This window comes from Xenopus laevis, chromosome 1S, assembly GCF_017654675.1.
Source record: "Xenopus laevis strain J_2021 chromosome 1S, Xenopus_laevis_v10.1, whole genome shotgun sequence".
Lineage (NCBI taxonomy): Eukaryota > Metazoa > Chordata > Amphibia > Anura > Pipidae > Xenopus > Xenopus laevis.
Genome location: NC_054372.1, coordinates 22,281,358 through 22,425,536, shown reverse-complemented (window position 1 = coordinate 22,425,536; position 144,179 = coordinate 22,281,358). Strand labels below are relative to the sequence as shown.

The 144,179-nt window shown below is 39.4% G+C and overlaps 1 protein-coding gene across 1 annotated transcript; it reads right to left on the bottom strand.

Annotated features, from left to right (window-relative positions):
• Window positions 1-63,217: 63,217 nt before the first annotated feature.
• Window positions 63,218-128,948, bottom strand: stim2.S (stromal interaction molecule 2 S homeolog). The gene is made up of 12 exons (XM_018243083.2): window positions 128,525-128,948; window positions 112,911-113,041; window positions 94,803-94,917; window positions 82,151-82,262; window positions 79,501-79,616; window positions 79,218-79,395; window positions 78,202-78,379; window positions 76,609-76,776; window positions 72,670-72,770; window positions 70,379-70,617; window positions 69,026-69,224; window positions 63,218-66,294 (listed from the first exon to the last, which is right to left on the bottom strand). The coding sequence occupies exons 1-12, from the start codon at window positions 128,760-128,762 to the stop codon at window positions 65,829-65,831; spliced, it is 2,241 nt and encodes a 746-aa protein (XP_018098572.1). The 5' UTR covers window positions 128,763-128,948; the 3' UTR covers window positions 63,218-65,828.
• Window positions 128,949-144,179: the final 15,231 nt, after the last annotated feature.

The following is a 144,179-nucleotide window of genomic DNA, read 5'->3' as shown; positions in this document are numbered from 1 at the left end:
AAACGTGTGCTCACCACTAATAAACAGGGATTGCTTGTCCATATATTGCAATATATTTAAGATGACCAACTACGTCAAAGTCATCCCATATCTGACCAGTCCTACAATCAAATTGCATCTGATTCATTAAGAATTCTATTGCTTCATTATACATTTTACACTGGGACTAAGTTTTTAACCTGAAACTTACTTGCTGCTCTCAAGGTTAAAACACCCAAACTTGGCTACCCCTTTATTGGCCAACACTGGGATCCCCTGACTATAGCTGGGTAGGGTGGGAGCTACAACATGGAGCTGGTCACTGCTCCTGTATAAACTATAACAAACAAGGGAAAGTTGAGCTCACCACTAATTTTTAAAACCATTAGGCGGGGGTGCAATGAGGCTGTGAACACAAAATACAGACAAATACAAGAGTCCTCTGCACTCAACCCATTATCAATATATTTAGGACATTGAGACGTTTTGTGCCTTAAGCTACTACAAAATGGCTTATCTTTTAAACAAAACATGCACTGATCCACCATGTTGCCCCATGTTCTTGGGGTCTGCTCTATTTCTTTCAGCATCAAATTGTTGCCATTAATACACAACCACACAGACTTTTCTGGTCTTAAACATTTATATGTATCTCATTCTATTCCCACCAACTTCCAACATTGGGTGTCCTTCAATGCCTTCTAAGCCAAATACTTTAAAAATCCTACCAAAACACATGGTTACATTTCTGCTACACTATATGAGTCAAAGCACCAATAGAAATGTGTTATTTGTAATGACCTGTTTTCTCTGTGCTATGTCTGAAACAGTTAGGCCTCTCAAGTAGATCAGATCATAGAGGCCTGCAAGCAGATCAGACATAGTTGGTGAATCCTGTTCTAAATAATGATATTGTGGGCCTTTACTTTGAACATAACAGGTTGCCGTGAACCAAAGATTAAAAATTATAGTGGCAGGCCTTTTCAGTTGTGAACAAATAATCCATTCCCAGCACTAAGCCATATATACTGTAGTCCCTCTGACTTATGGTATGGAGTTGGGTAGTTGGTCATAATACAGGGACAGATGGACAATTATGGGACTTCTCGTTGTGTCTGTTGTATTCTTGTGTAAGGAGTTGTTCATACATATGTAGGATTGGATAGTTTGATTGTATTTAGTTTTGGACTAACTCTTCCGCTGGTACAAATCCAAGATGGATTTTTCCAAACAAAAGACCAGCTTTCTGCTCAAGATGTCACTGGTTGGAGGCCTAAAATGAGAGTAAATGACTTAGTAGAGCATGGGGCAACTACAGTGATGCTTCTTCTTCTCAAGAATTGGATTTTATGACCTGTTTAGAGCAGTGTTGGAAAGCAGAAGCATCGGCTGTTGCTGGAAAATATTCCACTTGACCAGTTCTGGTTTAGAAGCTTGGGAGAAATGTCTTGGTATGTGTGTGTGGTGCCTGGAGTAGAAGAAGATAACGTGCAAAGTGAAGCCTTTTGAAATCAGAGGGTATCTACTTGTCTCATGCCATACACATAGCACTGAGTAAATACCAAAAATTTTAGATTTTTTTTAATTCTCCCATAAGGCATCATGGTCAGAGACATGCAAATAACTCCTTTGTGCCCCTTTGGTCAACTGTGCATCCAAAACTGCTGATTTATAGCACTGATACAGCCTAATGGTCCAGAGCCATATATCCAAACTTGCAGACAGCCAGTCTCCATATTGTTGGATCTCGTCAGTGCAAGATATTGGAACATGACTTCTGGGTAGGACTTGTAGAGTAGTGAAATAGAAAACTGAACCTGAGTAGGGTGAGATGGGCTAAAAGCACCCAAAAAGTCCTTCACAAGCAATTACAAGCAAAGTGAAGCCTTCTGAAAGAAGGGTATTTACTTTTCTAATGCCATACACATAGCAATGCCTAAATACCAAAAACAAGAGTTTTTTTTTTAATTCTCCCATAAGGCATCATGGGTGGAGAAAGTGAAGTTCAACTGCTGTTTGCACTGCTGGAAGCCCAGTGTTCTACCCAATCTTTGTTTCCCTAAACCTTATTTTAAACATAAATTGCCACTATTTCACAATAGATATAACATGTAGTAGACTTGGATATGTGATAAGTGGTGAAAATGCTTCATTTAAAGTTTTTCCAGGTATTTACAATCCACTGACAATACTGAATGCGAATGAAATGCTTTCATCTTAATGTATGGAAATTCAGCTGAAATTCAGTGCATTTGGCCTTTCTTCTGTGACAAACACAAGTCAATGATACTGTGCCAAGGTGAGAACGACGCCGCGCTTGCCTTGTATTTTTCGCTTAGAAAAGTTGATTTCTCTCATGACTTTTGGTATCTTCATCAATTACTGATGCAAGAATTCATGTATGCCCCAGAGAAACAAGAAGAAATGTATGAGATACACTACATAAAAAGACGGGGAAAGTTTGATTTATATATATAGTCACGGGCAACATAACCATTGCATAACAACAAGCACAAACTAAGCTTCCAACACTTTTTTTTTTTCTTTGATCTGAAGTTCTTCATGTTGAATCTTGACCTTTACTGACATTGGCAGATTTGTATGCGTTAGCTGTTTTTCCCACATTAAAATGATCATTGCTGGTATTTGCACATCATTTCTGCTGCCAGGAATGGACAATAGTATAGAGCAATTTTGGTGTTTTTAATGGAAGAAGGCTGAAAATACTTAAATTTCTGTTAGACAGTAGCTCTGCGCAAAATGTGGCCAGTTCTTATTTTACAATTAAAAGTATGCGGTTGCAAGCCTAAAGTTGTAGTAGTACAGGTACAGGATCCGTTCTCCGGAAACCTGTTATCCAGAAAACTACAAGTTACAGAAACCCCACCTACCATAGCCTCCATTTTATCCAAATAATTCACATTTATAACCATTAATTCTTTTTCTCTGTAATAATAAAACAGTAGCTTGTACTTGATCCCAACTAAGATATAATTAATCCTTATTGGAGGAAAAACCAGCCGATTGGGTATATTTAACGTTTAAATTATTTTTTAGTATACTATATGGGGTTATTTATCAAAATCTGATTTTTTCTCATGCTTTAAACTTAAAAAATAGTCAGAGCAAAGTAGATTCCCAGATTTACCATTATTTATCATTAATAAAGTAAAAATGTCCTTTTTTTTTTAGGATAAAGTAAATGTCCTTATTCATCCTTGCTTGTTAAATGGGACCTGTCACCCTAAAGAAGAATTCAAAATCATATTTTATGATGTTACTCAAGCAAAATAAACTTTCACCACATGCATTATTTAAATCAGGTTTCTTCTAGTCTTAGAATTCACAATTACAGCAAGCAGACAGGCACATTTTGTGGACGCTGTTATTAAAAGGGTGTTTCACCTTTCAATTAACTTTTAGTACAGTATGTTATAGAATGGCCAATTTTAAGCAACTTTTTAATTAGCTTTATTATATATGATTTATTTTTGTATTATTTGGCTTTTGTTTTGACTCTTTCCAACTTTGAAACAGGGGTCACAGACCCCATCTAAAAATGCTCTGTAAGGCTACAAATTCATTGTTATTGCTACTTTTTATTACTGGTCCTTCTATTCAGTCCTTCTCCTATTCATATTCCAGTCATGTGTTCAAATCAATGCATGGTTGCTAGGGGAATATGGACCCCAGCAACCAGATTGCTGTAATTGCAAACTGAAGTGCTGCTGAATAAAAAGGTTAAATAACTCAAAAACCACAAATAATAAAAATGGAAATTGTCTCTGAATATCACTCGCTACATAATGCTAAAGTTAACTCATACGTGAACAACCCATTTAAGGCAAGCTTTGCATCATTCCAAAATCTTATTTATGTTCCAGGATGGGACACCTGATGCTCATGCACTGGCTACAAGATTAGATGGTGAGGAGGGAAGGGGAATGTGGGGAGGGCAGTGACATCTAGGAAGTGCAGAATGGAACGTTAAAGGGATTCTGTCATGATTTTTTTATTTCTAAATAACACTGTTTACACTCCATATAATTCACTCTACGATATAAAATTACATTCCTGAACCAGCAAGTGTATATTTTAGTTGTAATATTGGTGTGTAGGTGCATCTCAGATCATTTTCCCTAGTCATGTGCTTTCAGAAAGAGCCAGCACTTTAGGATGGAACTGCTTTTTGGCAGGCTGTTTCTCCCACTCAATGTAACTGAATGTGTCGCAGTGGGACCTGGATTTTACTATTGAGTGCTGTTCTTAGATCTACCAGGCAGCTGTCATCTTGTGTTAGGGAGCTGTTATCTGGTTACCTTCCCATTGTTCTTTTGTTTGGCTGCTGGTGGGAAAGGGAGGGGGGTGATATCACTCCCAACTTGCAGTAAAGAGTGACTGAAGTTTATAAGAGCACAAGTCACATGACTGGGGGCAGCTGGGAAACTGATAATATGTCTAGCCTCGTGTCAGATTTCAAAATTAAATATAAAAAAAACTGTTTGCTCTTTTGGGAAACAAATTTCAGTGCAGAATTCTGCTGGAGCAGCACTATTATCTGGTGCCTTTTGAAGAAAAGAAAAAAAATTCCCATGACAGTATCCCTTTAAAGTAATTAGATGCCCTGCTCCTATGTCTAAGGTCTTGAGGAGGGGCAAGCAATACATGATTGACAGCTGAGACTTTTAAACATGTTTACAACAGGCATGGATACTTTAATAAAATAATTTTGGTTTAATTTGAAAAGGACTTTCATTATACAGCTTTTTATGTTCATCATATCCCTTTTAACTAATTCCATGTTCACAATCATCCCATCATATTTCACCTCCTTACAGACGCCATTATTTGACACCACATGTTTGTGAATCTGCAGAAAAATCTATTACATTTTGAAGAAATTTTACCTAATGCATTAGTCAATTGGCTTTTTTTCTTTTTTGCACTACATGTTTTAGTCAATGGGGCATTTTTTCTTGTTTTTTCCTTGTGCCAAATGGATTGAAGCCAATGGGCTTTTTTCCTCTTATTTTTTGTCCTGTACAAATAAATGCCAATTTATTATACAGAGAAACTGTGGTACATATTTTCACCAATCACAAAACCTTCAGTTTCACCGGACACCCGCTTCTACAATAGCACAAAGTTATGTCTCATGCAATGATATGATTATAGGGAATAACCCCCATATGTGAACTAATGTGCTGAATAAATGTGTTCAGTTTATTTTATTTTGGAGTTGTTTGGAGAAATCGTCTAAGGTTTTTAATCTAAGGTTTAATAAACCACAAGGTTTAATAAACCACAAATCGTGGATAAAGTTTTGAGTACTGAACACATTTAAGTAACAAAGGAAGGAATGTAATAAAAGTCATTAGCTGAAAACAATATGGGCAATGCGAACAATTATTTCTTGCACAAATCTAACATTAGTTTTTTTTATCTGCCAGTGGAAAAAAGACTGTAAATTGTATCATTTGCTCCAGTGTGTGTGTATATAATAATGAAAATTTTAGTTTTGCTCCAAATGAAAATACTGCTATTAAGCAGGCCTTAAAATTGTCCAATGAAAATTATTACATTGCAAAATGACTTTATGACTTTTACATTTGGCCTCAAATTTTTTTTGTCTGCAAATCTGTTTTTCAAGCCACTGTCCACTATACACTGTACATTCACTTTGACCCCCCGGGAAGATATAAGTGCACATAAAGTGTGGTAAGGGAAAAGGGAAGATTGTATCATACTTACCGTGATCTTCCTTTCCTGGACACTCCATGTCATACTTACCGGGATAGCCCCGCCCCAGTGCTCCCATCAGAAGGACCCTCCCCAAAGCTTTAAAAGCCCAACCCCACCCCCAAGTCCGGTGTCTCGTAATAAGCTTCTAGAAACTACCGAAAAAGGGATGGGAAACCTGACATGGAGTGTCCAGGAAAGGAAGATCACGGTAAGTATGATACAATCTTCCCTTTTCCTGGACACTCCATGTCATACTTACCGGGACTTAGCAAGCTAATATCCCAATGGGAGGGAATTTGTTACACATAAGGAAGTGGTCGAGTATAATCTATACCAGATAAAACTCAGAAGAATGAAACCCCCAAAGGTGGACCAAAATCACCTTGTGGAAATCTGTTAACTCTATTTTCAGAGGAAATGGACTGGAAGAGAATAAAAGGAAATAGTACTCCTTAAAGGAACCCACACCAAAGTAATGATACCGAGTGTGAAACCAGCATGACAATTACATTTAAAAAGAGAGAACTATCTCTTATTAAATAGAAGCGGATAGGAACCCAGAGTAACACTTCTACATAGTCTTACTCCTACTACATACCAGCACGTTTATTCCAACCGCATAACATCCACAAGAGGACTCTTGGAAATGGCTCAAAGCATGGTACCTGCAAAAGAGGATTTAGTAGGGGGAAGGAAAAATACCATCACTAGTATTCTACATGACCCCGCTCTGTATGACACTACCGGTACATGGCATCACCTAGTGTAGTTCCCAGTCTCTTTAATACTAAGGAACCTGTATTTATTCTAGACCATAACCAATACACCTCTCAATGAGAGGTCCGTAGAATGACTTATGGAGAAGGAGTGCTGCCAATGTGGGAATACCTTACCTGCCCTGTGAGGTATCTAGAAGCATTCTGCAGTCTGTACAGATTGAAATTGTTTTTATCTTTAGCTCATGATCCAACACCAAACAAGACTGGATAGTATTAAAGATCAGCGTGCCCTGGAGTAGACCAGGTAAAAGAAATGCCTTCAGATATGCATAACCTTGCTATGATACAGTCCTCGAGCCTTCACAGATGTGACCTGTACATAGCTGGAGTTATTGTACCCCATAGATTGGGCCTATAAACAATCTGTATGGCCTGCTCCCATGAGTTTACCATATAGGAAGAAATTTGAATGACTCAAGAAGTATTACAACCAACAATACTGCTAGAGATTTGTTATTCTCAAATCCCCGGACATGGACAGTACCATCCTTAAGTGTTCAAGATTAAAATTAATCTAGGTATGGAGATATAATTATTTACCTATTATTCTGCAATGGAACTCCCCTACTAACCATACATGCATGTCCAAGCCTGTTGGCAAGAGATGCAATAACCAGGACCTTGCCTAAGGCCGATACTGCAGCCTTGGTCTAAAAGGATAAAGTGTATAAGACCCTTTTTATAGCTTGATGTTAAGCCCTATGATACTTACCTCAACTAGCCAGGCCAGTCTATGGTGGTGTAAAAGGCTAAACCCAGAGTAACATAGCCCTTTAGAAAACCCAGCATGCCAAGATTGCATGCTTCCTGTCCACCATATGGATTAACATTACAGAATAGCCTGTTATAACGAACCTGTGGATCAAAACTTTTAGCTATAACTGAATTGATGGAGAATACCTAATTTTACAGCCAGCTTTATATGGTACCCATTAATATAATAATATGTCCCATGAATATATAGTCCAAGAGCTGACCCCTATTGTATTGGAGACAAACTAAATAGGTCTGTACTATAAAATACCTCATTGCAAAGCTCTAAAACCCTGTGGCAGTAGTGAATACAGTATACAGTATGTGATTTAACCAAACATTTGCACTGACTGATGCACCCACTGTCTTCCAGACTGAGACCAGATAAGTTGCACCCCTGTACCTAAGAAAGAGATCCTGATGAATATCATACCAGTTTTATAAATAGACCTTGATTTATCATTGGAATATACAGAACATCTATCTTGCCTGATATCCAGCTGTGGCGATATTAGAATCCTTGTTGAATGTATATATGACTGTATACATGTCTACGTCCATTTAGCCCCAGGCCAATCCTATCGCAGAAGCAGGATACGTATTTATTTTATTTTCTTAATCAGCAGGAATAAGCCCAGTCGTAGAACATAGATTCTAATTAGTGAGATCCTTAAGACTGATAACTATTCCAACAGCCTATAGTTGAATGTAAGCAAATATATGGACCACGTTGACTTCAAAAGTTGTGGTCTACAAGTTCATGTTATAATACAGCCATTGTATAATACCTACCTGCTGTTTGACTATTGCATAACACCCATATGCAATATAGTCGTATACCTTTAAACCAGAATTGGCCACTACTCTCACACCATCTTTGTAACGGTGCATAATCCTATATATTACATAGCATTTATATGAATCAGAATTGGCCTTAGCCAATCCATTTAGACAAGATACATGTCTACATCAGTTACCACCTTTACTGTATCTGTAACCCATATACCGATTGTGGAATACTTACCGGGACACAGTCCCCTAAGCCATTATGGACTGCTGTAAATAAGGGTATAATACTTATCTGCAACACAGCTGACGTACTTAATTAAGTTCATAATACCTATATCTGACTTGGCTAGCGCCTTTAAGTCAGTCTTGGCTGCTGTTATCAGCAAGCATACGTTACCCTATTGGCTTATTTGCAAGAGTAATCCATGCTTATAACCTAAATCAAAGTTACTTGAAACAGACATGACCCAGGGATACTGGAGCCTTAACTTGTGTTACTATGCTTACATACAAACCTGAAGGTTATATAGGCACCCTCCGGAAATGCCTAGAACCTTACCACACCCATTACTCATCAGTTTAACATTTACCTTCAGTTTGGTTGTTCTATTGATTGGTGTCCAAACCAGAGAGATGTATAGCATGTTCATTTACTTTAGTTATAACCTTAGTAAGCACCAAAGCCACTGAAATGTTTAAGCATATACATACAGTAAGGTTATAGTAGTGACCAGTGGCTGGCCCAATTAATGTATGACATGTGCATTAGTATGTGGTTATTATAGCCAGCTCCGAACCACTGATGTTACGATGTTACCCCATCTACATTCAGTTTGGTGTAATATTAAAAAGTGCCTATACCAAAAATGTCTAACATGTACATTCATATTTGGTTATTAAAACCAGCTCTGGAACCACTAAAAAGTTTCCACATATACAGTCAGTTTGGTTACCACATAATGCAGCAACAGGCCCAGAAATGTATAACATGCATTTGTATTTGGTTATTCAAGCTAGCTCTAGAATCACTGAAATGTTTCACATATACACTCAGTTTGGTTACTGCCTTATGCAGTGACAGACACAGAAATGTATAATATATGCATTTATATTTGGTTATTCAAGCCAGCTCTAGAATCACTGAAATGTTTCCGCGTATACAGTCAGTTTGGTTACTGCCTTATGCAGTGACCGGCCCATAAATGTATAACATATGCATTTGTATTTGGTTATTAAAGTCAGTTCTAAAATCACTGAAATGTTTCCACATATACAGTCAGTTTGATTACTAGAAAATGCAGTGATAGACCCATAATGTAGAACATATGCCTTTGTATTTGATTATTCAAGCCAGCTCTAGAATCACTGAAATGTTTCCACATATACAGTCAGTTTGGTTACTGCCTTATGCAGTGATAGGTCCATATATGTATAACATACACATTTTGTTTCCACATATACAGACAGTTTGGTTACTGCCTTATGCAGCGACAGGCCCATAAATGTATAACATATGCATTTGTATTTGGTTATTAAAGCCAGCTCTAGAATCACTGAAACAAACAGTCAGTTTGGTTGCAATATTCAGTAGTGCCAGGACTAGGAATTCCTACATAATGCAGACAGAGCACTCGGCCCAAGAGTAAAGAGGCCCCTTTCTCTGGCTGCCCATCCCAGCTAGCCATTATCCACATGCTCACACATATACACACGCATATACACACATATATAAACACATATATATACTGGCTAAACAGTTTACTTGCTTCCATACAGCAATGTCTAAGCTTCTAAGCTAGCTAAATCAGAAGCAGAGTAGAAGAAGTACATGTTAATTTAGTTCACAAACCTATACTATAAAGGAAAGAGTCGTAACACAGAACCTTACCTGATGTTTCAGATAATCAATCTGAGCTGCTAAGGGAGGGGTTGGGAGGGGATCTACCTGTTCATTAACTGAACCTGAATACTGACCTCCAGACTAATTACCCAATTACCTGCAGCTGCTGTAAACCGAACCTGCAGATCAACATAGTATTCTCAGCGCTCAAATAAGAAGGCTAACATTGTATTTGCAACATTCACATCACATATAGACAAGTCTTGCCTTAATGTTGCTTTCAGACCCTGCAGATCATCATTGCATAGAACTGCTCTCAGCTGCTCTCAGCACGTAGAAACAGTTTTGCATTATCACTGCATTGCATTATCATTGCTCATAGAACGTATATATCAGCCTTGCAGCTGCACAGTTCTTCCAATGGCCAACATGGCTCATACTTTTTTAAGAGTTAGGAGACTCTGGAACAAGGTGGCATTCTCAGCTTAAATTTAGCTTTAACTGCCAGTAGATTTAAGACCTCAGGGTTTTCTTTTATTTAACCCTGGAAGCTGCCAATTACCTCAACCTTGGGAAAGTCTTTTGAGGGAGGCAGCTGGCTCTGACACCTAAATTCCTCCAGAAGAAAAAAATAATACCCCCATGTGGGGGAAAAAAGAGAAGGAGGCCATAAGGTTCAGGCCGCTAACTAAATATTTGTCATCAGAATAACGTACCTAACTGCCACCTCCCTCTCCCATCCGTAAAAATCATAAAGGGTGTATGAGCCATATAACCCAATGCCGCTGGACGCTTTTTAGACATGCCCAGGTAGGCATACGGATGGGGGGACATAGCACTTGCCACAGCCCTGGATGTAATCAGGCTGGAGGGCACATGGATCAAGGAAAGCAATGATATTAGCCACAGTAAAAACTGTGCCTACCTGATCCAGATGTTTAAACACTGAAGATTCCACCTGAGGTAATGTGCTTAGGGGTAAAAGATCACCAGGACCAACCCGAGTCCCTAGGACGCTAACAGCAGCCCTACTGCTTCCCCAAGGTTAAAAAGAAAACTTGCTTCTAACAGGAGCAAAAAAAAAAACTGAAGCAGAAGGAAAAAAAGACACCGGACTTGGGGGTGGGGTTGGGCTTTTAAAGCTTTGGGGAGGGTCCTTCTGATGGGAGCACTGGGGCGGGGCTATCCCGGTAAGTATGACATGGAGTGTCCAGGAAAATAACAGATCTTGTAACAGATAGCTGTTTAATGGTATTTCCTACACAAGGTCCTGTCAGTAACATAGTGGCTGATATATGCAAATACGCTGGGAAGTGGTGTAGTGGTTACCATTGCTGCCTTGCAGTGCTGGAGTTCTAGGTTCAATTCCAGCTTGGTGCTATGGGTTTCCTACAGGAACTCCAGGTACTTTCAGCACTCTTGATAAACACTTCTGATAAAATTGGCCATAGGGTGTGAGAATAAGATAGGGATAAATTGTAAGCTCCACTGGTGCGGGAACTGCTGTGAATGTATAATCTCTGAAAAATAGTGCAGAACAGCTCAGCAACTCATAAATAAAACACAATAGAAAAAAGAACCCTACTCCTATATTTGTTTTAAAGCGGAGCATTGGCAAACAGTAATGTAGGTCAGTGTTGTCCTAAAAATAGTTTCCAAATGCTAACAAACCCTGCCAGGCTCAAGTCTTATAGGGTACACAGTGGGACAGGTAGAGTATGGCACACACACACAGCATAGGGCAGGCAGAGTATGGTACATACATGGAGTATAAGGCAGGCAGAGTATGGCACACACAGTGAGCATAGTATAGGCAAATTAGGGCACATATAAGGAGTATAAGGCAGGCAGAGTATGGCACACATGGAGCACAAGGCAGGTAGAGTATGGCACACACAGGGAGCATAGGGCAGGCAGAGTACGACACACACAGGAAGCATAGGGCAGGCAGAGTAGCACACACACAGGGAGCATAGGGCAGGCAGAGTATGGCACACACACACGGAGAATAGGGCAAGCAGAGTATGGTACATACAGGGAGCATAGGGAAGACCAAGTATGGCACAAACGTGGAGCATGGGGAAGGCAAGAGTATGGCACACACAGGGAGCATAGGACAAGCAAAGTATGGCACACCCAAGGAGCATAGGGAAGGCAGAGTATGGCACACACAGGGAATATAGGGCAGGCAGATTATGGCACACAGGGAGTATAGGACAGGCAGAGTATGGCACACACACAGAGTATAGGGCAGGCAGAGTATGGCACACACAGGGAGCATAGGACAGGCAGAGATTGGCACACGCAGGGAGCATAAAACAGGCAGAGATTGGCACACACGGGGAGTATAGGGCAGGCAGAGTATGGCACACACAAGGAGCATAGGGCAGGCAGAGTATGGCGCACACACAGGGAGCATAGGGCAGGCAGAGTATGGCACACACAGGGAGCATAGGGCAGGCAGAGTATGACACACCCAGGGAGCATAGGACAGGCAGAGTATGGCACACGGGGAGCATAGGGAAAGCAAAATAGAGCAGGAGACAGGGAAACCAATCAGGAATATAAGATGGACAGTTCAAACTGTGCTACATACAGTGACACAATGCTGGTTCCCCTCCAGCATTTTGTATGAGATATGAACATGTGCACAATGTGGGCAATTTCAGTCTGGTCTGAGGGGTGAACAGTACAGGGCTTTAGGAATGTGAACAACAGAGGTGTTACTGGTGTGAACACTGCAGGGGGGATTACATGTGTGAAAAATGCAGGATTTTACAGTCTAAATTTGAGGTGTGAACAATGCAGGGACCAGTTAATCTCAGTACCTTTTTTTTAAAATCTTACACATGGTAAGGAATCACAGCAGGCAGACTTTCATGTGAGGAGCCACACAAGAGGGGGTCATGGTCACAGCCCTGATTAGATTATTGTATTCTAGGTTGATGTATGCAGACATAACATTAGCAGCAACATGAGATGGACTCCAATGGCCTTTGCTAAATCCCAACTTTAGTTACCCAAGTAAATATTTCCACAGCAGTGAGAAGGCTCTGCAAAACACTAGATGGATTAAAATGAACACAGAGATTCAAATAAAAAATCACAAGATGTGTGAACATTTTGCATAAAAATTTACATTTCTTCTGCACAGAACTGGGCTGCGGTCCAAGCCTGCGGCAATGCCGTTCATTTTACATTCCTAAATGTTAGTTATATTTCTAAAATATATGTCTGCTCTTGGTTGCGGATAGCATTAAAGTGAGCAGGAGAGCTGGCACTGAACACAATGGTAACGCAAGAGGATAAACAATATATATCACAACACCAAGTGACCCATTAAGGGAGGAGGGAACAGGGAACTGTTTGTTTTGCAATAACAATATGTAAAGCAATAGTTCTGCTTTTAAAGGAATTGTTCATTATAAAAGTAAATAGTCTGTGCAAAATAAAAAATGTTTTCAATACAGTTAGTTAGCCAAAAATGTAATGTATAAAGGCTGGAGTGACTGGATGTCTAACATAATAGCCAGAACACTACTTCCTGCTTTTCAGCTCTCTTGGTTTTCACTGATTGGTTACCGGGCAGTAACCAATCGGTGACTTGAGGGGGTCTGGGCACCTGGGTCATAACTGTTGCTTTTGAATCTGAGTTGAATGCTGAGGATTAATTGCAAACTCACTGAACAGTTATGTCTCACGTCCCCCCCCCTAAAGTTGTTGACTAACTCAGAGTTAGAGAGCTGAAAAGCAGGAAGTAGTGTTGTGTTATGTTACACATTCAGTCACTCCAATCTTCATAGATTACATTTTTTTTGCTAACTAACTATGTTAGAAACAGTGCAACGTCTATTTATTTACCCAGTTTTTATTTTTACACAGAACTGTTCCTTTCAGCAAAGCATAATCACAGGTATCTGCCCCTTGCAGGGTGCCTGGGGTCGCATTTATACCATGATACCACGTAGAATTTTTTAATGAATTCAAACAGAGCATCGTTGGATTTTCCATGAATTTGGAATCTGCAGCGTCAATGTAGGAAGAGACGTGTGATGACCTTTTCAGTCCCTTTTAATGGTGTCGGTGATCTCAGACATGATGATGAGTTTATTATACAGGACGACTAAGTTCAGGGTTGTCCCTCTCTACCAATGTATTGTATTAACCCAGGATTCATGTACTGGTGGACATCATCTAGGTATTTACATCTTTAATACTTCTTTTTAGATCCGTGATGAGCAAACTTTTCCCTTTAAGCTTCACCAAACGTTTGCAAAACAGCGACAATTTGCAAAATTTCATCCATGGCCATTTTTTTTCACATTGACCAGCGCATAAAATCAAATTATAATGGGTCTTTTTTTGGCTTGGTCTTGTACAGTGATTTCCCTAGTCCAAGCTCTTCTAAGGATCTTGATCTTCATTTTCCCTTCCTTGTGAGATGTTTCCAAGAAACTAAAACCAATATTCTACTGAGGTGTAGCTAACTGTGTCTGTCACATGAAGCCTTAACCTCAGAATATTTCCACCAATGATGGAGCTGCAAGAAGCCCTAACACTACCTCTTATATCTGGAAACTGCTGTCCTTCAGAAACATTCCATCTGTTGTTTACTATAGAGGAGACAGTAATAATATACATCCCTGCCCTTCATTTACTGCAACAGCCGGGCAGTATTTATAGGCGAATGTTTTGCTTCTCCAAAAATTAGCAAAACCGCAAACAAATTGGCATTGAAGTCAATGGATGTGTTTTTATGGTGTCCTTATTTAAATTATTCGAAATTGGGTGTTTTTTTCATGGTTAAATAGTTCACTTTCCGTAGAAATGGTGCAATTAAGCCAATTGCTTGGTCAAAACCAGACTACAGCAGCTTCCTTCCTAATAAATATTGCAGCAAATATACTGAGGGAAAAGTTCTGTAAACATCATGAGCCCCATCCTACAACACAATGAGCCATGTCCTCATATTTTCCCATCTGCCTAATGGAAATAAATACTATCATTTTACAAAGATGATATTTTCAGTTTAGCAGCTTCTGCCATGAAGGCTGATTCCTGTATGTGGATAATTACCTATTTATTATGCCTCATCTGACATCTTAGTCACATTGAAACCGATAAAACGACGGTTCTCCCTTCTCATGCAAGGGCATGAAACGAGGAAAATTCAGGTTTTCCATTATTTTTCTTCTTTTTTTATCTAATTTTATTCATAAAGAGTGAATAAGAAAATGTTATATTCATCAGCCTGAATAGCAATTGCCAGTTCAAGCACAGACTATGGAGATTGGGAAATACAGGATAAAAAAGAGCCCTAAGGAAGAACAGGGAAGCTATTAAAGCCATCAGCCTCCACGACATGGAAAAGACATTTTCTATTGCGTTTTTTTTTTACAAAATCCAAAAGAAATAAACAGCAATAAATGTATCTCACTCAAATAGTGATGGGCGAATTTGAGCCGTTTTGCTTCGCTGGAAAATTCGAGAATTTCCCACGAAATTCACGAAATGGCAAAAAAAAATTCGAAAAGCCGCCAGCATCTCGTTTTTTATGCCAGCGTCCATTTTTTTGGACAACGGCACACATTTGCCGACGAAAATGCGCCGGCATCCATATTTTTTTTTTGCAGTGGTTTCACGAATTTATTCACCGGTGGCAAATCGCGGGAATTCACCGCAAATTCACACCTGGCGAATGAATTCGCCCATCACTACACCCAAACTGATCACAATATACAGAAAATGTACTGTTCTTCAGTAAAGGAACATCTACATAAAGAACAACTTACTTAGAGGATAAGTAAACCTTTAAAATAAGTGAGTGTCAAATTTATGAGAGTGCTATGCTAAGAACTTTTGCAGTGTACATTCCTTATTTATTTTCTTTTTATTCCATGATATTAGGGGATACATGTACTGTTAATATAAATTAATTGTTACAACAACACCATCTGCTGGTCAGTTTCTGACCAGTCTGACCACCAAGTAGTCAAGGAAGTTGTCAGGAGAAAGGAAGAGGCTGCTCTGATGTTCTTCTGCTTAGGGAAGATGTGAGAAAGGTTTCAATTTTTTTTTCTAAGCAGAAGAACATCAGAGCAGCCTCTTTCTTTCTTTCTCCTGACAATTTCCTTGACTACTTGGTGTCAGACTGTTTAGAAACAGGTGGCGCTGTTATGGCAAAATTAATTCATATTAACAGTACACTTATCCCTTAATATCTTGGAATAAAAAGAAAATAATGAATGTACACTGCATAAGTTCTTAGAATAACATGCTCATCAATTTTACATTTACTTATTTTAAAGGTTTACTTATCCTTTAAGCACAAATAAAGTCATGGGCTACAAAAAGTGTCCAACTGAACCATTAGTACCGGGAAACCTCAAGGTGAGCTCAAGTGTCGATGGGCCTCTCCCTCCCACCCTGATGCTTAGCTTACTACAGCCTACCTATTCTCATTTATGTATAAAATTAAGGAGCAGACATAGAGGGAAGGATAGAAGATAGTATATAAAGAAAAGAGACTAGGAGAAAAAAAAGGATGAAGAGAGGGAAGCAAATCATTTGGAGAAACTCCTCTACAACAATGACTTAAAAAGCATAGAAAATATATAGTGAAGTGACCAGTAGCAAAAATTCATCATCATCATGACACCGTCATGGTAGAAACAAAAATTTTATGTCAGATCAAGCTGAACAGACATGCCCAAAGTATGTGTAAATATGTGTTTGTTCATTGTCATCCCATGATAGTAAGCTGAAAATGCCAAAAGAGTAACATTTTGCATTCAAGAAAGAAACACTTTTGCAAGGTAGTGATTCATGTGTTTGCGAGACCTACTTCGGGTCAGGCCACACTGGGCGTTTTGAGGAGTTTTGGTCACCTGGCGACTAATCGCCTCGTCTATGTGGAGGCCCGAAGTTTCCTCGTGAGGCAATTTGGGCGATTTTGAAAAACGAGCCGATGCATGTGATAAGTGTCTGCGGTTTTTTTTTTTTTTCATTTTAGCCGGCGCAGAGTGGGGGAAGGCGTTTGGGGAGATTGGTTGACTCAAAGATGAGGCGATTAGTTGCCAGGCGACCAAATCTCCCCAAAACGCGTGTGGCCTTACCCTTACAGATCATATTCACTGGTAAATATCTAAAGCAGATCTACATATATGCTAATTTGTTTAATGACAATGCTTTACTTACAGTATATGTCAAATTTGAAGATTCAATATGTTTTGGTCATTTCATTTTTTCTTATAGTTTTTGAATTATGTGTCGTCTTCCTTTAAAACTTTGCAGCTTTCAAATAGGTTTCAGTACCTGTATACTGTATATTTTTGGTTTGTTTTTTTTAATGTTTTCCATTTTATCTGCTTCTCTGAGTCTTGGAATTGAAAATGTTATCTGATAATGTTATTCGCAAAGGGCTGAGACTCTGGGCAGTTCCCTAAATGTATGAGGCTTCAGACAAAGATGCAAATGAAATGCATCCAAATGTCAGGTCTGAAGAAGCTAAAGCTCCTTCTCTGCACATAAAAGTGTAACTGCTGGAGATAACACCACCCAGATATTTTTTATTCTTCTAATTTTAGCGAGCAGAGCCGTCTGTTAATTCACAATTTATTTAAACCCACTATTTAGTCAGCATGCTATTGGAGAATTCCACCTGCTGTGCTTTCATCTGGAGATCATAAAGTAGTATTTGAAAAAAATATCATTAATTCTATGCATGCATTCTGTCTTCCAGTAAAACAGCCATCTAGTTAGTAACCTACTCACATGAATAGACTTTGCCCAGCAGGAAAGCCAGTTCTGGTGTTCTTTTTTAAAAGAATGTCCAATTCAATGATATCCGTTACTAAAACATGTCAAATGTTTTTGAATTGTGCAGAATGGGGAAAGTGCAAAGCAGAAACCTCCACTGCCTTCATATACTGGTAGATATAAGACTTGCCTGACTTGCTTCTGTAACAATTTTGTTTTGTTTATTGGTGGATCAACGCTGCTAGACTTAAATGGCTGCAATGGTCAAAGGATTTAGTTTCCCTTCATCAAGTGAGTCCACATAATGTGAGTAATAGTGAAGGCTGGGTTGACCAGAAACCCCCAGTGACCTACGGATTGACCGGAAGGGTGTGTTCGGGTTGAGTTGGGTGCGGGTCAGACTAGGGAAGTACATTCTTCACTGCTCCCGAAGATTCCATGTCTTGGAACTAGAGGTGTGCACAGAAGTAGTGCACAGAGTGAAAAGACTTGAGTATGGGTTGGACACAGGTCCTACAATGACAACATTTGTGGTTTAGGATCAGATGAAGGTTAAGGTTTTGCAGCTTAGAGTTGGGAGCAGGTTGAGTTTTTTTCTGACCCACTCATTTCAACCAAATAACTAATTCTTTGATCAAACAGTTACTTTTTCCCATCAACAAGTATCAAGAGTCTTACAGTTATGTACAATCTCTGAACTAATCCCACCTATATTAACAAAAACCTCCTCCAAACCCACCACCCTTCTCCTCTCCAAATTCTCCTAGCCACAAACACTATCTGCTGTGAAACAACATTCTCGCCAATGCTACATGCCCCATAACCTGATTCTTCATGTCTCGCTATCCAGCCCTTCTCTTTCTGTGGCAGTGCCTCTAAGCTTTTTTTATTTGCTATTTTATATTTTACTTCCTCTTATAGTAGCAATCCCAACATGGTTACATAGTTAGTTACATAGTTAGTTACATAGTTAGTTATATAGTTAAATAGGGTTGAAAAAAGACAAATTCCACCCAAGTTCAACCCCTCCAAATGAAAACCCAGCATCCATACACACACCCCTCCCTACTATGGGTATATAGAATTAAATTCTATATACCCATATCTATATTAACTATAGAGTTTAGTATCACAATAGCCTTTGATATTATGTCTGTCCAAGAAATCATCCAAGTCATTCTTATAGTCATTAAGTGAATCAGCATCACAACATCACCCGGCAGTGCATTCCACAACCTCACTGTCCTGACTGTGAAGAACCCCCTACGTTGCTTCAAATGAAAGTTCTTTTCTTCTAGTCTGAAGGGGAGGCCTCTGGTACGGTGATCCACTTTATGGGTAAAAAGGTCCCCTGCTATTTGTCTATAATGTCCTCTAATGTAATTGTAAAGTGTAATCATGTCCCCTCGCAAGCGCCTTTTTTTTTCCAGAGAAAACAACCCCCAACCTTGACAGTCTCCCCTTAATGGTGGCACGGTTGTTAGAACTGTAACCTTGTGATCCAATGCTTTATTCTTACAAGGGCCCTTAGACATTAAGTTAGCACATTTATCTTTGTTTTTTTGAAATTTCTGGATACTCTAGGCCTATTTGATTTATATTAGTGGCTTAAGCATCCATATTCTACGTAACATAGCGTAGAAAAATACATTTTCAAGGCCAACAGTTCCTATTTTAGGCCATTATTTTATTATAAGAAACCTTTGAATATCAGTGTAAATGTAAAATGGTTTTAAAGCATGAGGAAAAAACTCCCCATGGAAGATCCCCCATTTTCCTGCATATTTTTACAGGTACATAGGTGCCCTCCTTTATACATGAATGCAAATAATCACAATCTGGAAGTTATTTTCATTTAGGTCTATGGAGAATAATTCAAGGCCAGAAATAAATCTGACTGCTCATACTGTACACAGAGTATATACATTTACAGAGAAAAATAATCTATATACAGCATTAGCTATGTCTTGCTGTTGTGCTGAACAAATACAAAGGAAACCCAAATTGGTAAATAAAGAAGTAGTAGAAGGGGGTCAAACAAACTAAACATGCACCCAACTTATAAAAATGGCTTAAAGTGCAATTCTTTCTTCAAGAAGGTCAGAAATCAATGCTGGGATAGTGTTGCTCAGCAGCAGTGTGTTCTTGACATTATCCTGTGAGTTGGAATGATCCAGATTAATCCCCTTTAATTCTTCATTAAGTCATTTCATTAACATGTCCTTAAAGTACACATCAAGGTTAGCATCTCATTCTACATTTGCAGGCCAATTCAAAGTTACTGTAATTTGGGTGTAACATACTCTTTATTAAGCTGAGGGGTGTTCCGGAGATCCCAGTCTGTAATATTCTATGAAAGGACCACTGTAAGCTGCCCACCAAGATTGTTGTCTTTGCTCAAGGGTTCATTTATATAACCCATAACAACCAACCAATGACTAGATGTTCTCAGCCGGGTAAAGGTAGAACCGAATAAAGTTGGTTGTCGTTGGTAGTGATGGGCGAATTTATTCGTCAGGAGCGAATTTGCCTGTTTCCCCGCTGGTGAATAAATGTGCGAATTTGCACAGTGCTACCCAATATGTTGGCGCTATATAAATACATGTTATTAATAATAATCATAATAATAATAATAATAATAAAGGAGCAACATGACAAAGAATTAACAGGTAAAACAAATCCATTCATGGACGTTTTCTAGTTTATAATATGGGTATGGAACCTGTTATCCAGAATGCTCAGGACCTGGGGCTTTTCAGATAACAGATCTTTCTGTAATTTGGATCTTCATACCTTAAGTCTACTTGAAAATAATGTAAACATTAAATAAAACCAATAGGTTAAGTTTGCTTCCAATAAGGATTAATTATATCTTAGTTGGGATCAAGTTCAAGCTACTGTTATATTATTACCGAGAAAAGGGAAATCATTTTTTTTTTTTTAATTATTTTTTGATAATACAGTAAATCCGTGGGAGATCCTTCTGTAATCTGGAGATTTTTGGATAATGGATCCTATGCCTCTATTAATAAATTTCTTTGGCTAGCTGCCTGTAAAATGGCTCTGTCAGACAAAGATGTTATTATAACATTATTTATTATTATTATAATAACAGATGAGCTCCCAGACAATACGGCAGTTGCTACTTCATTTGCACATAACGAAACCGGCCAAAATAAAATGGATAGGATGTTTCACTGTTTCTGATTTTCTCTGGCTCATTATAAAGCATGCCTGTAATTGTATTTGCCAGCTGCCTAAAACTGAACTAATTATCTTACTGCTTCTGCAGCACCCGCTCTGCACCTTCATTGTCCATCAATGTCAGTAGAAGTGTAAGCACTTTACAAAAGGTTATCTTTAACCCTGCCCTACTGTTAATGACTTACATCCAGCCTCTCACAAAGCCCTGTCTTCCCCTACTAGAATGCACTCGTTCCTGATCTCAAATGCTCACTGCCTGCTAATCCAGCTATTCATCATATCCCACCTGAACTGCTGCCATTTCCTAACACTAAGTCTTCTATCACTGAATCGCACGCGTGTAATTGCTACAGTTGTACGTAGGGCTCACCGCCTCATTTATTGCTTCGCTATTCACGTGCCTTTATGAATTAACCTTTCTCTACAAATGGAATTTAAAATCTTCATAATTGTCTCACATTTTGTATGCATGATGCCTTCTGTGCCCGTGCACAACGCTTCTATTAGAGACACCTCTGTAGGAATCCTGTAAGGTCCACTAGTAATGGGCAACTTTATTCCTCATTAATCATATCTGCTCCCACCTGCATACATTTCTCACCAATCACGTGTCCTAATATTCTGTTTAAGACTTTTCTTCATAACACCATTAAGGGACACCGTATGTTTTTTTTCTAAATTTAAATCCCACTATTTTGTCTCAAATATATATACAAGTATGGGACCTGTTATCCAGAATACTCGGAACATGGGGTTTTCTGGCTAATGAATCTTTAAGTAATTTGGCTCTTAATACCTTAAAGGTGGCCATACACAGGCAGATCCGCACATTTGGCGATGTCACCAAACGAGTGGATCTCTTCCTGATATGGAAACATTGAGGTGGGCGATATCAGCTGATCTGATCGTGGGCCTTGGACCCAATGATCGGATCAGTATGGGGGCAATACGGGAGGTCGGATCACAGGACCACATCAATGAACAGATGCGGCCGCGATCCAACAAAATTTTTTACCCTGCCTGATCAACATCCGGCTGACTTTTGGCCAGCTATCGATTGACGAAGCCTGTCAGATGGCCCCACACACCGGCCAATAAGCTGCCGACAAAGTCTGTTGGCAGCTTTTATAGGCCTCTGTATGGGGGTCTTTAGGCTCATACAGACTATTAGTTTTGCCTGGGCTCCCCTATGTTCTTCATGTCTTCATTTCATATCTTAAGTCTACTATAAAATCATGTAAACATTAAATAAACCCAATCAGTGTTGGACTGGCCCTCCGGGATACCAGGAAAACTCCCGGTGGGCCCAGGTGTCAGTGGGCCTCTTGCTTCTAATCATTTAGCCTATTTCATGGCCATTCCCTATTTTTTTATGGGAAAAAATGTGTATTAATGGAAGAATAGAGTAAGTAGATATAATAGTTCAGGAGAATAAAGAGGTTGATTGAGGAGAGAAGAAATAATAGTTTGAAAAGTGGGCCCACTGTCTATTCTGGTGGGCCCCTGACATCCCAGTCTGACACTGAGCCCAACAGGCTGGTTTTGCCTTCAATAAAGATTAATTATATCTTAGTTGGGATCAAGTACAAGCTACTGTTTTATTATTACAGAGAAAAGGAAATCATTTTTAAAAATGTGGATTATTTGGACAAAATGGAGTGTGTGGGAGATGGCCTTTACGTTCTGTATTTATTTTATATTGTCACTTCAGCTAGTTAAGCCAAGAGTTAGGCTGATAAAGTTGTTTCTGGCACATGTTTTCCATAAATTCCAAATGATAATCTCCAATGACTTGAGCTTTATAGGAAGACTTGCAAACTAGGTGATACTCTCCCAATGTTTACTTTGTTTTAGGGTTTGTCCACAGAGTAGTGGTACCATCAAACTAACCCGACTTTACAATACAGCACAAACTGCACCCTGATGAACTATGTCAATTATTGAGTCATTTGTTTATTGTGTATTGCACAACATGTTTACATACAATGCAGATACAATGATCCTTTATCATGTGCTTATTGGAATATCGAAAAAGCACCTAATGAAAGATCATTGTATCTGAAACATGTTGTGCATTACACCATAAAAAAATTACTTGAAGATGTGGTTCTCCGGAGTGCAGTTTGTGCCAACTTTATATGTGAGCTCAACTTGGATCTGAGAAATGCTAATCTGTATTGTGTTTATGGCCTGTAGCCACTTTGCTACCTAGCGAAGTATACAATGAGCTGTACAAACTATGGCCTCCTTTCTATTATTTCAGTTGTTGGGGTAAAAAGTCCAAATGTTTAGAACAGCTGAAAGTAAAGAGGGGTATGGTTTCTATTTACTTTGTCACCTTCCAACGCATAGGGAGATGAGATTTTCAAACCTGCCTATTTATGCTGGAAGTGGTGGGCTGCCATATAGTTTTGTATGATTTATCTGTGCATGTATACCTAGCTTAACAGAGAACTAAAGTCTTAACTAAAGAAGTAGCTAGAAATGTTGTACATGATGTTTTGTGCTTCTGTACCAGCCCAAGGCAACCACAGCCCTATAGCAGTAAAGATCTGTGTCTCCAAAGATGCCCCAGTAGCTCCCCATCTTCTTTTCTGCTGACTCACTGCACATGCTCTGTGCTGCTGTCACTTACTGAGCTTAGGGACCCACTCACAATATACAGTACACATAGAATAGAAATGTCACAATATAAGGCTGATTGGTAATTAATACAAATAATTACTACATGGCAGCACAGTAACCAGTGCAATTAGCATCAGAATTTAAGAATCAGCCCTGTAGCATCAGCTTTTATTAAAGACAAACCTCACTTTCTGCTTGCTAATTTGCGACGAGCCCTAAGCTTAGCTTCTCAACAGCTGCTCAGAGCCCACTGAGCATGTGAGTGTCACAGACACTTTCCAAGATGGTGACCCTCTGTGACAAGTTTGAAGTCCTGGATCATTGCTGCTGTTGAGAAGCTGAAACTTTAGGCTGGTGCAATACGTTCAATGTATAATATGGCATTTTTAGCCCCATTTATTCTTATGGTTTAGTTCTACTTTAAGAGCCAACCAGAGTGCTAGATGCAGATGCTAGAAAGCTAAGGAATGCAGCCCTATGGGTAGTGGTTCCCAGACTGGAGCAGTCAGATTTTCCTCTGTTAATTACCCCTGAAAGTACAGGTAGAAAGTCAGTTAGGCTGAGGTTTAGGTTAAACACATATTTGTGGTTCTAGATATACTAAGCTATAGTTGAAAGGCTGTGTGTGTGTAACCTGATATGAACTAAGGGTCCCTGCACAAATGTCCGGTCTCCGAGGGAGGCTTGAACCAGGTTACTCTAGGCTTGTGTCTAACAGAGATTGGTATGTTACAGTACAAGCTTCATCCATTTGCTTCTAGACAAAAGTCAGTAGGAGGAAGTTTTCATGTTCTAACCCATGCTGTCCTATCCATTGCTGAACAATCACTACAAAAGCACTGGACTTTACCATAAATGATCTACAATGGCAAGCAATTGAACGGAGTTGAAAAGCAATGGCTTCACTTAAAGTGTTTTAACATAAATCTTACATTGCTGTCGATAGTCAAATGTGACTAAATGGTTCACTTGTTTCCGGCACTTCAGGGATTAAATGTGGAAATTGGTTTAGGAAAAGTCGTAATGAGCGCCCGTCACAGAAAGGCAGGAATTCATTTGATTGAAGCGGCAGACAACAATGTCTGAGGCTTTAAAACTTTAGAGAGAGAAAAAGTTGAGAGCTACTTGAAACAAACCTCTGCCGCTATTTTAACTTTCATCTTCAAAAAACTTGCCACAGAGTTTTAGTCTCGATTATTGAACCTGTCTACTTTTGTAGTGTTTGAAAAGAATACATTCATAAAACCTTGTCAAATACCTTCCAAGGTACCCAGAGATACTTCTGTGGTTAGGATTTTACATGGCTTAGCATGCCTTAAGACGAAATGCGCTTTTTTTTCCCTTTCTTATTGTTTAGTGTTCACCCAAGAAAGCCTGTTTGATCTTTCTGTATTGAGTTGTGCTTCATTCGTTGAATCGTAATTATGAGACCCATTTGGTTTGCTAACCTGTCTTTAGTACTCACCATCTTGTTTATTGAGAACTATTATTGGTGCTGTCGGAAATCTCAAAAGCTCCAGGCCTTCTGGAATCAATCGGTTAAGCTGTAGTTTTGATGTAAGATTTTTTTTTTTTTTATGTTTGATTATTTATGAAGTCTGCAGGAAACAAATTTTAAATATGGCATGCTGAGGATCCATGGCATTTCTATGGATATTAAATATGAACATGGTTTTTATTATTCTTCATTGATATCATTTTTGTAATTGCTTTTTAATGGGAAAAAATGTGTCGCAAAATATCTACAGTCATTTAAAGGGGACCCGTCACCCAAAATAAATATTCAAAATCCTATTTTATCACATTAGTCAAGAAAAATTAACTTTATTTACACTATATAAATTATTTGATTCTTGTTTCCTTCAGTCTGGGAACTCAAAATTATAGCAAGCAGGCAGGAGCCATTTTGTGGACACTGTTATTAAGACAAGCCTTGTGTCATCTCAGAATCTTGTTTGTGCACCAGAATGGGGGACCTGATGTCCATCCCCATGCCCTGGTTACACAATTAAACAGTGAAGAGAGAAGGGGAATGTGGTGAGAGCAGTGACATCTAGGAAGTGCTGAATGGAAAGTGAAAGTAATTGTCTGCCCCGCCTCTATGCCTAAGGCATAGAGGAGGGACAGGCAATATTTGATTGACAGCTGATATTTTTAAAAGAGTTTACAACTGCTATGAATGCTTTAATAAAAAATAGAAATTGGATTTCATGTTTAATTTGAAAAGGACTTTTATTTTACAGATTTGTGTGTCTGGGTGACAGGTCCACTTTAAGTATATGTATGCACCATTCAGGCATTGTGCATTCAAACCAATAACCCTAGAGGGAAAACCACACACACTGCAATTTTGCACTGGGGATGTCATGGCCACATACATGGCACCAGAACCAGGCATCAGCTGATTTGCAGCAAAAGACTGCACAGAATAGTGTACTCCTGTATAACTAGGGGCCATTTTGGTATTGCTTTCAATGGCCAGTACAGATGAAGCCACTTGGATTTGTGAGATAAATGCGTCATGACTCATGGTTAATTGAAGAAACTGCGTTATCTAAAGTCATCTTAACTCATTTAATGCATTTAACCTTTCCATTAGCATACCAAAGCACCATTGTGAACAATGGTGAATGCTTTAATTAGATGGGATGTTGTGACGCAGTTTTCTGTGTTAAATGAGATAAATGGGATATCTGTGTTTAGTTATTCTGTGTCAAACAGACAAACCAAAGTGGCTGCATCTGTAGGTCTGATAGGAATGCTTGTTGGTCAACAATGCAGCTAAACAACCACAAAAGTATTGCCTTCAATGAGAACACAGCCTTACCAATAAATACGAGTCCCTATTTTAAGTAGATACGATTATTGTCTCGTCTCCTAAATACAGATGGAGCACTGACTATACCAAATGATTTCCCAGGATATCTATTGTTTTAAAGATTTTAATTATGAAGGTAATATGAATTATTTCATGGTTTATGTAGGGTTGCCACCTGTCCGGTTTTTTAAAGGGCTGCCAGGGTCAAAACTGCCTGCCTGGTTTTCCAAATTAGGAAAACCAGGCAGAATGCTCTATGATTGACATGACAATCTGCCAATCACCAATCGTAACTTCACAGTACCACCCCTGATGTCACGAACCACCCCCTGCAGCATCACAGTCCCGCCCCCATGCAAGGTAGCTGTTTAAGATCACTCTTAAATGTAATGAGGGGTCTAGGACTAGATATATGCGAATCTGTCCAGTTTCGCTTCGTCAAAAAATTTGTGAAACTCTAAAAAAAAAAAAAACTTTGAACGGTGAAAAATTTGCTAAATTCATTGAAGTCAATGGGCGTCAAATTTTTTTTACGTGCGACAATTTTTACGTCAATTTTCTTTTTTTTCTAATGGCCACTTTTTTGTCTCGGTGGCAAATTGTATTGGTGACTTTTTTTGTCTAAATGCATTAAAGTCAATGGGCGTCAAAACTATTTTTACCTGCGACATTTTTTACTTGAGCGTCAATTGACCATTATTTCTTGTGGCAACTTTTTTTTCTCGCCTACAACTTTTTGTAGCGCCAATTTTTTTTTTGGGTCTACAAATTTTTCCTCCGCAAATCCATGCCCTAATGAAGCTCTGTGGTTTCGAGGAGTAATAATGAAGTATTATTTTCACTTTCATTAGCATCGTTAGTTTCATTAGACAATAGTGCTAGCTAAACCACTTGATGAATGGCATAGTGGCCACCTACCTGCAAATGAACTGCACCAATGTGGACAGCACTCCAAACATTATCGTTATTAAAATAGATTCATAAGACCGTTCAAGGTTAGAGGCAAGGTTTGATCTAACAAAGGCTACTTTATTAAGAAATGTTTGGAGTGCTGTCTGCATTTGCACAATCCTATTGCTAGGACAATTACTCTATTGCCATTTCTTCTGAGACGTATGGGTAGCGAAGGAGGGGGTTCACAAAATAGGCTTAAATTGTACCCCAAAGCAACAAATAATGACCATTGCTTTCTCTAGTCCTATTGCAGTTGACTAAGAAGAAGAAACGACTGACTGGTCTCTAGGGTTGCTACTTGTCTTTGCACAAGCGCTGTTGTGTAAGGCTGAGTGCACGTTTATTATTATGTGTATTAATACTATTAATACTAGAGCGACACACACCATCTGTATGTAAAGAGTGAACACCTGTCTAATTACATTAAATAAAGGGGGAAAAATCCTCCACCAGTATAGGCTGAAACACTAAGGGGCCCATTTACTTAGCTTGAGTGAAGGAATAGAGGAAAAATAGTTCGAACTTCAAATGTTTTTTTTGGCTACTTCGACCATCGAATGGGCTACTTCGACCTTCGACTATGACCTTCGACTTTGAAACGAACGATTCGAACTAAAAATCGTTCGACTATTTACTTAGCTCGAGTGAAGGAATAGAGGAAAAATTGTTCGAATTTCAAATGTTTTTTTTGCCTACTTCGACCATCGAATGGGCTACTTCGACCTTCGACTACGACCTCGAATCTACTTCGACTACTCGATAGTCGAAGTACTGTCTCTTTAAAAAATTCTTCGACCCCCTAGTTCTCCACCTAAAACCTACCGAGGCCAATGTTAGCCTTTGGGGAAGGTCCCCATAGGCTTTCCAAGGTTTTTTCGTTCGATCAATGGATTAAAATCCTTCGAATCGATATTCGAAGTCGAAGGATTTCAATTCGGCAGTCGAATATCGAGGGTTAATTAACCCTCGATATTCGACCCTAGGTAAATTTGCTCCTAAAACATGTGAGAAAACACCAGCTTTCCAGATTTATAGCTTTCATCTGCTTCTCCTTATTGTTAGCGTACAAAATAGGCGACTTTCGGGAAAACCTTTGAAAATGTGGTAAATAAAGATACAAAATTATTTTCCGCATAGGTAGGATTCAGTCCTAAATGACCTTTGTCATTGATGTTATTCTATGAATAATCTGTGGAGGCAGCAGTGTTGTCATATGAAGCGGTGCATGGTCGCATTAGCACTGTACACCTTCAAGGTTTCCGTAATGATAAATGGCTCCAGTGCAGCTGTGCTAGTTAACATGCACGGTGTCAAAATCCCTAAAGTCATAATATTCCCACAACCATATATCAATGATTGCAGTGCAGGAAGGCAACCATAACTGATTTCTGATTTGAGGGGCGGTTTTTTTTTTTCTTTATTTCTTTATTTTAGACGGGATTCAAAATCCAGTGGCTTCAGTGTCTATAAATACAATGATTTGTATGGAGTGAATAGATTTGCTAAGCCAGGAGCTGAAAAGGCTTTGGAGGACATATGTGTAAAGGCAAAGAAAAAAAGGCAACGCACCTCTAATTTGGCTCATCTGAATATGTTCAGCACTTGTGGATTTAAAGGAGATGTTGCCTTAACATCAAGGGGCACATTTACTCGAATGAAGGAATAGAATAAAAAAAACTTCGAATTTCGAATGATTTTTTTGGCTACTTCGACCATCGAATTGGCTACTTCGACCTTCGACTTGAACGATTTGAACTAAAAATCGTTTGAATATTCGACCATTCGAGAATCGAAGTACTGTCTCTTTAAAAAAAACTTCGACCACCTACTTCGCCACCTAAAATCTACCGAAGTGCAATGTTAGCCTATGGGGAAGGCCCCCATGGGCTTTCTAAGTATTTTTTGGTCGAAGAAAAATGGTTCGATCGATGGATTAAAATCCGTTCAATCGAACTATTTGCGGTAAATCCTTCGACTTCGATATTCGAAGTCGAAGGATTTCCATTCGGCAGTCGAATATCGAGGGTTAATTAACCCTCGATATTCGACCATAAGTAAATTTGCCCCCAAATGTATTATGACCTGAACAGCGGAATTGCAATTTGTTTTGTTTTTTGAAAATTGGTTTTTATTAGTTTTTATAGCATGTTATACATTTCCTGGATCTTTCATGTCTTGTTACTAGTACAGTAATCCGTGATATAGTAGTACATGCATTAAATAGAAAGAAGTAAAGTTTTTTTTTATTGTTTTTAATGATTGATTTGAATGATTGAACTATGATTCAATCATTTAATGATAATGAGTGCTTATATTAGTTTGGTGTTGAAGCTGCAGCTGTGACGTCAGTGACCCTAGAAATCTGGCAGTGGTTTTATAGGACAAAGCAAATGGTAGACAATAAAGGACATAGGGGGGCCTCATTAGTCATATATGTAAGTTATATTAAAGGAACAGTAACACCAAAAATTAAACCCCCATATGTAATAAAAGGCACAAAGGGTGCCCAGGAGCAGTAACCTATAGCAACCAATAAGACTGTTGCTTTTAAACTCCTACCTCCTGGCGAGTGTTGTTCACTTGTTTGGCTGTTGTGAAGGGGTTTTTCTTCAACATGGAAATAATTCTGAGATCATCCACCACTGTTGTCTTCCTTGGACGTCCAGGTCTTTTTGCGTTGCTGAGTTCACCAGTGATTTCTTTCTTTCTCAGGATGTACCAAACTGGAGATTTTGCCACTCCTAATATTGTAGCAATTTCTCGGATGTTTTTTTTTCTGTTTTTGCAGTTTAAGGATGGCTTGTTTCACCTGCATGGAGAGCTCCTTTGACCACATGTTGTCTGTTCACACCAAAATCTTCCACATACAAACACCCCCCTCAAATCAACTCCAGGGCTTTTATCTGCTTCATTGATAATGACATAACGAAGGAATTGCTCACACCTGCCCATGAAATAGCCTTTGAGTCAATTGTCCAATTACTTTTGAGCCCCTGAAATGAAGTGATTGTGTTAAAAAAAAAGCTTCTGCATCTGAGTTGTTTCATTTAAAATTCATTGTGGTAATGTGCAGAACCAAAATTAGAAAAAAGTTGTCTCTGTCCAAAGATTTATGGGCCTGACTGTATATATAGGTGAGGGATCCATTACCCGGAAACCTATTATCCAGTAAGCTCTGTACTACCTTTTTCTCTATAATAATAATACGTGTACGCCCTGTTTACATCCTCCAGAGTTGGCTTTGCAGAAATCATTGTCAGTCTAGATAGACCCACGGCGATCCCAATTATGTGTTCCCATAGGCTGTTCATGCAGAAATGATCTTTATGCACCCACTTTTAATTCCTGGGAGCTATGACCAAGTACTGAGGGGCTGATTCACTAACTTCAAGTGAAGGATTCGAAGTAAAAAAACTTCGAATTTCGAAGTATTTTTTGGGCTACTTCGACCATCGAATGGGCTACTTCGACCTTCGACTACGACTACGACTTCGAATCGAAGGATTCGAACTAAAAATTGTTCGACTATTCGACCATTCGATAGTCGAAGTACTGTCTCTTTAAAAAAAACTTTGACCCCCTAGTTCGCCAACTAAAAGCTACCGAACTCAATGTTGGGGAAGGTCCCCATAGGTTTGGCTAACTTTTTTTGATCGAAGGATATTCCTTCGATCGTTGGATTTAAATCCTTCGAATCATTCGATTCGAAGGATTTAATCGTTCGATCGATTTAGCGCTATTTGCGCTAAATCCTTCGACTTCGATATTCGAAGTCGAAGGATTTCAATTCCCAGTCGAATATCGAGGGTTAATTAACCCTCGATATTCTACGCTTAGTGAATCAGCCCCTTAATGTATCGTGTGCATAATACGTTTTATATATTCTCCAGAGTTTGTGTGCTCTGCTGCACACTTCAGAGGGAACATTAGCTGATAATGGAAGCATTGCCTTGCCATTGATTTACAGGTATGGGACCTGTTATCCAGAAGGCTCGGGACCTGGAGTTTTTCAGATAAGGGATCTTTCCATAATTGGGATCTTCATACCTTACGTCTACTAAAAATAATTTAAAAACAAAATAAACCCAATACGATAGTTTTGGCACCAGTAAGGTTTAATTATGTCTTAGTTAGGATCAAGAACAAGGTACTGTTTTTTTCTTTACAGAGAAAAAGTAGGTTTTAAAAATTTCATTTATTTAACTAAAACGGAGTCTATTGGAGATGGCTTTCCAGTTATTCTGAGCTTTCTGGATAATACAATTCTTGATAACAGATCCTATACCTGTACCAAAAAAAAGCAAAACCTGAATATTCTATATTTATCAATAAAATCTGAAATGGTAATCTTGCAATAAGTGTGATTTAACTATTTCAATTTTCAATCAATATTAAACATTATAAAGAAAAAAAGTGGTAATAAAATGAAGGTAAAATGCTGAACCAAGTTAGCCTTTAAGCAGAATTAAAGTGATACTTTTAATAGGGAATGGGTGTTTTTAATAGGCAAATGGACCTGAAACCACACAAAAAAATTCTATTCCCTTAAAATAATAACTAAATAACTGATATTACATATAGTACTAATTAACGTCTCCCTATTCATATCCGTGCATTAAAGAAATAAAATAAAGCTGATATGACGATACCCTTAAATGTTAAAAATAGTAAGTGGAAGGTTCTACAAAAGAAAAGGTTTTGGATGCTTCTCATTTAGAAATCTGTATGTTCAGTTTCCGTAGGGAAAAATACCTTTTGCCGGCCTGTTCCCTGGATACACTCAGGTTTCCGGATCTGTACATTTTGTGCCTCCCTTTCAAGTGGGAATGGAGAATATGTTTGCTCAGTGGCTTTAAATTCCTATATCTAAATAAATCGCTATGTACTGTAAGTGTTTTAAATCAGACCAGCAGACTGGTCCATGAATAAGACTAGTATATGTTATTACTTCCATCAGGTTATCACAAATGATTCGTGTATGTTGGGCCCTCTACACAGTGGCTTCCAAGAGTTATTGGTGATGTCTCATGAACTAGCAAACTGCCCAATATAAGGATGGCAAGGGATTCTGTCAAGGATTTTATGGTGTACTTTTTATTTCTAAATTACATCTCAGATCATTGTGCCTGATCCTGTGCTCTCAGAAAGAGCCAGCACTTCACAATGGAACTGCTTTCAGACAAGCTATGGTGTCACTGCATGTTTTCCCACTCATGGGTGTTTGTTCTCGTGTGTCAGGGCCCTGAAAGGAGAACTAAACCCCCAAAATAATGAAAACCCCTACCCCATACCCTCCATAGTCCCCCCTCCCTGTTCCCCCCGCAGAGTCAGCGCCATCTTCACCAATTCAAAAGTCTTCAGTAAGTAAGCAGCGTATCGGCACATGCACAGTTGTAGCAATTTTCCGGTCCCGAACAACTGCACATGTGCCGACAGCCACGGAAATTGCCTAAGGGACCTGAAGATTCCCGAAGCAATAAAGATGGTGCCCATGAGCTCCGCTGCGCTGACTCTGCATCGAATGGTAATTAAAGACTTAGGGGCATTTACAGGTATTAACACCTGCACGGGGGGAACAGGAAGGGGGGACTATGGAGAGTAGGGGGTAGGGGTTTTCATCAGTTTTGGGGTTTAGTTCTCCTTGAAGGATTTCAGATGCTAGGAGACCAATTGTTTGGCTTGTTTGCCTTTGGCACCATACACTCAATTTATGAAAAGGGCAAAAGGGATTAGCTGGTTGATCTGGTGTAACCTCTTATAAGCTAAAATGTTCAGGAGACTTCCTCTTGCACACTTACTGTAACTTTTACAGCTTACCTGGAATGCATAGATAAAAGGTATGGGGCAAAGACATAGGCTTCCAAAAGTGGTCATGAAATATAACCTGCCTGCACAGTGTCAGGGGGGCCTATTGGCTCCCAGTGGGGGGGGGAAGTCTGGACCAAGGAGGAAGCCCCAGGCAAAAGTCCAAGTTCACGGTACAGACAAGGGTTCAAGAGCAAAACATTGTCAATATCCAGGCAAAGATCAAAAGGCAGGGAGATTAGTAGCAAGGTCAAGGTTCAGGCAGGGTCAGAAGTCCATGAATCAATATCACACAAATTATAATGCACCCAGGAATGCACGGAACAAATCCTATAGTCGTGCATTGAACCGGCATCCTGGGCATCCTTTTATTTAGAATTTGACGGGAAAACACGGCGTTGTTACGTCACACGTTTGCGCACTGACATCAACACGCCGGTGCCCGAAACCATGCAGCGACCATGGGTGCCGCCATCTTGGATTACCTGCAGTTGGGAGCAGGAGCACTCCACTGTCCTCTTGACACACAGCCACTTGCACGGAAAATGTCTTAATTTTGCCTTAACATTACTAACGGCCCCCAAAATGTTCAAGCAAGAATCAGTCAATTCATTATTCCACAGCTGGGCTCCTTCACAAAAGAGCTCTGAATTTGTTACTGGACAGCGGCAACTCAAAAGTCTTGAGTCCAAATGAGTGATCAGGAATGTGCTCATATGACTTGGATAGTTTCATTAACCTTCATATGGATTTATGTATTTCTAACATTTTAAAATGGCTAAACAAAACTCCATGATATCCATAATATCTTGTAATACGCCATAATATCTTGTAATACTCCATGATATCTTGTAATAATGGTGCAGCTGAGATGCTTTACTGATGAATGCTCAGGCAATTTTGTCCAGTTAATGAATATGCAGAATTTTCTTTTTTCTGGTAACCAGCTTTCTTACTTCAGTTTATATCAAGGCCAGAGTCCAGAATAGCTGAGGTTCTTGAAAATCATACCACAGGGTTTATACAGATCAAGGAGGCAGAATTATCTGCAATCAAAAACAGTCAGAGGTAGAGCATGGACCTGTGACACCATGCCTGGTATATAACTGTTGTCCTGGATGCTAATGTCCTCAGGGACTCCCGAAACAACTATAGGAACACCTCTTTAAAGGTATCATCTAGTGGTCTGGATCCAAACCAGTTGACACTGTTCATGGAGCAACATGCTAAGCCTGAATCCCTTCAGTAATGACCAAGAAGAGCTACCTCCAGCTACAATCCTTTATTGGGGCACAAAGCTACTCTGTCAAGCTTGCAACAATTGTATGTTCCTGGAATGTTAAAACTGATAAAACTAGTTTATTTAATGAAACAGGGCCCCTGTTCCCTGGCTTTCTCTAGAAGGGCCATCCAACTAGGGCAGAACCCTTTACTGGATCTTGTTGACGCCAGACTCCCCAGACACATCCATCTGGATCAGAAGATGGAGGCCAAATATGTTAATTATCTGTCTCAAAAGATAAATTATAACACCCAAGCTTGAGCCTTGAAAATAACTGTTAGCAATAAGCAGAAATAGATATTTCAAGTTATTTCTGTTAATTAAATAAAATCCTTTTTTAAGGTGAAGCAGTTAAATATAACAATATACTTAGTGTTTTTCCAAGGGCATCATTTCTGAAGAGTATTTCTGGAGGTGCGTTTGAGGCTGATTCTTTAGAACATGTCAATTAGAGGATAAGACGAGGAAAGAAAACATTAAAGTAATACAAAGCGATCTATCAATGTTTGATTTTGGTGGCAAATTGGCAATCATTCTTCTCTTCTCCAAAAAAAAATCAACATTTAATAACGTGTTATGAGCCTCTTGCAGAACAAACCTTTTTCCAGTGAAGGAAACTTCATTATCAATATTATTGCATTTGATGTCTATGGAGGAAAAAGGGGGAAACCGTCTTCAGGTTTAATGCGTAGCCTCCGTGCCGCATTGGATTTTTTTTTTAAAAACCGCAACATAAAGCATTCAACGATGCACACAGATAATAGATATTTTTCCGACTTTTGTTACATTATGCGCTCTTGAACGGATAATATTAATGAGCATACCTCTGATATAAATATAGATATGGCTATATGATTTCCGGTTTTCAAATTAATATTCATGCATATTTGCAAAGGCACGCTGCCATTTTTTAGCTATAAATCTGCAAAAGTCAGCTGCTTAATTGAGTGAAAAAGCAATCTACTGTATGCTGTACCAGTAAACATATGGCGGAGAGACCTTTGCTAGATTCACTTGTCAATCTACCTCATTTTTATGAAAAGGCACAAATAACAGCTTGAATTATTTCTCCACCAGATGAGACCTGTGCGGGCTGAGGCACGGCTATGACTGGCCAGTTGGTAGAAATGAAATCACAGCTATTGAACTCTTGCACCTTTAATCTATTAACAACTGTTCCGACTGTACACTGCCATGTTCATCTCGACAGGGGAGAAAAAAAATAAAGTTTCCTTGTGTATTAACCTTTTCTGGAAATTAAATCAAATGGTAGGTTCAGGATAACACGGGTCAATATCAAGGCATTTGTGTTTGAAAGGGATTTTTTTTACATGCTAATAAAGGTTTACATTGTGCCACCAGGCATGCGGGGCTATGCTAGCCAACATAGAGGAGAAATCATGTTTATAGTGCAGATATAAGGGCATTAACCAGAAAACAGAGGGAGGTCCCTGGCCCAAGGAGCTTACAGTCTACTTGTGAGTATCTGGGAACAAAAGAGCAGGAAGCTCAGTGCAAAAATACAGGAATAATACAATATACAGTATGTATGTTTTTGTACTTTGTAACTTGAATTTCCGCAGGTCTCTTCACTCCATGGGGGTAGATTCACTAAGAACCGAATTTGCGCTAGCGTCCGCTTCGCTCACATTGGAACACTTCGCCAGGCGTACATTTGCCCAGACAACGCTAATTCACTAACATGTGAAGTTGTGTCCAGGGCGACGAACACTGGCGAAGTTGTGCTAGCAACACGAAGTTGCGCTAGCGTTGACAAAGTTAAGGTTGAATGGACGTATATGTAGCAGCAAATACATTACACTACACAAGCCCAGGGAACCTTAAAAAATTTAAATAAAGTTATATTATAATGCCCTACACATGAGCCCAGTGTATAGTTTATGTGCCATATGTTAAGAAATGTAGATGGGAACCCGGGTACCCAAAATAATTTTTACGGACTTTTGCAGCCTATCACCCTGAAAAAGTGAAAAGACGCCGGCGTTTTTTTTTGGGACTTTTCAACAAAAAAATAAGTCCTATACACTCCATTGCACTTCGCCAAGTCTGGCGGAACAGCTAACGTTCAGTAAAATCCGCATCTTAGTGAATTTGAGCAGTTACATCCGTTCGCCAGAGCGAAAATTTGCCTGGCATTAAGAGTGCGAAGGTGCGCTAGTGTCTATCTCCTTTGCTAGCGAAGTTACACCTGCGCCCATCACTAAATCATCGAAGTACTGAAATGACATCGCGTTGGTGAATTTTCACCAGCATTAGTCACTTTGCCCTTTAATAAATTTGCCCCTACAACTCCTGTGTCCCCCTAATAAATAGTTTTTTCTGACATTGAATGTGCTGTATTCTTCAGGCGGAATTGGGGCACATGGGTGTCGTCTCCTCCTGCCCCCTGCACATCTAACTTGTATGTGATTTATAAAAATTAGGAGTGCTAATGGGCATCTTTGAAGGGGCCTGGCACACCACAGCCTACCCACCTGTTGTGGGGCACATCGTTTCACAGGGCCCTCAGTCCAGGCCCTCTGTTCCTGCCACACACACACCCCCTTGCGCCTTGTACCCATCAGATAAAAGTGCTTTTTAAATGAACATAAGAGGAGTGGTTTTGTGGTTCTCGTGCTCCAGCACTTGCTGCTGCACTTATGTTGTTTTTTCTGTACTTTGCAGTAGTAACGTGCCCCCACCCCTGTAAGAGAATATTTTTTTGGGGGAGGGGGGTTCAGTTTGTCTTACACAGTGCAAATATATTATAAGAGCTCCTTCAAAGTACCACAAACAGCTGAGACGGCGTCTAGCTTATGCAGTGCATATTATGGCTAAAGAAAGGGTCAGATAGGGGGAGCAAATGATAACAAGGGCCTGACGTAATAATTTGTGCACCCCTTAGGCACCTGAAAGGATAGCCCATCAATTTGCACTGGCCATAACCTACTACATGCCCAGCCCCTAGTATTAAACTGAATATCCATGCCTTGTCTACTACAGTATGTCCATATTCTTCTGGCAGTGCCCTGGCACTGCACATCTACACTGGTCTGCTTTGAGTTTTTTATTATTCTACTTTAATAGTAAGCAAAATATGAGGCTAAGCAGAAAATAAATTTAGAACTGTCATATTAATCATTAGCCCATGCCCAGAGGACTGAACACTGTAGTTTAAGGTTTTGATTATTTTCCAGAATGAAATTTAATCTGCAGTAGATCAAACACGAATTAGTATTGCTTGTATCTTAGGGATATCCTGCACATTGATTTAGAAGTGGAAATGACCATGCTGTTACTATTGAACACCTGTACATAACGTACTACATATTTACATACAGGTAACTAGGGATGTGCCAAATCCGAGCCTTCCGATCCGAGGTTCCTATTCAATTTGGGATTTGCAGCCACCCAAAGTCCTTCAAACGTGACATTTTTTATTAGAAGTATTTTTTGAATATTGTTATTATTATATATATGCCAAATTCCCTTTTTTATGTGTTGGGTATAGTAGTTATATGTTAGTAGTTAGGGTCAAAGAAGGCATTTGTCCATCAAGTTCAAACAAAATTACAACTTCTACTTTACTCTAAGGAGTCACTAGGGTGGCCACCTTTTGATCTCCAAAACTCTGAATGAAGGAGAGGGAGAAATCAGGGACCTGGAAGCAATAATGTTTAGGGGGCAGGTTGTGACATCAGGTGTGGGGCTATGATGCAGTAAGCTGTGATTGGTCGAATAATGTGAAAGGTGGTGGCAACCCTTTCAGGATTTCTTTTTAATTTCCTGATATTTATGTACTGTAGAGCTGACCCATTTAGGCAGTGCTTTACACAACTTTCCCTGTCCCAGTGGAGCTTACAATCTAAAGCTCCCTATCACATTCACGCTATGGTCAGTTTAGTCAGAAGCCACTTAACCTACTTGTGGAGTATGGAAGGAAACCCATGAATGCAAAGGCAGAAAATACCAACTTCTTGCAAATAGTGCCCTGGCTAGGATTGAACACAGGACCCCAGCACTCCAAGGCAGACGTGCTACTCAATGAGCCAACTCTGTCACTGTCAACGCTACATCTAAAGCAATTTCTAATTTGAGTAAACATTCATTTGTGACTCCAAAAAGGACAATCCAGGTAGCCCCAGAACAACTTTTACTAATGGGCTTATATAATAAAAGGCACTAAGTTTCCCCAGCAGTAACCCTTATCAACCAATCAGCAGGTAGAATTTATTGGTCACCTGTTTAAAAGCAAACCTCTTATTGGTTTCTATGAATTACTGCTCCTGAACAAACTTAGTGCCTTTTACAGGGCCGCCATCAGGGGGGGAAAGTGGGGAGAGTTGTAGGGGGCCCGAGGGTAAGGGGGGCCCCCATCTTTCTGAGAGTTGTTGACTTCGGGAAGGCATGGATGTTTAAGGGCCCTGGCCACCAATTTTCTTATAATGTGGGGGGGGCCTGGCCACAAATTTTTTTTTCTCATGCGGGGTCCTAGCCACCAATATTTTTTAATGGGGGGGCCCTGGACACAAATGTTTTTTTAGGGGGGTCCTGACCACCAATATCTTTTTATTTTTTATTAACATGTGGGAACCCTAGCCACCAATATTTTTTCTGTTTTTTTACTGTGTGGTGGGGGGGGACCTGTAGGAGGGGCTTGCGGTGGGCGCAGCCCAGGGGGCCCAGGAAATGTAATCGTATGGGGCCCTTCGATTTCTGATGTCGGTCCTGGCCTTTTATAACATAGAGGGGTTTGCCTTTTAACCAACCATAAAGGCATCCAACCCTCACTTGAAGCTAATGTGCCCATACAACCACAGCATCACAGCCCTCACATTCTACGTACCTTAAAATGAAAACTTCTTTCTGCAAATCTGAAGGGATATCCTTGTCTCCTCTTGATTTACGGAGAGCTTTATATATTTATACATTTTTATATGCCTTTTATAGAATTGCCCCAACCACTATGGGTGAGGATGGAGATGCCAAAGTTGAGTGAGATGATATCTTGCCAAGAAAACATTCTGAGAAGCACATGACAAATAAATCATACTTGTGTGACTACAAATTAATTACGGTAAGCAATGTATTTTTCTCAAGCAACTTCATGTTTATCATACATCAACTTACTCTGTCACTTGCAAGAAAATAACTGGTTGTGTCTGACATTGAAGCCTGACACTCAGGTGTTGTTTTGTGCATGGAGATTTCAGGTGCCTTTAGCATAAGACTAATTAAGCACGATGTTTACGCAAAAAAAAATAATAATTAAAGATGTTTTTTTTTCTTCCAGTGATAAAAACAAAGTATTAATTTGATTTATCAGAGCTGACAAAGAAAAAAAACTAAAGTTGCAGTTTTTTCAGATCACTTAATCAAACACTGCTCTCTACAGCTTCCATCAGGGATAAGACTTTTGCTGTATAAATGTGTTTTATTCTGCAGAAAAAATGCATTCATGCTTTTTTAGTATCTTCGTATTTCTGACAGCTATGATTTTACGCTTTAAAAGCACTCCTAATCGGATTGATTGTAAATGGCATTTTGGATTGCAAGCGGTAGTGCTAAAGTGCTACTCATCTCACATTAAAGATTAATTCAAAGTGCAAGGGATGGGTATGTTTATTTTTATTTATATAGTGCTACTCAGCTCTATACAGGGGTCATTACAATAATAAAGCTATAAATAAATACAAAGTACAGTTGCATTAACGGTTAAGCGCTTAGTATTACAGGTCCCTGTCCTGTAAGTGTTTTCAGAATATTCAGTAATTCCAGTTATTCCATTTAGAGCAGAGAACCCCTGCAGGTCAGGAGGAAAGTGGCTCTTACCTGTTGCCATGTGATTATGTGCAGTATTTTGGGGAAAAACCTGATACAGGTATAGGATCCCTTAACCGGAAACCCGATATCCAGAAAGCTCCGAATTACGGAATGGCTGTCTCCCATAGACTCCATTTTATCCAAATAATCCAAATTTTTTAAAATGATTTCCTTTTTCTCTGTAATAATAAAACAGTAGCTTGTACTTGGTCCCAACTAAGATATAATTAATCCTTATTGGAAGCAAAACCAGCCTATTGGGTTTATTTAATGTTTAAATTAATTTCTAGTAGACTTAAAGCATGAAGACCCAAATTACGGAAAGATCCGTTATCCGGAAAACCCCAGGTCCCGAGCATTCTGGATAACAGGTCCCATACCTGTACACAATCAGTAAAGCGATACTATATGCAGGACACACCTAGACTGGGTTTCATTGGGTTGGGTAGATATCAATGTATAAAGTGCACAAGTTGATGAAATTAATTGTATCTGAAATGTCAGTACTCTGAGATTCTAATTAGGGATGCACCGAATCCAGGATTCGGCCAAGATTCAGCCTTTTTCAGCAGGATTTGGCCGAATCCTTCTCCCAGGCCGAACCGAATACGAATCCTAATTAGCATATGCAAATTAGGGGCGGGGAGGGAAATTGCGTGACTTTTTGTCACAAAACAAGGAAGTTAAAAATGTTTTCCTCTTTCCACCCCTAATTTGCATATGCTAATTAGGATTTGGTTCGGTATTCGGCTGAATCTTTCGCAAAGATAGTGGATTCGGTGCATCCCTAATTCTAATACAAAACCCATTCTCCAACAAGACGTAGAATATCAGATAATTAGTGTAACGGCCAAACATATTCCTTAATTTTAAGCAATATTGTTGAGCGAATTTTTTTGGCAGCCGTGGGTTTGCAGAGAACTTGCACAGTTTGCCATCTGGAATTTTTTTTTGTGAAACACGGGGGCAAAAATTTGCTGCAAAAAAATTGGCCACGGAAAAAAGTCGCCAAGACAAAATTGAAGCAGAGACAACAAAGTTGCCATGCGAAAAAACGCCCATTAACCTTAATGCGCATAAATCCAAAAACAAAACATGAGCAAAGTACACTAAAATCAAAACACTCACATATCAGCAATTGGCCCAGTGATTGGCCCTACGCGTTTCGACCGCGGGTGTGGTCTTCTTCAGGGGGAAAATCCATAAAGTACAAAAAAGAGATTTGCCTTTTTATCTCTTTTTTTTGTATTTTATGGATTTTCCCCCTGATGAAGACCACACCTGCGGTCGAAACGCGTAGGGCCAATCACTGGGCCAATTGCTGATATGTGAGTGTTTTGATTAAATAAATGTTTTTGTTGGTGACTTTTTATTGTGTGCTATCCTCAAGTTTTGTTTTTAGAGAAGAAAAAAGTCGCCACAAGAAAAAACACCCATTGACTTGCGATTTTTTTTTTTCGCCATTTAACAAATTTTTTCACAGTTTCAGAATTTCTTTGGCACTGCAAAACGTGACAGATTTGCTTATCACTAGTAAGCAATGCATTTCAGAATAAAATACAGGGCTATAGAAGCCTATGATTGTGTATCATTCGATACAAAACGCGTTATGACGTGTAATTATTAACAGAATGGAGTAAAGCTTCGTTTTTATCCTCACCAGTTGGCCGCAGGAGTACATGTACAATTTTTGACGCTATAGAAACCTAGTCATGTTCTTTATCCCCATGGTAAAGCCATAGAAAGATCATTAATATCTACTTGTCTAAGAAGATTCTCATTCATCCAGGTCATGGTATATCTATAGTAATAAGTCAAATCAACTTGACTTCTCATGAAGAGTTTTTCTAGTCTACAGTATATTCCAACTCTTTTACCTTAGGGTAAGGTCACACTGGGCGTTTTGGGGAGATTTCGTCGCCTGGCGACTAATCGCCTCGTCTTTGCGGCGACCAATCTCCCCAAACGCCTTCCCTGACTTTGTGCCGGGTATAATGAAAAAACGCCGGCACTAATCACACGGGGCGATTCGTTTTCCGAAGTCGCCGAAGTTTCCTCATGAGGCAACTTCGGCCGACTTCAGAAAACGAATCGCCACATGAGATTAGCACCGGCGTTTTTTTAAATTTTAGCTGGCGCCGAGTCAGGGAAGGCGTTTGGAGAGATTGGTCGCCGCAAAGACGAGGCGATTAGTCGCCAGGCGACGAAATCTCCCCAAAACGCCCAGTGTGGCCTTACCCTCTGTGCTGGAGGGGATCTTGTTTGCTCAGTGGTGTAAGGTTCTGATAAAACCCAGTTTGTGATCTAGTGGATGGTGGAATTCAAAGAGCAGGTACTGGTCTCTGTGGGTTGGTTTCCTGTAGACCGCTGTTTCCATCTTCCCCCCCCCGACTCTTATCAAGTACTTTATTAGAGGAGGTCATAACATACACAAATAAATCTTATTTTTTTTTTTATCAAAAAGTGAGCATACTAAAATATTATATATACATTAATTCAACCCAATAGAGGTGGTTTGATTTCAATAAGAATTATTTATATACAGTATTAGTTGAGATCAAGTACAAGCTACTGTTTTAATATTACAGAGAAAAAGGAAATCATTATTTATTTGTGAAGAGCGGTGATGGCGGAGCTCTCCCTGGTTCACAGCGTCTCCTGTTTAAAATGTAGTCTAAGGGATCTTGAATATGGGATCTTTCTGGATAATGGGTTTCTGGATAACTAGACCTGTATTAGGGATGTACCAAAATTAAGGATTTGATTTGGGATTCGGACAAATTGAAGCCTTTTCAGCAGGATCCAGATTTGGCAGGATCCCAGGACCTATCTAATCAGAATCTTAAACCATAAACAAAAAGTGTCACGTATGTAACAATTTTTTGCATATGGCAGTTTGGGTCTGAATTTGATTCTGTAGCTAGATAAATCCTACATGAAAGATTTGGGATTTGGCCTAATCCCACATTTCACAAAGCACTGAGCATAATTCTATAATGTATGATATACTGTAAGAGACGTACCTGGTGGTCTTGTGGGGGATGGCAGGGACGCCCACCGTGTCGAGCAGCCTCCATTAGGCGGCAGGCGGCGGTATCTTAGGGCATGCATGGCGCGCTCCTGTAAAATTTAAAGGTGCAGGCGCGCTGGCGTGATTACGTCCGCGCGCAAGGGTGTGAAATTCAAAATGTATAAATAGCTTCATTCAGTCTCCACACCTTGCCCCTGATAGGATATTGTTCCTGGTGCTTTTGAGCTTTTGTATTCTGTATCCTGATTCTGGTTTTGACCCCTGCCTGGCTATCGACTGGTTTCCTGTTCTGTACCGTGACCCTCGGCCATAAGACTCTCGCTAACAGTCGTGCCCCTCTGTCTATCCAGAACCTCTAGCCTTGCACCTCTCGTTTAAGTCCTGGTGGCATCCAAGTAGCTGAGGGCTCCTCCCAAGGCCAAAGGCGGTCACATTACAGGTGAAGCACGAGCCGAGACCAGGGTGCTTGGCATTTTTTCTGGTGTTGGGTGCCGACCGTGACATTTAGGGGCAAATTTACTTATGGTCGAATATTGAGGATTAATTAACCCTCACTATTCGACTGCCAAATGGAAATCCTTCATCTTTGAATATCGAAGTCGAAGGATTTACCGCAAATAGTTCGATCGAACGAAAAATCGTTCGATTCGAAGGATTTTAATCCATCGATCGAACAATTTTTCTTAGACCTAAAAATTGTTCCGAAGCCTATGGGGACCTTCCCCATAGGCTAACATGGACTTTGGTAGGTTTTAAGTGGCGAACTAGGGGGTCGAAGTTTTGTTTAAAGAGACAGTACTTCGACTATCGAATAGTCGAACAATTTTTAAGTCGAATAGTTCGATTCAAAGTTGTAGTCGAAGGTCGAAGTAGCCAATTCGATGGTCAAAGTAGCCAAAAAAAAATTCGAAATTCGAAGTTTTTTTTATTCTATTCCTTCACTCGAACTAAATAAATGGGCTCCATAATGTCCTTTAAATGGCTTTATGCTTTGAAAGGCGAGATTTAATCATCCGTATTGCTGTACTTGTTTCATTCAGCAGAGCCATAATTTCCCAATGAGCAGCATGCAGCCAGCATTTTGCAAAGCAGAATATTTTTTTATTAGCCATTTAAGTGAAAACGGAATCAAACAATCTATAGATGTATCTCCGGATAAACAAAATAATGCAGACTATGAGTTTTCCATCCTCGTCCATGGATCATGCAGGCTGAGGGTCACCGTCGTTAACCAGACAACAAATCAGTGTTTTGGTATTTCAGCTAATTGCTTGGATAAAAACTATATCAGGGCACTGATCCATTTATATATGTAAATGACCGCATTCAACTGCAAAAATAGAGAGGAAAAAACATGTCTGATACCACTTAACAGATGGTTAAAAGACTTCAAAATCTAATACTCCCAGTTTGTTAAGGACATTAGGAACAGCAGGACTGGCCAGTTGGTAGCGGCGTATCTTTGTGCAGCAGAGCACTTGAACTTTTGCTCCGCACAACCGCTCGTAAACACTATTGGAAGCACATTAATGATTGCAGTCTGTCATGCTGCAGAAATTGAGATTTCCTGATTAAATCATATCACAGAAGAGGCTAATTAGTATTTGTGAAAGGGGGAAATCTTATCCTGTCCTTCCATCTTCACGTTCATTGTTTTTCCTTGGCTGCTTCTGTTGAGGCGCTGGAAGAAATCTCTCATTCACAGTTACAGATGTCAAACTTGCAAATAAGCCACAATCGAACAATAAATAAACACACCGGGAAGAAAAGTCGCATATGTCTACAAAGCCGCGATGCACCCGCGAAACTCCACAAGGGAATGGAAGGATTCAGCCTGTTCTGACATTGTGTTTGAACATTTGTGCTGCCGCTTTCCTTTTGTAATTATATCATGTGAAAGCTTTGCTAAATGGCAGTTTTTAGCTGCGGAATGCACTTTACGCTGACATCTGGCGCTGTTTGGAAGGAGGTTTACGAAAAATGCTTAGCGGGATTAACCGACATATATCCTGTGGAGATGAGTCCTAAATAGAAATGTCTGCGATAATTGTTTAAAAATGTGACATTGTGGCTGTTTGAACAAAAGAGTAAAATAATGGACTGGTCCATCTGACTTGTGGCTTTGTGAGGTGCCCTTATGAATATGGGGGATGTTTGTATTGTGAAACGGAGGAACCAGCTCAGAGGAGTTTGGCCATGACCTTTAACTACAAGATGATTATCCTAAAACACTTTCAGCAAGTGCTGAGCTTAGGGCACGTTTTAGCCTTGTGTGAGCTTTCGCTTTAGAGGCGTTCAGAACATTTAGCTAAATAAGGACAATTCGAGGGAGAGTAATAGACGTAAAGGAGAAGTTAAGGTTAAAACTAAGTAAGCTTTATCAGAAAGGTCTATATAAATACACCAGTATATCCTCAAAGTAATGCTGCTCTGAGTCCTTTTTTCGAAAGAAACGGCATTTCTTTCTATTGTGTACACATGGGCTTCTGTATCAGACTTCCTGTTTTCAGCATAAACCTCCAGGGCTAGGGCTTGAGCATGCTCAGTTTGCTCCTCTCCCCTCCCTCCTCCCCTCCCTGCTGTAATCTGAGCCCAGAGCCATGATTGAGCAGGGAGAGACTCAGGCAGGAAGTGATGTCACAATAAGCTTATATGGCAGCTTCTATCCTAAACAGAGAGTTTATAGAGCAGTTTACTCGGGTATGGTAAAGCATTCAATATAATAAATATAGCATTATAGCTTGCACTATTGTGTCTAATCTATTGGCAATAGACTGCCTCTGTAGCTTTCCTTCTCCTTTCAGTCTGTGGATTGGCCTGGTGGTTACAGACCCATCAATTATTTTTCAAAAATCATTTCTGTACCTACGTTTTAGGATGCAGAAGATATCACATTACATTGAGTATTGGAGATGCCTTACTAAATTGTTCATACGTTACTTCCCTCTGCTTTGGTTTATCCGCATGCACAATTTAAGACGCCAGGCTTTCTACTGAACTGGTGTGAACAGAGTCTGGGCTTACAGCATTGTTGCTAAAGCAAGAAAACACACAAGTAATGTCAACGTTTCTGCACGCACATGCCCAGGGTCGATAGCAGAAGTTGAGTTACTGATACCAGCTCTAAATGCTTTAAAGGAGAACTAAACCTTATAAATGAATATGGCTGTAAATGCCATATTTTATAACTTAAAGTTCTGGAACCAGCCTAAAGGTTCAGCATCTATATAGTAGTAATGATTCAGGTCTTTTAAAGTTGTCACAGGAGTTTCCCCTCTTGGATTTTGTTATGAGTGTCAGTGGCACTGCACATGCTCAGTGTGCTCTGGGCTACTGCTGAGAAGCTAAGGGTAGTGGTTGTTGCAAATCATCAAGCAGAAAATGAGGTTTATAAACGGATGATACAAGGCTGATTATTAAATTCTGATGCGTGTTGGTTTCTGTGCTGTCACATACCAAGAATCTGAATTAATTACTTCTCAGCCTTATATAGTGACATTCATACAATATATATACAATAGCTTGTGCATCGGTGCCTACGTTCAGTAAGTGACAGCAGCACAGAGCATGTGCAGTGAATCAGCAGAAAAGAAGATGGGGAGCTACTGGGGCATCTTTGGAGACACGGATCTTTATTGCTAAAGGGCTGTGGTTGCCTTGGGCTGGTACAGAAGCACAAAACATAATGTTTTGTGGTACAATAAGTTACAAAAGTGTAGTTTTATGACACCTTTAATCAGATACAGTCATTATTTTTCAATCTTTTCTTGCCCTTTGGTTTGAAAAACCCCGTTTGTGAAATTCCAATTCTGTAACAAAATATACAGGTATGGGATCCGTTATCCAGAAACCCATTATCCATGAAAGCTCTGAATTATAGGAAGGCTGTCTCCCTTAGAATCCATTTTATCAAAAATATTATAATTTTTAAAGATGGTTTCCTTTTTCTCTGTAATAATAAAACAGTGTCTTGCACTTGCTCCAAACTAATAATTAATCCTTATTGGAAGCAAAACCAGCCTATTGGGTTGATTTAATATGTACATGATTTTCTAGTACATACATTCAGAAGAACTTATACTGCGTATGTATATAGCTTTCTACTCTAAATGACCAAACCGCTGGCCAGTCTGATACCCCCTACATGGCAATGACCTCTGTCTTATGAAAGGCTTTTCTCTTGACTTGAGAATAATAACTTCATATTTTATTGAAGCTCTTTGCATATGGGGAATATTGTGTCTGCAGATTGTGTAAGGACAGGAATGAACATGTGGCATTGGGTTGTGCTATGGAAGGAATCGGCCCTGTGTAGAGTTTGAGTAATGAGAATACAGTCGTTTACTCATTAATCTTTGATTACAGTTTAATGTGGGCATTTAGTGGTGGCTGACACCCAGGGAGACATTAATCACAGATGTTGAGAGACAGCTCAAACTGACCTGCATGGCTACAGGGGTGCAAAGGGCAGTTGGGTCTCTACCAGATAGGGATCCTTGTTGCTCTTTCTGTCGCTGAAAGTCTAATTTACAATATATTTAATGCTGAGTTGTGAATTGCAGAGGATCTGAGGCGACAGCAATCCCGTATTATCATCTAGCATTGCCTCTGACATCCACAGCTTGAATCTTAGTGCTTTTCTGAATGTGCATGGACCCATGACTTTGGGTGATATTGTATGTAGGTTTCAGCATTAAATAAAGTATAACATGACGCCATTGACTGAAATAATCCATACACCTTAACCAGTTAGTAAAGTTTAACATTACACTACCAGTTTTAGCTGATCTAGGTGATTTCATGAAGAATTGCTCTTAAGGGTCATTTCTTTAGCCCTGTTTATGCAAATATTTGAACTGAAGAAAAAGATTAAGTTGAAAAGAAGAAATACAAATCTAGTATGAGTTTGTAAAAATCTGAAAATTAGGGAGAAACATTTCAGTTATAGTCTTATGATACAGTTGCATGCCTGCCCGGAATATAGTAGGTTCTTGCCTTTGTGCAAAACCCCACTATATTTTTGGATGTGGTGGATTATAGTCTTGTAAGGAATTTGCAAAACTGACACTTCTGATTGGATGATAATAGATTATACTGTACTTAAAAGGATTCTGTCATGATTTTTTATGGTGTCGTTTTTATTTCTAAATTAAACTGTTTAACTAATTCACTCAAATAATTCACTCTACCATGTAAAATGTCATTCCTAACTCAAGTGTATTTTTTAGTTGTAATATTGGTGTGTAGGCAGCCATCTCAGGTCATTTTGCCTGGTCATGTGTTTTCAGAAAGGGCCAGCACTTTAGGATGGAACTGCTTTCTGGCAGGCTGTTTTTTCTCCTATTCAATGTAACCGAAGGAGTCGTAGTGGGACCTGGATTTTTCCAGTACTGTATATACTAGGGAGCTGTTATCTGGTTACCTTCCTGTTGTTCTGCTGCTGGGGGGGGTGATATCACTCCAACTTGCAGTGCAACAGTAAAAAGTGACTGAAGTTATCAGAGCAGATGACTGGGGGCACCTGGGAAACTGGCAATATGTCTAGCCCCATATCAGATTTCAAAGATTTGCTCTTTTGAAAAACAGATTTCAGTGCATAAGTCTGCTGGAGCAACACTATTACCTGACGTATTTTGAAAGAAATTTTTCCATGACAGTATCCATTTAAGAGAGAGAGAGAGAGAGAGAGAGAGAGACTCTCATGGCAGCTGTTAGGGTGTGCAAGTGGTATTCCTGTAGGCACCCTACGAAAAAAAAATGTCATTGTGCCTTGCAGGTATCACACAACCCCCCCCCCTAATTTTGAGGGTCCCTCTTCCTCTATTCTGTACAATAACATGTGGATTTCTGTGCCCTCAAACTCTGCATGGAGTTAAACGACCCAGGAGAGGATCCAAGGAGCATGTTTAGCATAATTCAGACATGATGTAATACTGGAAATAATTGAGGTTTGAGGTCACTTGTGACACCCACTTCAAATACAACTTCTAACCATCCCCTGAAACCATTGTAAAGATGAAATGTGCATCCTCCCAGTTTTGGCCAAAAAATGGTGGTTTTAAAGTAAACAAAGTTGTCCTTGTCCTACTCAAGAATATGCACCAACCTCTCTCTCTTGGTTTTGGTTCCCATAAATAAATAAATGCCCTTTGATCACTCTCCCCTTAATTTTCAATGAGGGTGAGACTGCAGGTTTAAGGTTCATAATCGGTATAGGCAAATAATGATTCTTTGGACAACTTATTTGGAACCTGTAATACACATATTTTATGAAGCAGGACGCCAACCTGAGAATGACACGGAAATCGCCCCTCTTATAGACCTCAAATCATTTTCCAATAATCACAGCTGTAGGTGGCTAAAACCCTTTAGAAGGTCTTTATCCCAATGTAAAGGCCCTTAGAACATATATTATCTCTTAGGCACCAAAACAACTGTAACATTTGGGCCCCCCAATGACATAAGAAATCATCAAATCTTTTTTTGTAGGGTGCCTACAGGTACACCCCAATAGCTGCCATGTGAGTCTCTCCCTCTTAAAGGAGAAATAAACCCCCTCAATAAGAAAACCCCCTACCTACTACTCTAGATAAATGCCCTGCTTTCCCCACACATAGTTCTTTACCCCTGAAAGTACCCCTAACACAACGCAGCGGAGCTCATGGGTGCCATCTTCCGGATCTCTTGTCTTCTTCAGGTCCTCTTCCCATCGGCAATTTTTGGCCTTTTTGGTGCATGCGAACTGGAAGACTGCTCCAACTGTGCATGCACCAATACGGTGCTCCCTTACAGATGAAGACAAAGCTCCTGAAGGCCCATGAGCTCTGCTGCACTTACTCTGCAACGATACGTGAGCAAAGTGTTAAAGGGCATGTAAAGTCTCAAATAGAATAAGGCTAGAAATGCTGTATTTTTTATACTGAATATAAACATGAACTTACCGCACCACAAGCCTAATCAAACAAATAATTTATGCTTTCAAAGTTGGCTACAGGGGGTCAACATCTTGTAACTTTGTTATACATCTTTGCAAGACTAAGACTGTGCACATGCTCAGTGTGGTCTGGGCTGCTTAGGGATCGTCATAAACAAAGCTGCTTGAGTTCTGCATGGCTGGTAAGTAAGTCGGGGGCTCCCCCTGCTGTTCATAAGTATGATTGTTTCCCTGCTCATCAGTTAGGGACCGTCTGACAATTCCTATCCACAGCAGTAAATGAAGGGAGAATTTCACTGCATACAGTCAGGTTTCTTATAAAAACGGTACACATTTTTTAATTAAAGTATTTGGAGATAGGTTTCTTTTTCTTTAAAGATTTCTTTAAAGATTATATTTGCCTTTACATGCCCTTTAAGGGCACTTTTAGGGGTAAAGAACTATATGGGGGGAACTGGAAAGGTAGTAAGTAGGGGCTTTTCTTATTGGGGCGTTTAGTTCTCCTTAAAGCACAATATAATCTGTTCTCATCTAATTAGAAGTGTCAGTTTTGCAAATTTCTTCCAAGACTATAATCAAACACATCCAAGACACATTCTCATTTGTTTCTCCTTTGACCTTGCAGCTGCCAATTCCCCTAGAGTAATTTTTTTTTTAATTTCTATGATCAAGCCCTGCTTGAATGAGCACTTTCAGCTACTGCAGCACCTTCCCGTCACGGGCATATTTATTCATTCTAACCATGAAGGTAGAAAAGAGGCAAATAATTATTTTCCTTTTCCAGTGATATCCACGGCTTCATTTTTAGGTACTAGGCAGCAGCGTCCTTACGGGTCTCCTAAGACGTCTGGTCGCAAGGAAGTGCTGAATTTCTAATAGATCATTTCCATTGCAGACACAAAGGTTACACAGAGAACAGTCCCTGGTTTTAGCTGGAAGCTGTGATCTTATGATAAAGAAGCCTTTTGTACTCTACATGCCATCTGCCGAAGCTTTGCCTTGCTAAACTCAAAGAATATTCTATATTTAAAGTCTTCCCCCGTTATGGTGTGTGGCAAATAAACGGAGCCATGAAGCAAAGTATTAGAGAACAAAACTTGTAATGAATATGATAAATGTATTCGGGGAACATTCTGTACTGTGCACGTAACAACGTTTGCATTGAAATCTGTTGTTTTTGAAACTTTAGCACAATTTCCAATATTTCCCCAATACTGCTGCTACCCAGGTACATTGGGGCAGATTCATTAAGCAGCGATACGCTCACATTGCAATACTTCGCCAGGCGTAGAGTCACAAGGACAACGTTTTTTTACTAAAATCCGAAGTTGCGGATTTTATTGGTAGCTAAGCTCGTTAAAGGACAAGGAAAGTCTAAGATAGAATAAAGCTAGAAATGCTGTATTTTGTATACTAAATATAAACATGAACTTACTGCACCACAAGACTAATCAACAAATAATTTATGCTTTCAAAGTTGGCCACAGGGGGCTGTCATCTTGTAACTTTGTTAAACATCTTTGCAAGACTAAGACTGTGCACATGCTCAGTGTGGTCTGGCGGGGGCTCCCCCTGCTGTTCATAAGTATGATTGTTTCCCTGCTCAGCAGTTAGGGACCGTCTGACAATTCCTATCCACAGCAGTAAATGAAGGGAGAATGTCACTGCATACAGTCAGGTTTCTTATAAAAACAGTACACATTTTTTAATTAAAGTATATTGTAGAGAGGTTTCCTTTTCATTAAATAAAGTAAAAATGGGATTCTATGTTTTTTGCCTTTCTTTGTCCTTTAATTGGTAGCTAGGTTCAGGGGCCCAGTTCAAGACTGCTGGCGGTTGGGGACCCGATATCTAAAGTTAATTTAAAGGTGAACAACCCCTTTAATATAGAGTCTTCTTATATGAAGGGGGTTATGTAATAAAAGTTTGCCCAGGAGTAGTAACCCATATTAACCAATCAGCAGGTAGCATTTACTGTTTACCTGTTAAAAATGAAACATCCTATTGGTTTCTATATGGTACTGCTCCTGGGCAAAGTTAGTGCCTTTTATTACATGGGGGTATGATATCTGGAGACTTGATGTTTCCCCTAATACAGTAGGATAAATATATGGGGAGCAGGGAAATGTGTCTGAACCAGGGCCCACTCCCCTGGTGGCCACAATTGGAGGTCAAGTTAAAGAGGACAAGGGGGTCATCAGTGTAAAGTTTGCACCAGGGCTCTAGTCACATCTACTGCCCCATTAACATATTCTTCATTCCATAGTACAGGTATGGGATGCGTTATCCGGAAACCTGTTATTCAGAAAGCTCGGAATTACGGAAAGTGCATCTCCCATAGACTCCATTATAATCAAATAATCCAACTTTTTAAAAATTCATTATTTTTTCTCTGTAATAATAAAACAGCACCTTGTACTTGATCCCAACTAAAATATAATTAATCCTTATTGGAAGCCAAATTGGGTTTATTTAATGTTTACATGATTTTCTAGTAGACTTAAAGGGCATGTAAAGGCAAAAAATAAAATCCCATTTTTACTTTGTTTAATGAAAAAGAAACCTATCTCCAATATACTTTAATTAAAAAATATGTACCGTTTTTATAAGAAACCTGACTGTATGCAGTGAAATTCTACCTTCATTTACTGCTATGGATAGGAATTGTCAGATGGTCCCTAACTGCTGAGCAGGGAAACAATCATACTTATGAACTTATATTTAGTATACAAAATACAGCATTTCTAGCCTTATTCTATTTTACACTTTACATGCCCTTTAAGGTATGAAGATCTAAATTGCAGAAAGATCCATTATCCGGAAAACCCAAGGTCCCGAGCATTCTGGATAACAGGTCCAATACCTGTACTCCCAATAACGTTTTCTAGCTGTTCCAACTCCTCTTCTTTGTGGCCTTCCTTTCTCTGTCTGACTTCCATCTGTTCTCTGTTTCCAAGTGGGCAGAGTCTTCTCAAACAATAATATGGGCACAGTATTTGAACCCTGTACCAATAAGGGCAGAGTTAAAGCCTCACTTTTCCAGATAATAATATGGGGCGCCATATGGAAACTTGGGGCCAGGAAGCCCTACAAAATTAAAGTAAAGGTAATTTTACACAGAAAAGCGGTTTTTATGCAAGGAATGCAGAGTAGATGAATAAAAATAGGACACACTCAATTCCCAATATTACTGGGCCTTTAAATTCAGTCCTAGGATATTGAATGTAGTTGCTGCAAATGCTTTCACTTGATCTATTCCTGCTGGCTATTCTTTCTGGTGACTATTCTTATCATTTTTTGGGCGTAATCCATTTCTAAAGCATTTATCTTACTGCAACAGAATAAATCACACAAACACAGACTTTCTTATAATAAAATACGGCTGTAAAATAAAAAACGATAATAGCATTGTGCCCGTGAATACTTTGAAATAAGGATTTAAAAAAGGACCAGATAATACAAATGTACTTAAATACCAGGAAAGTCACTGTAGCTGCTTTATGTTAGACGTGTTTCTTTGGCAGACTGCAAATATGTGGCTCGTCCTATCCCAGGGCTATTTCTGTTTGCCATAGGACTCAAGGCAAAATGGTCCTTGCCACACAAAATTAAGGTAGTTCTTAACTATCTGTGGCTTCAGCTGTTAGTAGTTCACATAAGGGAGTAGCATAGGTGGAACCATCTCTCCCTACTATACCTGCTATCCCACAGTCACACTCCCTTCCCAGAGACTATTATCCCACTGTTACTATAGGCACCATCTCTCCCTACTATACCTGCTATCCCACAGTCACACTCCCTTCCCAGAGACTATTATCCCACTGTTACTATAGGCACCATCTCTCCCTACTATACCTGCTATCCCACAGTCACACTCCCTTCCCAGAGACTATTATCCACTGTTACTATAGGCACCATCTCTTCCAACTATACCTGCTATCCCACAGTCACACTCCCTTTCCAGAGACTATTATCCCACTGTTACTATGGGTACCATCTCTCCCTACTATACCTGCTATCCCACAGTCACACTCCCTTCCCAGAGATTATTATCCACTGTTACTATAGACACCATCTCTCCCTACTATACCTGCTATCCCACAGTCACACTCCCTTCCCAGAGACTATTATCCACTGTTACTATAGGCACCATCTCTCCCTACTATACCTGCTATCCCACAGTCACACTCCCTTCCTAGAGATTATTATCCACTGTTACTATAGACACCATCTCTCCCTACTATACCTGCTATCCCACAGTCACACTCCCTTCCTAGAGATTATTATCCACTGTTACTATAGGCACCATCTCTCCCTACTATACCTGCTATCCCACAGTCACACTCCCTTCCCAGAGACTATTATCCACTGTTACTATAGGCACCATCTCTCCTTACTATACCTGCTATCCCACAGTCACACTCCCTTCCCAGAGACTATTATCCCACTGTTACTATAGGCATCATCTCTCCCTACTATACCTGCTATCCCACAGTCACACTCCCTTCCCAGAGACTATTATCCACTGTTACTATAGGCACCATCTCTCCCTACTATACCTGCTATCCCACAGCCACACTCCCTTCCCAGAGACTATTATCCCACTGTTACTATAGGCACCATCTCCCCCTACTATACCTGCTATCCCACAGCCACACTCCCTTCCCAGAGACTATTATCCCACTGTTACTATAGGCACCATCTCTCCCTACTATACCTGCTATCCCACAGTCACACTCCCTTCCCAGAGACTATTATCCACTGTTACTATAGGCACCATCTCTCCCTACTATACCTGCTATCCCACAGTCACACTCCCTTCCCAGAGACTATTATCCACTGTTACTATAGGCACCATCTCTCCCTACTATACCTGTTATCCCTAAGCCAAGTCCCTACCCAGAGACTATTATCCACTGTTACTATAGGCACCATCTCCCCCTACTATACCTGCTATCCCACAGCCACAGTCCCTACCCAGAGACTATTATCCCACTGTTAATATAGGCACCATCTCCCCCTACTATACCTGCTATCCCACAGTCACACTCCCTTCCCAGAGACTATTATCCCACTGTTACTATAGGCCCCATCTCTCCCTACTATACCTGCTATCCCACAGTCACACTCCCTTCCCAGAGACTATTATCCCACTGTTACTATAGGCACCATCTCTCCCTACTATACCTGCTATCCCACAGACACACTCCCTTCCCAGAGACTATTATCCCTCTGTTACTATAGGCACCATCTCTCCCTACTATACCTGCTATCCCACAGTCACACTCCCTTCCCAGAGACTATTATCCCACTGTTACTATAGGCACCATCTCTCCCTACTATACCTGCTATCCCACAGACACACTCCCTTCCCAGAGACTATTATCCCACTGTTATTATAGGCCCCATTTCTCCCTAGTATACCTGCTATCCCACAGTCACACTCCCTTCCCAGAGACTATTATCCACTGTTACTATAGGCACCATCTCTCCCTACTATACCTGCTATCCCACAGTCACACTCCCTTCCCAGAGACTATTATCCACTGTTACTATAGGCACCATCTCTCCCTACTATACCTGCTATCCCACAGTCACACTCCCTTCCCAGAGACTATTATCCACTGTTACTATAGGCACCATCTCTCCCTACTATACCTGTTATCCCACAGTCACACTCCCTTCCCAGAGACTATTATCCACTGTTACTATAGGCACCATCTCTCCCTACTATACCTGCTATCCCACAGTCACACTCCCTTCCCAGAGACTATTATCCCACTGTTATTATAGGCACCATCTCTCCCTACTATACCTGCTATCCCACAGTCACACTCCCTTCCCAGAGACTATTATCCACTGTTACTATAGGCACCATCTCTCCCCACTAATGAGTAACTGCTATCGCACAATCACTTTCAATCTAGTATCATTAGGGCTAATAGAAATTCAGCACACTGCTGCCACTTAAGAAAAGAATATACCAAATTAATTTTGTGTCCTTGCTCTGGGAACAAAATGTATACCTAATAGGAAAGCCATTTCTATTTTTTTAGTAGAAAATTGCCATAATAGATTGTAGAGCGCATCAACAATTTTTAAATGCTGCATCTGCCTGCGGATTTCTTAACCACAGAGCTCCCTTTGAACTAACAGATGGCGACTATAAATGTTGCCACATATCATAATAATTCCATAGGAGATTAGCAAAAATATATATCTATGACTGAGCTGCGAGAGGTACTGAATGGCTGGCCAAAGAGGAGCTTATGTTTCCCTGTAAATCCAATATTACCGGTATATACCGTAGTTGTTACTGTTCTCTTACTTACAAATATATATTTATATATATTTTTTTTTTAAACAGTTCTGAAATGTACCGAGATCCCTGCTATGACTGTAGGGCAGTATAATACCCATCCCTTGGGATCTGTTTATTAAACACACACACATATATATAATATATATATATATACAGAAATCTCTTGATGCAGCAGTCCTAAATATGTCATTAGAAGTGGATGAGAAGACGCACAATCTTTTATTTAGAATTCAGGAGGAAAGGTTAATCATTCTCATTAGAATTATATTAATACTGAGCCTGTTTTTAGCCTTTTTTATTCTTTTAAGTATCTAATGCAGATTTCTCTGCACTAAATGTTCATTGTTACAAACAATTACCACATTTTAGCAATTTATGCTTATTTTGTTTTTTTGGGGGATTTTTTTTTTCCAGCTAATGTTCAGCCTGTGTTATCCATGCTGCAGTGTTCTTTCCACAGATCAACAGCGCCCCCTACAGTAACACAATGAAATGGTTGCGCTATGTAAAATCAAGTAGCTGCAACAAAAAAGAGAGAATATCAGTACAAGATTATTATTTCACTGTATTATTATACATGACCTCATTTGAATTAGAAGTGGAATTTATATTTGACATTTGACTATGTGCAAGTAATTGGATATTGGCTGCATTTTTTTCTGCTCTAAGGGACCCAAAGCAAATGCTTCTTTTTGGGTTTTTTGCATGCTTAGGGAAACATAATCAAATGGTTTAGTATCCTTACTCTCTCAAAGCAGCAATTCTATCATACTTTATGTCTGATATTCTAATGTTTTGGACAGGACCAAGATCTGCAGTCCCCTAGGTGGCAATTTGATTTGACTAGCATATAGCGCTATGGGACCTGTTATCCAGAATGCTGTGGGTCCTTTGCAGTCATATAAGGGGTTGCCTTTGCCTTTCTGGTTAGCACACAACCAGTCGGCTGCTTTTCTTGCTCTTTCGGATCTTGCCTTGACTTCACAGTTCCCCCAAATGCTGGGATAGGTAAACCTTTAAATAAGTGAATGTAAAATAGATGAGACTGCCGTTCTAAACACTTTGGCAATTTAGATTCATTATTATGGTCCATTTCATGATGTTGATGTAGTTGAGGAAGTTGTCAGGAAACAGAATGAAGGCTGGTCTGATACTATTGTTAGAATCTCATCAGTTTTACATTCACTTACTTTAAAGGTTTATTTTATAATGTACAGGTATGGATCTATTATCCAGAACCTGATATCCATATAGCAGGCCCTCTCCCATAGACTCCATTTTATCCAAATAATCCAAATTTTAAAAAGTGATTTATTTTTCGCTGTAATAATAAAACAGTATCTTGTACTTGATCCCAACTAAGATATAATTAATCCTTATTGGAGGCAAAATCAGCCCATTGGGTTTATTTCATGTTTAAATAGATTTCTAGTAGACTTTAGGTATGAAGATCCAAATTACAGAAAGATCCGCTATCAAAAAAACCCCAGGTCCCGAGCATTCTGGATAACAGGTCCCATACCTGTAGCAGCATATTCTGCATCATTGTACAATACAGTGGTGTATACATTAAATATAAAGATTATATGCCATATCCATATATATATAAAAATAATGTACTAATTGAGTATAATCAAGCATATGGTGTAAGGCTAATTACATAGGATAAAATGAATAAGGCACATGCTACTTCTCTGTGTCTAAATCTGTGCCTGAAAGCAAATAATTCCCTTGAAATCTGATAATATCCAACAATGTCTCGTTTAGCTGCAAGAGGATCAGCAACGCAAGGAGCAATATAGAGCAATGGGACACGCCATGAAACATTCATACAAACTCTATCTGATAAGATAAAATCTTACTAGGCATGATTACTGGCGACTCTAATGCAACATGAATATTTAGACATGGAAATGTTCTTGGGGTGGAATAAAAACAGCAAGTGAAGCAAAGGGGAATTCAATGCTACAGAACAGAAGCCAGATATCTGTAGATATCAGAATATATAAAGAAATCAGGATTCAATGGTTTGATTACAATCCCTAGGTGCTAAAATGGGAGCAGAATGTAGAAGCAGTAGAAGAGCGGACTGTCAGGGGGTGCTGGGAGTTGCAGGTTGCACTTTAATTATTGCATCCAGCAAAAGGCAGGCTTTTTTTTTTTTTTTGTAACCTTCAAAATGTTTAACTTGAGCAGCTGCCAACGTCCCTACATTGTATCCCTGTGCCATTGTGTAAGTACCCGTGGGCTTCGAGAGGGCACAGAATGTTCCATTTTACAAGACCTGGGACGGAATTCTTTATTTACTTTAAACAAAGAAACCAGAGAATCTGACGGCAAAGCCAGTCCCTCTTATATCTGCTTAAACCAATCCTTGCATCTGCTTTAACTCTCAGTAATATCCTACAGCTACAGTACGTATTGTCTTCCAAAGATTTCTATTATTTTTTTATGTTACTGTAATTGTATTATTATTGTAGTAAACCAGAGATACTGATGCTTGTGTCTTTAAAGGACAAGGAAAGGCAAAAAATAAAATACCATTTTTACTTTCTTTAATGAAAAAGAAACCTATCTCCAATATACTGATATGTGACTTATCCTCCAAATGCGATTAAACAATATTAGATAGCCAGGACCATGCAATTTAAATTAAATTAAAAAGCGATATTTATTAACACCATGCCAAAATTACTAAAACCATTTAAAATAAGCAGCGCTGCTTGGGGGGTGGGGTTCCCATTCCTCCTAAATATGTATTAATAAACAGTCCAATGTAGTATGAGAGGCTGCGTGCACGCGAGGTACAGCGCTGCCAGGGGAATTCCCGGTGGGGATGATGCGCACCAGAGGTACAAGTGATATCGGAAGACGGATGTGAGTATGGACTGTTGCACAAACCGGTGTGGGAGGTGATCTGCTACGGTCAGTAATTTTCTTATTCGGTGCAGCAATCGCTGCAGAGCGGTGGGACACATACAACTACATAGTAATTGTTATACCACCATACCATTGGAATCCAAATGTCCACCGGATGTATTTAGGGGATATCCCCTTCTCTAGAGCCCACGTCTTTGATATTCGGAACTGTACTATTTTTGGCACCAATGTGTTAACCGCACACCGGTTCCGCCTCACATGCCGCTCTACACTTGTTATCCACAACTTGAACTGGACTAATCTCCTTTTCTCCATCGAACTAAGCACTTCATTGGTGTTTCATTTCATCTGTTGTGATGATCTATTGCTCTCCTCAGCATATGAAAGTTTAACCACGGTCCTCGTATGGATGGGCGCTTTTGACTAGAAGCAGGTTACAATTGATACTCAGTGGAGGCTCGGATTCAAAGCGTGCACGCAGCCTCTCATACTACATTGGACTGTTTATTAATACATATTTAGGAGGAATGGGAACCCCACCCCCCAAGCAGCGCTGCTTATTTTAAATGGTTTTAGTAATTTTGGCATGGTGTTAATAAATATCGCTTTTTAATTTAATTTGCATGGTCCTGGCTATCTAATATTGTTTAATCGCATTTGGAGGATAAGTCCCATATCAGTGTGGGTAAATATGTCAATATAAATTAAATGTGGACACCTCCTTTATGCGGGCCGTTATTTGGCCATTACCAATTGTAGGTACCTTGCTTGGGCTATATGGATATTTATCTCCAATATACTTTAATTAAAAAATGTGTTCCGTTTTTATAAGAAACCTGACTGTATGCAGTGAAATTCTCCCTTCATTTACTGCTGTGGATAGTAATTGTCAGATGGTCCCTAACTGGTGAGCAGGGAAACAATGATACTTATGAACAGCAGGGGGAGCCCCCGCCTTACTTCCCAGCCATGCAGAACTCAAGCAGCTTTGTTTATGATGATCCCTAAGCAGCCCAGACCACACTGAGCATGTGCAGGGTCAGGGTCAGGCAAAGATGTTTAACAAAGTTACAAGATGACAGCCCCCTTTGGCCAACTTTGAAAGCATAAATTATTTGTTTGATTAGGCTTGTGGTGCAGTAAGTTCATGTTTATATTTAGTATACAAAATACAGCATTTCTAGCCTTATTCTATTTTAGACTTTCCTTGTCCTTTAAAGAGCACAGACAATATACCAAACTGGACTGGGAAAATAGGGGCCCTCCCCCATGTATACAGATTAGGGGTTATTTATTAAAGTCCGAATGCCAAAAACTCGAAAAAATTCTCTATTTTTTTTTCCTTCAACAAATTAGTAAAGGAGAAAAAAAAACTCAAGTCAATGGGAGTGGTCCCTATCATATCTGGAAGTTTCTGTGGTCTGTGCTGGAATTAGCACAAAAATCAGACTATTTCGCACTTTTCTGGCATAAATACGAAAAATTCAGGCATTTGGGAAAAAGCCAGAAAAAATAGAGCGATTCGCAGAAAAAACTGAAAAAAATTGTACAATTCGGATTTCTGCTTGGTTTTTTCCTGTTTGTCCCCCATCCAATTAAATTGTAATTTTTTAATAATACGGTACATGGTGGATTCTAATTTGGGCGGACTTTTTTTTTATTGAAAACTCCATCATGTCACATATCTTTAAACTTACAGGACAGACGGCTGGGGAAGCGAATCTGGGCCAGTGGGGCCCATCAGCTGTTTTCCTGGTGTCTCGCTGGCCTAGTCCGACCCTGACAACACAAGCAGCTCAGTACAGATATGTGACCCGTTATCCGGAAACCCATTATCCAAAAAGCGCCGAACTACGGAAAGAATAACTCCATTGTAATCAAATAATCGCAATTTTAAAAGATGATTTCCTGTGATCTGACCGCCCTTATCGGATCCATTATGATCCTAGGGCCCACGATCAGATAAGCCTGATATCGCCCACTTCAATGCGGGCATATGGGGGAGAGATCCGCTCGTTTGGCGACATCACCAAGAGAGCAGATCCCTACTCCTATGGCCACCTATAGACTCCATTTCCTGGTCCCGACCATTCCAGATAACAGGTCCCATACCTGTACAATAACCAATTATAAGGGAAAACCTGAACTTTGTGTTATTCACTCATCATTGATCTATATGATGTATATACAGTAGAAAACCCCTTTTATGTTTTTTCAGGGGACCAGAACAAATGGTGTAAAATCAGGTAAATTGCATTATATATTATTGGTTATTATTATATATTGGTGTGGCCACAAAAAAGAAACCAGTGTAAAATGAGGAAAAACTTGAAGTTGGGGAATGGATGTAAAATTGAGGTTTCACTGTATTTGTATATACCAACTGAACAGAGATTGGGGAGCACCTGCCATCAATTGGGGTTTCAGAGGATAGTGTGCAAAGTCAGATTGAACAAATGAAAAAAAGAAAAAAAAAAAGGAAGAGAGAAATGACTTGTATAGTTGCACCATCCCATCCATCACCTCCACCACCCATGAGAAATTGCTTAACAAAACACAACTTTTTTTAAAACACCATGTTCAAAGAGCATTATTTTTATTAAAATGAAGGGAGAAGACAGGGGGACGAACTGACAGGAGGCAGTGGTTGGATCTGCTGAATGTGTAATAGATCTGGAAAAAAATTCCTGCCTTCCTATATATTTATCTTTTTTTCCTATTAATAACATTGGGATCAACCATCATTTTTACCGGCCAGGCCGGTATAATACTGGCAGGTGGCCAAAAACATTTGGTCACGCGTCAGAATAGTTGCGCGTCAAAATTATTTGGACATCCATTGACTTTAAGGCATTTGGACAAAATATGCGTGCGTATCAAAATTTTCGCCCAAATCAACTCCAGGGCTTGGTCACACCTGCCTATGAAATAGCCTTTGAGTCTATTGTCCGATTACTTTTGAGCCCCTGAAATGAAGTGATAGTGTTAAAAAAAGGCTTTAGTTGCTCACATTTTTATGCAATCTTTTTGTTCAACCCACTGAATTAAAGCTGTAAGTCTGCAGTTCAACTGCATCGCAATAGTTTCATTTAAAATTCATTGTGGTAATGTACAGAACCAAAATTAGAAAAAAGTTGTCCAAATATTTATGGGCCAAACTGTGTATTCTCCACTGCCTATGAGCGTTAGTATAATATCATAATTTAATTTAAGCAAGCTCAATATAATATATGTATAGTATCATTATCCAGAAAGCTCCAAATTACAGGTAGTTTGCCTCCCACAAGGCCCCCATACACGGGCCGATAAAAGCTGCAGACAGACAGTCGGCAGCTTATTGGCCCCCTATGTGGGGCCATCCGATGGGCTTCCCCGATCAATATTTGGCCGAAAGTCGACCAGATCTCAATCAGGCAGGTTAAAAAATCCCGTCGGATCTCAGCTGCATCTGTGCGTCTATGCGGCCCTGTAATCCAACCGCCCGTATCGGATCCATTATGATCCGACCCTAGGGCCCACGATCTGATCAGCCTGATATCACCCACTTCAATGTGGGCATATTGGGGAGAGATCCGCTCGTTTGGCGACATCACCAAGCGAGCGGATCTCTAAGTCTATGGCCACCTATAGACTCCATTTCAATCAATTTCCTTTTTCTCTGTAATAATAAACATTACTTGCACTTGATCCCAACTAAAATATAATTAACCCTTATTGGTGATAAAATAATCCTATTTATTTTATTTCACGGTTTGATTTTTTTAGCATAGTTAAGGGATGATGTTCCAAACTACAGAAAGACCCCTTTCTATGAAAAACCCCAGGTCCTGAGCATTCTGTATAACCGGTCCCATACTTGTACTATCACTAATATTTCATTAAATAATATGCTTACCAGAAACCAAATAAATTAGTTTATTGGAAAATTTAACATCCTGAAATGTAACAGATCTAAATATAGTGATTCAGATTTTTTTTTTCCATCAGGCAAAACAACAAAACGACACGTAAATGGCGAAAGGGGTAGACGCACTTGTCTGTAGTAGCAAAAGTATTAGTAGTTTTTAAAAGTGACTCTGTATATTATACAACATGTACAAGACTTCTGGCAGAAAGAAGAAATGTGGCGTTGGGGAAGGGGCAGTGCAAATGGATTTGGCGTTATATATACGGCGTATATCTGAACAATACAAATGGGGTCAAATTTGCAGGAGTTGTGAAAACACGTTGTCTGTAACACTTTATACACAATATAAACCATAAGAGTAATTTTTGCACATCTGCATGCTTTTAATTGTATGTTTTTGTTTTGTTTTTTTTTACTCCGCAGAGCAGAAAGTACGAAAAGCCTCCAACTTTTTTCTTTTTCCTGCAGTACAAAGTGTAGCAAATCCAGTAACCCCTTGCCTGTAAACATTCATCTACTCTGTTTATTTCGCCGAAAGAAAAAGTAATGCTTGGAAATAAATGTTTGTAAGCACCGCTGCGAATGGCTTTCCATATGGACAGACAAACTGCCTGTAGCCTCCTGCAACATTCAACGGCAAGACCAAGCGCAACTCTGCCCGAGTGTAACAACTTGCACAGATCCAACACTAAAGGCAATGGGATATGGAGCTAAAAAAAACCCCAAATCTAAAGTTCCACCTCTCCGAAACAGCAGGCAGTAGTGTAACAATTATCCGGTGGCTGCCATTTAGCTATGGCTTGAATCTGCTTCCTCACAGCTTGTCTCAGAACAAAAGAAAATGTGACAGTTGGCCAATTTCTCCAGGTACATTAGTAAGAGAAGAATGAAAGGGTTAAACGTTTTCAGAATAAATATAAAATGCATCTTTAAAAACTGACCTTTGTTTAAAACTGGCACAAAATAACTACACAAAAATGTATTCCAACCGTTGCTACGAGAATGTCTGACTATTGTTGCGCTACAACTGCTGCCATGTTGGGAGTTGGAGTTTAGCAAAAAAAGCCAGACATTCCTGTTTTAAAGGGGGAACTATGGCGAAAATGAAAATTTAAGATTAGCTTCAGCATACTGAAGTAAGAAACTTTCTAAATAATATCATTTAAATTTTTGAAATATAATGAAATAATCAAGTTCATCTTCACTATCCCTCTCTCAGCATCTGTTTCTCATCATTCTATCTTCATGCAGCAGTTGGGTGTCAGATATTCATTGAGAGTTAGATCCTATATCTCTTATAGGGGGGACTCCTTTTGTCTAGATATATTAGAGCTCACTCTATTAAAATCACCAGACATCCTGTCTCTCTACATGCAGAATTTGTGCAAATGGCAGTTATTTTGTTAGATTTTGTTTATTTGAATGAACTCTAATACATCTGCTAGGAAAGGAAGCCCCCTTTTATATTGGAAGATGTAATAGAACTCTTTCAAATAACTGATTCCTGTACAAACAAAATCTAAAAAAATAACTGCCTTTTGAACAAATTCTGCATGTAAAGAGACATGATGTCAGGTAATTTTAATAGTGATCTTAAATACATCTTCAACGCAAAAGGAGCCCCCCTATAAGATATATTGGATCTAACTGTCGATTATCTGGCACCCAACTCCTGCATGAAGACAGAATGAAGAAAAACAGATGCTGAGAGAGGGATAGTGAAGATAAACAGTACAGAATTTTTAATTGATTATATTTAAAAAACTTCTTAGTTCAGTATGATGAAGCCAATATTACATTTTCAAGATAGTGCCGCTATAAGTAGACAAGCAAAGCATTTTCAAGCATTACTACTTTATTTAATGCAGTATTTGATGCTTTATTGTTGTCCTGTCATTTTCACCTTCATCATTTGCATAAGGGATCAAGAGCCGGCCCCCTTGCTAGGCCAGATATTGACATTTTCCGCATCACAGTGAAAGCCCTGGAAAAAAATAACGTGCTTTACCAGCAGGACATTCATATCAAAACTCTACGTAAATAATCCTCTCGTAGAAAATTTCTTGTGGAAATCACATTCTAGGCTCTACTTTAAAAATAGACTGGGGTTTTTAAGTGAAAACAGACCCCCACCCCCTTTCCTCCTATCTCTCATTTTACAAATTTTACTTGCAAAAATGTTTTCCAATCAGGAAAACGAGTGCAATTTTTTTTTTTACTTCTTTCTTGTTTCATTTACTTAGTCCAGAAGGTAAAATATCATCGTTCTGTGGAAAGATAAGAAGATGCTCCAGTAAACAAGGTACTAAGCAAGGCCACTTAGGCTTACCAGTCTGTTCATGTGTGTAAGTCTAACGTGGCTTTTAAGTAAAAACTCTAAAAGCAGAAATAAATAGACCAAGTGACTGTAAACAGATCCACTTTTCGATTCAATTCAGTGACAGCATGATCATGATGTTTTTTTTGTTTTTTTTTTTTACTAGTCTTTAAACCAGTAGACAAACTTCGGAGCATTCCACTAGAACATCCCCAGTCTGAAAACTCCCTATGGAGTTACATTCCTAAAAATACACAAGTTTTAAAGTTGAATGGCCTTCAAAATTTTACTTTGAGATCTTCTTTAAAAGGACTTTGATTTTAGATTGTTTTTTGCTTTTTTCTCCATTGTGGGACGGCTCGTGAGGCGTGGTCTTGACGACAGGAATTCCGTGGACTTCTTGGACGGGTTTGCTATCGTTTGCATTGGAAGGGAAAGAAGGAAGGGGCGGCTTAGAGTTGGGTAAAATGCTGGAGAGTTGCTGCATGCTGCAGGATTTCTCTAGAATACCATTGTACACCTTGCTAGCCGGGTTAAACACCATGCTCTGGCTTTCTGACAGGCCTGGGGCATCAGGACATGCCTTGGAAGCATCTGCTGCTGATGAAGAATCTCCAGATAAGGATTCTTCACAAGATGTTTCTTCTCTTGAGATTTTTCTTGCATTTACCTGCTGCGCCTCAAAGCTCGACTGTCTTCTCCCCATTGAGGAACTTAGAGAGTCACATTCGGAGCCAGTGTCTTGTGTTCCCCTAACAATAAAAAAAAAAGAACAAATTAATTCAACTGTTGAGCCTTAAAGGGCATGTAAAGGCAAAAAAATTAAATCACATTTTTACTTTCTTTAATGAAAAAGAAACCTATGTCCAATATACTTTGATTAAAAAATGTGTACCGTTTTTATAAGAAACTGATTGCAGTGAAATTCTCCCTTCATTTACTGCTGTGGATAGGAATTGTCAGACGGTCCCTAACTGCTGAGCAAGGAAACAATCATACTTATGAACAGCAGGGGGAGCCCCCGCCTTACTTCCCAGCCATGCAGAATTCAAGCAGTTTTGTTTATGACGATCCCTAAGCAGCCCAGACCACACTGAGCATGTGCACAGTCTTAGTCTTGCAAAGATGTATAACAAAGTTAAAAGATGGTGACCCCCTGTAGCCAACTTAAAAAAGCATAAATTATTTGTTTGATTAGGCTTGTGGTGCAGTAAGTTCATGTTTATATTTAGTATACAAAATACACCATTTCTAGCCTTATTCTATTTTACACTTTACATGCCCTTTAACATTAACTGCATTCATAGACTACCAACGGCAAATATAAATAAATAATGACAACATTAGATATACAGTTGTGTTCAGAATAATAGCAGTGGGTTTAAAAAATTGAATAAAGCTCAATATTCTCATAATAGCTTTTATTTCCATACACACAAATGTATTGGGAACACTGCACATTATATTCTAAATCAAAACATTGAAGAACAATGTATCAAATTTGTTTATTCCTTTATAGAAAGTGAAGAAAAAGCAAATATTAGGCTGTTCCAAAAAAACAAACAAAAAAAAACAGTGTCTGCATTCTTCTTTACAAACTCAAACATTCACTGTATTAACTTTCAGGATGTTCCTTTGCATGAATGAACTAATATTGAGTTGTATAATCAGTGTTTCTGTGTTGCATGGAGTCCACCAACTTCTGGCACCGGTTACATTCCACAATGCATCTGCATCTCTTGGTTTTGCCTCACAAACAGCATATTTGACGTCACCCACAAGTTTTCGATTGGATTAAGGGCCGTAGATTGGGCTGGTCACTCCATAACTCAATCTTGTTGGTCTGAAACCAAGATGTTGCTTTTACTGGTGTGTTTGGGTCATTGTCTTGTTGAAACCCCCATTTCAAGGCCATTTCCTCTTCGGCATAAGGCAACACAACTTCCAAGTATTTTGATGTATTGAAACTGATCCATGTCCCTGGTATGTGATAAATAGGCCCAAAACCGTAGTATGAGAAACATCCCCATATCGTGATGCTTATGCCACCATGTTTCACTGTGTTCACTCTGTACTGTGACTTGTATTCAGTGTTTGGGGGTCGTCTGACAATTTGTCTGCTGCCCCTAGATTCAAAAAGTATAGTGCTTTCATCAGTCCACAAAATGTAGTGCCATTTCTCTTTAGGCCAGTCAATGTGTTCTTTGGCAAATTGTAAGCTCTTCAGCACGTCTTTTTTTCAACAATGGGACTTTGCGGGGGCTTCCTGCAGTTAGCTTGGCTTCACATAGGCGTCTTCTAATCGTAACTACTTACGGGTAACTTTAACCCTTTGATCTTCCTGGAGCTGATCATTGGCCGAGTCTTTTGGCTATTATTTGGAACAAGTTATTATTTCAAACACTGCTATTATATTGAACAAGCCTCAATGAATGATTCAGTGACACAGAATCAGCAGCGTGTCATGACTGTTGGGTCTGATGGGTTTCTATTACTCTACTACACCTACTAGTTAAATTATTCACCATGTAGAAATATAATTTCTACCAAGAACAGTGATTGATCAGGTTAGTGATGTCGGACTGCTATTATTCTGAACACAACTGTATGATCCTCAGAAAATTATGGTTTTGTATCTTGTGTCTAAGGGGAAGTAAAGAGATTGGGAATGGAAATAAATAGCTTTACTTAAGGGGTTGTTTAACTTTGAACTAACTATTATTTGAATTATTAAGCTTTTTTTTTTTTATTCAGCAGATCTCCAGTTTGCAATTTCAGCCATCTTGTTGCTAGAATCCAAATTACCCTAGCAACTAGGGATGCACCGAATCCACTATTTTGGATTCAGCCGAACCTCCGAATCCTTCGCGAAAGATTAGGCCAAATAATGAACGAATCCTCATTTGCATATGCAAATTAGGGGTGGGAAGGAGAAAACATTTACTTCCTTTGATTTGAGAATAAAAGTCATGCAATTTCCCTCCCAGCCCCTAATTTGCATTTGTAAATTAGGATTCATATTCAGTTCGGCCTGGCAGAAAGATTCAGACAAATCCAAATTCTGCTGAAAAAAGACCAAATCCTGGATTCGGTGCATCCCTACTGGCAACCATGCATTGATTTGAATAAGAGACTGGAATAGGAGAGGCCTGAATAGAAAGACAAGTAATAAAAAGCAGTAATAACTACATGGGTAGCCTTACAGAGCATTTGCTTTTTAGATCGGAGTCAGTGACCCTCAATTGAAAAGTTGCTTAGCATTAGCCATTCTATAACAAACTAGAAGTTAACTTAAAGGTGAACCACGCCTTTAAAGGGGTACTTTACTTATACAAAACTTCTTTTTAATTACTGTATCATAAATTGAGCTGCTTGATATTTTCTTTAATTACTTTTTTTAAAATGATTTGCTTTTCCCTCACTCGCATATAAACTCTATGCTGTGATAATCTGACATATAAGTGTGCGACTAAGTTTTCTTACCACTGCTTTTCAGCAATGAAAAAAATGGCGTTCTCTTCTTCTGTGCGGTAAAGAGCTGGACAGCTGGACACGGATAAGATATCAGGATCGGCCGACTGAAGCACATGCTGGGACTGGGGAGACGGGGGAACGATACTCCTTCGAGAACGGCACATGCTGCTGCTTCTTGCAAGTGTGCCATGAGTTTTTATGATAGATCCTTAACAGGAGAGATTTTACAATAATCAGAATGCATCGATAGGGTTCTTATTTATGTCATTTCTTATATCGATCTTTATAGTTACATATTTACATCTCAAAGGCAAAATAATTAGTAGGCAGTATGCCAGTCCATATGCTGCACATCAAAAGATGTAGCACAGGTATAGGATCCGGAAACCCGTTATCCAGAATTACGGAAAGGCTGTCTCTCAGACTCATTTTATGCAAATAATCAAAATGTTTACAAATTATTTCCTTTTTCTCTGTAGTAATAAAACAGTAGCTTGTACTTGATCCCAACTAAGATATAATTAATCCTCACTGGAAGCAAAACCAGCGTATTGGGTTTATTTAATGTTTAAATGATTTTCTAGTACTTGAAGTTGCAAATTACAGAGAGATCAGTTATCTGTAAATCCCCAGGTCCGGAGCATTCTGGATAATAGGTCCCATACCTGTAGAACAATTCTAGTTTGGCCACTGCTATCCCATTTTGTCTCACATTAAGCATATACGATGTTAAAGAAATTATGTAACAGGCAGGCTGGGACTTAACAATAAAAATTGAAAACCACTCTGATCAATATTTGTATGGACACTAGGTGGCTCTCTTTGCAAATCAAACAGTTTTGACTCACAAAATACAGGTATGGGATCCGTTATCCAGAAAGCTCTGAATGACGCAAAGGCCATCTCACATAGACTCTATTATAATAAAATAACCCAAATTTTTAAAAATGATTTCCTTTTTCTGTGTAATAATAAAACAGTAGCTTGTACTTGATCCCAACTAAGATGTAATTAATCCTTATTGGAAGCAAAACCAGCCTATTTGGGTTTATTTAATGTTTACATGGTTTACTAGTAGACTTATGAGGATCCAAATTACAGAACTGTTATCTGTAAAAACCCCCATGTCCCGAGCATTCTGGATAACAGGTCCCATACCTGTATATACAACATGTGAATGTCACTGTACTGCATAACTGATAAAGAACTCACAGTATGGGCCTTAAATATGTATTTATGGCAACAGTCTGCTATTCAAAATGCCCGGAGTGTTAGGAATCCAAATCTGACTTTCGGATTACAACTATTCTGAAATATGAGCGTTACTCCAACAAACAGAAGAAAAAAAAGCCTGAAACATACCATGAAACTGGGAAATAATTGGAGGCGTGTCTTCATCCAGATCATCGACACCCCCAGCAATAGGATAAGGAGGGATGGAAACTCTAGGCATTACCACCCAGCTGTGGTCAGAGTACAAGGTGGAAGTCAGGTTAGGCAAACCGGAGTTATGTACTATTGGAAAGCCGCACATCTTCTCTATCTGCTGCCAGCGATACAATCGTTCTCTCAAACAGGTTGTCAGTTCAGAAAGTGCTTTCCTGCAGAAGATACCATGAGTTATTCATTTGTTTGGTACTGAATACAATCAGTAGTCATACAAGGATCAACTCAGTCCCTCCAGACTGAATCAGCAGCAACTTATTGGCCAGGGTTTGATAAAGACTGGTGATCCTTATCTGACTGGTCTCAGTAGGCTCTAGTGCTTGATCTGATTGTTAGCTCTAGGGCCAATAATTGAATCAGACTGATTTAGCCCAGTACATGGATGGCCAAAGCCAGATCAGCTCGTTTTGTGACCATGCCAATGAGAGAATCTAGCTGCATATGGCCATCAGATTAAAGGAACAGTAACGCCAAAAAAATTCAAGTGGTTTAAAAGAATGAATTGAGTGTTTCCCTGTACTTGTAAAACTGGTGTATTTGCTTCAGAAACACTACAATAGTTTATATAAACAAGCTGCTGTGTAGCCACGGGGCAGCCATTCTAATGGAGAAAAGGCACAGGATACACAGCAGATAAACTCTTTAGTATGCAATGGGATTCTACAGAACTTATCGGTTATCTACTGTGTATCCTGTGCTTGAATGGCTGCCCACATGGCTACACAGCAGCTTGTTTATATAAACTATAGTAGTACTTATCTGTTATCTACGGTGTATCCTGTGCTTGAATGGCTGCCCCCATGGCTACACAGCAGCTTGTTTATATAGTAGTTTTACAAGTGCAGGGCAACACTACATTACACGGTCATTCATTTTAAGCACTTTGTTGTTGCTACTATTTCTTTAAGTAAAGTCAGATTACCTACAGACACCAAGAGAAACTCTAAAGGGGGATTCACAATGCTCTGCTGAGCTGGAGAGAAGTACCTCAGTGTTAAATCTAAAAGGGGCAGAGAAAGCAATATTTATACTCAATAGACCCTAGAGCAGACGGCAGTGCGGCTCTATGCCTCAACTACGGAGCTGAAAGCCTGATCTTCACATCAGAAAACTGCAAATATCTTTAAAACCGCTTCAAGAAATGAACAATGAATTGTAATGGCACGGCTTGCTACTGCCATCTTTGTGTAGTAACTGGCATCAAGGATATCCACCTGGAACTGCGTAAACAAGGTTAATGCAATTTATGCATGTGGTGTGGTGGCCCATAACGTGGCTAGATCTTGACCAGAGGAAAGCAATCACTAAACACAATTTTTTTTTTTTTACTTTAAAGAGCCACACGAATGAGGATGAACATATTTTTTTCCTCTTTAAATAGTTCCAATAATACAAAAGGTAGGTGTAGCGGCATTATTAGATTTGCCTTCACCAGAGAAGTCATGTTGATTGCAAGAATAGGCAAGGACAGGGAGACCGAAAGCAAAAATGTTGAGAGCAAGGCACTCAAAAGGTCACGCAGGGATCAGATGAATGTGGAGTAAAAATAGAAATCTTTATTGGTATAAACTACTCATGCCTGACGCGTTTCGTGTCGAAGACACTTAGTCATAGGGTGACAGACTGCAATAATAATGTGAGCTAAAAATCTTGCCTTCTGTCACCCATGCTTAATTTTAGGGATGCACCGAATCCACTATTTTGGATTCGGCCAAAGATTCGGCCAAACACAACCAAATTTGCATATGCAAATTAGGGGTGGGAAGGGGAAAACATTTTTTGCTTCCTTGTTTTGCGACAGTCCCGCGCTTTCCCTCCATGCCCCTAATTTGCACATGAATTATGATTCGGATTCAGAAGGATTCGGCCAAATCCGAATCCTGCTGAAAAAGGCCGAATCCTGGCTGGATCCCGAACCGAATCCTGGATTCGGTGCATCGCTAGTTGATTTATAGTGCTGGCACTACATTTTCCTAGAATGTAGGTCTATTATGGATCTGCAAATAATGAAGATATTTTATTTCTTTGCCTTACACATTCCATAAATCTTTGGTATAATTGCTATAGACATTACAATGTGGTTCTTCAGTCCCATTTAAAGGAAGCCAAAAAAAAATACGTCTTCATTATGGCATTTTCTTTGCTTTCTGCGTTGATGAACATAATGGTGAATAGCTACTGTGTAATTATAAATGCCCATTACTTACTTTGCTTCCAAGATTTTATGGTCCACATCATCTAAGGATGAACTATGTGCCACATGCAATGTCCCAAACACTGTGCTTCTCTTCTTCTTTATTTTCTCTGCCTGGAATACAAGAAACATGCAGTCAAACAATGGGGCAAGTAATAATGATATTAGTACACAGTGTTCGTGCATTCGGAATTACAATATACTTTACTTTTGGGGGAAAGGATTCTCAAACCAAATTTGCATAATTCTATGGAATTGAAGTATGTTTTATAGATGAAAATAGTTGAATATGTAAATATCCACCAGCCCTAGTTCAGCATTTTTTTTTATAAATAAATATCCTACAATTAGAGGCAGATTTATTAAGGGTCAAATTGAAAATTCTCGAATTCGAATTATCCAAACCCGATTCCAGTGTTTCGAAATTTATCAAACTCTGGCCTTTTAAGAACTCTAATTCGACTATTCGCCACCTAAAATCTGCCATGTATAAGTCAACAGGAGATTTTGACATTTTGGCAGCCTTCCTGAAATTTAAGTTTTTTTTGGAATAAAAAACTTGAATCGAGTTTCGTCGAATTTGATTCGAGTTTTTGGGTCGGGAATATTTGTCAGAGTAATAAACAATGGGGCAAGTAATAATAATAATGATTAGTACACAGTGTTAGTGCATTCAGAATTACAATATATTTAACTTTTTGTGGAAATGATTCTCAAACCAAATTTTGCAACGATTCTATGGAATTGAAGTATGTTTTATAGATTGTTTTGCTTGATGAAAACAGTTGGATATTTAAATATCCACCAGCCCTAGTTCAGCAATTATTTTATAATTAAATGTCCTACAATTAAGGGCAGATTTATTAAGGGTCGAATTGAAAATTCTCAAATTCGAATTGTGAATTTTCCGAACTCGATTGGAGTGTTTCGACATTTATCAAACTCTGGCTCTTTAAGAACTCAAATTCGATTATTCACCACCTAAAATCTGCTGAGTTCATGTTTAAATCAATAGGAGAGGTCCAGGAACCAATTTTGACAATTTTTTGACAATTTTGAGCTCATGTATTAAGGCCCTCCCGATAGGCCAGATATCAATTAGTCAAGTTTGATTTTTTTCTGTGATCAAGAACCGCATCGGCTAGTTGATGCCATCCTGCGACTCGTCGGCACCCATTCTCAGTATTGTAATCTGATCGGATTCACCCAATATCACCCAGCCGTTAGTGGGCATATTGGGTTAAGATTAATTGTGTATGGCCACCTTAAGTCAAGAAGGGAGGTCCAGGAACCATTTTTGACATGTTGGTAGCCTTCCTGAGTTTTTTTCTAATTCAATTCAAATTCAATTCAAGTTTTCAGGTAGGGAATATTTGTCTGAGTTTTAGATATTACATTTTTTATAAATAACCCCAGAAGAATTCAAAATTTGACCTTAAATAAATGTGCCTCTTCGTATAATTGTGCTACTAATTATTTGCAACGTCGGATATAGATTTTTTTTCAGGCACGGCCAGTCCCTGCCCTGTCTAGCTTTCAGCCTAAATTTGGAGGGTAAGGTAGAGGCCTATTAAGTGACATGTCCAAGCCACAAGAGAATGAGAAGGGGGGTAAAATCAGACACCAATCAGTTGCACCAGTGGTGAATATGTTTATGCTTTATTTTAGCTACTTTGATATAACTGCGCCTCCACCTTGCAACAAATATGTAGGAGCTGAAGCAAAACGGTCTGAGATCTGCTACTGTCCATTATCTGCACCTGCCCAAGTGAAGCGTTTTTTTTTTAAATTTTTATTTGATATTAACTAATTAAATTCTTGAACATACAACACTTGTATTATTATCATCTATACATAGTATTATGCAATAGACAAATTGGTCATACTTGTGTTAGGTAGAGAGAAAAGAAGGCATAGCTCAAATAGAAAAAAACTTATCATTTGTTGTCAAAGTTGGTCGTTGTCTGAGAATTGTACCTCCAAGAATTGGTTTTAACCAAGGTAGGGAAGTTCCAGGCTGAGAGGTCTATATCTTAACCTGTCTCTAAATTACATGTCTACATAAAGGTTAATCACAATACCCTTTGTGCCCTGTTGTCACATTAGAACGTGTCTGCTACATAAAGGGTTGTCCTATATCTTCTACCTCATATTTTGGACATATTAAACCGTTGGTCTAATAGTTTCCTGGTCTGCTGGGTGCCAAACCTAGTAACATCTCTTTTGTTATATTCCCCCTTGGGTAGTTTCAGTGTACATGAGTCAGGGTATCCAAGCTGCCCAGTGGTTCCTTTTTGCTTTGGTCGACTCTGCGTGTAGGTCCTCATATTTGCGAATGTCCTCCATTTCTAGTGCAATATGATTTTCTATTACCGCACACCTACTTCCACTTTACTGCGTAGTGGTGCTGGTCCTCCGTTGACCTTGCCAGGTCTCCTTACCGCTTTGTAGTTTTGAAAAACGGTCCGCACACACCAATATTGCAGTCGGGGATTGTGCCCCTTTTATTAATGCCACCAACAATCAACGTTTCGGGGGGAACACAGCCTCCCTTCTTCAGGATAAATCCTGAAGGCATATTGCATTAGTGATTTCTTGTAGGAAGAAACGGAGTATTGATTGTGACGTAAAAGGATAGTTGCCGGGTATTTTGGTATCATCAGTTGTTAATCAGTATTGCAAATGTCAATCACTTTTTCCCAAAAAGTTTGTATTCCCGCAGTATATGTTATAGAGTGCCCTAGAGGAGCCACAGCGACAGCACTTGTCCGGGGGGCCTGGGAATATTTTTCTCAGTTTAAGGGGTGTGTTGTACCATCTTGTGATGATTTTATAGTAATTCTCTTGAATTCTGCAACTCCTTTGTCCCGTAAAGGATTTCAAAATAATGTCCTCTGTCTCTTGTGTAGTAAAGGTTGTGCTCAACTCTTTTTCCCATTTCTTGAAGTAGGATAAGCTTTGTACGGCAGTAGCAGTTTGAGATAAGAGTATCCCATAAATGACTGAAATGTTGCGAAGAGGAGGTTGTTATTGCCGACATCTATTTGCAAAGTTTGTGTAGATTTGGTCCCACGTGATATATAGCTTGAGACCTATTGGAACTTAAATTGCTCACTGTGAGGGAGGTTGAAGTTTTCCCTTATTTGTTCCCATTTGGGGAGTGGGCAAATATTGAATATCTGTGACACACGTCCTTCATTCCAGTTCTGAAAATACCCTTTTTGTAGTCCAGGAGGGAAATCTGGATTATGCGTTAGGGGAGTAAGAAGTGATTCTTTCGATTTTAACTTAAGTTTGCTTTTGAGGGAATTCCATGTTTGCAATGTATAAGATATGAGTGGGTGGTCGTCTGTAGAAAGTTGGCGATGTTTAGAGGGCAAGTGTAGCATTTCTATAGCACAAGACTGCCTTTGTGTGAAATGGGCAATAAAATACTCAACTATTACCCTTAGGGGCACCTCGTTGCATCTGTGTTTAGGAAGATTAATTCTTCGTTCATAAAAGGAAGGATATCATTTCAGAAAGTGCCTAGGTATTTAAGAGTAAACCCATGTCATGAAGATAGTGTTACCCACTCATCGTGTTACATCTTGTACACAAATCATTTTATGAAATTTAACAGAAGTAGGGCACTTAAAATAAGTTTAGAACCTTGCGGACTAATAAAGCTGTCTGGGTATAAGAGGTATCCCAGCATTTGTTCTTCAACAGCACGTTACAGAATTACAATTTTGTTGGTGAATTTAAGTCGATGCGTATCAGGAATAAAAGGAACAGGGCTGTATTTTCTCGGAGAAAATAAAAATATATATATGGAATAAAAAAAGTTTGCAGTTTTAGCAGAAACTAAAGATATTTTATAAAATAATTGTAGGTCGGTATCACACAGACATACGAGTTTTAAAATAGAGGCATGTGATGTTAAAAAAAAAAAAATATTTCAATTCTTTACCTCCTCTTTGGCAATGGCAAGGTGCATTTCAGCATTTTGTTTCTTTATATTATAGTACTGTACTTCCACCTCATGAGTTAATTGAAGCCATTTTTGCAGAATTTCAGGAACAGACCAGTTGCTTCGGAGTTCAAACTCCTTCTCTGCTTTTTTCAGAGCCATGCGAACCTGTAACCAAAAAAAAGGCGCTTATTGAGTAACTCGTTATCGATTGGTCATATTGCTGAAAAGCTTCTGCTTGAATCTACTCTGATGTCACTTACATGCACCCACACTAGCAAGTACCACCATAGATGTTGTCAGGCACCTGACCAATAGTGACTATTCCAACTCAAATGGGAATTCATCTTTAAATTAAGTTTTAGTATGATGTAGAGAGAGAGTGATATTCTGAGACAATAAGCAATTGGTCTTCATTTATTATGGCTTTTGAATTAACCAGCTTTTTTTTTTAACAGCACTCTGGTTGTTACGGTCTAGGTTAGCTTAGTAACCAGACAATGATTTGAATGAGACACTGGAAGTTGAATAAAAAGATAAAGATAAAATAACAAAAATAATAGAAAAGAACAATGAAGTAGCCTCACAGAGCAATAGGCTTTCAGGTGCAGGGGTCAGTAACCTCCATTTAAAAGCTGGAAAAGCAGAAGAGCATGGCAAATAATTAGAACTATAAAAAAAATAAAAATAAAGCGATTGAATAATTACTAAGAATTTGCTATTCTAGAAGTTAACCTAAAGGTCAACAACCCTTTTAAGGAATTTGATTTTCACACATCACAAGCGCGCAGTCGCTGGATAATGGTGAGGCTTGAGTTTAGGGAAACACCGAATCCACTATTTTGGATTTGGCCGAACCACCTGAATCCTTTGCGAAAGATTTGGCTGAATACCGAACCAAATTTGCATATACAAATTAGGGTTGGGAAGGGGAAAAAAATTTTTACTTCCTTGTTTGTGACAAAAAGTCATGTGATTTCCCTCCCCTAATTTGCATATGCAAGTTAGGATTCGGGTTCTGTGCGGCCGGGCAGAAGGATACGGCCAAATCGTAATCCTGCTGAAAGGCTGCATCCTGAACCGAATCCTGCACTAGGCTAGGACTCCACAGACGATTTCCGCGAGTTCCGAAGCGCTGCACAAATACGCAGGCGTCACGTCGGATGCGAGAGAAATAAGGTAAGAGATGGAAATGTCAGATGAAGTCGCAGCATTGATCTGACACGACTGTCAGATGCAGCGTCTGCATTGGACAGTCATGTCGCGTCGGATGAACGCTGTGACACCATCCAACTATGCTATTAGTTACCTTATTTCTGTTGCATCCGACGCGACGCCTGCGTTTTTGCGCATCGCGTTGGATCGCACGGTAATCGTCCAACCCTAATACAGTTGTTCCTAAACCTTTTTCACATCACTTACAATTGACCTGGGACAGTTCTAGCAGGACTTATTGGTCTAATTCCACTGTGAATGTCTGGTGCTGGAAATGGTACTGCTGACACAAGGGTATAACAGCCAAATACTTCAGCCCATCATTTTGCCTCAAGGTATATGTCAAATTCCTAAATTAGCAAGTTCGACCAGTCTTACCTGTACTAGTTCTTCTTCTGCATATTTAAGCCTACTCAATTCACATTCTGCCCCTTCCCTCAGCTCCCGGAGCCGATGAGCTTCACATTTAGCATCGCCGATTTCGTCCATCATTTTACGCTCAAGATTTTGCTTTTCTACTGCCACGTTTCTGTTCTCCTCTTGGGCTTTTTCTAGTCTGGACAATTAAGGCAAATAGAAGAGAAACTTAGAAATATTGAGTGACCTGGTAAATTCCTGTGCTTCCATAAGTCAATTTAACGGACAAGCAAGATACCTCTGCAAGCTGAAATGGAGCATGGCATAACTCTGATCAAAGAGAACACCATGGGTTAATTACTGAGAAAACAATCTTTTTAAAAAAAAAAAAAAAAAGGTAAAAACCAAACATCTTATCTTTAATGACAGATTATATACCGGATATATAGACCTTTCTGATAAAGATTACTTCGTTTTAGCCTTTCCTTCTCCTTTAAATGAATTTGCATAAGCACAAAACGTAAACCCGCTATTCAGAAAACTCAGAATGACAGGAAGGCCGTCTCACATAGACTCCATTTAATCAATCTATTCAATATTTTTAAGATGATTTCCGTTTTCTCTGTAATAATAAAACAGTAGCTTGTACTTGATCCAAACTAGGATATAATTAATCCTTATTGGAAACAAAACCAACCTACTGGGTTTAGTGAAGGTGTCAATTTTTTTATAACAACGTATGGAGATCCAAATTACATTAAGACCCCTTGAACAGAAAATCCAAGAAATCGAGAAAACCACAGGTCCCACGCATTCTGGATAACCGGTCCCATACCTATATATGTATATTTTAGTATGATAAGGCCAAACATATAAATGTCCATATTCTTCACTTTTAGGAGCTACAGTAATATTTGCTCACATTTGTTTTTTTTAGAAGCTCTATACACAAAAAAAAAATGCTAAGAGAAAATATTGCATCAGAATTCCTATAACATTATAATCAATGGGACATTTTGACCATCCATGGACTGTACCTTTCCTGAAGCTCAAGAAGACTAAATTCGGCTTTCTGCAGACCTTCCAAGTCCTTCATCATCTGCGATATGTGCTCTTTGGAAGTTCTGTTCTGTGTAAATGCAAACCAGCAACCTCCTACGCCGATCACGATAGAAATGGTCAGAATAAAATCTTTTACCCAGTTGTGCGGAGGTCCTAGATAAAATCAATAAATTCACAGATAGCTTTTAATAAATGAAAAACACCAAAAAACCTAATTTCCTTTATAATCGTTATTTCACAAGTGTTGTTGGTACTAACTTGTTGGTGGCCCGAAGAGCACAACGTCCAGCGCTTTCAGCTGAAGTTTTTGCCTGTGGCTCCGATCGGTAATTTTAAGATGCGAGATCATTAATGGGGGCTCATTGACGGCTATCCTGTAAACACAAGAAAACCGTCAAAGTCAAAAATTTTGTGATTATCTAAACAACATACATGGAAACAAAGTTTACTGTAAGTTAAATCACAAACCTGTACTGTCCGTTACACACACAGCAATGTATTGAGACACCCTCCTTTATACTGACTCCCATGGGTCAACTCCACCTGTACGCCCTTTCATAATATTACTCTAACTGGGGAATATATTAAAAGTCGGTAACGGACTTTTCGCAAACAAATTTTGCTTTAGCGTGAATTTAATATAGCTTTTGCGAACCGGAAACTGTTTAAGCGACCACTGCGCCAATGTGCAGTCAATGTGTTAAAACTTCTTACTGACAATGTTATGTTTACTCCAAAAGATTAAGACACCTTCAAACACTTCTTAAAAGTGCGCAATTAAAATTCGCAATGCAATAAGAGTTTAAGGAACAATATTACATTGCTAGATGTGGATTTTTATTCTTATTGGTGCGAATTGTTTTGTTCTTTGCAACTTTAATTACATTACCCCCTTAGTCTACTGTTACACGTTGCAGGTTCTCGGGCTGCGGATAAAAACATGCCAAGAATCTGCCCCTATGCTTCCAAAAAGCTTGTTGATTTGTGCCCGTACCAGGAACTATTATCTTGGCATGGGTGCAGACACAAAAGAGCGGATTTTGGCAACAAAATAGATACTCTAACGCAGGAGTGCCCAGACTTTGTAACCCTGTGATCTACTCTCAGCACCTGGCCCCCATCATGAAATCTACCTTGATAAAAATAGTGGGTCGTCTACCATACAGCACAAGAAAATGGGCGCATGCTAAAGAACGCGAGCACGCAAAAAGGATGCTTCGCTTCTCTCCGATATTGTGCTTCACTTTTACACTTCATATTCAATAAATAGCTAAATTACGAGACTATAACATAAATTTTTTATGCGAACATTAGGGGTACATTTATAAAAGGTTGAACTTGTACAGTTTTATACCTTTTCCTTTAAGGCATGTGCTGCCTAGACTCCACTTTAAAGGGGGTATGGTTCCTATCCATTATAGGAAGTTTATGTTACAGACTTTTGTAAGAAGAGCAGCAATGAAGAAAGTCTTAAAGGGATACTGTCATGATTTTTATGGTGTAGTTTTTATTTCTAAATTACACTGCAAATAATTAACTGAACCAGCAAGTGTATTTTTTTAGTTGTAATATTGGTGTGTAGGCAGCCATCTCAGGTCATTTTGCCTGATCATGTGCTTTCAGAAAGAGCCAGCACTTTAGGATGGAACTGCTTTCTGGCAGGCTGTTGTTTCTCCTACTCAATGTAACTGAATGTGTCGCAGTGGGACCTGGATTTTACTATTGAGTGCTGTTCTTATATCTACCAGGCATCTGTTATCTTGTGTTAGGGAGCTGTTACCTGGTTACCTTCCCATTATTCTGTTGTTAGGCTGCTGGGGAGAAAGAGAGGGGGTGATCTCACTCCAACTTGCAGTATAGCAGTAAAGAGTGACTGAAATTTATCAGAGCACAAGTCACGTGACTTGGGGCAGCTGAGAAACTGACAATATGTCTAGCCCCATGTCAGATTTCAAAATTAAATATAAAAAAATCTGTTTGCTCTTTTGAGAAACTAATTTCAGTGCAAAATTCTGCTGGAGCAGCTCTATTATCTGATGCGTTTTGAAAAAAACCGCATAAACCATGACCGTATCCCTTTAAGCCTTATATACTTGTTTAGAGTAATTGTCCTCTGTGCGCTGAGAGAGAGAAGCTGCTGCCGCTACCCTGACAATCGTCCTGTTCCCCCATGGTGCATTGATTGCAGGATTGCCGCCCTGCTAGGGAGTTCCCCTTTCTGCGGGTTTGCTCTAATACAATCTTCTTGTGTTCCACATCTGAAGTCTCATCTCGCGAGACCTTTGACGTCACGAACAGGAAGCGCCGTTTAAACTACTGGCAGGTCACGGTCTAACAGGAACATTACCAGGATCTACTGGCAGACCGCGATTGACTTAACGTTTCTGCACTGCTGTAACAGCTCCGGATGCAGGCACACAAACATTTTTTGGATTCTCTGTCTACATTTATCTGCAGGCCAAGAATCTGCTACTTGTGGCAATAGCCCTAGACCAACGTCATAGGCATCACTTTTCAGACCCCCCCATTTCCAGGTGGTGTTCACAGGCGCTTCAGAGCCAGATGTACTCTGTGACATCAGCCTAATAGTCAAACACAAATATTTGCAAATGTATTCACACCCACCAACCACTACGTCTGCTCAGCCTCAGAAATTCCACATGTACATTCACTCCCAAACGATTGTTTCCATAATATACCCGATAAATGCCATAAGCAGACACTTGCAAAAGAACTTCTCATGCCTTCATTCAAACTGCACCGATATTCCTATCTGAACTAAACAAAATCTTTAAATGGGCGTGCTTAAATAAAGAGAATAGTAAAATGGAATGTTTTCCTTTCATATTGTAAGACAGTGGACCCAAAACTGCACATTTGTTACGATCAATAGGTAAATTAAAGTCACCTGGGCAAAGTTGTTCCTTTCACAGAATTTTCTCTAAAGGTCTTCTCATACTGAGGAAGCTCTACAAACTCCAGCAACCACTGCAACGTCTCCTCTTCAGTCCAGTTGTGAACTGAAACAGAAAGAAGAACATGTAAATTATATGATTAGAATACTTTACTGAAGAACCTGTTCTGGATAAACTATAAAGTTTGTTACTATAAAAAAAAAATTAAAAAAAAAGTTAGCTAGTCCCCAACTCTGGGGGTGTCTGCTAATGGCTCTTAGGTTGTTGCTAACTTTAAGGGGAATTATCGCGAAAATGAGAAATTTAATACAAGCTTCATCATACTGAAATAAGAAACTAAACACAATCAAGTAAAAATTCTAGAGCTCACTCAAATAACTGATTACATTACAAATAAAATCTAACAAAATATGTGCCTTTTGCACAAATTCTGCAAGTAGAGAGACACGATGTCTGGTAATTTTAATAGAGTGAGCGCTAATACATTTTCTAGGCAAAAGGAGCCCCCCTATAAGATATATTGAATCATTAATCAGACACCCAACTCCTCAATGAAGACAGAATGAGGAGAAAGACCCCACAGGGTACATATGAATATTGAAGTTATGAAATGTCAACTAAAGAAAGTGAATGGTTACTAAAATTAAGGGCCAGCTTCCCTTCACGTATAGTAAGCCACAAAAAGTATTTTTTAAGTGCTTTTATTCTAGTTACCATGTTTCTAATTAAACTTTAGATTGTAAGAAGGAATCAGTTTGTCCCTCACACAAGATCAGATCTAAGATTTACTGGTCTTTTATATTATGAAAAGTAGTTACAGTGAAGCTTTGGAGTTACGAAAGCTTGGCTTACTGATGAGAAAGGGAAAAAAACTAATTCATACTCAAAATTTTAATTTTAGAAAGACAGATTCTAGGAAGAAACTGAATAAGCCATTACAGGCATAGGATCCGTAATCCAGAAAGCAGTTGTCCAGAAACTCCTAACTACGGATTTCCTTTTTCTAGGTCATAAAAAAAACTACTTTTAACTTGATTCCAAGTATATATAATTAATTCTTATTAGATGCAATACCAGCCTATTTAATGTTTGCATGATTTTCTAGTAGACTAAGGGCCTTATTAATCAAAATCCAAATTTTTCTGATAGTTTTAATTTAAAAGAAACTAGACAGCAAACTAGAATTCACAAATTGACCATATTTATTATTTAATAAGCACGATTTAATGGGGGGAAACTCCATAGAATTGTATGATTTTTTTAGATTCCCCCCCCCCATAATCGCTTGATTTTTTCCTGGCTTTTTCCCGGAAACCAGAATTTTTCGGATTTTTGCCCAAAAAGTCTGGAATAGATTTTCGGGCTAATTCCAGCACAGACCACAGAAACTTTCTATTAGGATAGGGACCTCTCCCATTGACTTATATACAACCCAGCCAGGTCTGAGATGCCGGATTTTCAGATTTAGACTTTTTCCATCCTCAGGGTATAATAAATCTCGAAAAATATGAGGGTTTTTTTTCCCACTAAACATTCTGATTTTATAGTAAAAAAAATAATTTTTTTTTTCGAGTATCTAATACAAGTAATTAAAAAAACAACTGGACTTGCTGAGTAATTATTGAAGACATTACACTGCTCATCTTAAGTCATATTTTTTTTAATTTTTGATATTGGGACTAAAAAAATAAAAATAAACCAAAGATCCAAAACAGGACTTGCGTTAAACCCCAGGTCCTGAGCATTCTGGATAACAAGTCCCATACCTGTATATCGGAAATACCCCTTTAAAGTAGCTGCACAGCTAGACTAAAGACACCTTGCACTGTGTATTGCCCTGGTGCAGATACCTGCAGTTTAGCTACACAATTCAATTCATATTAAACACAAAAACACCACAGTCTGCGTGTAGTTAAAGAGCTAAATATCATACTGTAAAACTTAAGTATGCCGCCTATTTACTGTTTCATAAACCTATTTAAAGCAGAGGCAAGATTTTCAAAAGTTTGTTATGCTCAGCTAACTTATAATGTGCAATGTTCCACTCAGTTTGGGTTAAGCAATGTTAATGGAATCTTCTGACGGCAACCAATGGCGTTTCTAAACTAGACCGGTGATGCAAAGAAGAAACGCAGGGAAAGGAATTTTAACCTTTTTTAAAAAAATTCAGCAGATCGTTAGATAATGTAGATTTCCTTTTGCGGAGTTATTTAACACATGACTGCTAACACATGGGACGCAAGGTGTTCCGAAACTGAGCTTGAAAGGGCTAAACTTATTGAGGCGTAAATTAAATCTTCCATAAATCCCTCTGCTTTGTACGGATACATGAAAATAGATACATGAAAAAATGGATTTATTTATATAGTACAGGTATGGGAACTGTTATCCGGAATGCTTGGAACCTGGGGGTATCTGGATAAGAGATCTTTCTGTAATTGGGATCTTTATACCTTGAAAAAAATAATTTAAAGGAGAAGGAAAGCTACGGAGACATTTTATTGCCAATAGATTAGCTGCAATAGTGCAAACTATAACACTATATTTATTCTATATTTACCATAACTGAGTAAAAAGCTCTAGAAGCTCTGTTTGTTTAGGATAGCAGCTGCCATATTAGCTTGGTGTGACATCACTTCCTGCCTGAGACTTTCCCTGCTCACTTACAGCTCTGGGCTCAGATTACAGCAGAGAAGGGAGGGAGGGAGGGAAGAGGAGCAAACTGAGCATGCTCACGCCCGGGGCAAGGAGGTTTGACTTGAAGGCAGGAAGTCTGATACAGAAGCCCATGTGTACACAATAGAAGGAAACAAATGTGGTGTTTCTTTTGACAGAGGACTCAGAGCAGCATTACTTTGAGGGTTTACTGGTATATTTAGGTGAACCTTTCTGATAAGGCTTACTTAGTTTTAATCTTTCCTTCTCCTTTAAGCGTTAATTAAAACCAATAGGATTGTTTTGCCTACATAACTATAGCTCAGTTTGGATCAGAGACAAAAGGAAATCTTTTTTTAAAATGTGAATTATTTGATTATAATGGGGTCTATGGGAGATTGTCTTCCCATAATTTGACGCTTTCTGAATAATGGGTTTCCAGATAATGGATCCTAGACCTCTAGTATAATTTTGTTAGATTTGTTATTAGAAGTTCATGTATTTAGTACGACTGTCACAGCTCTAACAATGTAAAGCTTGATATTCCATATTATCATAACACGTGCTATACCCCAATCTGACTATTACAATCATTTGGAAAGAGAGGGGCGTTCTACTCGAGGCTGTACTCTGCCAGGGCAATGGTGGGCAAAATGTGCCATGGGTTAGAGGAATAAAGGCTAATCTTACTGTAAAGGGGTTGTTAAATGAACTTATAGTGTGACGTAGAGCGTGCTATGTGGAAGCAATTTACAATTGTTTTTCATGTATTTATTTATTTATGGTTTTTGAGTTAATTAGCTTTTTATTCAGCAGCTCTCCTTTTTTGCCACTTCTGCAATCTGGTTGATCGGGTTATTTGGACCCATACACTGCAATACATATAAATTTGTATCCTTACAGAGTATTTGTTTTTAAATGGGGTCAGTGACCCCCATTTGAAAGCTGGAAACAGTCAATAGAAAAAGACAATAACTATAATAAAGAAAAAATGAAGGCCAATTGAAAAGTTGCTTAGAATTAGTCATTCTATAACCTACTAAAAGTCAACTTTTAACCACCCTTTAAAGAGGAACGTGTGTGTGTGTATATATGTGTGTTGGCTGGTTGGTCCGACATACAAAAAAAACCCCAGACACCAAAATGCCCGCACAACTTTTAAACCCCAACAATACAGTTTAGTCCATAGACTTCAGTACAAGGACCCAATCTATTTATTTCCAGCAGGGGTGATGACAGCTGTTTAGTTGCCTAGGGAAATGGAGAGCATGCTTAAGCAAAGGCAAGTAATGCAGCAGAGCAAACTGTGTGTGCAGAGCAAACTGTGTGTGCAGAGCAAACTGTGTATGCAGGGCCGCCATAAGAAATTGCAAGGCACCGTACAGCAAAATTTTCTGGGCCCACTGATCCCCGCCCACCCCACACCACAGTAAAAAGTCCACACCAGTGCTTAAAATGGTAAACCCCTTACTCACAAGTTATAAAAAGCCATTGGTGGTCAGGGCCCCCTTATATTTAAGGCCTCCCTACAAGTTAAAAAAAATCATTGGTGGTCAGCCCCCCCCACCCCATTGGTGGCCAGGGGTTTAAAAAAATTTAAAAAAACACACGTTGTTTGGTAGAATTGAACTTGTGGCTTCAGGACTTCAACTTCAGCTATTTTCGCGTCTTTGGGTCTTTTCGCTGATTCAGGGCTTCGGCTTGTCTATTTTCTTGACTTCGGGTCTTTTCGCCAGTTTCGGGAGTTCGGCTGTTCGCCACGCCACGGCTTCAGTGCTGTCAAGGGGGGCCAGACTCTTTCGAAAAGTGCAGCACAGCCGGGCCCCCCTTAACGCCCGGGCCCTGTGTGTATGTAGCACATTTAACTAGACTGGGAAAGAATATCCATTGGTCACGCGCCCTTCCCATACGGCCTATGGAACGCTAGTTATTGGTTACTGCCTGGTAACCAATCAATGGAAACCAAGAGAGCTGAAAAGCAGGAAGCAGTTTCCTGGCTATTATGTTACACATCCAGTCACTCCAGCATTTATACATTACATTTTTCTCTAACCAACTACCTTATATACTCGAGTATAAGCCGAGTTTTTCAGCATCCAAAATGTGCTGAAAAAGTCTACCTCGGCTTATACTCGGGTCAGCGGGCAGTAGCCGAGATTGCAGTCACTTTTAATCATTCCTATACCAACAGTTCACTTGGGGAGAGACTGCAATATCCCACAATGCCCTCTGTTGGTTTTATGAAAGAATAACAGTGCGCCCTCTGTTGGTTATATCAAAGAATAACAGTGACTGCAATATCACACAGCGCCATCTGTTGGTTGTATCAAAGAATAACAGTGACTGCAATATCACACAGTGCCATCTGTTGGTTATATCAAAGAATAACAGTAACTGCAATATCACACAGCGCCATCTGTTGGTTATATCAAAGAATAACTGACTGCAATATCACACAGCGCCATCTGTTGGTTGTATCAAAGAATAACAGTGACTGCAATATCACACAGCGCCATCTGTTGGTTGAATAAAGGATTAACAGTGATGGCAATATCACACAGCGCCATCTGTTGGTTATACGAAAGATTAGTGATGGTTTTATGACACACAGCACTCTCTGCACAATTCTCTGTCACCATCAACTTTGCAAAGAAGTCCGGTCGATCGCTGGGGGAGTCTCTTTGGCGGAAGGTGCGCTGCTGGGAGACAAGGCTGTAGTTGTATCTAGGCTTATACTAGAGTCAATAAGTTTTCCCAGTTTTCGTAGGTAAAATTAGGTACCTCGGCTTATACTCGGATCGGCTTATACTCGAGTATATACGGTATATTAGAAACATTTTTTATTTTGCACAGCCTCTATTTACCCAGTTTTTATTTTGTATTGAATAATTCCTTTAAAACAATATTGCGTCTTAGAAACTTCAAAACCATAGAAAACATGTAATAAATGTATATTACAAAGTTGCTTAGCCTTAGATTTTCTTTTATTAGGCACAACATTATTTTTTGGTTGATTTTTCCTTTAATGACACTTCATTTCTCTAGTATTTTGAAGGTACATCAAATACATACGAATGCAACATGTTGCAGCTCACGCGGGTGCTGGTGCAACTGAGTAGCGTAACGTGGAATCAGTTATTTTTTTCGCTTTGAGGTGTTGCAACGTGCAAGGGCCCTAGAGCAAACTTTTCACTACAATATATTCATGGCTTGGCCTTTAGGCCAAATATTTTCCCACTGCTTATCTTGCTGTCAATTGAATATTCTGGAAGTAAAGAACGGATTTCTTTGTAAAGGCATTCAGAATTATTTAATTTTCTCAGGTAGAGGTATGGGATCCGTTATCCGGAAACCAGTTATCCAGAAAGATCTGAATTATGGCAAGGCCATCTTGCATAGACTCCATTTTATCCAAATAACCCAAATTTAAAAAAAAAAAAAATTCTCTGTAATAATAAAACAGTACTTTGTACTTGGTCCCAACTAAGATATAATTAATCCTTACTGGAAGCAAAACCAGCCTATTGGGTTTATTTAATGTTTAAATGAGTTTCTTAAGGTATGAAGATCTGAATTACGCAAAGATGATTTTCTAGTAGACAAGGTATGAACATCTAACTTACAGAAAGATCCATTATCTGGAAAACCCCTGGTTCCCGAGCATTCTGGAACAAGGTGAAGCAGAGCCCACTCTAGAATCTTTCATAGAGAACGCCTGGTGCACAGCGTAGAGAGTACGGCAACCCGCAACGTGTAATCAAAGTAGAAATACGCTGGCACTCAAGGCAAGTGAAATGCAGGGTTACCCCTTGCAGTTTATTTTTGTGCGAACGTGCAACGTTTCGGGGCGAACCCCTTTATCCGAGCATTCTGGAAAACAGGTCCCATACCTGTAGAGGTATAGGATTAGTTATCTGGAAACCAATTATACAGAAAGCTCTGAATTATGGAATGGTCATCTCCCATAGATTCCATTTTATCCAAATAATATACATTTTTAAAAGTGATTTCCTTTTTCTCTGTAATAATAAAACAGTAGCTTGTACTTGATCCCAACTAAGATATAATTAATCCTTATTGGAAGCAGAACCAGCCTATTGGGTTTATTTAATGTTTACATGAGTTTCTTGTAGGTAAGGTATGAAGATCTGAATTAAGTAACGATCGGTTATCTGGAAAAGCCCAGGTCCCAAGGATTCTGGATAACAGGTCTCATACTTATATATATTATCTGTACCAATTTCCCTTTAGAAATAAAAAAGTGTTACTGTTGCAAACATATTACCAACATTTTGGCTTTTCCCCTCACTACCAAAGAGCTATAATATATAATCTTTTATTAGCACATGTCAGGGCTTGCCCAGATTTAGAAATTGCTGAATGATTACAATAATTCATTGTGGCCTTTTTATCCAGATTAATTAGAACATTTTTGCCCAAGCTGTACTCTATCCAGCCCAAACATTACATTGTAAGCAGAAATTGCTCTTCCCTTTCATGTTTTGAAATTCCTTCTCTGCTGCAGGTTAATCTTTACTGTATTTAGGAGGCGATATAAAACACAAACTGGAAGGGGGGGAACAAATTTGCTAAACCTCAATGTGTTGGTTTCAAGTATTACATTTCCTACTTGCAATAAAGCTGCAGAAGATTACTATTAAAATAAATGCAACAAAGGTGCCATGGGAGGGGAGCCTCAGGGTGTCTCCTTTACTGCTTGTTTTATAGACACCCACAGCATTCCACTTTTACTTGTACATACTTCTGATAAAGTATGGAAATTTACAAAAGAGATTAAAAAGAAAGCTACAAAACAAAGATTAGATGGGTTTATTTTTATTACACAGCTTGTGCCACTTAACCTGGGTTGGCACACACTAGCATTATGACATAAGTGCAGTATAACCCCAAATTTACTTTCCCTGATTTAAAATTTTCCTGGATTTTACAGTTTATTTCCCTTAAAGTTCTAATGTATTTAAATAGGAGTATTTCCCTGGTTTTGTTTTCCTGGATTTTAAGTCACTTTTCTCCCTTTTCAGTCACTTTTTTTTTAAGCAAAATCCCTTTAACATAGAGGCTCATTTATCAAACTTCGAATTATCTCACTATTTTCTGAAAACTACTCCAACCAAATCCGCATGGGTTTTTTCTCCTTATTTATCAATACACTTTCCTGAAAATTTTCCTGCGAAAAAAATGAATTGTTTTCAGATTTTTCCCTGAAAACCACTAAATCTTCGGGTTATTGCACGAAACCCAGCACAAATCAAGATCTCTTTGGGACTTCTCCCATTAACTGATTTGCAACCTCGGCAGGTCTGAGATGCTGGATTTTGGATTCTGACTTTTTCCACTAGCAATTTGGATTTTGTAGTAAAAAAAAGTGAATTTTTCGGGTTTTTGGCATTCGGGAGGGAGAGGAAAAAGACTCAAGGCTGTAGTAAAATTTCTGTACTTTGCTGAAATAACTTATTAAAGTAATTCCTGCACATTTATGTGTCCTTAAAGGAACAGTAACGTCAAAAAAGAAAAGTGTTTTAAAGTAATGAAAATATAATGCAGTTTTGCCCTGCACTGGTAAAACTGGTGTGTTTGATTCAGAAACACTACTATTGTTTATACAAATAAGCTGCGGTGTAGCAATGGGGGCAGCCATTCAAAGGAGAAAAAGCTCAAGTTACACAGCAGATAGCAGATAAGCTCTGTCTGTCTAATAGTGTTATCTGTTATCCATTAGTTAACATGTGCCATATAGCCGTTTTTCAATTTCCACCATTGCTACACAGCAGCTTGTTTATATGAACTATAGTAGAGTTTCTGAAGCAAACACATCAGTTTTACCAATGCAGGGCAACACTACATGATATTTTCATTACTTTAAAACACTTAAATTTTTTGGTGTTACTGTTCCTTTAAATAGGTTGTTCACCTTCAAACACTTTTTCCAGTTCAGTTGGTTTCAGATTGTTCACCAGAAATAAAGACTTTTTCCAAATACTAAATATTGAAGTGAAGCTGAGCAGAATCCCTGAGCTTTTTTTAAAGGCAGCTGTTAGAAATGATACAATAGTTGCTAATACTCTACAGATACTACTGAGAAATGTATCAACTGATTATATCAATGAAATATAGCAAATTGTAACCGTTCAGAATCTGCTCCTGGATCACTGAACTGAGATACTAAAGAGTGGAACATTAACTTAAAACTTAAATTTTGAATAGATGATAAAAAGTAAATATGGAAAACGATTGAAAAAAGTTATTTATGGTTAACAATCTGAAAACAACTCAACTGAAAAAAAGAGTGTTTGGAAAGTGAACAACCCCTTTAAACACATTTCCCTTTTACATTTTGACGGTTTTTACGTTTTTTTTTTCTTCCTTGAAAAACTCAGTGAACACTCATAAGTAACTTGCCATACACCTTGGCCACAATGAGTACTGTTTAGACACAAAAAGCAAACAATAGATAACATGGCCAATATTTTGGAGCTTAAAACAAAACACCTTCATTTAATAATTGCAATACAAAATTCATCTGCGTTTGGAAGTTTCGCTATGCGCTGAGCATCAAAAACTGGGTTAGAGTAGCTGTTCCCTACAGTTTGGATCAAAAAAATTTGGATTACTTGGATACAATGGAGTCTATAAGAGATGGCCATTCTGTAATTCAGAGCTTTCTGGATAATGGGTTTCCGGATAATGGATACCATACCTGTACAAGGTACTGTTTTATTATTAAAGAGAAAAAGGAAATCACTTTCTTTGGATAAAATGGAGTCTATGGGAGACAGCCTATCTGTAATTCTGTGCTTTCTGGATAACAGGTTTCCGGATAACGTAACCTATGCTTGGTTTTGGAGGTACAAGCATAGGATCCGTTATCCGCAAGTCTCTGCCCAAAGGCATAAGCAGCATGTAAGGGCCAACTACATAGGCCCCAATTTATCCTGTCCCAGTGCTGCTATGTCTAGTACAGCATATCTTGAATTTTACAAATGATTTTTGCTCTAATCCTTAGGATAATGGCACATAAAGAAATTTTTAACATTTTGGTCAACCAGTTGTGTTGTAGCTCTACAGGTTGGAAGAAAAAATTATTAAAAACACCCCCTGCATGAGCTTGAATAGCAATTGCCCAAAGTGCCTGGTGCAGTTTGTGGATACATTATGGGATCAGTTATCCGGAAACCAGTTATCCAAAAAGCTACGAATTATGGAAAGGCGGTCTCCCATAGACTCTATAATATAGTGGATAATGGTTTATAAAGATATTATGTCACCGAGGCCGAAGGCCGAGTGCTTTTATACAGGTCACATAACTCAGAGGGGACATTATGCATTATAATCTACATTTTGTGTGAAATGCCGGGTGTGGGGGTTGGAGGAGTCGGCGTCCAATTCTGGTCGCCGGCATCCAAATTGGGCGCGCCGGCGTTCATATTGAATGCGGCGGCGTCAAATTCGCCGGGCAGGGACCCCCTGTTATAATTAATCCTTATTGGGAGCAAAACCAGCCTATTGGGTTTATTTAATGTTTACACGATTTTCTAGTAGACTGAAGGTAAGAATATCCAAATTACAGAAAGATCTGTTATCCGGAAAGCCCCAAGTCCTGAGCATTCTGGATAACAGGTTCCATACCTGTATTTGGATTATGGATCAAAAAAACACAAGGTGCTTTTAGGCAACTACCAATCCATGAAAGTTTTAGCATTTTGTTGCCTTCTCAAAAAACTAAAGGGTGTAATTTGCTCTTTAATGTATTTGACTGGATCCTGCAGCATGCTTCATAGGGGGAAGAGAATAAACAGGGCAGTCGACCAGCTCAGGAGCATAGAGACCAGAACACATTTAGGGCAGGGATTTTCCTTTTTAACTGAAAAGTTAAACAAACATTAAAAAGGGATACTGTCATGGGAAAAAAAATTTTGTTCAAAATGAATCAGTTAGTGCTACTCCAGCAGAATTCTGCACTGAAATCCATTTCTCAAAAGAGCAAACAGATTTTTTCATATTCAATTTTGAAATCTGACATGGGGCTAGACATATTGTCAATTTCCCAGCTGCCCCTGGTCATGTGACTTGTGCCTGCACTTTAGGAGAGAAATGCTTTCTGGCAGGCTGCTGTTTTTCCTTCTCAATGTAACTGAATGTGTCTCAGTGAGACCTGGGTTTTACTATTGAGTGTTGTTCTTAGATCTACCAGGCAGCTGTTATCTTGTGTTAGGGAGCTGCTATCTGGTTACCTTCCCATTTTTCTTCTGTTTGGCTGCTGGGGGGGGGAAGGGAGGGGGTAGATATCACTCCAACTTGCAGTACAGCAGTAAAGAGTGATTGAAGTTTATCAGAGCACAATTCACATGACTTGGGGCAGCTGGGAAATTGACAATATGTTTAGCCCCATGTCCGATTTCAAAATTGAATATAAAAAAATCTGTTTGCTCTTTTGAGAAATGGATTTTAGTGCAGAATTCTGCTGGAGCAGCTCTATTAACTGATTCATTTTGGAAAAAAAATTTTTTCCCATGACAGTATCCCATACAGGTATGGGGCCCGTTATATATATCCTTAATGTAATTAGTTACATTTGTATATTTTCCAGACAAAAACCAAGATGGCTTGTTATATATTAACACTGTTATGGCAAATAGAAAACATACAACATCCCAACATGAGAAGGCAAGTTGCTAGTTGTTACACAAGTTGAAAGTAGAAAATAGTATTATATAAGAGATTAAGCAGTGGACTCCACATGGACAACCCAATAAGAAAGGCTGTGAAAGCATGCCAGGCTCAGGCTGCACAGTATGAGACTATTCCTTCAGCTACAAGCTTTGCTTTATTAAAATACATTCCTTTCTTGGCAGTACAAAGACCGTGATATGTTCTAGTTGTTCCTGTCATTGAATTTTTCGACTCCATTCCTCAGTGCTAGAAAATAGTGACTTTTAAGGAAGAATCTTCTCATCCTGCAAATACCTGTACCGTGCCTGTGTTACTAAGAGAACAAGTAATTAGTTAGGGCTCTGCGGTTAACATTCATTTCATCATTGAAATAGAATATTTGTGACTTTATAAATGAGCATATGGATTTATGTAGTAACTGGTGCCATCTGCTTGGCCGCTTTATTAAATAGGCAAAAGATGCCCTACTATTAAATTACTATAATATAATTAATCAACTATGCAATACTTGAATTAAAGTTCCCTTTGAGTACAGTGCAATTACAGGATAGGTAAATCCATTTTTAGTGCCACAAAATTAACATCAAAAGAAATTCTTTGATAAAAAATTTGCTCTTCTTTCAACCAAAACGATAGACAAGCAAGGTGGTCCAATAAATACACAAGTAGTAAAAAGTGTACTGACTGAAAGGAACTTCGATATTCCATTTAGACAAATTGATTTTCTAGAAGGCAGCCCTAAGGCTAATGCCCCGTGGGGCCGACAAATGCAGGCCAAGCATCAGTCCCTATGCTGCAATTAGATGAGTGTAATTTTTCGTCAAGTTTGTGGCAAAAAAGACATCCGTAGACACCAATGAGTGAAAAAATTGTCATTTGTCAAAAAAAGATTTGTCACCCATAGATTTTAATGCATTTGGCTAATTTGTTGCGGTTCTGCATATTTTCTGCAAAGCGAAAGGGGGAATCCTGCCCGGTTTTCCTTCCGGGTCAAAACCGAATGTACCCAGGTGTCTGTGACTACAGAGGTCAGAACACCCAAAACAACTTAAAAAAAAAGGAAGACCATAAGACATTTTGGATCATTAATCTGACTCCCAACTCCTGGATGAAGACAGAATGAGGAGAAACAGATGCTGAGAGAGAAATAATGAATATAAACTTGATTATTTCAGAAATGATGCAGATTTTTTAATTGATTGTATTGATAAAGTTTCTTACTTCACTATGAGAAAGCTGATATTAAATTTTCTTTTTGACGATGGTTCCCCTTAAAAGATAAAAAAAGCCAAACCCTACCTTCAGAGGTTTTCCATTGCGCCCATAGATCTTCAACCGTGATATGCTTATCTTCTCTGTGCAAATGGTTGTGTTTCTGCGAGGCATCTTTGTAGTTCAAGTCCTCTCGAAGAAACTGGAAAAGAAATTTCCAAATAACATTTTTAGAATATTCAAAGTAAGGAAGCTATTTTTGTCACCCACTTCCCCCATGCCACCAAATACGTTAAAAAAAAAAAAAAAAGACCTTAGAAATGATAAACATGTTTAATTGAACCAGATTCCAGAAATACCGTATCTTCCACATAGCTATCACATCATCAGTCACAAATATCAGCCACAACTACAGTACAAAACTTGTGTAGGATAGCCAGCCTTTTGAGATATATAGGGGACCACAATGCTGGTAATTTCTCATGTTATGTGTGTCTATATATATATATATATATATATATATATATGTCATTTCATTTTCTACGTTATATTTTTGAATCTTTGGGTGTCTACAGATTTTGTGTATAATAATTATCTTTGGGCAACTAGAGGGTTTTTTTTTTGTGGCTTTCGAATTACTTAGCACCAAGGCAGTGGTTTCAATGGAAGACTGCTAGATGAGTAAAAGTAGGACCTGAATAGAAAGCTGAGCAGTAGCAATAAAGATGAAATGGTAGCCTCAAATGAAAAAAAATAAAAAAAGAGAGACCAACTGAAAAAGTTGCTAAAAAGGGGACTTTCTATACAAGGTAACTTAAAGGAACAGTAAGACCAAAATATGAAAGTGTATCAAAGTAATTACATTATAATACACAAAAGCCATGAATATCTTGTAAATTCTATCCTTATAAACGTTGACTAGTGACATCATCAGTTATGAACGGTGAGCAGTGATGTCATTTTTGTCACATGACTCACTAAAACGTGTGTATTACAATAAATAAAGTACCCCTTGTTGGAAAATATAAGGATATTAGAGGTAACCTCGGCATTCCATCACCTGTATATAAGCACTCTGTTTTCGGCCTCGTACTTTTATATGGTCATGAAACTCCTCGGTAACTTATAATATCCTTATATTTTACAATAGCGGGTACTTTATTCACTATATAATGTACTGTTGCCATGCACTAGTAAAAGTTCTTCAGAAACTTTACTACAGTTTATATAAACAAGCTGCTGTGTAACCACAGGGGCAGCCATTCAAGCTGGAGAAAAAGGCACAGGTTATATAGCAGATAACAGATAAGCCCTGTAGAATGCAATGGAGCTTTTCTGTTATTTGCTGTGTATCCAGCGCCTTTTATCCTTTTTTTTTCCTTTTTGCAGCAGCTTGTTTATATAAATTATAGTAGTCTTTCTGAAGCAAACACACCAGTTTTAACAGTGCAGGGCAGAGGTAAATGTAATTTTTTTTTGGTGTTACTGTTCCTTTAAGGTGAACTATCCCATGGAACGCCAGTCAAAAAATAAAAAAAACCCAAAGCAATAGGGAAGATAAATGGCATTCAATAGAACATTATTTAGTGCAGAACATAAATAACCATAACAGCAAATTGGACACAAATCTGGATATGTTACTTTTAAGCCCCTTTTATTCATGACAACTGATCAGGTCTGGCTGAGGAGATATTAAAATCCTACAATATTTCTCTAACTTGAATATTCATGTTACATGTTTATAGCCCTATAACTATAGAATGGCCAATTCTAATCAACGTTTCAATTGATCTTCATTATTTATTTTTTTATAGTTTAATTATTTGCCTTTTTCTTCAGACTCTTTCCACGTTTCAAATGGGGGCCACTGACTCCATCTAAAAAAACAAATATTCTGTAATGCTACAAACTTAGTATTATTGCTACTTTTTATTATTCATCTTTCTATTCAGGCCTCTCCTAATCATAATCCAGTCTCTTATTCAAATCAAGGCTTGGTTGCTAGAGTAATTTGGACCTTAGCAATCAGATTGCCGAAATTGCAAACTAGAGAGCTGCTGAATAAAAAGCTAAATAACTCAAAAACCACAATTAATAAAAAATGAAAACCAATTGTAAATTGTCTCAGAATATTACTCTCTACCTGATACTGAAGGTTAATTTAAAGTTGAACAATCCCTTTAATATGGAAATGATGTGTTTTGGAAGGATCTGTGACAATTGAACTGTGATATAAAGACAGTGACAATGGCAGCCATGAAGTGGTAGCGGGGAAATGAGAAACAAACACACCAATCAAATTCACACGGAAACAAAGGAACTAGAACTATTTTTGACTATAGAAAACAGCAATGCGCAAAGTCCAATATTGCGATAATCAGCAGCACCGAGGGTAATTGTGGATCCACTTGTCCACGATAAAAAACAAGGTAAATGCAAGGTTCAGTGCGCTGGGAAATGATACGTTTTTGCTCAAGTACCTAAATACTTGGGCACAGGATACCAGCTTTCTCTTTAAATACATGCGGTACCAACTTCTGCGATACGCTACAAACAATAGATCTCCATGTGAGTAGATCCGGTTGTTCTTTTACTACCCCTGAAAGGAACGTATTACACCATATACTGTATTCTTTATTTAGGTACTTGGGCAAAAATGTATCATTTACCAGCGCACTGAACCTTGCATTCACCTTATTTTTGACTATAGACGTCTCCCAACACCAACGTATCACTTGTGGACATAAGACACAATGGGGCAGTTACAAGTATTTAAAAGAAAATAAAAGAAAGCACAAAAATTTATCAAATATATATACAGGTATTGGACCTATTATCCAGAATCATCGGGACCTGGAGCTTTCCGGATAACGAGTCTTTCAGCATTTTGGATCTTCACACCTTAAGACTACTAGAAAATCATGTAAACATTAAATAAACCCAAGGCTGGTTTTACTTCCAATAAGAATTATTATATCTTAGTTGGGATCAAATACAAGCAATTTTTTTCTTACTACAGAGAAAAAGGAAATAATTTTTGAAATTTTTAATTATTTGATTATAACGGAGTCTATGGCAGACGGCCTTTTCGTAATTCGGAACTTTCTGGATAACGGGTTTCCTGATAACGGATCCCACACCTGTACCACAACAGTATCACCTCTGCACATAAATATAAAGCAGAATTGTGATATTATGCATATGTTCATCATTCACATCAGGTCCTGCACCAGTGGAGCTTACAATCTAAAGTGTGTTATCACATTCACACACAATAGGGTCAATTTTAGCAGAAGTGAATTAACCTGCCAGGAAGTTTTGGAGTATGGAAGGAAATTGGGGTATACAGGAGGATATTGGCTTGGTTGAAATCAGACCTGGGACCTCAGTAGCAAGGTAGCCATGCTAGCCACTGAAACAACTTGCTGCAAAGCCATTTGTAAATTCTGGATCGAAAGGAGTTAAAAAAAAGTCAGTAAAACTTGGTAGTGAATGCTGCTGCCTTTCACACCACATTTTTCATGCTAAAGACTCTTCATTATGAATTTGTGTTATTGAGTTCAATGTATTACATCAGATCTGTGGTGGTATCACATAACAGTGTAAGTAAAGGCTCCCATACACGGACCGATAAAAGCTGCAGACAGACCGAGTTGGCATCTTATTGGCCAGTGTGTGGGGCAATTGAAGGGCTTCCCCAATCGATATCTGGCCAGATTTCGATCGGGCAGGTTAAAAATTCGATCCGACAGCTCGTGTAGGATGCATTATGATCCGATCGTTTGGGCCCTAAGGCCCGTGATCGGATCAGCCCGATATGGCCCACCTCAATGTGGGCATATCAGGGAGAGATCCGCTCGTTTGGCGACATTGCCAAACTAGCAGATCTCTATGGCCACCTAAGTTAAGGCGGTCAAACATCTCAAGATCAGCTCATTTGGCACGGTCGCAAAATGAGTGCTTTCCCCAATATGTCCACCTTGAGGGTCAAAGTACTGAATTAAAGGAGTGGTTCACCTATGGTTAACGTTTACTATGTTATAGAATGGCTAATTCTAAGTTACTTTTCAATTGGTCGTCTTTGTTTATTTTGTAAACTTTTTAAATTATTTGCCATTTTTCTGCTGACTCTGTCCAGCTTTCAAATGGGGGGGGGTCACTGACTCCATCTAAAATGCTCTGTAAAGCTACTAATTTATTGTAATTGCTACTTTTTATTACTCATCTTTCTAATCTAATTGTGTATCCAGTTCATAGACATTCTAGCACATAAGATTTTGGGATGGTGAAGAGCCTGCCTTAATAACAGCGTCTAAAGTCGGTAAAATTCGTTCGAGTTTTAGACATTCAAATTTTTTCTTAAATAAACTCCCATTCAAATTTCAAGTATATTTGAATTTATTAGAGTAAAAATTCAAATTCGACCTTTGATAAATGGGCCTCTTATTGTTTTTGTACTTTTTATTATACTTATCTTTTTAGTCAGGTCCTCTCCTATTCATATTCCAGTCACTTATTTCAATCAAATGATGGTTGCTAGGGTAAGTTGGATCCTAGCACCTAGAATGCTGACATTGCAAACTGGAGAGCTGCTGAATAAAAAGCTAAATAACCACAAATAAAAAATGAAAACCAACTGCAAATTGTGTCAGAATATCACTCTCTACATCATACTAAACGTCTCAAAGGTGAACAACCCCTTTAAAATTGCCTTACACGTTGACAAACCTGCCAATTTAGCCTCTACATACAACCAGACAAATATTTAAAGAGCAAAAAAATACATTGAACAAGGACCCCAATGGGCTTGCCAGATGGGGTAGGGAGATTGGGCACAGATTCACTCATTTGGTAACCTTGCCAGTAAAGCAGATCTTGCCATGTTTGCTCAGCAAAGAGAGCCATGAAAGCATTTGATCCCCATTTATCTTCCTATGTTAGGACTAAAACCATTTCTTAATGCAATCTTTACCAGACAGTAATCATGTTTTACAGAGGTTTAGCTCTACCTGACCAAAAGGTCCTATGGCTCATGTATACCTACCAATTGTTTCAAAATGTCAATACATTTACAAAAGCACTTTGCTAGCACCATATAATAGTCCAAGTTTTTAGCAACAGATAAGCACCCCCTGCAGTCTCCTTTTTCTTTTATACCTCTTACTATACAGACACTATAATTATAAATTCACGTTTGGTATCCTGCTCCAGCCCTGTAAATATACATGTATGGGATTTATTATTCGGATATAAGTAAATAGCCATATCAGCCATCGACAAAACAATTACGATCTTTCTTGGAAAAGATTTTTCCAAGAAAGATAGTTTGTTTTTACACACACGTGTATAGCGGAATCGTCAGATATACAGGTAGAAACAATAGAATTCTACCTGTATCTGACGATTCAGCACTAACAATGGCCGATGTTTGGGTCCCTTCAAAGGCACCCGATCAAAATTTTCTGTCAAGCCCGATCGACAAGCCGACCGATATCCAAGTCTTCTGCCAATATCGGTCGGCTTGTTTCCCACCAAACACGCACAGAATATCGTACGTAAATTTTTGTACGATATTATCTGTGCGTCTATGGTCACTTTTATCCAGAAAGCTCTGAATTACAGCCATCTCCCATAGACTTTATTTTATCCAAATAATCCAAACTGATTTCCTTTTTCTTTATACACGTATGGGACCTGTTATCCAGAATGCTCGGGACCTGGGATTTTCCGGATAATGGATCTTTCCGTAATTTGGGTCTTCATGCCTTAAAGGGATACTGTCATGGGAAAAAAAATTTTTTTCAAAATGAATCAGTTAACAGTGCTGCTCCAGCAGAATTCTGCATTGAAATCCATTTCTCAAAAGAGCAAACAGATTTTTTTATATTCAATTTTGAAATCTGACATGGGGCTAGACATTTTGTCCATTTCCCAGCTGCCCCATGTCATGTGACTTGTGCCTGCACTTCAGGAGAGAAATGCTTTCTGGCAGGCTGCTGTTTTTCCTTCTCAATGCAACTGAATGTGTCCCAGTGGGACATGGGTTTTTACTATTGAGTGTTGTTCTTAGATCTACCAGGCAGCTGTTATCTTGTGTTAGTGAGCTGTTATCTGGTTACCTTCCCATTGTTCTTTTGTTTGGCTGCTGGGGGGGAAAAGGGAGGGGGTGATATCACTCCAACTTGCAGTACAGCAGTAAAGAGTGATTGAAGTTTATCAGAGCACAAGTCACATGACATGGGGCAGCTGGGAAATTGACAAAATGTCTAGCCCCATGTCAGATTTCAAAATTGAATATAAAAAAATCTGTTTGCTCTTTTGAGAAATGGATTTCAGTGCAGAATTCTGCTGGAGCAGCACTATTAACTGATTCATTTTGGAAAAAAATTTTTTTCCCATGACAGTATCCCTTTAAGTCTACTAGAAATTTATTTAATCATTAAATAAACCCAATAGGCTGGTTTTGCTTCCAATAAGGATTAATTATATCTTAGTTGGGATCAAGTACAAGCTACTGTTTTATTATAACAGAGAAAAAGGAAATCATTTTTAAAAATTTGGATTATTTGGATAAAATGGAGTCTATGGGAGACAGCCATTCCGTAATTCGGAGCTTTCTGGATATCGAGTTTCCGGATAAGGGATCCTATACCTGTAATAATAAAACAGCGCCATGTACTTGATTGAAACTAAGATGTAATAAAACATTATTGGAAGCAAAACCAGCCTATTTGGTTTCATGTTTACATCATTGGCCTGTGTATGGCTTGCCCAACCAATACCAATCGGGTAAGCTTGAAGCTTGTAAAGCGGGCATTAGATAAAAGTATGGTCTCCTATAAATAATCCTGTAGAAGGCCCGCAAGTAGGGGCTGCAACATTGAATCCAATTTTTTTGCTTTTTCACCATGAGAAAGACCTGTGTGGTTATTGGCTTAATATTATGTATGTATTTTAAACCAGCACCCAGGCATATCCTTTTGATGATCCTTGTGCACCAGTTTTGGGACTGTCTCCTATAAATATATATGGCTAGATCTGCATATCTGCTGGAATAAATCAGGCTTACCCAATTGTTTGGCTCCAAGGCCAACAACCGGATTTTAATAGGGGCTTATATAAGGCCATAGGACCTCAACAACAGGCATATCCAATCCTTATATGATGATTTATTCACCATTTCTGACAGATAACTGGTTGATCCTTGGCCAGATTTTGGATTGGCCGACTGTTTATTTGCCCCATGTATGGCCCAATAACTGACTTGGTCTAGAGGAGCCAAAACTGCGGCAAAAACAGGCCAGAGTAAAGCCATCTTAACACAGCTTGTCCCTTTTCTTTTTTTGATATATTATATCATACATTGCTCTTCTCTACATTTTATTAATTCACACGTAAATACTGAAAAACAGATGTGTTCTAATACAGGTCATACATGTGTATGTTTGTTTAAAAAAAAAAGGACAATTTACTATTATTCTAATATATTCTATACACATGACATGGGGATGAATGCATGTATGGTACATTTAATGGTAAATGAATATGGATATGAAACACGTTCACACGCACACACATTCACACACGCACAGAATGAGCACTTACTTTTAGCTAGCTGGGAAGCATGAAAAGGAAACCAAAATCATTATTGAAGATCAGAAAATGCATTTAGAAATCGTGCAGAAGCAGACCAAGGTTCAGAATAATGTCAAGGACTGTAAAATGGCTCATGGGAAAATCATGAAAATGACATTAAATGAAGTTACTAGCCAATCGATCTCATCATTTAACTTATTAACGTTATAAGATTTACATAACAAAATGCAGACCAACATGAAGAGCTTTCCTCCCAAAGCCAAAATGAAGTTGGGGTGGAATTTTTTTTATGTAAGTGTACAATCCGGAACAAGAAAAAAAGAATTACAATTAAACGTCTAAAATGTATTTCATACAGGAGGTTTAATTTCATGGTTATATACCTGAATTACAGAATTTGCAGGAATTCTGCTATGAACAAACCAGTGGTCTAGTCCAAAACAGAATAAAGAGTATTTTAACACAACTGGAAATCTGAAAATTGAACTATTTTAATAGTCAAAATTAAATTGGCTGTTGAAGTATCCCGTATAATAACTGCTAATATTAATAGAAAAGGTTTTTATTAGAACCAATGGTAAATCCAGACACCAATGTTTTCATGGAGCAAGTACAAATACTTTTTTGGCATAAATGAGCATTTCCCTGCTTCCACTGGTGACATAAGGGACCCAAACAATTGTCTAGGAAATATAAATTATTTCTTTAGAAATAATTAAATGTTGAATGGCTATACACTTCCTTATGGTCTTGCCATTGTGTGAGAATATGCTCTCAAATTTGATAAAACCACTCATTTTCTACAAATTCATATATGCTCTTTAAGCTTAAGATCTCTTCATACAGTATACCTGCACCACAATAAATCAGGCTCCCTCTCTATAAGAATGTTCATGAAATCAAGGATTTTACTGTATAAAACAGAACCTGCGTGCCATAGCCAGTAAAATTCATTTACCTCCAGTGGACTATACTAAGGGTGGAGATTGGAGTTGTAGACCAATGTAAAAACATTTTTGTTACATAAAACATCAGAAATTGCTCTCCCATGCAATCCAAAAGCCATTGCCCACAGGCCACAAGTATTCTCTTAGCCCTCAATGAGTCTGGAGAATAAGTGTTGAATGTCAAAAAAAATAAAAGTAACGGTATGGGATCTGTTATCTGGAAACCAGTTATCCAGAAAGTTCTGAATTACGGAAAGGCCGTCTCCCACAGACTCCAGTATAATCAAATAATCCACATCTTTAAAAATGATTTCCTTTTTCTCTGTAATAATAAAACAATACTTTGTACTTGATCCAAACTGCGACAGAATTAATCCTTATTGGAAGCAAAACCAGCCTATTGGATTAATTTAATGTTTACATGATTTTCTGGCAGACTTAAGGTATGAAATCATGGAAAGATCCATTATCCAGAAAACTCCAGGTCCAAAGCATTCTGGATAACAGGTCCCATACCTGTATAGAGAATTTGAGCCCCTTCAGCCTGGACGTTCACGGTCACGGTTTCATTCATTTATGATAATACTGGAGTTGAGCACAGGACACAGAGTTTTGGGAGTGCGCAGTTGATTATATAGTAAATAATGCACCCCCTACTGTAATTTACACAGATATTAGAAGTCACAGAGGAGTTACGTGACCATATAAAATCACAAGGCCGCAGGCTCACATAACTCCGAGGTGAATTCCAATAACTTTATAAATTTGGTATGGGGTGCATTATTACATAGGGAGCGAGATTGACTGATGGTGGGGTTACAGAAACCATTGTATGAGAGGTGAGGGGTTAAGGATGAGGGAGGAGGGCTGAGAAGGGAGACATGAACGCTAAGTAACGTGACGGGGGAGATCTGAGATAGGTATACGGCCAGGATGGAGGAGTAAAAGCGCCTGTTTGGATGAGTAATGAAAATACTGGGAGAGGCTGCATTCGGTGTGCTTAGGAGATTGCGGATGATGTCCTAAAATGGTTTCCGTATAGGGGCAACAGACGAAGCAAGACTGGAGAAGGAACAAGGGTGGGAGGGGCAGAAGGCGTGAGATTTGAGATTGATTGATGGATGGTTGGAGGCAGCAGGTGAAATGAGATCGGAGAGGCGCAGAGGGAGCAAGAGGAGGATGGATGGAGGGTGGGAGTGGAAGACGGAGCAATACCGGAAAGGGACACAGGGTGGGAGAAAGGCCAAGAACTGAGCGGGTATGACTGGAGAGGGAATTGTGAGTGAGCGCACTGTTTGAAATAAGGAAGTGGGTGACAGGCTGTAGTGAGAGCTCTGGGGAAAGTGCTGCAATGACAATTGCTGGCTCTTTAGTTATAAACGGTGCGCTGTTTATAAGGATATATTTTACAGTTTGGTCCCATAGGGACCTGACCAAACTGTAGATTATATAGTGAATAAAGTACCCCCTCTTGTAAAATATAAGGATATTATAAGTTACCGAGGAGTTTCATGACCATATAAAAACACGAGGCCGAAGGCCGAGTGTTTTTATACAGGTCATGGAACTCCGAGGTAACTTCTAATATCCTCATATTTTACAACTGGGGGTACTTTATTTATTATAATACACAAATTTTAGTAAGTCATGTGACAGAAATGACATCACTACTCACCGTTTATAAGGATATAATTTACAGGATATTCATGGCTTTTGTGTATTATATAAGGATACTGGCACAACTGTACACATTTAAAATGCATACAGTTGCACTTTACACAGCAAAACGCCCAGGCACTGGTGGTGTTTCATGTTCCAAGGCCTTACTGGAAATAAAATACTTTACAGGGCCCCAAAAACCTGGAGATGATGAGAAGATGTGCATTTTGCCCACAATAATAGATGTTTTAGAGCCAGCAGGAACCTCTCAGCATCCACTGGATGTATTGTCTCTACTGCACAAACATCAGTGGAATCCACTTATGTCATCAGCCTACGGGAATCTGAGTAACGTCCCATCCTAAAACAAACAGTATGTACAATTTAGCACACGGACATAGAGAAACTCTTAACACAGATCAGGATACCAGGGTCTGCGTGTGTGCGTAAGTACATTTGCACGTGTCAACAAACTCCAACACTGAGCATTGTCCCATGAACCAGAACACTGAAAAACATATAATAAACATACACATATAATGCCATGATATATGCTCATTATGCATATATCCGCATGCTCGCCCACCCCCAGCAAGCTCATGGCCATTATTACTTGACACCAAGGTTCCATTAAAATACTTTCTTCATGGCCATTCGCTTGTCCAATAAGCTCCATGCATTGCATCTGACTGATGCTCTCTAGGCTTTATGGGTCAATGGAGATTAATCTGAAGAATGGGGATATGGTAAAATGATCAAGTTAGAAGGTCTAAAATCATACTTGTTCCATCATGGAAACATCTTATTTACTCAGTAAGAAAAGTAAGATGAAATTCATCAAAACAGGACAACTCAATTTCAAGTCAACGGGAATCATGTGCAGACATTTTCCTGTGATTCCCATATGCCTGAATGAGTGGCAGCAGTTGTGGAATTTTAATATTGAAAGTAACAGGACGGTGAGAATGCTGTGCCAGAAGTTTGGCTGTTGGACTGTAAATATTTAGCTTAGGAAGAAGCAATGCTGAAAATGCATATGCAACTCCATGTCTAATGAAGGAAGGTGATAATGGGACATCACTAGAGCAAAACAATGGGGCGGATTTTCCATTTACATTTCTCTGTCAGGTGTGAAAGTGTTTAATGAAATTACACTTTTATGTGAGCATTCCCTGCTTTGATCAGTGTCAGAATGAGTTATACATCTCGAGCAGTGGAACTCTGCCCTGTCCTATATAAATATCACGACAGATGTACTACCCTGTACTAAATAATCACATTGATCAGTGTTTTTATTACAGTATAGTGGCCGTGTGACAAATATTTGGCTAGGCAAGGGTTTATTTTAACAAGGGAAAAGTTTGCATGAAGGCAAATATTTGAACAGGTGCACATTACATTCTAGATTTGCATAGGAGAAAAGATTGCATGCTTCCAGGTATACTATTAGTAGTCGATAAACACAATCGGGAGGATTTAAGGCAACCAAACCTTCAAGTAATATACTGCAGTCCGACGAATTTAAAAGAAAAGCCACGTATATTTTAGCTATATAATTTCACCTGGTAGGACTTTACTGGCCATTGTAGCAAAATGGAGTAGGGGATGGCTGGGGATCAGAGAAAAGAGCACCTAAAAGTTAAATGAGTGGAAGGATTGCAGTCACAAGGAGGTCATATCTAGACTGACATTTAGCTCTTTAGCTGCTCTGATCAACGAGTGAAGTCATATACTACACCTTTATGTTGTGGAGTCAGAGTGCAGGCCGGTGAAGGCCCAGAAACTATCTTCTTGGTGGATTCCACTTGCAACCCCAGTAGTTCAGCCACTAAAGTCAGGATAGTTACCGTACTCTGGATACAGATATGCAAGACAGAAGTATGTTTTGTCTGCTTTGCCACACAAGTGCACAATGTTACCAAAACATTGCCTCCCTGCTTCACTCAGCACCTACTACTACAAAAAAAAAGCCTTGGCAAAGAAGCTGATGCACAGTGGTAATATGAGCTGCTTGATCACCTTCTATTAACTGAATGAAACTCCCAGCATTCTGTCACACCTTTATGGCAGCTAATTAGCAAATAGGATGAAGAATTTGTATGTATCTGCTCATTCACCTAAACCCTCACTCTTTGCTTAACTCAGCTTTTTAAAATACATGGGCCAAGATCACTGGGTTATGTTAAAAGCTCGAGGGTCAAACATTATTTAGCCGTTATCCCGCTTTTGCTGACTTGGACTTGTATGTCTGTCGTCAGTGTCAGACTGGCCTCCTGGGGTACAGGGACTTTGCCTGGAGGGTCATGAGCTCAGAGGGCTCTTTGTCCTTATTGGAGCACAAAGCATCAAGACAAGGCAAGACAACCAGATGGTTGAAAGACAGAATCTTGGAACACCTAGCATGTATTAACAGACTAGATATCTCATCTGCAACAGCAGAACCTGTAATTGAAGAACATGGAGCTAACAAATACTTTGTATCTTTTCAGGTAATTGAAACAGTAAGATTGGGAAAAAGGAAAGGAGACAATCATACATTGTTATCCAAGAGGGAGGTTGTAAGATTGGGAAAAAGGAAAGGAGACAATCATACATTGTTGTCCAAGAGGGAGGTTAAATGGATGTCTATATTGGACACAATCATACCTAATGGATTGAACAAGGAACGTGATATAAAGTATTTCATAGAGTGAACAATAATATAATAATATAAAACAAAATATACTCAGAAAAAAATTGTAATTATGAGAATCAATTGCGAGACCCCTAGATCAGAAATTAATTAATAAGAAATCACTTATTTGAGTCACCCAAAATTAGAAAGAAAAACAATGAATAAATATGTTGGTTATACTGGAGAATGAGTCATTAAACTCTTGGTTATGCGTATTTGTGACTAGATAAATGTATACAGTAATTATGGACAACATGAATATAGTCTCCTGTTATGGGTTAGGAATTGATACTGTATGAACTGAAGAATTGCTACACTGAAATATCCAGTATATATGAATTTTTATATATTTAAAAAAAATTATTATACTAAAATTCCACTATTGGATGAATTAAATGATATGACATTTATAGATATATAAATAATTCTTGAAATTTCTGTATAAATTAATGTCACATGATGTTTGTTAATATATATACTTTTTATTGATTAATTCTAGCAATATATAACTGTTTTATCATACACGTGTTTATCTAAGGTTGTGAAAGACAAGTTTTATATTTGTAGGATTGAAATATAGATTCATTTTGGACACAATATGATTTTTGATCTAAATTATTTTTTATAAAAAGAAACCTCTTATTCACATATTTGTATACATAAATATTACACACAATAACTATTAATAATAAATTATTTATTCAAAACTTCTTTGGCACAATTTGCCTTTAAATCATTAATAATATGCACGCGTGTGGCTATTTAACCATGGAGACATGTGCACATTGATTACTCTGATGAAGTGCCTAGTTTGAGGTCACGAAACACGTTGGAATTGCACACTCACCGTTATAATGTAACTAAATTTGTGTTTGAATAAAGCCGAGTTGATATTAAAGATACAGACTTTTATATATACTTTGATCTGCACTCCGCAGGGATTCAGGAAGAGATGTAGCCTTTTTGAAACGATCAGTATATCGCAAGAGTTGCGATCAGGTAGGAGACGGCACGGACTGGGAGAGCTCCACCATTGCTGCATCATCGTGACCTGCTCTCACAAAGCATCAACTCTTTGCTACCTTTTCCAGGTTCTGTTATTCATAGGGAAGCATCTATTCCAGGATTCGGTTTGGTATTCTGCTTTTTTTCAGCAAGATTCAGATTCGGACGAATCCTCATGCCTGGCCGGACCAAAACCTTAAAATCATGTGACGGTCACAAAACGATGAAGCAAAAAAATTTTTAGCCGCTATTAGTTTCTTTTTCCCTCCCCATCCTCATTTGCATATACAAATTAGGGTTCAGATTTGGTTCGTTATTTGGCCTACTCTTTCACGAAGGATTCAGGGGTTCGGCCAAATCCAAAATAATGGATTCTGTGCATCCCTAGTTTTTATTCCAAGCAGTGAGACAAATAGTAAGGGCAAGGGAACAAGGAGCATTGGCTCTTTTGCCTCCGCAGATACAGAGATGTGAAGAGACCAGGTCCCTTTCTCTCTACAGAAAAAAACATTTCTCTGAAAATCAAGTGGCCCATAGAGACATACAGTGAGCACCATGGTTTCTCTAAGACACCACTGAGTCCATTTTCTACATCACTTTCAGAATTACGGGTAAATGTACTAAAATTCAAGGTCACATTTCTTTCTGTGATTCAAGAAAATCTTGGGGCGAAACCTGATCACTAACTTTTTCAAACTCAAATAGAAGATTTATCAATCACAATAATCTCAAACCTGATAAAGTTTATATAGAAGTCAATGGAGAGGGGTGTTTTCAACATTTAAGCAATTTTATTTTTGAAGTAATTTAATTAGTCAACGTTAAAGTAACAAGGCAATTTTCAGGGGCAACTTAACACTACCTAGTTTTTCTGTTTGATAATTATTTTCCTAAACATGCAAGTGACTGAGAAAAATTATGTAAAAAGAGCTCAACAGTGTCTAATCGCATATTATACCAAAAATAATAATTTCAATGGCTTTTAATCATTTGTTTTTTCTCTGTAATAATACAATAGTACCTTTTACTTGGTGGTCACTAAGCTGCATGAATCTATATTGGTGGACAAATCATGTTGGCTTTATTTTATATAAATATTTTTAAAGTAGGGTGATCCAAATTATGGCAAAACCTGTGGAAAAACTCAGATCCCAAGCATTCTGTATAATATCTGTGTTCTGCAGTCTGTCTGTATCCACTGTATTGCTCTGTGATCCTACACAGCTTGAACAATTATGCAACAAACAGAACATACAAGAGAACAGCTGCCCACACACAATAAGTAATAACGAAACTGTAGTCAAACTTTCCTACAGAAAGTGAATTTTCTGTCACAGAAATTTTACCATCCTGCAATAATGGCCACAAGTAAGTGCTCAGCAGAAGACATTTACTTTAACGTCACTGAGGGTTTATGTGCCTGTGCCTCCTAACACATTAAACAAGCTTAATATGGCTTACCTATCACTTACCTATCACTAATCATAGAAGATACAATGCACATGTCCCAGGTATCCATAAACTCTTTTAAAAATCAAAAGAACCCATAGTGACATGCTTTGAGGTAGAGCACTAAACCTCTCCAATAAATGAGGCTTCACTAAAGTTCATCACACTCCACTGGACCATTTTCTACATAATTTTCAATATTTAGGGGAACAGTTATATATATTTGAGATCATCAAGAAAATCACAGAGAAAAAAAAGACACACATATATGTGTGTTTTTGTGACGGACAAAGTTTATGCTGGAGCTGTGGATCATATATTTGAAAATACTATGAAGATGTGATCCATGTTTTCTTCCTTTCACTCTACAATCATTTCTTTTGCATCTTCCCTTATAGAGGTCTTAGTCTGGACTTCACATTAATATTCGTTGGATATATTTTAATTACACTGATGGTAACATGTACATGAATGGATTTGATAGGATGTGCTTTGTCCCGATGCTTTAGAATGTTTGGCATAGGGATGGCAACCTGTGAAGGACAGAGCTGCGTAGATGTTTGGCACAATGTGACTAAAAATATTTAGCATCAAGTTGTGGTAGGTGAGTGATTTCTATACGAGACACATACATGTATATTCCATTGTTGCAAAGAGAACCTACACTCGAGAGCTTTGAATGTGAATTTATTTGGGAGGCTAATCAAAGGCTGGGGAACCAGCCAACACATAAGGGGCACATTTACTATAGGTCGAATACCGAGGGTTAATTAACCCTCGAAATTCAACCATCGAAGTTAAATCCTTCGACTTCGAATATCGAAGTCGCAGGATTTACCGCAATTCATTCGATCGAATGATCTAATGAAAAATCGTTTGTTCGATTAAATCCTTCGAAGGATTTTAATCCATCGATCGAACGATTTTCCTTCGATCAAAAAAAGCTTGGAAAGCTTATGGGGACCTTCCCCATAGGCTAACATTGGTGCTCGGTAGGTTTTAGGTGGCGAAGTCGATGGGCAAAGTTTTTTTTAAAGAGACAGTACTTCGACTATCGAATGGTCAAATAGTCAAACGATTTTTAGTTTGAATCGTTCGATTCGAAGTAGAAGTCGTAGTCGAAGGTCGAAGTAGCCAATTCGATGGTCGAAGTAGCCAAAAAAACCTTCGAAATATGAAGTTTTTTTCCTTCTAATCCTTCACTCGAGCTAAGTAAATGTGCCCCCATAAGTGTTCCAATTACTATTCCCCCTAAATTTGCCCTAGTCCAGTAACCCACTGGGGGCAATCGGTAGTAAATCAATTCACCTGCTGCAGTTCGATAAAAGAACATCTCTTACTGGTTGCTATATATTAATGGAATGAGGCAAATACTCCCAATGTTGGTAATATTGGACCATAGAATACTTGTTGGTACCTGATCAATAGGATACAAACAACTTAAACTGTCGGAAGTGAAGAGGAGCCAGGGTGCATTGACAGATGGAATTTCTAAACCACTGATCAATAAACTGATATTTACAGTAAAATAGTAAATGTATAGCCAGCTTTATGGTTTTCCCTAAGAAAATCTTAAGAACTAGTGTTACCATGAAATGTAGTTTGAAAAATGTTTTCACTTGCAGGAAAAAAAAAAAAAAATTTATTTAGGGGAAAACAAAGCTAAATAATTGAACAGCTCAAAGTTTGCCCCACCTTGTCTGACATAATAGAACACTTTAATGAAGCCATCATATAGGACTGCGCACTTCTGCAAATACACTGTGCAGTCCTACCATTTTCTGTAAAAAGGATGAAATTAATGACTGGCAGTGAATGGTATTTATGAAGGACAAAAATAAATGTTTTGCAAAAAAAAGAAAACATGAGAATAAAAATTATATTGTGCTGAAACTACATGAATTAAATATTTGCGTCTGCGAAAACTGACATTTATATATTTACCAGGGCATGAAAATGGCTAATTAAAGATCATTTTGGGCTTGCATGGGGGTATGCATTACCCTGCACCCTATATAACATTCAACAAGCAGCAGTCTTATCTCACATTACAGAAGTCATTGTAAATATGTATATTTAGCATTACAACAGACTTAATTTGGTAGGGTCTATAAGCTTTTAACTGAAATGGGCATTTCTGTTTAGTAAACTACTTGCTGAAGATGGCTGAGAGTGAATTAGTAAGGAAAGCAAGTGACAGAAAGCTTAGTTGAGAACAAAACCAATTAAAATTATATAGAAGACAGATACAACAACAAAAAACAACATGAATGTTTGAGTAGTATTGAAGGTTTCCCTGCCATGATGAAACTGATCTATAAATATACATGGCAGGAAATGACAAAATATTCCCACTCCTGTTCCTTTAAAGGAGAAGCAAACCCTTGCTACTAAAATCCCCTACCCCCCATAATATACATAGACCCCCTCGCTGCTCCCCCCAGCCTAGGTGCTACCTTTGCTAAATGCCCCTAACTCTTTACTTTCCCCTCGGTGTAGATGCAGGGCATCAGAGTTCAGGGCAGCCATCGTTCTTCTCTTTGGGAAACTTCTGGAAGTAAGTGCCGTATCGGCGCATGCGCAGTTGGAGCAATTTTCTGTTTCGCAACAACTGCGCATGCGCCAAAAATCACGGAAATTGCTGGAAGAAGACCCGAAGATTACCGAAGCGGCTGAAGATAGCGCTCGTGAACTACGCTGGACAGAATCTGCACTGAGGGGTAAGTAAAGAGTTAGGGGCATTTAGCAAAGGTAGCACATAGGCTAGGGGGGAGCAGGGAGGTGAGTCTATGTAGGGTAGGGGATTTTAGTAGCAAGGGTTTGTTTCTCCTTTAAACAATAGCTGTAAACATTATTACTTCTTACCTCATCGCTTTCCTCTACTTCAATACCACCATCTTCATCATCATCCATTTGTTTATGGATTGTACAAATGGCCTCCAGGCTGGACCTGTCATCTTCAGTAACGACAGGCGGACTCAATGAATTAAAAGGGTCTGCAAAATCAAAAAAACAAAACGGGGCCAGATCAGTCATTTGCACCAATAGTAAGTAATCATCTTAATTAAGAATAATTAATACAGCTGTTTCCCATGGGGTAAATCTAAAATATGCTAAATTATCCTTGATGTTTCATTTATTTACAAGTCTCCTTTCAATTACGTTTCTTTACTATAGGGAAACATGTCAAAACATTAGAGGGGATAATAAGGACCCATTGTAAACAGTATGGGGGGCATTCTTGGATCCCCACCCACAGGTTAAGAATCCCTGACCTAAATCTAATCTCACACCATCTAGCTAGCCTTTTCATTAGGTTAAATCAATTGCTTCCAAGTCTGGCCTAATTCCAGTAAAAGCTTCTCACTCAGCACAAGGTATACTAGTAACAGTCCTAGCCAAGGCTGACTTTCACACAGTAGGAAATGTATTCCAAGGAGATGTTTCTCTTACAATTAACATTTAGGTCAGTGATCCTTTTGAATTCTTGACTTGGAGGCAAGTTTTGGTAGCATAAAAACTGCCTAACAGACCCTCCTATAGGCTGCCAGTCCACATAGGGGCTAGCAAATAGCCAATCACAGCTTTGGCATCCCATTGACTTTTTTCTTGTGTTGCTCCCCAACTCTTTTTACATTTGAATGTGGCTCACAGGTAAAAAAAAAAGGTTGGGGATCCCTGATTTATCCAGTTTGCTTAAATTCTCTAGAATGCATCGCCAATTAGGTTCTATATCCAAAATTCTACAGTGCCTAAAGCTGGCCATACAGAGGGAGATCTGATGTCGTCAAACGAGCAGATCTCTCCCCGATATGCCAACATTAAGGTGGGCGATATCGGGCTGATCCTAGGGCCCAACGATCGGCTCAGAATGGAGGCCATATGACGGGCTGATCGCGGGACAGTATCAACAAAAAGATATGGCTGTGATCCAACTGGATTTTTTACCCTGCCCGATCGACATCTGGCTGACTTTCGGTCAGATATCGATCGGGGACACCCATCGGATGGCCCCACACACAGGCCAATAAGCTGCTGACTCGGTTTGTCAGCAGCTTTTAGCGGCTGTGTAAGGGGGCAAGTGGGATTTGTCTTGCAACGTCCTTTGTATATAAAAAAAACATTAAAAAAAACATGAGAGCTACAGTCACCAGATAGAACTACTGCAAAAGGCAACACGTATCAATGGTTTGTTACGAGTTTTCAAACAGTGGTATTAATTAAGTAATAATTACCATCATTTACGGTATGCAAGGAGTATCATATTAATTTTGGCCAAGTACATATTTTTCTACTCTACAATTAGATTAACTAATGGGCACCAGACATCTCACCCCTCAGAGTGGCAAGAGAAATTTTGGTGGCATCTCCTGGAGGGTTGTTCTTGGAGATTGATCATCCTAAATGGACGAAGACAATTTCACTATAAAAATTAATTTTAATGATTTTACTGCTGTGCAGACTGAATTGTAAACTGAAAGGAAACGAAATGTAGAACCAAGTATGAATAAGAAAGAGAAGGGAAAATAAAAATCTAGCCACTAACCCTAGCATTTTAATACAGGCAAAATAGACAGATTTAAAAGAAAAGCAGTGCACCAAGATAATTGAAAGGCCCTCCTTTAAACTTTAGAAAAATAAATTCCTTTAAATGAAAAAGTCAATATTATGGTATTGTCGCTCTAGTGCATAAGTAGTGTATACAGTATTAAGTCAGAAACAAAAATAACCAACAAAATGTTATCCCTTGAATTTTTCCCATGGCTAAGCCTCAAGTCTATAATAGCAGCAGGGTTATCAGTGATCCAGTCACTTGAAAGGGATTATGTACTAACCTTTATTTATATAATGTCAACACATAATAAGCAACACTGGTTTGGTGAGAACCCTTGTTCACATTCATCCCTGCCCTAGAATTACAACAACAAAAAAGACACGTTCTGGATGTAGGATGAAAATTGTAACAACCATAGGCATGCCAAGCAAACATTTAGGGCTATTCCACACGGGGAGATAGCGACGCGTTTGCGGTCGCGGCGACAAAGCGCCGCGACAGTCGCCGCGACCGGCGCAGGCGACAGTTTTGTATGGGCGCCTATGTAAAAACGCCTGTGCTAACCACACGAGGCGATGCGCTTTTCAACAGTCGCCTGAAAATGCCTCGCCAGGCTTTTTCAGGCGACTGTTGAAAAGCGCATCGCCTCGTGTGGTTAGCACAGGCGTTTTTACATAGGCGCCCATACAAAACTGTCGCCTGCGCCGGTCGCGGCGACTGTCGCGGCGCTTTGTCGCCGCGACCGCAAACGCGTCGCTATCTCCCCGTGTGGACTAGCCCTAAGGGCAGAGACACACGCGAAGATTCAGGCAGATTTAGTCGCTCGGCAACAAATCTCTTCTTCGGGTGACCAAACACCCCCTCCCCGAAAAGCATTTCCGCCAGCTAGAATCGAAATCACCGGCGGGATGGCACTCGGAGCACTTAGTTTTCTGAAGTCCCAGAAGTTTCCTTGTGAGGAAGTGCCATCCCGCCAACGGGAAGGCTTTTCGGGGAGATTAGTCGCCCGAAGAAGAGGAGATTTGACGCCCTGCTGTAAAAGATAAAATGTATCTTTTGGGAAACAGAGTTGCCACATTTCTAAGCTTTCTGAATTACAGGTATAGGACAGAATGCCTGTGACCTGGGATTTTCTGGATAAAGAATCATTTTGTAATTTGGTTCTCCATATCATAAGTCTACAAAAAAATTCACAAACATGAAATAAACCCAATTGGTTTCTTTTGCCATCAAAAATGATTATATTTTAGCTAGCATCAAGTATGAGGTACTGCTTTATTATTACTACAGAGAATAGGGAAATCATTGTTAAAACTTAGAATTATTTGATTTAAATGGAGTTTATTGAAGATGGCCTTCCTGTAATTCGGATAACTTCTTAACGGGTTTCCAGATAATGCATTCTATGCCTGTGCCAGTTTTCAGACATTTGTTTTTATATACATTTAGAAAGAAAAGTTGGAAAAGTTTTTTTCCCCTGACCTTACAGTGTTTTATCTATGTGCGTAAAAACTGTGCTTGTGAGGCCAACCTATAGATTAAATATGTTGCACAACCACATTTAATTAGGATTTCTCCCCACCCCCTACTGGTATTTTAAAAAAAGAAAACTGACCAGTACTTTCGTGCTTTTAACAAGCTGAAGCAAAAATTCTCCTAGCATTTAGTAAGTGGAATAAGATATAGGCTATTGAGAAACGTGCTGAGCCAATGGAGGAGCTTTAATTGAATAAGCAGATGGTTTCCCAAATACAGCCTACTCATCACAGGGCGTTGCTGGGGGGGATATGAATGAATCACAGTGCAAAATTGAACTTAAAAATGTCATGTTAGGCGTTAAATGAATGGCAGTTCTCAGCCAGGCCATGAATATCATTCCTCGGACATGTCGAACAATGTAGTGCAGGTATAGGACCTGTTATCCAGAATGCTGGGAACAGGGGTCCTCTGGATAACGGATCTTTCTGTAATTTGGATCTCATATCTTAAAGCTGGCCATAGATGTTGAGATTTTTAAAAGATCAGATCCTCATCGTGAGACCACGATTTTCTCGGAACGATCGTACAAATTGACCATCAACTAAAAAGACCAATTTGCCAGGAAAACAAGGGGAGATGCCTGCTTGGCCCTGCAAACATAGATAGATTGCACTAGGACTGACAATGATGTTTTGACCTGGCCGATCAATTTCCTGACAGATGTCGGACGAAAAGTCGTAAGATGTACCATCGTTCGAATCCCACTAACCGCACAATAATTTAGAAAAATTGGTCGGACTTCCCTAAAATCGGTCCTTCAGCAAGAAGAATCATCGCATCTATGGGGAGCTTAAGTTTACTAGAAAATCATGTAAACATTGAATAAACCCAATAGGCTGATTTTGCTTCCAATAAGGATTAATTATATCTTAGTTTGGATCAAGTACAAGCTACTGTTTTATTATTACAGAGACATGGGAAATCATTTTTTTTTTTTTTTAAATCAGATTATTTGATTATAATGGAGTCTAAAGGTGGCCATAGATGCAAAGATCCGCTCGTTTGGCGATGTTGCCAAACGAGCGGATCTTTCCCCGATATGCCATTAACAGGCATGGCTATATCGGGGGTAATCTGATTGTTCGGCCATATGGCCGAACGATCAGATTACGATGTGCCATGAGCTCCGGCGGGATCGGTCGGGTCAAAATCAAACCTGACCGATCGACCGATCTCCGCCGGGCGAAAGATGTCGGCACACGCCACACACGATCCACCTTAAGGAGACAGCCTTTATGTAATTTGGAGTTTTCTGGATAACGGGTCCCATACTTGTATCAGATAAAAAGTAAACTATACCAAAGAAAGCTACCAGTACAGATAGGAAAATAATGCAAACGGCAACTACCAGAGTAAAGTTTACATAAATTCATGGTTTGGGTGTAGATTCCCTTTAAAACCTTAACGCTGTTTTAACAGTCCAGTATTTTTATTGTTTATATTTGTTTCATTTGTTTATTGTTAATCAGCAGCCCAAACTGTACATACTAGAAATGTGCATTGTAAGAAATGTGCTAAAGAAACTGTTTTGGGCAACATAAGTTATAAGTTGGGAACATCCTGCAAAAAGCAGCAGCAATCAAAGGTCTACCAAGTGATTGGAAATGGCATTACTTGCTACTGTTGCTTTTGATCATGTAATTGGGTACAGTCATTAAGTACTTATTTAGATGCTGCGTTTCATATCACAGCCGTTGGTTGAAGAATGGCAGGTCACATTATTTAAACCCTGCCGTCCGGTTGCTACACAAAATGTGACATGAGAGGCTTCAGAGCCTGGGAAGAATGTGTCAGTGCAGAGCAGGATGTTCCCTCCCCTTCCTGTAACAATACAATTATATGAATGAAAAATTAAACATGGAACCCTGCCAAGTGCAATCCATTAATTGATAAGGTCTGCATTGCAATATGCTAAGCCGCCCTATCACAGCAAAAGGTCCATCATGCCTCACCAAGCCAAAGCATGATCCTTAGGCACAAAAATGTTCAATCTGCTCCCATGGGATCAGACCTGGAGGTCTCACAAAAGCAAAACCCCCGGAAGGTCCCCTTGCAGCCACCATGAGGGCAGGACCTGTAAACACAGCTGAATGCTATGAGCATGACACCATAAAACAGAATATGCAAAGCTTCCTATGCCGCAGAAACAAACTCAGATAACACAGCAAGGCTCACAATCTATACCGAAAAGAATGGGACCACTGACAGAGCATAATAAAAGTTAAAGAAACACTAATACCAAAAAATTTTAATCTTCTAAAGTAATGAAACCATAATCTACTGTTGTGCTGCACCAGTAAAACTGATGTGTTTGCTTCAGAAACTCTACTATAGTTGATATAAACAAGCTGCTGTGTAGCCATGGGGGCAGCCATTTAAAGCTGAAGCGGGAAAAAGCACAGGTTACACAGCAGATAAATTAGCTCTGGGACTCTTCAGACCTTATTTGTAATCTACTGTGTATCCTGTGCTTGAATGGCTGCCCCCATGGCTACACAGCAGCTTGTTTATATAAATTATTGTAGAATTTCTGAAGCAAACTCGCCAGTTTTACCAGTGCAGGGCAACATTACATTATATTGTCATTCCTTTAAAACACTTTCATTTTCTGGTGTTGCTGTTCCTTTAATGTCCTCCCCAGTGAAAGGCCATTAGTAGTCTTGCTAATTATACACACCTTTTCCTGCTCAGGACTTCCTGGCTACCCCACCAAACACTGTTCTTCTTGCATACGTGAGCGGACGTAACTACATGTCTCTCTCAGGGCCCCCTGGGTGCCCAACACATGCAGTACTCTATGTTTTGGGACTACAAATACTGATGCCTCCAAAGCACCCACCCACACTGAACAAATAAAAACTAATTAACAAATTTCCATTTTCATGGGAGTAACTGGACCCTTGGTCATCCTTCCTACAGCCCCACTGACAGGCACTCCATGTGCTTTTCTCCACCTATGTACAAATTGCAGGTGTTTGAAAGCAGATGATCCGCTCCATATGCTCCTGACCTAAAAATTCAGAGCTCCGGACGGTGTCTTTGAAACCACCACCTGCAGAGTTCCTAACTGTCAGCTAAGTAGGTCAAAACTTGACTAGCGCTTTCCCATAAACTACTCATTTATGCTTCAGCATTATAAGATTTTATGAATTGTGTATGATTGATCTCCACTTGGCACATTTGGAGGCCCATTTATCAAGGGGCAAATTTCTAATTAATTCGAGGTTTTTTTAAATGAATTTGATCAAACGATATTTGAGTTTTTCTCAGAAAAAAACTTGAATGTCAGGAACGCAGCAAACCACTCCAAACAGATCCCAGGACATCTCCCATTGACTTAAACAGCAATTAAGTAGGTTTGAGGTGGCAAATAGTAAAATTTGGTTTATAAAGAGCCAGAGTATGAGAAATCTAATGAGAAAATCTAATTTGATTTTTTTTAAAAACCCGAATCGAATTTTAACAATTCCCTAGTCGAATTTGACAGTTTGGTCATAAAAAATCTTGAACTCTTGATAAATCTTCCCATTGATGTTGCTTGCACTGGTGAGGAGCATTGAACATGTCTTGGGGTTCAAACAGCAGGGAGCATATCAGCAAAACAACCCAAAGAACTTCACAGCTGACACAAGGATGCAGCAATTCAGGCACACAAACTATTAACGTTCTAACGTTCAGTCTGGCCAATCTCCAGGAATGGCCTACGGCCAACAGTAAAGGCTGGCAGATCACCGTTTCACCAGTGTGTATGGAGAGAATCTCTGCTAAAATGTACTGCACCAGCCATAAGGTGACAAGGACATGCACTTTAGAAGACTCAGCATTTAACCACAGTGAAAAAGACGCAAGGGCTGCAGTAGAAATATTTATATGTGCAGAAATATTACCACACCCTCACCTTACATGTGCCCATTAGCCCTTAAACCAAAACAGAAATAACCATCACTTCACTAAGTCTTAACTATGGAGCAACTGCAACTAAATCTGCCCTGGAAAAAGACTACCACTAAAAGTTTTGACCTGCAATATAAAGTGTTCCCTGCCCAAGGGTCTAAACCACCAAGATACACACACCGCATAATCTCATCTACTTTAAAACTACAAGTGCAATTGTGATGCAACTTTACTCACTTTATTGTTAGAGAAACTGACATTTTTGTCCTATAATCACCTATTATGCCCCTCCAGAAAAAGTCAGTAGTTTACCTGCCTACGTATGAATCCCTCAGGGGTTTTAAAATCCCTTCAGGGAGAGGACTGCATCAGCTCTTTGCAGTGGTGCTTGCCCTGATGGTCTGCCCTATCATCATACAATCTGATCATTTGGCCCTAGGGCCAAACCATAGGACCGGCCTGATATTGCCCACCTCAAGTTCATGGAAAGGTTGCTTGTTTGATGACCTTGCCAATTGAGCAGATCTTTCTGTGTTTGGCCAGCTTATTACCTATATGCAAACAAGTTTGCTTTTAAAACAGTGACCAGTAAATGCTTCCTGCTGATGAGTTGCTATAGATAACTAGACACATAGCAAACTTTTATTACGTAACCATGTATATATAGTGAATAAAGTACCCCCTATCGTAAAATATAAGGATATTATAAGTCACATAGGAGTTCCATGATCATATAAAAGCAAGAGGCCGAAAGCAGAGTGCTTTTATACAGGTCATGGAACTCCGAGGTTACTTCTAGTATCCCCATATTTTCCAACAAGGGGTACTTTATTTAATACAATAGTTTTAGTGAGTTATGTGACAAAAATTACATCACTACTCACCGTTTATAATTGATGACATCACTAGTCACCGTTTAGAAGGATATAATTTACAAGATATTCATGGCTTTGGTGTATTAGAACAACATATAAAAACAGCAATTCAAACAGGGGCCTATACATATATAACAAATAACATGCTTACTTGCCTTGATTGGCCAATTACATCTGAAACTAAGTAACTCTATGCTATTATCTTAGTATAACAGTATCAAGCCAAGCACTGAGGCACCCAAAGAAAAGGGCTCCCAAATGCCCCCCCCCACACTCATATGGTGGGGGGGGGGTATGAGCATCACCCTGGCGAGGAGCAAGTAAGAAGTCAGGCAAGAGGTACATGCCTAGCGCCCCCCCCCCCCCCCCGAACAACATAGCAAAAGCAGCTGATTAATTCCCACAGTTACAGAAAGGGATAAACAAATACAGGTATGGGATTTCTTGTTCAGAAAGATCTGAAATAGAGAACGGTCATCTATTTTAAAAAAAAAATCTATTATATTTCCTTTTTTTTTCCTAATTCCAGATAAGAGATCTTCCTCCCTGTGCTGGTTTCAGTTGCAATAAAATGACAAGTAAATATTTAACTACTAAGCTGTTTTAGTTCATGAGAATTGAAAAGTTCTTTGGAACAACATTTTCTTTCATTATACAAAGACATGATTTTGGTTGGAGGACCCCTTTAATAGGCTTAGACTCAGAGAATGGCCAGCATTGCTTATTATTGTCTCCTCAGTATTTGTCCAGCCACCTTGCACCTGTCATACTGGGCCCATCCAAACTCAATTTGTCTTAAAATGCCCCTTTCACTCACAACCAGATCTGCAATTTTCTTCACTGTAACAGCCCACTCTTTCATAAGAGTTTTCTTAGAATTAAATAGATATGTACTTTATGGAGCATACATATGAAACAAATAGGAGGATTATTTTACACTGGGCAAACACTTGAGAGGACTAGTATGCTGTAGAGAGCCGAGTGCCTGCTCATGACAATCCATATAGTAGAACCTCGAAGTTCAATAAGATTTTCTACAGTCATCCTTTATGTTTCAGATGCTACAGATATTCTTACAAACTAGGCTATTATATGTATTATCTAGTATTTTAACCATATACTGAAAGCAAGAAAAGAATCAATGGATATATTTATGAATTCCAATGAAATACCTCCAGGGCCATTATTTTATTCAATGACGCCAAAGAAAATAAGCCTGAACAATGGCATTATTTTTTTTATTTGCTCACCATGTTTAAAGGAGACGGAAAGCTCCAAAACAGTTTATTGCCAACAGATTAGCCACAATAGTGCAAGCTAGAATGCTATATTTATTCTGCAGAATGCTTTACCATACCTGAGTAAACAGCTCTAGACTGTTTGTTTAGGATAGAAGCTGCCATATAAGCTTGATGTGACATCACTTCCTGCCTGAGTCTCTCCCTGCTCACTTTCAGCTCTGAGCTCAGATTACAGCAGGGATGGGAGGAGGGAGGGGGAGAGGAGCAAACTGAGCATGCTCAAGCCCTGCCCTGGAGGTTTAATCCGATACAGAAGCCCATGTGTACACAATAAAAGGAAAGAAATGCTGTGTTTCTTTTGAGAGAGGACTTAGAGCAGCATTACTTTGAGGGTTAACTAGTGTATTTATGTAGACCTTTCTGATAAAGCTTACTTAAAGGGATACTGTCATGGGAAAACAGATTTTGGGGCTAGACATTTTGTCAATTTCCCAGCTGCCCCTGGTCATGTGACTTGTGCCTGCACTTTAGGAGAGAAATGCTTTCTGGCAGGCTGCTGTTTTTCCTTCTCAATGTAGCTGAATGTGTCTCAGTGAGACATGGGTTTTTACTATTGAGTGTTGTTCTTACATCTACCAGGCAGCTGTTATCTTGTGTTAGGGAGCTGTTATCTGGTTACCTTCCCATTGTTATTTTGTTTGGCTGCTGGAGGGGAAATGGGAGGGGGTGATATCGCTCTAACTTGCAGTACAGCAGTAAAGAGTGATTGAAGTTTATCAGAGCACAAGTCACATGACTTGGGGCAGCTGGGAAATTGACAATATGTCTAGCCCCATGTCAGATTTCAAAATTGAATATAAAAAAATCTGTTTGCTCTTTTGAGAAATGGATTTCAGTGCAGAATTCTGCTGGAGCAACACTATTAACTGATTCATTTTGGAAAAAAAAAATTTTTCCCGTGACAGTATCCCTTTAATCCCCCCCCCCCACCAGGGTAGGGTTTCCACCTGGCCGTTATTTTAGATTTTAAAAAAAAATTTTAAATTATGATTGATTCCAATGTTATAAATAGGAAGAAAAGATAATTATATAGGAAAGCCGGTATTTTTTTCCTAGAAAAGGTGGCAACCCTAAACCCGGGTTTGCTCACCGAGTATCCTTATTCCAATGAATGCAGGAGGATGCTGACAGTCTCGAGCAAGAATTACACATATATCTCAGAAACTGCTTTATAAGAGAGAATTTAGACTGCAAAGGGAAAAAAGCACTGCTGCTGCTAAACCTACAGTCATCTACAGACACCATGTCACAGCCAACCTGCAGATGAGAATACCCCCTCTCTCCTTGCTGGTGGTGAGCTAAATATCATCACTGAATAAACACACAAATGCTAGTACAGTCCCCTGCTTTGTGTGGCTGATACTTCTTTTCTGGCTTTCGGAAATTCCGCATTGCTGTTTATTTTGTGTGGTGCTGGCATTGGGGGGGGGGGGGGGGAGTCTCCCGCAGACGTGATTTCCAAGACGCAGAGCTCTAAATTTCTTTTTACCCAGACAAGAAAACCCCTCTCATCACCAAGGAAGCGGAGCTGAAAACAGAAACATTCACCCCCTCTGGCATTTAGCAATTTTGCATCTTCTTGCAGTAATGAATTTAATTTTCATTAAAGAATCCCCCTCCTGACCTGAATTAATAGGGGTCCAACAATTATGCCCTGGAATCCCCTTCTCTTTCTAATGAATATACCCCACCAGAGCTGAATTAATGGGGCTCCCACAATGGTGCCCTGTAACCCCCTTCCCTTTCTAATTAGTATTCTCCAGCTTGAACTGAATTATGGGGTTGCCAGAATTAAGCCCTTTCTCCGAATCTGTTAACACAGGACCAGGTCTACCACCAGTGCACATGATCCTGCTCAGAGGGATCACCACCGGGGTTCCTGGGCAACTGAACTGATGTGGCCAAAGATGGCGTGCGGTGTTGCATTTGACCAAAAGGAATGGGAGGAAGATTCTGGAAGACCTGTACAAACTATTCTACCAACCAAACACAGCCTAATGTATTCTAATGTAAGTCTGATGCCAAGTGGAAAGCATCTTTTTAGTAGGGTTGTTCCGTGGTCAGTGAAAATGGGGCTTGATGACAATCTTATTTATGGAGAAGAAAGAAAGGCTATTTTTTTCCCAGAAAAGGTGACAAAACTTGTCACATGGCATACATGAATATATAGTAACAGTAATTGAATATATAGTAACAGTAGTAAATAGTAATACAACAGTAACCATGCAGATAGATTAAATGGAGTAAATAAAACAAAAGGGGGGGGGGAGTACTGCAAACCGGCCATAGCAACAGTGTGAATGGTAGAGAATTAAAGGGATGTTTAGTGAAGCGGACAAGAGTAATAGAACACAAATGTAGAGTACAAACAATTCGAATGTAAGTACCAATCTCAATACAATGAGGGGAGCCAAAATCATTCAGGCAGGTTAACGGCAATAGACATCGCTCCATTACACACAAAACATCCTAAAAAGAAAGATCAAGGAAAATAGCCCATATGAACAGATGGTTACATTACTGACAATGTCACAAGCACAATGGGATCAACCCCACAGAAAAGTCACTACAGAATTGCTGCAGACTGCTTCCAATCACTCCCAGTAATGGCTACTGGGCAACATGATTGACAAAAAAAAAATAGGCTGTGTGTTCAGAAACAGTTGCATGTGTGTGCCATACTCCCAGTACTATTCCATGGGATAATCACACAGAATGATCTCTAACAAAGTGGTTGAGATGGAACAGAAAAAAAAAGTCTCTGCGTGGGACATTAGTTTAAAAGAGGCACAGTGACGGGAAACCAATCTATTTACCAATAAATTGCCTGTGATGTGTCAGCCCATACCAGCCTGATGTGCTCATAAGTATCAGACCCAGTTTTATTGTTGGCAATCAACTCTTAGGGTAGGACTACAAAGAGATATTTTCGACGCGATGTGACAAAATGCCAGCGTCCAATCGCATGCGACGGAAATAAAGTAAGTGAATGCATTGTCAGATGAAGTCGCATCGTTGATCCGACGTGACATGACTGTCGTATGCAGACACTGCACCTGCATCCGTCAGTCGTGTCGGATCAACGCTGCGACTTCATCCGACATTTCTCTTACCTTATTTCCGTTGCATGCGATTTGACGCCGGTGTTTTGTCACAGCGCATCGTATCGCGCCAAAAACATCCGTGTAGTCCTACCCTTATGAGAATGCACCAAATGAACTACAGGCCCACACACAAACTATATAGTTCAGTGAAAATGTGATCAATACCTATATAGGTGGCCATACACGCACCAATATTATCGTACGGAACTAATTTTCAGAAGACAAGCCGATCGATATCGGCAGAAGGCTTGGATATGTCAGCTCCTTGATTGGCTAAGCGGAAACTTTTTGATCAAGCACCTGAACATCAGCCACTGTAATCTTCAGATAGAGAATTCTATTGTTTCTACCTGTATATTGGACGGTTCTGCTCTACATGTCTGTTTTGAAATGAACGATCTTTCCTGGAAAGATCTTTTCCAGGAAAGGTCATAATTGTTATGTCTATGGCCGCTTTAAGAAATGTGCCAATTGCCAGCTAAATCCATAGTGACCAACCAAAGAATTGGTTTCATTATTATAAGTGGACCAATAAAAGCTCCTTGACTGACTGACTGCTATGAGTTACTGCACATGGGGCAATTTTGCAGCTGTAGTAGTAAAGGAAAACTCACTCCTTTACTTATGGTGATAGCTCAGCCAAAGACAATTCCTACTCAAAATCAAGGACTGACCAAAAAAAAAAAAAAATGACCATCCAAAAATGAAAGGACTGATGTGCATGGCCCTCTCACTCTGTTTAAACTTCAAGGACATTATCCTTTTACCATAGTAACCAGGGGCATCATTAGGGGTGTATGTCCTGGGTAGTAACAGGGCACCCAACTAACCCTACTCTGTATAGACTCTTGCAATACACTCAACATACAGTAAAGCAGATGACAATGACCTCTCAGTATCTCAGTTAGGCCAAAGCCACACGCAAACTGTCATCTTAGGCCACTGAAACCTTGTCTAGCTGGTTATAGCCTTTTACATGCTAACCGTCACCTTGCCTAAACCTCAACCACAATGACTTCTCAGCTTAGAGCCAGCAGGTCAGAGACTAAGGATTTATTTAACAAATGATGACCTGAAGTAGCTAGTCGCCCTTTATTCATTGCCTCTGAAAAACTATGAGGTCTTATTGTAACAAGCATTTGAAAACATATAAGCTCCTTAAAGGAAAACTAAATCCTAAAAATGAATGGTTAAAAATGCCATCATTTCTATACTGAAATTACTGCACCAGCCTAAAGTTTCAGTTTGTCAATAGCAGCAATGATCCAGGCTCTAAGCAGCTGTTGAGAAGCTAAGCTAAGCTTGCAATTCAAGCAGAAAAATGAGGTTGTCCTGCAATATAAGCTGATGCTACAAGGATGATTTGTAAATTCCGATGCTAACTGCACTGATTTCTGAAGTGACATATACTTATTTGTATAAATTACTAATCAGCTGTATACTGTGTACTGTATATTGTGAGCGAGTCCCTAAACTCAGTAAGTGACAGCAGCACAGAGCATGTGCCTTGGGCTGGTGCAGAAGCTCAAAACAATGTTCAGGCCTACCTCTTTAGTTCTCCTTTAAAAATGCACTTGTCATGTCTAGTGTGCTTATTCACAGAAACAGGACTTGCCTTAATTAGAGACTTGCAGCTTATCCTACAGGGCTGGTCTGGGAATTCTTGTAATAACATTAATAACGAAGCTTTGAGGATACAAGCCAAACTTGTCCCCTGTTGTGGCCAGGGTATTTAATGCAACTGTATAAAAGCATCAGCAAAGAGCCCTGTATTATTCACTGGTTTATAAATATGGCCAATATGCAGCATTCTAATACATTCATGGAGGATGTCAAAAGAGCCTATTTTACATCACTGTGATCGGTTATCAGCAAAAAAAAAAAAAAAAGCAACACGGAAATGCCCGGCACTGCTCTCAGTAAAAGCCAAAAATGTCAATCTCATCAAAGAGCCATAAAGCAATGTCCACTCAACAAAGGGTCTCCCAAATTCACATCTAAATGGAAAACATTTCTAAATAATCTAAATGACACAGAAAGATCTAAAATACAAGCCATTTTTAATAGTTCCAATCCAACACAGGACTCTACATTATAAGGACATAAGTCTACTTCAAGCAAGTGAAACTCATTAATATATTCTCATTTAATCAAGTTTTTGTTATGTTTATATTTTTTTTTTTTATTTTTTTTTTTTTTGTTAATTATCATTTGTTTAACTCAATCATCCTGTTATGGATTCCTATGAATATTCATGTTTATTGTACTGCATTTTTATTAATAATAAAATTATAAATAAATGTTAAAAAAAAAAAAAAAACAAAAAAAAAAAAAACAAAGGGTCTCCAGGCAATGTAAGTAACAAAGGTTCAATTGGGACAGGCTATGAAATAACCAACTCTATCATTCTTTGCTAGAGATGTATAGGGAGGGCCTCCAGCATTGCCTTTCCAACAAAGTACCATGGATATCAGGCGCTTCTCTCTGAGGAAGGCGTAAGCATGGCCAAAACATGCTTCCCAGTGTAACTCAACAATGACTGCCAATGGCATACGAGTGTTGCTAAAGGGCTGGAGGTAGAGATCTAAGGGCCTTGGACATTGCTGAAAGGTTGGGGCTTGAATAGCAGGAGAATCCTGCAGCCCTCCAGCTGATGTTGAAACCCACAACAGCCCATGTGAATGTTGCTGCTTTAGCTGGAGGACCAACGGTTCTCCCAAGTGGGGGGGGTTTCTAAAATGAATGAGTAAGCAAAGTTCTAAGGGTTCTGGGGGCCAATGAGAAAAGCCTTTGCTGTTCTACTTAAAGAGAGAGAGAGAGAGAGAGAGAGAGGGGGGGGGGGATGGGGGGAGTAGAGCAAACTGGGCAATGGTATCAGGACAGTGTGGCCCCTGGTATACAGGGGGGGGCAAGTTTGTACAGATCAGGATTGTCCATTGTGCAGTTGTGTCAGCTGTTTCCAACTACAACTCCCATATGCAGATGTTCCAGTAACAGGTGGAGGGGTGTAATGTAAGGTGCACACTGCACATACATATATATTAATATTTAGGGGTATAATAGAGAAGCAAGTAGTCCGCATTATACTGTTATAAGCCCGAGTGCTGCCTGTGGGACCCCAGACACTTATTAGTCTGCTGTGAGTGTGGGACTGAGGCTCCCAGGTCCATTGATCACGTGACGCTGCGCTCAGGCAGATGCCGGTACTTACCTGTGAGCAGTGAAGGAGTGTCCCGCCTCCTGCGGGGGCCGCCGGCCTCACACAAGGTACAGACGGACACGGGCGGCAGGAGCAGCAGCACAGACAGGAGCAGCGCCAGACACACACCGGGGGATTTGTTTTCGGGCGCAGCACAAACACAGACCCATTGCGGCAGCGCTGGCACCAGTCTCCTCTTCTTCTTTCTCCCGCTCATGGCTGCCCCTATCGCCGCTCCCCCTACACCCATCACATTCCAGCCCGAGGGAACGCGAGGTTGGTCCGGCCGAGCCCTCTCGCCCCTCTCCGGGTTATAACTCGAACAGCCACCCGGGAGACACGGCGCGCTCCACTCACTCGCTCAGGGGCCAGTGCGGCGCGCACACGTCAGCAGGCGGGGAGGCCGCAGTACGCGGGAGGAGTTACGCCGAAGCTCCGCCCACTGAGGGTGGGGAAGCGGCTGAGTAATAGCAACAGATAGGATTGTCCATCAGCGGCGGCTGGACGTAGGTTGGGGCTGTCAGTAGCTTTCCAGCTGTTGCTGAAGTTCTGTTTACTCTGGGCTCTCTCAGAGGTTTTGTTAGTGCAAGTGATTCTCAGGCGCGTTATGGCCCCATTAGCAACATCACTGATGAGTAAGTCAGAGTAAAGGGACCGCAGCGTGTTGTGTCGCGTCCTGTCTCTCACCCTATTGGCGCAAATGTTGACACGTAACTATTAGAGCTTAGGCTCAGTCTTATATTAATTGGGAAGTGTCAATGGGGCAAATTCACAAAAGCGCAAAGTGGCTAACACTAGCGTAAATTAGCCAGCGTGACGTCATTTCGTTACTTCGCCGATATACTAGCGGGCGCTGGCGTAAATTCTTTTACTAAACGTTATCTCTTGCGCCAGACTTGACTTCACCCCCTTAGACCAGGCGAAGTGCAATAGAGTAGATAGGAATTGCTTCAAAAAAAAGTTGAAGTTGGCGTCTTTTACTTTTTTAAGGGTGATAGGCTGAAAAAGATCGTAATTTTTTTGGGGGTACCCTCCTTCCCCCCCCCTACATCTCCTAACATATGACACCTAAACTATACAGTGGGCACATCTATAAGGGAAAATAACAACTCTATATTATTTTATGAAGCTTTCCCATGCTTGTGTAGTGGAATGTATTTGCTGCTACATATACGTCCATTGTACTATAACTTGGCGCCATATGCAAATTAGGCATTGCCAGCGTAACTTCGCTTTGCTTGACGAATTGACGCTGGCGCAACTTCACTACCTTTCGCCTCCCTGAGCGCAACTTCGGATTTTAGTGAATTAGCGTCGCCCTGGCAAAGGCTGCGCTAGCGAAACTCCGCAGGTTAGTGAATTTGCCCCAATGTGAGGAAAAGCCTGGGAATTATTTGCAGGAGAAGTGGTAGTTCTATGTTGGAATTGGAGTTTGTGTAGTTTTCTTCTTTTTCTACCACAGTAATGGGGGTTAGATAGAACAGGCCCGGTCCCAGGGCACAGCAGGGTTACAGGGTAGTGGGTGCTGCAGTGTGGAACCCAGAAATGCAAAGTATTTGCCAGTTCTAATTTTTAAAACCAGCCAAAGTCAGCTACAAAACCAGCCCAAAACTAGCCAAGAGGCACTTCAAACGTAGCCCAAAAATAGCACAATGTGTGCAGTGAAAAAAAGTCAAAAAAATAAATGAATATATGTGAAAATATGCCTTTTTTATAAATGTTCACTGTTTCACAAATGTTTCCATGAAGCAAAATGGGTCATCAGGGGCGTAACTACAGAGAGGGGCCCAGGAGATTTAGGGGCCCCATAAGGCCCTAATACGCATACAGTTTCAATAAATGTTGATAAAACAGGTCAGACATTTAGGTGACCAGTAGATTCTTGCCCCAAAATTGTCTGAAATTGAGGAAAGTCACGGGTAAATGTGAGAATGCTTAAGAGTGACAGGAGACTGGGGTACAGAGCCCAAAATCTGGTAACTCCCAACCGCTACACAATTGCATGCTGGGTTTTGCAGTCTTACAATAAACTTTAGCAAATTGATAAACAACAACTACATTACCTATTGGGAGACGCAGGCTCTGCACATTAGGGCAGGAAAAAACTTTGGCTGGTTTCCAAAGTACAAACCAACCAAAGGCCCAAAAAAGTAGCCCAAATACGTACCTTGGCTAGTTTGTACTTTTAAAACCGGCCTGGGCTTTAAATTAGTAGCCCAATTTGGCTGGAAAACTGACAACCTGACAACCCTATAGACCAGCCTTGCCTTGAATTCACTGGCTGTGTGCCAAACCACAGTAAGTAAGGCCATGCAGCAGCTACATTAGCAATTCTAGTGCATGCTGGGGATGTATTTAGCAAAACATTGGCATGTGCCCCATAAACCCAGAATGGGGGAAAGTAAACAAAAAGACACCTTTGCCCACCCCCAGTCAGTCAGATCATTAATACTGTGGCCTGGGCCAGTGTGCATCTTCTATATGAATCCTACCTGCACTTTCCCAGATTTCCCCTTATGTGCAGAGACAAATTCACTATACTGGCCAGCAGCAGGGGATATTCGGAGCCAATATGATGTCAATGATCTCATCTGCCGTATCAAGAAGGCTACAAAAGTTAAGAAATATTTGCAGTTTCAAATTTTTTTTACAAGGGGAGCTGCTGCCCTTAGACAAGTGCATCAGACGGCAGCTGCAATCCACATAGGGTTTCCACCTTCTGGCCCTAACTCTGGGCAGGGGGTGTGGCAATGATGTAATGGAGTCGTGATGCGCTGTGGCGTAGTCATGAGGGGCGGGGTTATGATATGGTGATCATCGTTTGGCCAATCGCATTGTCAGTCATAGGGAATCCTGCCCTGTTTTCTAATTTGGAAAACTGGGCATGCAATTTTGACCCGGACAGCCCTTCAAAAAAGCAGGCTGTCTGGGTCAAAACAGGACAGATGGCAACCCTAAGCCCACAAGTTACCAGGGGTGGCGAAACTTAAAGAGCCAAAATTCAGATTTTTACATCACAATTTTGGGTCTTCTAGTGTAGAAAGTACAATTGCATCCACTGATGTCACACAGGCGTGCTCACAGATCTGATGCCTAGGGCAGTACCAGGCCTATACTGTATATAGTCAACTACAAGAGGTCCTCTGCACTCAACCCATTATCAATATATTTAAGACAGAGACATTTTGTGCATACTGCTACTAAAAAATGCCTTACCCTTTAAACAACACAGGGATTGTTTGTCCATATATTGCAATATATTTAAGCGGGCCAACTACGTCAAAGTCATCCCATATCTGGCCAGTCCTACGCTTAATTTTCATCTGATTCATTAAGAATTCTATTGCTTCATTATACATTTTACAAAGGGACTAAGTATTACCTGCAACTTACTAGCTGCTTTCAAAGTAAAACTCCCAAACTTGGCTGCCCTTTTATTAGACACCAGTGGGATCACCTGACTATAGCTGGGAAGGGTGGGAGCTACAACATGGAGCTGGTCACTGCTCCTGTATAACTATAACAAACAAGGGAAAGTTGTGCTCACCACTATTTTTTAAAACCATTAGGCGGGGGTGCAATGAGGGTGTGACCACAAAATACATATAGTCAACTACAAGAGGTCCTCTGCACTCAACCCATTATCAATATATTTAAGACAGAGACATTTTGTGCATACTGCTACTAAAAAATGCCTTAGGGTAGGGACACACTGGGCGATTTGGGGAGTTTTAGTCGCCTGGCGACTAATCGCCGCGACTTTTCTCCCCGAATGCCTCCCCTCGCTCTGCGCCTGGCTAAAATGTAAAATCGCCTGCGCTAATCACACGCGGCGATTCGTTTTCCGAAGTCGCCCGAAGTTTCAAACGAATCGCCGCGTGTGATTAGCGCAGGCGATTTTTCATTTTAGCCAGGCGCAGAGCGAGGGGAGGCATTCGGGGAGAAAAGTCGCGGCGATTAGTCGCCAGGCGACTAAAACTCCCCAAATCGCCCAGTGTGTCCCTACCCTTACCCTTTAAACAACACAGGGATTGTTTGTCCATATCAGGTAAAAGAGGCCCAATCAGCCCACACAGAGGCCCAAAAAGCCCCCACCAACTCACTAAATACTGACTTTCTATGGGACCTTATAACAGCCCCTCTGCCAGAACCCACAGATTGCCAGTCCGGGCCTGGTACCAATACTTACCCTGCCCTTATATCTGATCCCAGGTTCCAATGGGATAATCGTTTTTTTCCCTTTTGTTTCTCAGGAAGGATCTTCTTGCCCAACTTCCTCAGTAACAATGCACTTTGCCTCCAAAGGAAATCTCAGTAGGGCTGTCTCGCATGTTTCTTTAGTACTCGCATCCCACTGTTCCAACATTCAACACTTTTTTTATGGTCCTGTTTATTACTGAGCCGCACACAGTTGCTGGGTTCTTCTTAAAGATGATCTGGAATTTAGGCTTAAATAAATACAGGACTGGATTATTATCACCCTTATGGCACGGGTTTGGTTGACGTCTCTCTATATTTAGCTCTGCATACAGCTCTGTATTAAAGGTCATAGAGGAAACTCTTATGATACAGGTAGATATTTTACTTGTATTGATGCTGTGTGATGTGGAGACAACAGATATGCCCCAGATACAAATGCATGACCACAGGGGGTATCATGTAGCACCTCCCAGTGCTTTTTGGGCTCATTTATAAACACTGGGCAAATTTGCACCTGGATAGTAACCCACAACAACCAATCAGTGATCAGTTTTTTTTCAGCCAGCAGCAGACATAGCAATGGAAGCAAACTTTTGATTGGTTGCCATCAGGTTAATGCCCAGCTGCAAACGTGCCCAGTGTTTATAAATGACCCCAACATATCCTCCATCTGCAGTCTTAGAGCTTATCTACATGACTGACTTTCGCCAGACATACTTATCTGCCCCACAAAATCCCATCACATAACTGCAAGATTGTGTGGGTTGAAACAAATTCTGATCTTCTAAGCTCTAATCAGAATCTGATAAAGTCAGATGGTTTCTTCTTTTCATGCGTCTGCATCCGAAAGTCATAAAAGAAAAACAAAGTCTATTAGATTTAATCGTGCATTTTGGTGTGCTGTGCTTCCAGCTGCACCAGACATGGCACTGCTGGGAGAAGTGAATGCTTTATGATTTGAGGTTTTCTTTTTATTTGACAGATAAGACAGGATTTAATTCTGGAGGTTGTATTAAGCCAACTATGCCTGCGAAAAAAAATGACATGAAAGCTGAAAGAGAATGAGTAGGGAGGGAATAAGGGGAGGCTAGATATACAGTAGAAGAAAAGGTTCTAACTAAATAAAACAGGAGTAAGAAAGAATATGATAAGCAAATTCCAACATAGAGGAAACAGCATCGTAAATGGTTGTAAAAGAAATTTAAATTCCTAGTTCTAAGACAGATTAGCAACTCTCACTAATGATTTTTCCTGCCCCTTTTCTGTGGTTGCTTCTAAGGGCAATGCCCAGCATGTGGGTGTCTGTTCAATATCCAGCTTGGCAGCAGAATTCTGCTGGGTCAGACAAATAAAGTAGCCAGTGCTCCTGAACAACGAGGGTGGGACTCTTGAGTGCACCAGCAAAGTCGAAGTAATTACCATTCAAGTCTTTTAGCTGACAATTCTAAGCATCGTGCCACCCCTTCAGAGCTGGAAATCACATGAATCCCTAAGGCAGTTATAAATATGGATGAGTAATTTATTTATATCACTAACAAAGTGGTAGAGTTTTATTAACCTTCTCACACTGATGCAAAAACTTCCAGCAGGAGAAAGTAAATGTGATATTCTCTCTCTGTCTGTCTCTCTCTCTCTCTCTCGCTCTCTCTCTCTCTATGGGGCAAATTTACTTACCTTCGAAGTTGCGCCAGCATTGACTTCGCCGCACTTCGCTAGGCGGTGATTCGCCAGAGCTGCGCAAATTCATGAAGATCCGAAGTTGCACACAAGGTACCGATCGTTTGCGAAGTTGCGCTATCGATGTTACGATCAGCGGTTCAAAGTTGCGCTAGCGATCGGAAATTTGCATACAGCGCAAAATAGAAGTTTGAATGGACGTGTATGCTGCAGCAAATAAATAAAACTACACAAGCCCAGGGAAACTTAATAAAATTATATAGAGGTGTTCTAATGCCCTACACATGTGCCCAGAGTATAGTTTAGGTGCCATATGTTAACAAAAGTAGGGGGGAAGGAGGGTACCCTAAAAAAAAATCCCATCTTTTTCAGCCTATCACCCTATAAAAAGTAAATAACGCCAGCGTTTTTTGAGACTTAGAAAAATCTACTCTATTGCACTTCGCCTGGTCTGACCTGGCGAAGTAAACTCTGGCGAAAGAGGTAACGTTCAGAAAAAAAAGAACTTAGTACATTTGTGTAGTTTCACCCCTTCGGCAGAGTGCAACTTTGTCTGGCGTTAGGCTGCGAAGTTGCGCTAGTCTATTTACTTCGCTATCGAAATTTCGCCAGGGACTCTTTTAGTAAATTGGCCAAGTGGCAAAATGACGTAACGCTGGCAAATTTTAGCTAGAGTTATTATCACTAGCGTTAGCTACTTCGCTGGTCAGTGAATTTGCCCATATATATATATAAGGATATTAGAAGTAACCTCGGTGTTCCATGACCTGTAAAAAATATGGTTTTATATGGTCATGGAACTCCTCGTGACTTATAATATCCTTATATATTACAATAGGGGGTAATTTATTCACTATATAATATACACAAGAGCCATGGATATCCTGTAAATGATATCCTTATATATGGTACTTAATGATGTCATTTCTGTCACATGACTCATGGGAACTTGTGTATTGTAATAAATAAATAGCCCCTTTTGTAAAATACAAGGATATTATGTCACCTAGGAGTTCAATGACCTTTATAAAAACACTCGGCCTTCGACTTCAGGCTTATATATATGGTAGAGGGCCCTTCTCGCGAGAGTTTACAAACTAAAGGTTAGGGTACAATTGAGACATTAGGATTTTAGAAACAAATTTATAGTTTATTCACACTAAAGTGGTAGAGACAGTAAATCAAATATTCTTAGACCTTCTCAGTAATCATGGCATAAGATGCCCTGTCTAAAGAATGGTATCCCTTGCAGGCAATAGCTGGAGAAATGAATGAGTGGGAACGATTTAGGTCACTACTCTGTTAAAAAATACAATCATGATTTCAGGTTTGTTCCAGCTCAGAAAATAATTGTCAGAATCATTTTTCACAGCATGTCATTGCTGAGCAAGGATTCAGAGTGCTTAGTGCTGCCTCTGCATAGGGAATAATGGCATTCGGCTGCTCAAAGCCGTTTCAATATGACGACATGACGCAGGTATTTGCTTTGACGAAGTGTCAGTTCTTTAAAAACTTTCCTCATTGTCAGAAAGGTTATGTAGTATGATACATTGTAAGACTAAACTCACAGAAATCCTTCTGAATTCCCCAGTGTGATATATAAATATCATATAGATATTTCCCTCCCTATTTCCCATCAGCAAATACATATTTATTTATCATATCATAGTTGTGCTCTCAGGTCTCCTCTGTGATTAAAGTGTATCATATAGTCCTAGGAGCAAACAGAACCACTGAGCAGAAGTGGAATTGTTTTGTAGGGATATTTATGTGATGACAATATCCATTTCAAACATTTCTGTTTCCGCTTCTCCCACCTTGTTCCAGGAATATCAGTTACCCCAATAAGTAGCTGAAAGGAGGAACTGGCTGCTGTATCACTCACCATGCAGCAGAGATTGTCTTTCAACAGATGTTTGATGGAAACCTTGGCCTTGTCTTGCCATTACTGTGCATACAGATAACAATTTCCAAGGTATAGTTTAACAGCGCCGCAAGACTTTCCTGATTGTGAAAGTTCTAAAAATAACACAAAAGTTGCGAGCAATTTTCCATTTCGTAGAAAGTGTTTTGCATTTCTCAACCAGTGGCATAAGATAAATGCTTGAGTTGAATCAAAGCCAAGACGTCTTGCCATGACACAATATCCATGAGACCTTCCCACTCAGCACAGTAACCTGAGATGTGTGCCACTCAAGGTTCTTATATAATGGTATCTTTGTAGCCAGGATTGTGTTGGACTTGCCGGCTTGTTTCGGCATGACATTGTACTTTTCTGTCTGATTGTGTAGAGCTACAAATATCTGCATTTCAGTGTATGATTGTGTCTGATGGCTGCCAACCAATTCTAGTTGCTCATATCAGTACTAATAGTTTGTCCCTGATAACCTCCAGTCAGGCACAGTTTATTGATAGAAGGGTCATACTGAGGCATCTGGAGCACACCGGTAGTGTGAGTCCTTGGAAACTGAAGGGCCCTTTTATTTTGAACGATTAGGGAAAAACCTCAGAAAAATTGTACGATTCGGGATCTCACTTGATTTTATCGAGTTTTTCCCTGATCCAATTAAATCATGCTTTTTTATTAGTAAATAAGCTCAAAATCGTGGATTCTAGTTTCTAGTTCTAGTTTATTTTAAAAAATCTGAAAAATTTGGATTTTAATAATTAACCCCTTAGGAATATGGAGAAACAAGTTGCGCAGGAGCCATGGTCAAGGGAGAGGCCGGGTCAAAACCAGAAGATCCAGAAGTCAAGCCAAAGGGGTTACATGAAGAGTAGTCATACAACAAGCTGAAAGTCTGGAATCCAAACGGTCATATTTACTAATGGTCGAAGTGAATTCAAGTAAATTTTAAAATTCAAAAACCTCGCATTTTGAAGTAATTTTTGGGTAGTTCGACCATCGAATAGGCCAAAATTTGATTCAAATTGAAAAAACTTTGAATATTCGACCATTTGAAGTACTGTTTCTTTAAACAACTTCGAATTCGACGCTTCGCCACCTTAAACCTGCCGAATTGCTATGTTAGCCTATGGGGACCTCCTAGAACCCATAGCCAATATTTGGCTACGTTTTTAGAAGTCAAAGGTTTTTTTTTTTTGAAAATCGTTCGATCGATCGATGAAATCGTTCGATTCGAACGATTTCTACGTTCGTTCGATTTGAATTCGATCGAAAACTGCTACATTTAATCAAAAAAAACTTAGACTATCGAATTTTTTCAATGCGATGGTCAAATTTCGAAGTTTTAGCACTTCGAAATTTGACCCTTAGTAAATGTGCCCCTAGGTGTCAGACAAAGACGATCACCTCACACTGAGCATAGGCCTTGTTAACTATTTAAGCTGAGAGTGCTTGTGTGCCTCAAAATGGGTGCATGCATCAAAAAGTGCGCTCATCAAAAACATGCGCACGGCGATGCACACGCTTGAGTGATGGCCTGTGTCGAAACATGCGTGTGAGGACACATGAGTGCATGCCGATTGGCACTTGTACGCTGACTGGAAGCACTGACATATTTATTCTTAACTAATTTTGTATTTTTGTATTTTTATATATTTATTCTTAACTAATTTTGTATTTTGTATTGTATTGTATATATCTATCGAAGCAGTTATAGCCTTATAGATGTACTCTGGTTTGCTTTGGATGTTATGAATATTTCATAGGACATACCTGAACCAAACAATACGAGATGCTAATAGAACCTGACACCCCCCCCCCATGAATACCACATTACATCCCTTATTATAACAATGCAAAATCACTCACACTGCTTTCCTAAACCTTGACTTGAGTTGCTATTCACTGATACCCTGCCTGATGTATACAGTAAGCACGCTAATGCCCAATACAGCCTTGAGAAGCATACTGCAATTCCAAATGGAATAAATCATCAGCTGGATTTGGTTGTACAGTATATTGCAAATATATTCACCTTCTTTGCCAGAGCTTGCGTATTGATGACTCAGGGCTGACTGTCATGACTCATAGCTGGGAACTCGTCACTTGCTAAACATATTCCACGTTTTTCGTAGGAAAAACAAACCATAGTAAATGATTAAGAATGAAGACTGGCAGGTTTGATTGCCCAGGGTTAGACTCACTTCCTTTAGCAAACCGAAATTTGCTCAGAAGCACAACATGACCTGCAAAAGTCACCTTTTGGCCAGAATGGATTCCAGTGAAGTGCAACCTTAATTTTATCTTTATTTTTGTGATCCTGACGATATTTAATGCATAGTGCATTTCCCTGATGTTACATTTTCCCAGATTTTAAACCATTTTTTTCCTAGTTACCTGAAAAACGTACATTAGGGATTGTACTGTAATCACTGCCAGTTCGATGTCATAATATAATAATAATAAGTAAGAATAGCTCTTATAAACCAGCATGTAGATACAGTAACCCCTAGCACAACAGGCATAGGGGCAAATTTACTAAAGGGCGAAGTGACTAACACTGGGGAAAATTCGCCAGCGTGATGTAATTTCGGTACTTTGCAGATTTACTAACGGTCGCAGATTTACTAACGGTCGCTGGTGTAACTTCGCTAGCGAAGGAAATAGACTCTAGTGCTACTTCGCACTCTTATGCCAGGGGAAGTTTCGCTCTGAGAGCATTACTTCGCAAATTCACTAAGATGTGGATTTAAATGAACGTTTCCTCTTGCACCAGACTTGCCTTCGCCACCTCAGACCAGGCAAAGTGCAATAGAGTAGATAGGGCTTCCTCAAAAAATAGTCCCAAAAAACACTGGCGACTTTTCATTTTTCAACGCTAGTGCAACTTCGCCAGTGTTGGGCGCCCTCAGGGTCGGACTGGGAGGCCCGGGGCCCACCGGGACTGCTGTCCAGGGGACCCCCGCCGACCCCCGCCCCCCTACTAAAACCTGTCGGCTCAGACTTCGGCGCACATGCGCAACAACAAAGCCACTCGGCGCGCATGCGCAGCAACGCCGTTCGGCGCGCGTGCGCAGGCGGCGCTGCGCATCGCCGGAAATAAAAAAAAATTTAGCGATTGCAAATACCGGGAGAAGGGTTCTGGCCCGGCGGGGGCCCACAAGGGTCGGGGCCCACCGGGTTTTTTCCAGGTATCCCGCCGGGCCAGTCCGACACTGGGCGCCCTGGACGCAACTTCGGATTTTAGTGAATTATAGTCGTCTTGGTGAATCTACGCCTGGCTAAGTGTTGCGATGTGAGTGAAGCCATCACTGGCGAATTTTCGGAGGTTAGTGAATTTGCCCCATAGTCTTACTCTTAAAGTAACAGTATTGGTATAAATTCCTTTTAAATAAATATAATTTCTCTGGCCAGAAGTACAATATGTACAATAACTGTCGTTAGCATGTGCGCATACAGTGGTGAAATTTAATATAGACATTGGATATGGCAGGAGATCAGTAAATGCTGCTGGCCTTCAGTTTCAGGATAACATTTCATATATTTTCCATATGTTCTTAGGTTCTTTCACCATAAGATATTTTTAGAATACACCAAAGGCAGGGTATTGTGAGCTTTAAAAGCTTTATGTCATTTAATATATGTGTGTGACATTTGATAACAGGCGGTTCTACCTGAAAACTGTTATGGAGTTTTCCATGATACAAAATGCAGTGTGCACTCACCAATTCCACCATGTTTATTGCTCAAAATGCTGTGTTTTTCCCCAAATGGTTTTAATTTTTCATTATGTGTGGTTTTCCAGTTATTTAGCTTTTTATTCAGCAGCTCTCCAGTTTGCAATTTCAGCAGTGTGGTTGCTAGAGTCCAAATTACCCTAGCAACCATACATTGATTTGAATAAGGGACTGGAATATGAATAGGAAGATAAGTAATAAAAAGTAGCAATTAGCAATACTAAATATTGAAGGAAAAAGTGAAAAAACAAGTTGTATGAATATGAACGAATTTCATGTATTACTAGCACATTTTATTCACTCGTGATCCTGCATCCCAGAGTAAGAATATACCTTTGTCCTGTACTGATTCTTGAATCTCTGTTGGTTTTATCCTACAGCATCACCTTCATTTAAATAATCCCAGGAGTCAAGCATTATTTATCTTTCACTTGGGTGTACAGGCACTTTGTATAACGGATACTTTACTTTTCTGTACCGATACAGTGAATTTCTATTCTCGCACTGCCTCTACTGTGCTTGTTAATCGATTAACACAAAGGCAGTAAATGATAAATAAAAAGACTGTCCATATTATACTAATGCTATTAATCCTGATTGTTGGATTGTTTTTTTCACCCCGGATGCAACATATTGATTTCCTTTGGGCTTCTGTTGATTCCAGTGCAGCGTAAGCACTAAATGGATTCCTTTGTTGTTCTCTTCTTTGTTGTCTTCTTTCTTTTCCTTCCTTTGTACTTTCTTTCCTTATGGGCATATTTATTAACATTGGAGATCAACCGATCACCAGCAATGTTGCCCATAGCAACTAATGAGATCATTGCTTTGGCTTTTGGTTTTCTAACAAGTTTCTAACGTGTTGATGGGTCCGGTGATCGGTTTATCTCCAATGCTAATAAATACGCCCCTCTGTCTGAAACCTGGATCATTTATAGACCCTTTTCTTTGGCTGCTACAATGAATATGCAGAAATCGTAAGGGGCTTTGGGGAGGCTGATAGACAAACAAAGACCATAGGGGATGTGCAAGTTAGGGAATGCTACCTCCCTTATACCGTGTGCAACCAGACCCTAGACATCTTTTTAAATGAGAACTATGGGGCGAAATATTCCTCGTGAATCATGGGTCTAGATATGTCTCTAGTCCATTGCATTTTTTTACCACTCCAAGCCTCTTCAGCATAGCAGCAAAAAATATGCTGGAATACTGATATCTGGCATAGACATTGGTGCACCCTCCAGACTGTCAGCAGCTTATTGGCCTATGTATGGTGGCATCCAAACTAGAAAATCCTGTTGGCGAGGAGCACTTTAGTGTGTTGATGGGATCAGATTGTTAGCACAGTGGTCAAACAACCAGATCAGCATGATTTGGCCCAGCACATGGTTGTCAAAGGAGAACAAACTGCTCGTTGGGCAACCTCACCAAACTGCCTAATAAACATATCTATAAGTGCAGAGCAATGGTTTCATTTTAAACATTAAGAACAGTGCAGTGCAGGTTTTTGGGAAAATACGCTCAATGAACATTATATAGAAATAGCATTAATGATATGACATGCCATAATGCAGTGATCCCCAACCAGTAGCTCGTGAGCAACATGTTGCTCTCCAACCCCTTGGATGTTGCTCTCTGTGTCCTCAAAGCAGATGCTTATTTTTGAATTCCAGGCTTGGAAGCAAGTTTTAATTGCATAAAAACTAAGTATAGTACCAAGAAGAGCCTCTTGTAGGCTGCCAGTCCACATAGGGGCAACCAAATAGCCAATCACAGCCCTTATTTGGCACCCCAAGGGACTATTTTATGCTTGTGTTGCTCCAAATGCGAGCCAGGACCCCAACTCTGCTCCACTGTCTCTTATTTGTACACAGTTAAGGAATCAGAGACGCCACCTCTGTTTTGGTTTAAAATAAAATCCCACCTATCAATGGCCCAACTAAAGCAACAATTTAGCAGCCTATATACTGTATTTTAAACACTACCATTTGATGGGGTGAATTAGAAACATCAACAATGAAAGAAAATGCTTTGAGTTGCATAATGGAATATCGGTGAATTAAAAAAGCTGACTTTTCAAAGGTTTACAGCCTTTTAATAATTGTGCTTTGTGCTGTAAATAATATCTGAAACTCTATCAAAGCTCAGTCCAATTTCCTACCATTCCCTTGGCAACACTGGCGAAGACAATGAATCTTTGTCCTTTTTTTCATGTGGAATGCAAGATGTTGCCTGATGCCTGTGCTCAATCCAAACCACATATCAATCCGCTCCTCTTTTCCTGGAAAATGAGGCTCTTACTGACCAAAGAGAAACAATCAGAGCTGAAATATTTCCATCATTTATCTAATGTATGAGTCATTGCAATTGATCGAATATTAGACATTCTAAATCTCTATTAAATAAAATCCCATTCAAGTTGTGAGTAAAAAACAAATTCACATAAATTCGAAAATTCGATCTTTGATAAATCTGCCCATATGTATGTTATAGCAATAGCATGTCCTATTCCTAGCAACTTTACAGTTGGTCTTCATTTTTTTTTTACACATCTTTTCTGCTTTTAAATGGGGTTCACTGACCCCGGCAGCCAAAAAAACTATTGCTCTAAGAGCTTAAAATTTTAATATTACTGTTACTTTTTATACATTTTCTTTATATTTAGTCTTTCTTCCTATTCATATTCCAGTCTCTCATTCAAACCACTGTCTGCTTGCTAAGGTAAACAAGACCCTAGCAACCAGATAGCTGCTAAAATTTCAAACCACGAGAGAGCTGCTGAACAAAAAGCTAAATAACTGAAAAAAAACTACTAAAAATAAAAATGTTAATTAAAGGGCACAAATTGAGGGGAAAGTTGTTTCTCCTGCCAGGTGTGTGGGCTAATAAAGTCTGCGCTCTAGTGAGGGGAAACAATACGATTTTTTTAAAAAAAAACAATGCCCCCACACCAGCCATTCTGGGTAAAAAACTAGAGTTTTTAGAAACTCCCATAAACTCTAAATTCGACCCTTGATAAATTGGCCCCTAACTGTTCTAAATTGATACATTTAGCGGCACATTTACTATGGGTCGAATATCGAGGTTTAATTAACCCTCGCTATTCGACCATCGAAGTTAAATCCTTCAACTTCGAATATCGAAGTCTAAGGATTTACCGCAATTCATTTGATCAAAGGAAAAATCATTCGATCAAACGAAAAATCGATTAAACGATTGAATCCTTCTAATCGAAAGATTCGAACGATTTTAATCCATCGATCGAACGATTTTCCTTCGATCAGAAATTGCTAGGAAAGCCTATGGGGACCTTCCCCATAGGCTAACATTGGTGTTCGGTAGGTTTTAGGTGGCGAAGTAGGTGGTCGAAGTTTTTGTTAAAGAGACGGTACTTCGATTATCGAATTGTCGAATAGTCGAACGATTTTTAGTTCGAATCATCCGATTCAAAGTCGAAGTCGTAGTTGAAGGTCGAAGTAGCCAATTCGATGGTCGAAGTAGCCAAAAAAATACTTCGAAATTCGAAGTATTTTTCATTCTAATCCTTCACTCGAGCTAATTAAATGTGCCCCTTAGTTGTTACATTTCTTATCTTCGTCCCTGCTGAGCAGAATCCCTGAGTTTCAATAAAGGCAGCTGTTAGAATTGATACAATAGTTGCTAATATTCCACAGATACTGCTGAGAAATGGATCAACTAAATCGAGAAAATTGTAACAGTTTAGAATTTGCACCTGGATCGCTGAGCTGCCAGACTGAGACACTAGAGACAGGAACGTTAAATAACTTATTGACCCCTGTTTGAAATGAAGACTGTAATCTGCCAGACCAATCCCCAGACAGATATCTATGCTCAGGCAAAGGCAGCAGCAAGTTAATGCTTGGGCTCCTATTAATGAAATCTGATTCAAACAAATATCTGTTTGGTTGTGGCCTCAATTTCAGCCTGTTCCCAGTGATAACATATATAAATATATAACACACACATATACAAAGAGGGTGTGTCTATCTACTTGCCTTTTCTGCTACAGTAAAAGACTAAACATGAGCCACAGTCTCCCAGCTGCACACGTCATCCATACATCTGCTGTACAATCGGCCGGTGTAAAGTTACACTGTCTGTAAATACAACTTGGTTTGCCTCTGTAAAC

What these genes read in the sequence shown, in the direction of transcription:
- stim2.S (XM_018243083.2), bottom strand. Translation starts at nt 128,762, where the DNA reads ATGGGTGTAGGGGGAGCGGCGATAGGGGCAGCCATGAGCGGGAGAAAG. An exon ending in CACTCCTTCACTGCTCACAG is followed by an intron (nt 113,042 to 128,524) that starts GTAAGTACCGGC and finishes TTGATTTTGCAG; the next exon opens with ACCCTTTTAATTCATTGAGT. An exon ending in CAGAAGAAGAACTAGTACAG is followed by an intron (nt 76,777 to 78,201) that starts GTAAGACTGGTC and finishes TTTTGGTTACAG; the next exon opens with GTTCGCATGGCTCTGAAAAA.